We start from the raw sequence: 143,460 nt of genomic DNA, 5'->3' as shown, positions 1-143,460 counted from the left end.
AGCATATATTCTATTGGGGCTAAGGAGATAATAAACAACTAAACATATAAATATGTAATATGTTGGGTTTTGACAAATGCTTTGAAAAGAAATATAGAATGGGAAGACAATAGAGAGTGATGGAAGGCATACTATTTTAGATTGGGTGATCATCAAAGCCTCTCTGATTATGTGACATTTGAGTAGAGATCTTACATCACTTAGGATTAGGATTGCCTTTCAATGACAGAAAAACCAAAACAACAATGGCTTAAACAATATCGAAGCTTCTAGAAGAATGTGTCACAAAATTATCAGTGACCTAGCCTCCTCCTTTTTTTCAACCATCCTCAGCATGTGGCTTCCAATTCATACTGGTCAGTGATAGCTGCTTGTACTCCAATTAATTCATCTATATTCCAGCCAGAAGGAAAGAGAACAGGAAAATGAAACCCTCTCCTCCTTTAAGGACATACTCTGTAAGGGACATACAATGCTTCCACCCACATGCTATTGGCCAGATTTTAGTCTCCTGACCCACCAAGTTGCTATGGAGAGTGAGATATGCAGTCTTTATCCTGGATAGCCATGTACTCAGCTACAAATTTGATATTCTATTTCTAAGCAAGGGAGGGAAAACAGATATGGGTGGGAGAAAAAAACAAGAGCATATCTGGGGTAAGGTACTAGCCATCACAAAGGCTCTGAGGTGGGAACACACTCGGCATGATAAAGAACAGCAATGAACCCAGTGTAGCTGGATGTCAGAGAGCCAAGAAAAGATGAGCAGGAGGTAAGTTCAGAGGGGTAGCCATGTAGGGCCTTATAGGCCAGGTGAGAACTTTTACTGAGTAAGGTGGGAGCCATTGGAGTGAAGCAGGAGCAACACTGACTTCCCTTGTAAAAGGGTCATTCAAGCTGTTCTATGGAGAACAGACTGTAGGTGGGCAAGAGTGGAAGCAAGAGGATCAATTAGGAGGCTAACGGAATAACCAGGTGAAAGACAATGGTGGCCTGGACCAGGAGTAGTAATGAAGGTGGTTAGAAGCAGTCAGATCCTGAATGTTTTATGGTAGGTAGACCCAACAGAGTTTATTGATGTGTTAGAGATGGGCTGTGAGAAAGTGAGGAGTTACGAAAATTCTGACTTTGGCTTCTCTTGGAAATTTTGAGCTGACAACAAGGGGCCCGCATTCCTGATGGCAACAGTTCTCTGACACGAAGAGGCTGCTGCCCCCTTAGATGGTTCCTGTGCTCCCCAGTTGTAGTCTGGTTCACTTATTTATATAAAGTGCCTGACTCCCCTAGTCAATTGAGGTTATGACTCTGCCTTAAATGCAGTAACTGAAGAACAACAACAACAAAAATCTAAAATAAGGAAACTAAGGTTTCCATTCAAGAAGCTAGAAGAAACATCTCTTAGGCTGGGTTCTCTAGAGAACAAAATCAGTAAAGCATACAAATACATATACAGAGAGAGATTCATATCAAGGAAATGGCTCATGCAGTTGTAGAGGCTAGAACCTCCCAAGTCCATGGGTCAAGCTGGAGGCTTCTCATGATTCACTTAGCCACAGGTACCAGTGAACCCAAGATTGGCAGGACAGACAGCTGGGCTCTTGCTCACAGGCTGCAAAGACCAACGAATCCCAAGACTGGCAGCCAAGACTGCAGATAAGCTGCTAGCTCAAGTCCCAAGAATTGGAAGTCAGATGAACAGAAGCCAGCTACAGGATCCAGAGCGAGCAAAAGCCCTGGAACCATGTCAGAAAGTCCACATACACTGGATGCAGGCCACACCCCCAAGGAAACTCCCTTTCAACTGATTGGCCACTCACAGCAGATCCCATCATGAGATGATCACGTTATACCAAATCTCATCTTAGAGGTGATTACATCATCACATGGCTACCAAACTACATCATAACTGCCAAACCACTGAGAATCATGGCCCAGCCAAGTTGCCATACAACCTTAACAATCATGAAATATCTAAACTAATGAGTGGTAGAAGGAAGGAATTATTAAAGATAAAATCAAAAATTAATGAAATAAAATAGAGGCATTAGAGCTGGTAAATAAGACCAAATACTACTTCTTTGAAAATATCAGTTTAACATAAATATATTAAAATTGTATAAATTAAATTATATAATTATACATATACATATATAGGCAAGTCTGATCAATATAAAATAACACAAGTTATTTATATTTAGTGCAAAAATGTATGAAATCTGCAATTACCAGTGACATATTTTTAGTATAAGGAAATAGGGAACATTATGTACAAAATTATATCCCCTGAATTGAAAATCTGCATAAAATGCATGATTTTCTAGAAAAAAAAAGATGAAGTACCAAAATTGGTACAAGATATAAAAACTTGAGTAGAACAACACTCACAGATAAAAATTAGAAGTTAGTTCAAGGTCTAACTTTAAGTTAGACTTAAGTTTAAGATTAGGCCTGAGAACCTGATTGCTTCTTGGGTCAATTACTCAAACTTTTAAGGTATAGGTTAAGTCCTACCTTATACAACACATTCCAGAACAAAGGCAAAGAAGGAAAGAACCCTAACTTATTGTCTATCTTGGGGACAAAAATGGACTAGGATATCACAAATATAAAAATCAAAACAAAATATAGACCTACGTCGTTTGTGAGAATAGATTAAAAGATTCTAAATAAACAAAATCCAGCAGTGGGTCAAGAGAACTAGCATCATGTCTAAGTAGAATCTACCCTAGAAAGCAAGAATGGTTCAACATTAGAAAATCCATTGATACAATTTACTACATTAACAAATTTAATCCTATAACATCCCCCAAAATATTGGATAAAACTGAACACCCTTAACAGATAAAAACTCCTAATAAACTAGGCAAGAAACTTCCTTGATTTGTTAAAGGATATCTGCCAGAACCCTAATGCAAGGAGCATAATAGAAGTATTCCCACTAAAGTCAGGAACGAAGCAAAGACATCTACTATCCTTTCTACTAGCCACCATTTTGCTTTCAAACCAAACCCATGCAATGACAAGAATTAAAATTTAGTTATATTGAAAACAAAGAAAGAGAATTATAATAATTTGTGGCTTATATGGTAATCTCCCCAGAAAAAATCTAAGGGAAACTACCAGAATTAAGGAGGGTCAGCAAGGTGGCTGGCTGTAAGACTAACATACAAAAATTAATTGCTTTCCATTATTCTAACAATAATTAATTATAAAATTCATAAAATATCTTTAAAAAATCTAATTCGGAAATACACAGATGCTGTTGCTCTTGTTGTCGTTGTGTGCCATCAAGTCAATTCTGACTTATCAAGTTTTCCTCAGTAGCACAAAGGAAGAACTAAACAAGTGTGGAAACATGCCATCTCCTTGGATGAAAATAGTCAAGATTCTCCACATATTAATGATTAAAAACAGTGTAATCCCAGCAAAATGCCATTATAACTTTTCACAGAACTTCACAGACTGATTCTAGAATTCATATGGAAGAGAAAATGTATTTAAAAAAAACTAACAAAGCAATTTAAAGAATAAGGATCTATCAAATATTCAGAATATACTATAAAGCTAGAGCAATTAAGAAGGTGGTATCTGTTTAAGAATAAACAAACCAGTGGAAAAAATAGAATAAGCAATAAGTCCATGTGGGTCTGTCTCAACATGGAAACTGAACATATGGTAAAAATGATATTTCACGTCAGTGGGAAAGGAGTCGACTCGTCAAGCAGTCTTGCAGAAATTGGATATACATTGGGAAAAAATAAACTTAGATACTTCACAACACATAAAACTAATTCTAAATTGATTGTTGTTGTTAGGGGCCCTCGAGTTGGTTCCAACTCATAGGACTCCATGTATGAAACATGCTCAGTCCTGTGGACTGGTCCCTCCTGACAACATGTCCAAGGTATACGAGAAAAAGTCTTGCCTTCATCGCTTCTAAGAAGCATTCTGGCTGTACTTCTTCCAAGGTAGACTTGTTCAGTCTTCTGGCAAAAAAACCAAAACCAAACCCACTGCTGTGGAGTCGATTCCACCTCATAGCGACCCTGTTGGACAGAGTAGAACTGCCCTGTAGAATTTCCAAGGAGCGCCTGACAGATTTGAACTGCCGACCTTTTGGTTAGCAGCCACAGCACTTAACCACTATGCTACCAGTCTTCTGGCAGTCCATGGTATATTCAGTACTCTTCATTGACACCGTAATTCTAATGCAACAATTCTTCTTCAAACTTCCTCATTCATTCTCTAGCTTTTGCACGTACGGGGTGGGGGGCAGTTGAAAATGTCATCACTTGGGTCACGTGTACCTTAGCCCTCAAAGTGACATCTTTTTGCTTTTCAACACTTCAAGGAGATTTTTGCAGCAGATTTGCTCAACGCAATATGTCATTTAATTTCTTGACTGCTGCTTCCATGAGTATTCATTGTGGATCCAAGTAAAACGAAATCCTTAGCAACTTCAATATTTTCTCCATCATGATGTTGCTTATTGGTTCAGTTGTGAGGATTTTTGTTTACTTTATGTTGAGGTGTAATCCATACTGAGAGCTGTAGTCTTTGATCTTCATCAGTAAGTGCTTCAAGTCTTCTTTGCTTTCAGCAAGCAAGATCATATCATCTGCATATTGAAGGTTGTTAATGTGTCTTCCTCCAATCCTGATGCCGGGTTCTTCTTCATATAGTCCAGTTTCTCAGATTATTTGCTCAGCATGCAGATTGAATAAGTATGGTGAACGGACGAGGATGTTAATTGCAGCCTTACTTGTCATGAGAAGCTACCTAGATATCTCTTGGTAAGGTAAAGGATAAATGAACTCTGGAAAATTCATAAGGTAAGGATGTAGAACAGTCTCCAAGATATATTGCTGACTGAAAGCAAGTTGTTGATGGAATATGATACCAAACCCCAAAAAATCAAACCCATTGCTGTCGAAACGATTCTGACTCATAAAGACTTTGTAAGACAGAGTAAAACTGCCTCATAGGGTTTCCAAGGCTGTAAATCTTTACAGAAGCAGACTGCCACATCTTTCTCCCATGGAGCGGCTGGTGGGTTCGAACTGCTGACCTTTTGGTTAGCAGCTGAGTACTTTAACCACTGCACCACCAGGGCTCCTCATAGGCAGGCAGGCAGGCGGGCGGGCAGGCGGGCAGGCAGGTAACCAGTTGCCATCAAGTTTACATTGTATAGCCTTGGAAACCCTATGGAGCAGTTCTACTCTGCTCTATAGGGTTGATAAGAGTCAGACTCAACTTCACAGTAATGGGTTTATTTTACCTATGAGGTCCCTAGGTGGTACCAACAGTTTGCGCTTGACTGTTAACCTAAAGGTTGGCAGTTGGAAGCCACCCAGCAGGACTGTGGAATAAAAGGCCTGGCAATCTACTTCTGTTATTATTATAACCAAGCAAACCATGTGCAGCAGTTCTACTGTGTGACACCTGGGGTCGCCCTGAATTGGAATCTACTCAGTGACAGCTAACAACATCTGTCTATCTGCCTACCTATCTTATGCAATGTATTTATCTACATTGTGTGTGTGTGTTTGTGTATGGTGTGCAGCGTGTAAATGCATAGAAGTTCTGGAAAGATACATTTCAAACTAACAATAGCATTTAATTATGGTGATGGAAAAAGAATTGCGGGGGATGAAGGTGAAATTTTCTATGGACTTTTTTTTAATGAGGAGAAGGTATTACCAGGTACCAAACAAAACCAAACCCAGTGCCGTCGAGTCAATTCCGACTCATAGTGACCCTACAGGACAGAGTAGAAGAACTGCCTCATAAAGCTTCCAAGGACCACTTGGAGGATTCGAACTGCCAACCCTTTGGTTAGCAACCGTAGCACTTAACCACTACGCCACCAGGGTTTCCAATACCAGATAGTTTGGGTAATTAAAATTTTTCAAAAGTCCTTATCACTGGATAAAATGGTGTTGTAACAGTGAATAGAGGACTTACATTTTCTTTGTTGTACATTTTCATGTTTCTTTTTTTTTTGCAAAAAAAAAAAATCTGTATTTTTTAATAACAACAACAAAAAAAGCAACACTATGATTTCTACTCTGAAATTATTTTTAATGCTCTTTGGCTCAACCAACAGAATGACTCAGGGCACGACATCGCCTGGCCCAGAGCCTGTGTGGCTTTCTCTCCCCTTGGCAGCCATCGGGGCATCTTGCCAGAGCCATCTCCACACCTGCTGCCTCTGGGGCTGCCAGCATTACCGTGGCCACCTGAGAGGCATGCGTGCCACTGTCTTTCAGGTGGGGAGATCTCTCCCCACATCGGGTTGCAATGCTTATTAATGTAAGGTGAGCAGAGATGGAAAGAAAGGAAAAATACAGAGGGCCAGGTCTTCCAAAGGAGAATTCCTGTTTCCTCAGTAGGGACACCAGGCCCATATCACGCATCTCTCTGATTAACCTGACTCTCACAGTTTCTCTCTCTCGAGAAACTTGAGACAAGTTTCCCAGCAGCTGGGTCAAAGGGCAGTTGACTTACAGTATCTCTTTCACATCCTTCCCACCCACAGGTGTGTTCCAGACCATGCCAGGCACCTTGGCTCTCTCTTCCCTCAAGACAAATTCTCTGCAAGAGATGCCGTAAAGCTGTTTACTCTCAATGTGTTGCAGAGTCTTAGTCCCAGCGTCTCTACGTCTGTCCCAACACAGCCTCCCTCTTTCCCAAAGGAAGTTCATACGGCCGTGACTGGGTGTAAGGGGGGCTTCCAAATAGCCTGGCAGATTTACCGAAATGCCTTCTCAGATTTGGTACCTCCTCCTGGTCCCTTCCTGGGGATCTTCAAAAGCTTAACAGTCCTTCAGCCCCTTCTGCTGAAGCACAAAATTCTGACTGAGTCTTTTCTCACTTCATTTATCAATTCACCTGACTATGTGTTTATCACAGAACACTGCTAGTAAGCAACGCTGCTCTGTTAACAAACCCACAACTGTTACAGTGGATAAACCAGCCAAGAGGCAGACTCACATTTCTCATTATTAGTTTCTGATGAGTTGTTTTACTAGCCTTTTCATTGACTGTGAACATTAGAATATTACATTTTCTTTAGAAAATAAAACCAGCCGACTGGATTTGTTTCATAAGAAATGAAAACTTTACTCAGAGACCAAACTACTATTTACGGTTCAGACTTTCAAATTTCCTCTGAAACACATTGATAGTCCGAGTCCTGACATCTCTCCAGGATGCCCAGGTTTTTCTACATACAGATGGAGGGATTTTTACTCAGGAAGGAAAATATTTATGTTCCTTTTTTTTTTTTCCTGAGGGAAAAATATTTTCATTTTCACCCTAATTAATTTTTATGATTGGCAAAGTACTTTTATTATATTAGCCAAAAAGAATCTGGAGTAAGTAAAAGCTAAACCGAAAACTATTTAAAATGTCTTCCTGGCCAAGGAGATATTGCAACCATCTTGGGACAGTTTCCGGCTACAGGAAAAGCAATGGAAACCTTGGTGTGGCCAGGAAGTGAACCTCAGAAGCCAGGCCTGGCTTTCTTCTCTTTTGTGGAGTCATGCTTTATTTGTTGACCACACTCTTCTTGTTTCTTGTAACCATAGTGTCTGGTTTAGTCAAGTGTTTCTTATACCAGGCTTCTGCTGAGCCAATATTTATCATTTTAGAAGTTTCCATGAGTCATAGAATAAACCCTCAACCCACTGTACCTTCTATGGGTGTTACTTTCCCAGAGTTGTTTAAAGTAACAGGGAAAATGCTGAACCTGGAATCCAGAGCTCAGCATTTTTCAGACCACACACCTATCTTCTGCCTTTTCCAACTTGTCAAAGGCAATCCAAGGTGTCCTGCCTGCCTCCTGAAGCACCCTTCAGACCCAACAGCCCAGAACCTTCTCCAGGCCTGAGCTGGGATGGAAAGAGAGCTTTCCGAGCTTAAGGGGAGGAACTGACTCACTGCTTCAAGGGATGGGAGGGAAGGTTTTCCACAGGAGTGAGAGGAACATAAATGAACACATGATTCCTTCTACCTCCATCATGGAAAATTTTGGGAGGGGGCCACCTCTTAATGACTGGCCTGAATTTACTGACTTAAAAAGAGAGAGAAAGAGAGAGCAGAATTGACTATTGCGAGATATAACGGCTTTGCCTCTCTTATGCTTCAGAGTGTGTGAAGCTAATGCTGTTGGCTCGTTTTGTGCCACCAGCTGCTTTTCCCAGGCACGGATAGCTCAGAGAGCACCATTAGTCCACATCCACCAAAATTAGAGCAATTTATTGATTTTGCTGTAAAGCAGGGCTTGAGTCTAGTATCTAAGGCTATAGAGGTTATAAACCAAAACCCAAGGGTCTGCCTTGGTATTGCTAGAGGAGGATACTCTACAAATTGCTAACGTTGTGCTGCCAGCAGCCAGTTGTTGTTGCGTCAGCCCCGACTCATGGCGACCCCATGTGTGTCAGAGCAGAACTGTGCTCCACAAGGTTTTCAGCGGCTGATTTTTCAGAAGTAGGTCATCAGGCGTTTCTTCTGCGGCACCTCAGAGTGGGCTCGAGCCTCCAACCTTTTGGATAGCAGTCGAGGACATCAACTGCTTGCACCATCCAGGGACAATTTTGTGCTAGGTACTCAATAAATCTTCCATATAGTGCAGACATCAAGTGCTGGAGCTAAAAGGGTTAAACTCATCAACACCTCCAGATTTTAGGTGAGGAAGAGGAGGTCCAGAGAGCGTCACACAGCACAAGGCCACTCAGCCAGGCAATAGCAAGGCTAGGCAAGACTAGAACATGTGACACCCATGTCAAACACCTCATTGATGGACTGGTGATAGAAACACCAGAGTCTTAGTGATAAAAGCAGAGCAGTTACGGTAAAAGACACTCACATTTAATATTGTGACCATCATCCATTGGCTATTTCTGATGGAATTTTCCTTGAGCATACTTTGAATTCTCTCATTGGATACAGCTGGGTTTCTTTGTCTGAACCATCATTTGACATCTCCCTCCACCCCCAGAAAAAGGGAAAACTAGGAAGCAAGCCAGCAAAGCCCAACAAAGCAAATATATATATATATATATATATATATATATATATAAAGATAAAACCCAGTGCCGTCAAGTTGATTCCGACTCATAGCGACCCTATAGAACAGAGTGGAACTGCCCCATAAAGAGTTTCTAAAATATAGCTATACATCTAGGTCCATGGAAGCTGTTTTTTTGGTAGGAACATTTAGTGTTCTCTTCCTCTAAACATCAAACTTTGAGTGAACCCTCTAGCCATCTCTGTCATACTCATACTCACCAACATAAGTGAAAGATGGAGGTAACAAATGCTAACTTCCTTCCTCTGTGGCTGCCTGTCACCTCGTTAAGATCTGGGTATCTCCCCAGTTCCATCTGCCCGGACCATTTAGGCTCTGAGAACTCCCAAGGGAACTTGGGCCAAGTTTATCTTGGTGTTTATTCACTTTCACTTGTGAGCCCATGACTTAGTCATCTTTGTATTCCTGGTACCTGGTACCTAACACAGCCACAGCTGACACACAGTAGGACCTCAGTAAGCACCTGTAAAATCTCATTGAAAAAATGTCAGGGTGGCACATCCAGTTATGAACGTAAGCCAAGTGTAATGTTCTAGTAGGGCCGGAATTTGTCTAGATTCCTTAGGGATAAGAAACAGGATCAGTATACAGCTAGTTCCCCTGAGGCGGAGGTCAGACATGCCTCCGCTCTCCAACATTTTTACCAGTTCTGACACCAGCCATCCCCCCCGCGGCACTCTCTACTTCTCTGCTGGGTTTGATAATCCATTGCAATGGCCACACAGAACTCATGAACTGTACTTAAAGCTAAATGGCTTATTAAGGAAGAAACAGGGTACAACTCGGGATCAGGATCAGGGAGCATGTAGGCAGAGTATGGAAGGCTCCCCTAGAAGAGGAGAGCGCATCTTTCCCTCGTTCATGAAGTACAGCTCTCTCAGCTCCTTTTGGCTGTGAGCAGGCCCTTCTCTCTGCTGTGCATATCCTGGCAGCTGTGTCGGCCTCCTCTTGGCCCCCTTCAGGACAGGCCTCCTTAGTAGCCATGCATACCCTCTCTCGCCCGGGAGGCCTCCTTTCAGCCCTCTCAGGACACACCCCCTCTCAGCCACACATGTCTCTGCCATCAGCCTCCCCACTGCTAACTGACCCAGCTCACAGCAAGTGTAGCAGCTTTGTTCAGCTCTCTTGGCTGCACTCCTAGCAGCAGGTTTCTGCCATTGCCAGCTCTGCGGCAGGGCCCTTCCGGGCCTGTTACCACCAGTTCTACTGCAGGGCCCCTGGATTCAGTGTTACAGCCCTTGACTTGTGTTACAGCTCTTTTAGGAGGTTCCTCACCTCCTCTCTCTTTGCTGCTTCTTTCTTTTGCCTTTCGCCTTTCCTTCTTTGTGAAACCTCTGTGGGGTTGGCTGCATATATAACCAAACTCCTGGTCAGTTCCAAGGCATGGCTCCCCCAGCAGGGCCATGAACCAATCAATCCTCTGGGTGGACCATAGTCACTTAATTTGTATAGTCTATAGTTTTTTGTTTTTTTTTTATAGTTATTTCATTGCATAGTCTATAGTGTATTGACCAATCCCTATAAGTTACATAAAATAGGCAAATCACAGGACAGGCTGCAGCCCGGGGCCAGACAAAAAGTATCAAACCATCAAGTTGTTTACAGTTTACCCAGGAAATGTCAATCAACCTAGACAAAAATGACAAAATCTGAGGGGTAGAAAACTAGAGCAAAGGTAACTCCTCAGGGGTTAGGGGAAAAATCTCTTAAGCTGGTTTTCCAAACAACCAAGGCAAAAGGCTGCAAAAAGGAACTCATTTCATCACAGCAAGATATTTGTTTTGCCTCCAGCCACAAATTTTTATTTTTAAACGTGTAGCTTCTTTTATTAATTCAGGTGGTAATAACAGACGATAGGATGCAAATAATCCTTCAAAAGAGCCAGGCTGCTTAGACTCCTACTCGGTTGGCATATATTAGATTGAAGAGTAAGAAATTCGAAGATAGTAGAATATTGTTAATTTCCTACGTTCACCCTAATGTAAGTGAAAATAATATAACTATTAATACGCCTCCTTTAACTGAGGCCATAATTCAGTTTTTTCCATTAATTTCCCCCAATCTCCTTAAAAAACAAAACCAAATTCGTTGCCGTCAAGTCAATTCTGATTCATGGTGACCCCATCTGTTATGGGGTAGAACTGTGCTCCATAGCATTTTCTTGGCTGTGATTTTTTCAGAAGCAGATAACCAGGCCTCTCCTCCATGGCATCACTGACTGTGTTCAAACTGCCAAGCTTTCACTTAGTAGTTGAATGCAAACCATTTGTACCACCCAGGCACCTCTAATCTCCTTACCATGGTCCATATGGCTCTGTGAGATCTGGTCACCACTGATTACCCTTTTAACTCCTCTGGGTCCCTCCACCCTGGCCCACTAGGCTCCAGCCACACTGTCTTTCTTCTGTTCTTTGAACACACCAAGCTCATTCCCTTTGCCTAGGATGTTCTCACCTCCTAACTTCACACATGGCTGAGATCCATCTTGGCATTTAAGTCTCAGCTTAAATTTTACCTCTTCAGAGAAGACTTTTCTGAGCACCAAGGTAAATGGTGCTGCCATCTGCCCCCTCCCCCAGTTACTCCCTGTCACATCAGCCAGTTTTTATTGTTAACACAACACCTATCACTACCCAGTGCTTTTTATTTGTGTATTGTCTGCCTCTGGCCAACACTAGAATTGGAGATCTAGGACAGCAGGAACCTTCTCTGTGTTATTCATGACTCTGAACAGAGTCAGCACATTTTAGGCACAAAATAAATGTTAAAATAATGCATTCAGTAATTTAAAAATGCAGCAGAACCAAAGTTGTGGTCAATATATCTTCAAACATCTCCTTCCCTCAGTACTAATTTCACTATCCTGGGATTCCTTCACACGGATCTTGTCCCTTCTGCCTCTGTCCTCCATGCCTCTTCAACTTGTATCCCATGCTTTACATCTCTTTCCCAAATCACTCTACCATCATTAACAAAAACTCAGTGCCTCCTAAGCAATGACTCCCTCTTCCCTCTTCCATCCCACTCCTGGTAACGCTAATAAGCTTTGGTCTCCATACACTTTCTCCACATCTCTTTTTTGACGTTTACAAATAATTTTTTTAATGCCTATTTTATTTTTGTGAAAATATACACAGTAGATCATAACACCCATTCAACAATTTCTAGATGTACAGTTCAATGACATTGGTTACATTCTTCACATTATGTCACCATTCTTGGTATTTGTCTGCCCAAATATGCAAACCTTCACGAATTAGCATGTCACCCTTGCATAGCAGCCATGCTAATCTTCTCTGCAATGTTCCAGTCTTAGTATTTGTGCTGCCAAACCGAGTACTGTTTGCATCTTTGTCTTTTCTTCGTAACTTTTTTTTTAGTTTATTTTCCTTCCATCCATCGAGTCTTCTAGTACAAAAAAAAAAATTTTTTTTTTATATTCCCAATGCATCCAACTTTTCCACAACTTCTTGGTCCTGCTTCTGGTTTCCCAATATCTTTCCTTTCTCCCTGAGAATGTTTACTATGATCTTTTGATTTCTAATTTCCTGTACTGCATCTTCTGGTTGAGTTTATTTAGCATGCTGTCTTTCATTCATAATGCTTGAATTCCACCTGTCTCATGATCTTTACCTGTGGGCTCATATTTCTTCGGGATTTTCATCTACCTTGGCTTGGAGGAGGGGTGAGAACTGATGCCAGTCTCACAGGGTTTAGGGGGACAGATGGGGATGCACCAAGCTCGGGAACCTCTGATGTTGCGATCTGAGTTCAACCTCCACCACACCCCAACCAGCAGGTCCTGTACCCTAAAGATGATTTCCTAGTATCCTTGCCCCTATCTGTTCCAGGATGTGAGGGGGCAGGGGAAGGAAAGCTTAGGGCCTGAGCAGCCCACTTGTGTGTGTTGGTATCATTTCGCCATACCAGCAGGGCTCTAGTGCTTTGCAGGTTGAGGCTTTCTTGTCCTACAGTCGCCACGGGAGAGGCAGAGGTCTGCAGAGAGTAATAGGATTGGGGTGGGAAAGATGGATCCCAACCAGAGAGCTTGCTACTCCTGGCCTGTCGATATCTGTGGCACACTTTCCTTCTCCCTTGCCATCTTCCTCCCATTCTTACCCACTGTGTGAAACAGTACTTCTATTTTACCTAAAATTACCTCTTTTGAGCTTTAAGAGAAGCTCTCTTATTCTTATTTGTTAGAATTTAACGCGAAATTTCTATGCACTTCATTCTTACCCTTCATGATTTTATAACTTGGGATTATATTCAACCCTTGGGCTTCATCTTCCCACTCTGAAAAATTCAAACTCATTTAGTCTGTTCTTAAGCCAAATACTTGATTCCTTTACGTGTCCCTTTCAGAATCTCTTGTGGCTCATTTTCGTTCTCTGCAAATATAGCAACCAGCTCACAACCACAGAAAGAATGTACCGTGCTAATTAAGAATGGGAAGACACCATGATTAGATCCCCAAGATATGTTGAACGAATGAATAAAACCAAGCTGAAGTCCTATAAGAATTGTTGAGACCATTTATATTTTTTAAAGTGCTCTATGTTATAAAAATATATTTTTTAATATTTTTATAAAGGTCTGGAAGATTCCATGCTAAACTGATAACCACTGTAGTACCAACTCCTATTTTGGTGTAGGGGTGGGGTCAGGGGTGAGGGACTGCGGAATTGTTTGTTTACCCCTACACTGGATTCCTTTTTAGAACATTTCCCAAAGCTTTCCTGAAATATCTAACTTAAAGGACAGGTTTCAGGATAGTCCATGAGCTCCCTGAAATTGTAGGCCACGCTTTTGAGTAGAAGTGAATGTTCTTCTGGAGAGAGGCTCTATACTTCTCATCAGACTCTCAGAGACAGTATATGTTCCAAAGATTAAGGATTATGGGTTACTATTGTTGCTCCACTTTCTACTCCATTTATTCATCGTTCAACTCAAGAAGCACACTATTTATTACCTGAGGAAAAAAAAATACTTATGATAGCTGTTCAAACTTTTTTTTTAAATTGTGCTTTAGGTGAAAGTTTACAGCTCAAGTTAATTTCTCATACAAAAATTTATACACATATTGTTTTGTGACATTAGTTGCTATCCCTATAACACGACAGTACACTCCCCCTTTTTGCTCCAGGTTCCCATGTTCATTCAATCAGTTCCTGTCCCTTCCTGCCTTCTCATCCCACCTCCAGACAGGTGCCGCCCATTTAGTCTCCTGTATCTGATTGAACTAAGAAGCGCATTCCTCACATGAATTATTTTTTGTTTTACAGGCCTGTCCAATCTTTATCTGAACAGTGGGTCTCTGGAATGGTTTCAGTTCTGGGTTAACAGAACTTCTGGGGGCCATAGTTTCAGGGGTTCCTCCAGTCTGTCAGGCCATTAAGCTGGTTTTTATGTGAATTTGAGTTCTGCTCCACACTTTCCTCCCGCTCCATGCAGGACTCTCTGTTGTGTTCCCTCCTGTCAGAACGGTCATTGGTGGTGCCCGGACACCATCTAGTTCTTCTGGTCTCAGGCTGGTACAACTTTTAAAATAAAGTAGAGGTTCGTGACTTTACCTTGAGGACTAATAGAGAAATCAATACTGTTACCATGTGGAACTGCATCACTCCCATGAATATACATACGTATATCTGGCCTTTCTCTAAAGTAGATGCCAGGGCCCTTGGGGCTGCCTGATCCATCAGGACTAAGCTATGAGCAGTGAATGAAGGGATGTCCAGAATGTATTTTCTCTAGCTTCCATTTATTTAGTTTTGCCAACAAACCCCCTCTATTATTTTACGGTATTAGGGAAGCAACAAGAGAGAGCTCAGTTCTCTTTTCAGTCTCATCCATGAGTGATGTGTCATGTAGCCTGGTGTTAAAATTCATGGGTTTGGGAGCAGATCACTTACCCCTCTGGCTTCCCAAGGAACACTTCTTTACCGTACCTCATCTATAGAATGGGACCAATAACAATACCTGCCTGTGGCAGCCACCGCTAGTTATCTACCAATATTCACTCAGCCACTCTTCCTAGTCTTTTAGCTGAGCACATTGCTGCTCAGAGAACAGACCACATTTCCCATGTGACTAAGTTCTGGTCACTGAGACATAAGTGGGAGCCCTGTGTGGTACTTTGGAGAAGTTTCTTTAAAAGGAAAGGGCTGCCCTTTTTACCTTCTTTCTTTCTTCTTACTGCCTGGAATGTGGAACTAATGGCTGGTGCCCTAATAGCCATCTTGGACCATGAGTTGATCTTGGGAATCTATGCAGTAGAAATCAACAAGATTGAGCCTGGGTCTCCAACACAGTACAGCCAATAAACCAAATCAGAATTTCTTACCTATATATTTCTTTTGTATATTAAATAAACCTCACATATAAAAAAATAGTGGCTTAAGACACTGACAAAGAAAAAAAAATTAATAACTGACATCTTGCTTTGATTTTAAGGCTTTTCTTACCCCAGAACCCAAATATTATCCATAAAAAAGATTCCTGACCCAAAATTAATCCCACCAGCTGCTTTTTTTCACCCAAAGTTGCTAATCTTTTCTTTCCTGTTCAAAGCCAGGTTTACTTAAATTTCAAAAGGTATCATAGCAGCATTCAATCAATCCTGTTAAGATTAGCCAATGGTCACTCTTCTATTCTTCTCTCTCCTCTTCTCTTTATAAGCTTTTTTGTAACTAGCCTACTTCGAGCCTTTTTTGGGCAATCAGAATGATCTCTCTATAGAATATAGAATAACTGTTCAGAATAAACCTTATGTTCCAATTTCTTTAGAGTTCTGATTTATTTTTAACAACACAATTTCATAAGTTTACAGCAGAATACAATCCTTGCTAAAGCACTACCTCTTTTATTCATTTAACAAATAGTTATTAAATACACACTCTGTGACAATCTCAACTCTAGGGGTTTGGGACAGAGAGTTAAACAGAACAGAGACAAGTTCCAGCCTTGATAGTTACGTTCTGTAAGGGAGACAGGCAAGAAAATAAAAAGAAGTAAGCAAAATGTACAATGTGTTAGAAAATAATAAGCACAGTGAGAGGAACACAACAGGAAAGAGGAAGCAGGGTGTTTGGGGAGGTAGTTTCCATTTTAAGTAGGTGGACAGAGAAGGCCCCACGAGAATGTGATGTTTCACCAGGACGTCACACAGGAGCAAGGCTTGTGCATGTCTGGGGAAGAAGTGTTCTTGTGGCAGAGATACAGTCAGTGTAAAAGCCCCGAGGTCCAGGTAAGGAAGGAGCATGCCTGGAGTTTTTAAGGAGCAGCAGGAAGGGCCAAGTGGCTGGAGGGAAGTGAACGAGGGAGACAGTGGTAGGACCTGAGATCAGAGAGATAGCCTGGAAGCTTCAAAAAATTACAGGTATACCTGGTTTTATTGCATTTCCCTTTATTGTACTTTGCAGATATTGCATTTTTTTTTTTTAATTGAAGGTTTGTGGCAACCCTATGTTGAGCAGGTCTATCAGCACCATTTTTCCAACAGCACATGCTCACTTCATGTCTCTGTGTCACATTTTGGTAATTCTCGCAATATTTCAAACTTTTTCATTATTATTATACCTGTTATGGTGATCTGTGATCAGTGATCTTTGATGTTACTATTGTAATTGTTTAGGGGCGGCACAAACCATGCCCATATAGGACAGCAAACTTAATTGATAAATGTGTGCGTTCTGACTGCTCCACTGACCGGCCATTCTCCCATCTCTCTTCCTCTCCTCCTCGGGCCTCCCTACTCTCTGAGATATGATGATATTGAAATTAGGCCAATTAATAATGCTACAACGGCCTCTAAGTGTTCAAGGGAAAGGAAGGGTCACATCTCTTACTTTAAATGAAAAGATAACAGTGATTAAGTTTTAGTGAGGAAGGCATGCCGAAAGCTGAGATAGGCCAAAAGCTAGTCCTCTTGCATCAAACAGTTAGTTGTGAATGAAAAGCAGAAGGTCTTGAAGGAAGTTAAAAGTGCTACTCCAAGGAACACCCAAATGATAAGAAAGCAAACAGCCTAATTGCTGATATGGAGAAAGTTTTAATGGTCTAGATAGAAGATCAAACCAGCCACAACATTCCCTTAAGCCAAAACCTAATCCAGAGCAAGACCCTAACTCTCTTAATTCTATGAAGGCTGAGAGAGGTGAGGAAGCTGCAGGAGAAAAGTCTGAAGCTGGCAGAGGACGGATCATGAGGTTTAAGGAAAGAAGCCATTTCCATGACGTAAAAGTACAAGGTGAAGCAGCAAATGCTGCTGTAGAAGGTGCAGCAAGGCATCCGGAGGATCTGGCTGAGATAACTGACGAAGGCAGTTACACTGAACAACAGGTTTTCAGTGTAGACAAGACAGCCTTGTACTGGAAGAAGATGCCACCTAGGACCTTCACAGCTAGAGAGGAGAAGTCAGTGCCTGGCTTCAAAGCTTCAAAGGACAGGCTGACTCTCTTATAGGGGCTAACGCAGCTGGTGACTTTAAGTTGAAGCCAGTGTTCATTTACCATTCTAAAAATCCTAGGGCCCTTAAGAATTATGCTAAATCTACTCTGCCTGTGCTCTATAAATGGAACAGCAAAGCCTGGATGACAGCACATCTGTTTACAACGTGGTTTACTGAATATTTTAAGCCCACTGTTGAGGCCTACTGCTCAGAAAAGAAGATTCCTTTCAAAATATGACTGCTCACTGACAATGCACCTGGTCACCCAAGAGCTCTGATGGAGATGTGCAAGGAGATTAATGTTGTCTTCATGCCTGCCAACACAACATCCACTCTGCAGCGCATGGATCAAGGAGTAAATTTGACTTTCAAGTCTTATTATTATTTAAGAAATACTTTTCATAAAACTATAGCTGCCACAGATAGTGATTCCTCTGAAGGATCTGAGCAAAGTAAATTGAAAACCTTCTGGAAAGGATTCACTAATCTAGATGCCACTAAGAACATTCAGGATTCATGGGAGGAGGTCAAAATATCACATTAACAGGAGTTTGGAAGAAGTGGATTCCAACCCTCATGGATGACTTTGAGGGGCTCAAGACTTCCGTGGAGGAAGTAACTGCAGATGTGCTGGAAATACCAGGACAACTAGAATTGGAAGTGGAACCTGAAGCTGTGACTGATTTCTGCAATCTCATGACAAAACTTTAACAGACGAGGAGTTGCTTCTTATGGGTGAGCAAAGAAAGCAGTTTCTTGAGATGGAATCTACTCCTGGTGAAGATGCTGTGAACATTGTTGAAATGACAACAGAGAATTTAGAATATTACATAAACTTAGTTGATAAAGCAGTGGCAGGGTTTGAGAGAACTGACTCCGGTTTTGAAAGAAGTTCTACTGTGGGTAAGATGCTATCAAACAGAATCACATACTACAGAGAAATCTTCCGTGAAAGGAAGAGTCCATCGATGTGGCAAACCTTATCGTTGTCTTATTTTAAGACTTCGCCACAGTCACCCCAAACTTCAGCAACCACCACCCTGATCAGTTTCAGCCACCAATATTGAGGCAAGACCCTCCACCAGCAAAAAGATTGTGACTGGCCGAAGGCCAGCATTTTGATGGTTAGCATTTTTTAGCAATAAAGTATTTTTTAATTAAGGTATGTACACTTTTTTGTGACATAATGGTATTGCACATATAATAGATTACAGTATAGTGTAAACATAACTTTTATAAAAAAAAAATATGTACTAGGAAATCAAAAAATTCCTGCGACTCATTTTATTGTGATATTCACTTTATCACGGTGGTCTGGAACGGAACTTGCAATATCTCTGAGTTATGCTTGTACTAGAAAAACTAAATGAGATGATATACGTGCCCAACATATAGTATGTCCTCAATAAATGTTTTCTCTCCCCTCAAAATTCCCCCCTCCAAATTTTAATATGAAAATTTTCAAACATACAAAAAAGTTGAAAGAATTGTTCAGTGAACATCCAAATACTCACCACTTAGATTCTACAAGTAACACTCATAGGCTAACATTATCGCAGACCTATCCATCTATCAATCCATCATTAATCCATCTCATTTTTTGGGTGCATATCAAGGTAAGTTGCAGACATCACTTTACTTCACTGTAAACACTTCAACATACACTTAGAGTTCAGTATTTGTTTAGGCCAGGGTTCTTTTTTATTATCAACTTTTCTTTGTAAGTAAAATTTATATACAGTGAAACACACAAATCTTAAGACAAATTTTGAGAAAGCCATACACCTATGTAACCTATAGGGTCACCGTGAGTCGGAAGAGACTCGATGGCACCTAACAGCAACATATAACCTAAACCCCTATCAAGATATAAAACATTTCCATCACTAAAAATTCACTTAGGCCCCTCTTGAGTCAATCCCCACTCCCAGCCCAGTCAGCACCTGCTCTGATTTTTTTCATCATAGTTTAGGTTTTGTCTGTTCTGGGACATCTCAAACTTTTAATAAGAAGTCAAAAGAGGGACAAGGCAGCACAGGATTTCAAATTCTCATGAATTCCAGACTTCCTGGAGTCATGAAGGTTGCATGAACCCCTAAAACTATTGCCCTAAGATAATTTTTAAACCTTAAACCAAAAATATCCCCCGAAGTCTTCTTAAAACCAAACAAAAGTTTAATTTTAGTAAAAGATATCTGCCTTGAGAAGTATCTATATGGACCAAATTGATAACATCAGCCCCGAAAGATTAGGGGGTAGTGAATTTACGTTAATGGGGGATGAACAACTCAGAAAGGGATGAGAATGGCTACACAATTCAAAGAACGTAATCAATGTCACTAAATTGTACATGCAGAAACTGTTGAACTGGTGCATCTTTTGTTGTGTATAGTCTCAAAAACTAAAAATAAATAAAATTACATAAAAAAATTTGCAAAGCAAAAAAAAAAAGTCAGTGGAGAATACACAGATATTCTCAAATACTGTATGTAGGTGGGAGTATATATTGGCACAGCCTTTTTGGAAAGTAATCCAGCAATGTTTAATATTTAATTATTAAAAATATATACAGTTCTTCTGGCCGAACAATTTCAACTGCAGGTATATCTCACTTCTCAGAGAAATACCTGCAGTTGAAATTATGAGCCCAGAAGGAATGTCTATTTTTTTTTCCTGTGTGTGTATACACACACACAAACTTATACATACAAAGAGGCTGTGCACAACGCCGTTTATTGCAGCGTTCTTTGTAATAGCTAAGAATTTTAAACAACCTAAATGGCCGTTAATAGGAGAAAGGTTAAACAAACGACACTTGTGCTCTCCAGCCACTATGAGGGATGATTTATAGATACGGCAAGCTCACCATTAAGTGCACAAAAGCAAGGGGCAGTACCTGACAACACCCGGCATAAAACTATTACACAAAACACCAACAAAAGCAAAACAAACACAAAACACACACAAAAACACATTCACAAGGTATCTTCCTTTGAGTACCTACATATTGTAAAGGCATAGAAAGTCTGTAACACCATGGACCAAACCATTGCCAGCAGTTACCTCTGGGGAGGGGACTGAGAGTATGGGAGTGGGGAGTAGGGGTGCTCCAGCGGATTTCTTTTATTTGTAGTGTTTGAGTATTTTATGATAATACATTCATGTCTTACTTATGTGATAAAATTTATTTTTTAAAATGACTACAGACATAAATAAGAGCACTGGATAGGGAACAGGTGAATTTCCAGGGAGGTAGAAAAGGGACTAAAAATACTTTTTGCTATGCTGTATACCGATAGGGTTATGTTCCCTTGCAAAGGAGCTTTTCCCAGAATATTAACACATGTCTCTCCCCAAACTCTTCATTAATGCATAATTTATTCTCCCCTGACACTTACGGTTTTAAATGAAAGTGCTTGTATGTTCACAGATTATCAAGTATGCAAAATGTTTTCTAAATGAGAAATGGAATACAGCTTTAGTACTTAAGGAGAGACTTATGTTTTTTTGTTTTTTTATGTTAAAACCCTTCCCCTTTTCATTCCGCTAGAGGTTGAGGAGGGATGAAAATACCCAGGAAAATTAGGGTGCAAATGCAGAGACTAATGTTCAATGGGACCTTAAGAAAAATGGGGGCTCATCTTAGGTTACAATGAGCTGGTATAGAAGTTTGCCTGATAAATCCTAAAACTTCTTCAGATACTGGTTATTTAAGTGAATAAATATTTATTGAGCAATTTACTGTGTGTCACAAGTCCCTGGGTGGTGCAAACAGTTAACATGCTTGGCTGCTAACAGAAAGCTTGGAGGTTCAAGTCCATGTGCAGAGGTACCTGGAAAGAAAGGCCTGGCAATCTACTTCTGAAAAGTCAGCTATGGAAAACCCTATGAAGCACAGTCCTACTCTGATACACATGGGGTCGCCATGAGTCACAGCCGACTCAACCGCAACTTGTTTGGTTGGGTTGACAATATGTCCAGGCTATGCCAGCTCATATAAGATGTACTCTAAACCCCCTTCTCCTCGAGGAGAGCCCAGTCTAACCAGTGGTGGTGGCAAATACATATAAACAACTACTGAGCTACTTGAAGAGTAGGGGAAAACCTGAAGTCCTCTCTACTCAATGCGTGGTCCCAGGACCAGCAGCATCCACATCACCTGCGAGCATTTCAGGCCCCACCTCTAACCTCCGGAATCAGAGTCTGCATTTTAGCAGGATCCTCAGTGATCTGGATGCTTATTAAAGTCTGAGAAGGCTGAACTGCAGAATTATAGAAGGAACCACTGTCGAAGTCTTTGGGAATTGGTCAGAGAAGTCTTCACAGACTCGAGGGTGATTAAGAACTTCCAGGCTGAGAAAAGACCAGGCCCATGATCATGGCAGTTAGAAAGACCAAGAAGGATTCTGGAATTAGAAGTTTAGTCTGAGTGGAACAGTAGAAACGCTTAGGAAGATGTGGTAGACACAGCAGAAAAGGTAGGCTGAGGCCAGAGCAGAAGGGCCAGACTGACCTAGGAGAACTGGGAGGAAGTCACTGTCAGTTTTAAGCAGGGAAGTGATATGAGATTCAGGTTTGGACATAACTCTGGTGGCAAAAGGAGCCCTGGTGGTGCAGTGGTTAAGGCAATCAACTGCTAACCCAAAGGTCAGAGGTTCGAAACTACCAGCTGCTCCGTGGGAGAAAGATGTGGCACTCCACTTCCATCGCCTTGGAAACCCTACAGAGTGACTATAGGTCGGAATCCATTGGATGGCAGTGGGTTTGGGTTTTTTTTTTTTTTTTGGTTTGGTGGCAAAGTGGAGGATGAAATGTAGCAGAGAGGCTGGAACAGGCAGATACGTGTCCTTAAACGAACACGATTCGATTTTGGACCAGAAATAAGTCTTTGAAGACTTGGAGGTGGGAGGGCCATTGAGTTCTATATGATAGAGAAAAGGTTCCAGCTGCAGTTGGATACAGGTAGGTTCCCTCAGCAGAGAGAGCTCTTAAAGTGTGGTCCCAAATCAGCAGCATTAGCCTTACCTGGGAATTGTTAGAAATGCAAATTCTCAGGCCTGACCCCAGACATGCAGACAGAAACTATGGGGGTGGGGCCCACAAATCTGACTTTTAACAAGTTAGGTGATCCTGATGAATGGCCGAGTTTGAGAACCACTGCTCTAGCCTGCCCAGAAATCGGGGGGAGGGGGGCAGGTAGGAAAAGCCACGAAATGCCACAACTTGGCTTGCTCTCTTAAAAAAAAAAAAACCCAGGACAAGAGTAAAGAGAAACAGGTTTCTATGTCGAGCGGGCAGGAAAAGAACCTCAGACAACCTCTATATTACATAGAGCCCAGAAGAAAAAAACATACTAACCGCCTTGTCCAAAAGCCTCAACATTTGGGGAATTAAAATAGTTTTGGTAGAAGCCACGATGTTCTCGGTAGCCTAAATTAAACTTAAAACAAAGTTAGGTAATCATTCCAGCTGGGAATCTGTCTCCGTTCCCTTTATTTTCCACCAAAACGCCCTCAGCAAAAAGCCTGGATTCGTTCCTTCTAGCTCTCTGAAAACGGTTTCTGATGCAACCATCCATTAAAAAGATCACAATCCCAAACTTAAAAGCCCCCAAACCGAGCAGCGGGGCTGGCGCCATCGTGCTGAGACAACTTTGCCGTTTCCCAGCCACACCCCTGCGGGCTGCCGGGCCTCCTTCCCCAGGCTGTTCCCAAAGATAAATAAATCGTTGCTTGTTTTCCAGACCTGAAATTAGCGGTGAGTCATAGAGCACTCGAAATGGCCACGGTCGCCGCGGGAAGGGGGAAAAATGTGCAGATTTTTCCCCTCACCCGAGGGCCTGACGTGCCGGCCTGGGCCAATCCGGAGAGGGTAGCGGGAATCGCACCAAAGTAGGTAAAAAATGCGGTTCGCGTCCCCTGCCTGCACCACTGCTCCCCACCGCTCCCACTGGCCCCCTCCCTGGGGCCTGCGGGCCCCGCCCAGCCTTTCTTTCCCGCCCCCCAGGCCCCGCCCCCAGCGGCGGCCTGTACCTGGCCAGGTAGCTACGTACTTCCATATTAGGGCAACGGCGGCGCAGGGGGCGGGGCGCCACGTGGTCCCGCCCCTGGAGGCGCGAGGACCACCCCTCCCGAACCCAGCTTCTCCCCGCCCCTCAGCGGCAGGTGCCAGCCAAGCTCCCCTCCTCGCTCCCGGCCGACGACGGGGGGTCCACGACCCCCGAGGCCCGAGCTGGCGGAGGCGGCCCGGCCCCCCACGCCTCCATCACTACCTTTCCCTCCCCTCCTCCCGCGTCGCATCCCCGCCCGCCCTAGGTGAGGGAGGATCCCCGCCCGCCGGGCGTCGGGAGGGCAGGCTGGGCGGGGCGTTGCCAGGCCGCTCGGTTGCGTAGCAACGGCGGGCGGCCGTGACGTGCGCAGCCGCGTTCCGGCCCGGGCGCGCGCCCTCCCGCTGCCTGGTAGGCTCGCGCCGCCGCGTCGCCGCCTCGCTGGGTCGTCTGGTCCCGCTGCGGTGAGGAGGGCTCTGCGCAGATCCCGTGCCGGCCAGCTCCCGTCTCCGCGTGTCTGCGGCCGCCGACGAAGATGGTGAGCGGGACGGGGCCCGGAGGCGTGGCAGGGGCGGCGGGTGCCTGCGGGTCGAGGCCGAGGGCAGGGGCGGCGGGTGCCTGCCTGGGCGCCGCGGGGGTCGAGGCCGAGGGCGGGAGCGGCAGAGGCGGCTGGTTCCTGTCTGTGCGCTGCGGGGACCGAGGCCGAGGGCGGGAGCAGCGCCCACCCGCGCCCCCGGACCCGGCAGGACCCGCACGCGGCTTCGGCCGCCCGCAGTCCCGGCCGGGCCCTCCGCGCTCGGGGCGGCTCCCCGGCTGCCGCGCTGGAGCGTCCTCTTTGCGGTGTCCCCTCCCGGGGCCTTGGTGCGCCCAGCCCACTCGGCTGAATCGGTCCGGAGTGGTCCGCACAGCGGCGGGAAGGGGCGCCGACGTTAGGCGACGCTCCTTGGTGCTGCGGGCGTCCCCGGAGCCGGGCACCCCCGGAGCCGGGCACCCCCGGAGCCGGGCACCCCCGGAGCCGGGCACCCCCGGAGCCGGGCACCCCCGGAGCCGGGCACCCCCGGAGCCGGGCACCCCCGGAGCCGGGCACCCCCGGAGCCGGGCACCCCCGGAGCCGGGCACCGAGGCTGTCAGGGACTCGTGCGCGCTTCAGCCCCCGAGGAGTGCTTGGGCAGCCTGTCCATCTCCAGGAGGAAAATAGGGCCTTTATGGAGGAGCGCTGGCGGGCGGAATAATCCCTAAGGAGCCTGAGCCTGGCATGACTAAGACGGAATGGCCTCGCGGCCGCTTTGTTTGTCGCATCTGGCAGTCAGCTTCCAGCAGCGCTCTGGTCGTGCGTGTCGAGCTTGGGGAGCCTCCTTTAACCCCTGCCCTGCCTTGTCTGTCCCTGTACGATTAAACGTTTCCTTTTTTACCTGTAAAAGAGTTTGGCTCTGCCAGAACTTAGTGTGCCAGGTGTGGGCATGATGCTGGGATGCTCATAAAAGCAAATGGAAAAGCTTTTTTTTTTTTTTTAAGTCTATTAAATTATCGGGATAGTCTAGTAAATGGACGCTTTACTTACGTATTTTTCCCTCTAAAGTGTAATTCTCATTTATTGTAAAACAGAACCCTTAACTGGACGATCAGGTGGAACATTTTGTCATTTTCTTCAGTCTGCACACACTATTACCATTTTTGGTCAATGATTTGCAGGCAAAGGCTTACCAGCGTTTCTTGAAATATTACACTGTTATGGGATGTGTCTGCCTGGAAGCTGTTGGTACCAGTTTTTCTGCATACAAAATGCTTTCAAGAATAACAATTTGTTTTTAAGGTATTGCCACTTTCATGAATTTGTGTAGATTGGTTCATTAGTGGAAGAAAAAGATTAACCACAAATTTCTTGATGACTGGGAATGTGTAGAAAGAATTTTATATTAAATTGTTCAGTTTTGGGTTCTTTGGTTTAATTCTATAAGCCATAAGGAGGATCAACACCTTAAGACTTTTTAACATCAAATTGTATATAGTATTTTATACTAAAACAGTTATTTTTTAGCCTAAGTACTTTGAGTTCTGATAAATTTAAGGCCCTGCGCTGTGATAAAAGTGCTTTGAAGTGGGCTGAAATTTGCTTTAGGGTCTTCTGATTTGACATTTTGTTTTTTTCTTTTTTGTTGGTAATACAGACTTTATTTTCTGTTTAAAAACAGGATCAAGTATTTTAACTTTATATAGCTTAACTTTCATGTTTGTATATATTCAAATAAAATGCAGGGTCTGTTATATTTAGTGGTCCGTGGGGGAAGGGGGAAGAAATAAAAATTAATCAACATGGATGAATTCCAAATACATTTCAAACTTGTTAGCCTTAGAAGGTCAAAAAGACTTACAGGCTACTCTTAGTGCGATGGTTTTTCAGAGAGTTCAGAATATAGATCGACCTTTTTTTTTGTGCTTTAAGTGAAAGTTTACAAATCAAGTCAGTCTCTCATACAAAAATTTATATCTACCTTGCTATATACTCTTAATTGCTCTCCCCCTAATGAGACAGCACACTCCTTCCCTCCACTCTCTCGTTTCCTGTCCATTCGGCTGGCTTCTGACCCCCTCTGCCCTCTCATCTCCCCTCCAGACAGGAGATGCCAGCATAGTCTCATGTATCTACTTGATCCAAGAAGCTCATTCTTCACCAGTATCATTTTCTATCCCATTGTCCAGTCCAATCCCTGTCTGAAGAGTTGGCTTTGGGAATGGTTCCTGTCCTGGGCTAACAGAAGGTCTGGGGGGCCATGACCACTGGGGTCCTTCTAGTCTCAGACCATTAAGTCTGGTCTTTTTACAAGCATTTGGGGCCTGCATCCCACTGCTCTCCTGCTCCCTCAGGGGTTCTCTGTTGTGTCCCCTGTCAGGGCAGTCATCAGTTGTAGCTGGGCACCATCTATTTCTTCTTGTCTCAGGCTGATGTAGTCTCTGGTTTATGTGGCCCTTTGTGTCTCTTGGGCTCATAATTACCTTGTGTCCTTGGTGTTCTTCATTCTCCTTTGCTCCAGGTGGGTTGAGACAAATTGATGCATCTTAGATTGCTGCTTGTTAGTGTTTAAGACCCCAGACGCCACTCTCCAAAGTGGGATGCAGAATGTTTTCTTAATAGATTTTATTATGCCAAATGACTTAGATGTCCCCAGAAACCAAGGTCCCCAAACCGCTGCCCCTGGTATGCTGGCCTTAGAAGCGTTCAGTTTATTCAGGAAACTTCTTTGCTCCTGGTTTAGTCCGATTGTGCTGACCTCTCCTGTACCGTGTGTTGACGTTCCCTTCACCTAGAAGAGTTCTTATCTACTGTCTAATTAGTGAATACCCTTCCGCCCTCATAACCATCAAAGAATATTTTCTTCTCTGTTTAAACTATTTCTTGAGTTCTCACAATAGTGGTCTTATACAATATTTGTCCTTTTGCAACTGACTAATTTCACTCAGCATAATGCCTTTCAGATTCCTCCATGTTATGAAATGTTTCACAGATTCATCACCGTTCTTTATTGATGCATATTATTCCATTGTGTGAATATACCATAATTTATTCATTCCTCTGTTGATGGGCACCTTGGTTGCTTCCATCTTTTTACTGTTGTAAACAGTGCTGCAGTGAACATGGGTGGGCATATATCTGTTCGTGTAAAAGCTCTTATTTCTCTAAGATATATTCCAGGGAGTGGGATTGCTGGATCATATAGTAGTTCTATTTCTAGCTTCATAACGAAGCGCCAAGTCAATTTCCAAAGTGGTTGTACCATTTTACATTCCCACCAGCAGTGTAGAAGTGTTCCAGTCTCTCCAAAGCCTCTCCAACATTTATTGTTTTGTGTTTTTTGGATTAATGCCAGCCTTGTTGGAGTGAGATGAAATCTCATTGTAGTTTTGATTTGCATTTCTCTAATGGCTAATGATCGTGAACATTTCCTCATGTATCTGTTAGCTACCTGAATGTCTTCTTTAGTGAATTGTCTGTTCATATCCTTTGCCTATTTTTTGATTGGGTTATTTGTCTTTTTGTTGTTGAGTTTTTGCAGTATCTTGTAGATTTTTTAGAGATCAGACGCTGATCGGAAATGTCATAGCTAAAAACTTTTTCCCAGTTTGTAGGTAATCTTTTTACTCTTTTGTTGAAGCCTTTGGGTGAGCATAGGTGTTTGATTTTTAGGAGCTCCCAGTTATCTAGTTTCTCTTCTGCATTGTTAGTAAGTAATTTTTTGTACACTGTTTATGCCATGTATTAGGGCTCCTAGTGTTGTCCCTCTTTTTTCTTCCATGGTCTTTATTGTTTTAGATTTCATATTTAGGCCTTTGATCCATTTTGAGTTCGTTTTTGTGCATGGTGTGAGGTACGGGTCTTGTTTCATTTTTTGGCAGATGGATTTCCAGTTATGCCAGTACCATTTGTTAAAAAGACTGTCTTTTCCCCATTTACCTGACTTTGGGCCTTTGTCAAATATCAGCTGCTCCTATGTGGATGGATTTATGTCTCAATTCTCAATTCTGTTCCATTGGTCTATGTATCTGTTGTTGTACCAGCACCAGACTGTTTTGACTACTATGGCTGTATAATAGGTTCTAAAATCAGGTAGAGTGAGGCCTCCCACTTTGTTCTTCTTTTTCAGTAATGCTTCACTTATCTGGGGCCTCCTTCCCTTCCATATGAAGTTGGTGATTTGTCTCTCCATCTCATTAAAAAATGCCATTGGAATTTGGTAGATCGACCATTTTTAAAGGTTACTTGTTTTTAGCTCTCTGAGCACAGAGCAGCTCCGTTCAGCCTAGCCATTAGAGAATATTGTGAAAATGGAGAAAAGATTTTTTTCCCCCAAGATTAGATTTAACTGCAGATGGATTCTAAATTAGCAAAATCACTTCCTGGTACTCACCAGGTCTTCTAGAAGCACTTGGGAATGAAGCAATTTGAATCCAACTCGAAAGATCACTTTCTGAGCACTTTAAGATGAGTTTTTATGTTTTCAAATGTCTCACTTTATGGTGCCCCCCACCCCAAGAAAAAGCATAACCACATCTACACATCCCAAACAAAATTTTTGTGTGCCTGTATTTTCTTATACAAAGGTCACGTACCAGCCCCCCATCAAGTTCTTCAAGTTCTTTGCCCAGTAGCGCTAATGAGTGTGAATTGAGAGATCCCATGGAGACGTGCCTAGCTCCACTCGTAGCCAAGGGTGTGTATTTGCAGCACGGCTGTATGGCTTGCGGGGAAGTATGAGTGCAGTCCTGCCACTGAAACACAGTGAGGGTCTGCATGAGAATCTATACCTCACCAGTTGTTACCCCTTGCCAGCTAGGTGACTCTGACTTATGGCGACCCCATGTAATGCTGTGCTTCATAGGTTTTCAGTGGCTGATTTTTCAGAAGCAGATTGCCCGGTCTTTCTTTCCGGGTGCCTCTGGGGGGACTCAAACCTCCGACCTTTTGGTTAGCAGCTGAACACGTTAACAATGTGCACCACCCAGGGACTCCAATCTCACCCCTAACTCTGCTTAACAAACTGAGCTAATTGGCTCAGACTGAGTTACAGATACACCATATGGTATAACGTATTTTATATATTTTTAATTTGTAACAACCCAGTGAAATAGATTAGGCAAGTGTTGATGTACCTGTTTAACGTATGAGAAAACAGAGTGTAAAGGATTGACTTGTGACAGGTCACCTTTTCCGACTGCACATCAAGCTTAAAATAATTTAAAAAATTAATTTTGAAACAGTTTTGAGCAGAAAAGGACACAGAACAGCAGACCCCTTTGAACCAAAAAAAAAAAGGTTAACATTTTCTCATGTTATAGCTTTACGTGTCACCATGACAACTAAATAGGCATCCTTTTTTCTCGGCACATTCCCTTTGCTCCCCAGCGAGAACCGCTTCTTCTGTGCCGGCGGTATAAGGTACCAGACAATTAAGGAGATGATTTTATTCAGGCTGTTGGCATAGGGAGAACGTTCATTAATGAGGAAAATCTCAAAGCAAAGTAAAGGGACCTGGGGTTTTACCGAGTCAGGTAGACAAGGGAGTCTTGAGGAGGGATGGAGACAGGTTTTATCATGGAATATGCAAAGGCCTGGTCCTTTGTGGTTCCCCCTTTCCCAAAACGCGGTTATTAACTTGCTCTCCTTTCCAAAAGCATATGGCTCAGGTCAAGTTCAACATTGTCACCTGAATTGATATATTTCACTCTCATTTATGTTTCTATACTTTTGGCTATTCATGTATGCGTCTTTAATAATATATATTGCCTTGACGTGTTTGTAAAATTTTTATGTCATCAGGTTCATATACTATTTTGCAATTTTTTAAATAAATTTTTTGATGATTTTTGATTTTTCTGTAGCTTTGTCATTTTTTAGTTTAACCGCTGACTAGTTTTCCATTATCTAACTATACAAGTTTATTCATTCCCCCATTGATGACGTTTTCCACGTTTTTTGCTATTGTACCTTTTTTGACTATTGTAAACTCCTTTGTAATGGACTGTTTCTGTGTTATATTTCACTTCTTTACCCTCTACATGTGTCTCCCTGAGTATTTATCTAGGCGCAGACATCCTGGGAGGGCATGAATGTTTTCTAATCTACATGGTGGTTAATCTCTTTTGCATCCACTCGGCCACATTTATGAGCCTGTTTCTCCATGTCCTTTCACCTCTTGGTATTATGAGACTATAAACCTTGGCAGCCAATATGATTGGTATGAACTGATTTCTCATCACTTCAGTTTGCATCTCTCTGATTAGTAGTGAGTTGAGTATTTTTTTATATGTTTATTGCATCAGTTTTTACATGCATGCTGCGTCCTATGAATCTGACATTATATAAATACTCCTCCTGTCTTCATATAAGCTTTTTGTGTCCCCGTAAAATCAATCAGCATAAAAATACATCCCCAAGAATGTGATTGTTAATGCCCGCGCCTCCTACTGAGGACTGATGTTCCCCTCCTCTGGCACTTTTCCTTTTCATGCTTTGCCACTCACACACTGCTAAGTAACTGAAGTTCAGTACTCTCAACTCTAGCCGCCACTGTTGTCTGGCTCCTGGGAGTGGTAGAATGCAGAGCGAGCCAGGGTAGAGTTTCTTCTTTGCCAGGGGTGATGGAGATGAACATCCTCTGCCTTTTATATCTTTTATACCTTACTGGTATAGACTTTTGTGGGTTGCCCTATTTAATTTGTGATATGGAATTGGTATGGATACCAACACTTATTTATCTACATTGGTCCACATGTCTGAGAGCTGTGATTAAAAAACCCACTGCCGTCCAGTCGATTTCAACTCATAGCCACCCTACGGGACAGAGTAGAACTGCCCCGTAGAGTTTCCAAGGAGCGCCTGTCGGATTTGATGAACCAGCCTTTTGGTTAGCAGCTGTCGCACTTAACCACTATGCTACCAGGGTTTCCGAGAGCTGTGATAGCACATATGAATTCCTTTTTTAACACTTGTTATGATGTTTTGTGAAACTGCACCTTTGAGCTTCCTTGAGATGTAGCTTGTACGTTACAATAGCAAGAATGCCTCTCTCATAGTAGGTTCAGAACAGATGCTAGTGAGTGAGAGGGCATTCTGAATTATGACAAGGGACAAGTTCCTGTAGAGATGGATTACTTTAATTTTATACCCCTGGATGGTGCAAATGGTTAAGCACTCAACTCCTAGCTGAAAGCTTGGCGGTTCGAACCCACCCAGAGGTGCCTTGGAAGACAGGCCTGGTCAGCTGCTTCCAAAAGTTCACAGCCTTGAAAACCCTATGGAGCTGTTCTACTCTGCACACGTGGGGTCGCCATGAGTCCGAATTGACTGACTCCTACTAACAATGACATTCCCATATACCCTTTTTTTTTTTTAATACAGTGGAAATTGAGTTTTAAGTACTAAACTAACTGAATGGTACTTCCCCTTTGTGTACTGCATTACAGTTTAATTTGAGTTTTATAGTGAGAATCCTTTGAGATAGATAAAACAAGTACTGTTAGAGTAACACCTTTAAAATAATTCTGGCATACAGAAACCTCTCAATAAATGCCAGTTTCCTTAAAGATGAAACTAACACACATTAAGGCATCCTGGGACATAGAAAAAGTACTTGAAGGACTAACAAAAGTTAGTACTTGAAGGACTAACAAGAAGCATTGCTGTCTTAGTTAATTTACAAGTATTGACTGTGTGTCAAGCATTGTGTTACCTTGTGTCATTCCGTCCTTATAGCACCCCGTGAGGTAGGTATTGTTATCATTCCCGATAAACTATAGTGAGAAGTGGTTAAGAGCAGGGTTGGCTGCCTGGGGTTTTGTTGTTGGATCCTGGCTCTGCCACTCACTGACGGTGTGACCTAGGGTAAGTTAATAATCATTACGTGGCTCGATTTCATCATTCCTTCAAATGGAAATAAAAATAGCACTTACCACCACCATAGTCCTAGATAGCAATGCATATAATTAGTGTAAAGCAGTGCCTGGCATGTAGAAAGTGCTTTTCGGTGTTGGCTAAAATAATAATATTAAAAAACAACAAACTTAGGTTCTAATTAGATTAACACTCTTTTTTCATGGCTTGCTATCTGAATGGAAAAGGCCAAAATCAGCTTATTTAATTCTTTGTAAAGGGATTTCTGCCTAGCAGATCAGTAGGTAGCTTATCCATCACGTGCCCGCTCTGGGGAGACCCCACTGATTATGACAGCTCCCTCCAATAGCCTCCCCTCCTACTGAACCGCTCACTCTCCTGGGATACCAAAGCCTGGGGGTCTTGCTGCTAGTGTGTTGTTGTTAGGTGCCATGGAGTTGATTCGGACACATAGTGACCCCATGTGACAGAGTAGAACTGCCCCATAGGGTTGTCTAGGCTCTAATCTTTGCAAAAGCAGATTGCTTGGTCTTTCTCCTGGAGAGCTGTTGGGTGGGTTCAAACCATCAGTCTGTCGGTTAGTAGCCGAGTGCTTAACCATTGTGTCACCAGGGCTCCTTTCCTGCTGGCATAGCACTTACATAGTATTCTTTTGTCTATGTTATCTCTCTCTAACTGGGTATATCTTAAGAATAGACAGGTGTTCTTATAGTCTCATTATGTCCCATGTTCATCTTTATATTCTGATTGTACCAGTATTTGCTTTAGTAATTCTAGATAAAGTGAAAAAATGGGAGAAGGGCATTAGAACATGTTTCTAATCGTTTTATTATTTCTTTAAACTGTTTTTTTTTTTAAACTTGGAATCATTATACATGATTATTTGATATTTAAGGTGACTTGCTTTTGATGTAAAAATAGCTTGTCTTGCATTCTTGGTAGTATTTTTTCTAAAGTAATGAACGGAGAATCACAGTTCTGCACTGCCCTCAGAGTTTTAGGACAGTGATCATATAGTCAACACATATGTGAGAGATTGTCTTAGGCTGAGAACTGATCCAGGCACCGGGCATAAAACACTGAAGAGCAAAATCCTTGTCCTCATGGATGTTATGGTGGGGGAGACAGATAAAAACAAAACAAAAAGCACAAGATCATGTATGACGGTGGTAAGTGGTATGAAGAAAATAAAATGGGTCATGCCATAGGGAGTCACATAAGGAGTGACTAGAATAGTTGGCCACTTAAGCTAGGATTGTTAGGGAGGCCTCTTCCCAAAACCAAACCCACTGCCGTGGAGTTGATTTTGACTGATAGCGACCCCACAGGCTTTCTCCAAGGCTGTAAATCTCTAAGGAAGCAGATTGTCACATCTTTCTCCCACAGAGCGCCACTGGTGGTTTCAAACCATGGACCATCGCTTTAACCACTGTACCACCAGGGCTCCTTGAAGGACACTCAGGAGGTCACATTTGAGGTAAGATTGTATACCAAGAAAGAGCCATCCAAAAAAAAACCAAAAAACAGAAGAGCTAGCCATGTGAAGAGCATTTTAAGCAGAAAGACCTCTTTAAGCAGAATGGCCTGGAGAAGAAAATGAGCTTGACGTATGCCGGAAAAAAAAAAACCCAAACCCAGTGCCGTTGAGTCGATTCCAACTCACAGTGACCCTGTAGGACAGAGTAGAACTGCCCTGTAGAGTTTCCAAGGAGCACCTGGCGGATTCGAACTGCCAACACTTTGGTTAGCAGCTATAGCACTTAACCACTACGCTACCAGGATTTCCTTTGACATATGCCAGGAACCAAAAAAAAAAAAAAAGCTCTGTGTGGCTGAAATTCAGTGACAAGGGAGAGAAAGGATTGTAGATGACAGCTAGAATACATAGGGCCTTTAGACCAAGATGAGGAATTTGAATTTTTTTTAAGTGCACCAGGAAGCCATTGAGTCTGTCTGGTGGTAGGGAGATAAGAAGTACTGGGGTGATACGTGATTTATTCTTTTTTTTTTTTAAATAATTTATTGTTTTTGGTGAGTGTTTACACAACAAATTGAGTTCCACTTAACAATTTCTACAAAAATTATTCAGTGACATTTTTCACAGTGTGTTGACATTCTCATTAATTCTGTTCTGGTTGTTCCATTTCCAGAAATGTATTTTCCCTGCCCCCTTACCTTCTCATCTTTGCTTTAAGGTAGTTGTTGACCATTTGGTCACATACACATGATCTTTTTTTAAAAAAATATCTTAGTATTCACTCATTATATTCTTTATTTTATGAGCCACTCTGTTGTTTAGCTGAAAGGTAGCCTCAGGGGATAGTTTCAGTTCAAGGTCTAAAGAGTATCTTGGGGCAGTAGTCTTGGGAAGTCCTCCAGACTCAACTGGTCCAGTAAATCTGGACTTTTTGAGAATTTGAGTTCCGTTCCACATTTTCCTCGCATTCTGTCAGGATCCATCTATTGCGGCCCCGATCAGAGCGGTCGGTGGTAGTAGCCAGGCATCGTCTAGTTCTTCTAGTCTCGGAGCAGATGAGAGCACTATGGTTCATTAACCCTGTAGATGAGTTGATTGTCTGAGTCTTTGGTTTCCTTCTTTCTCTTTTGTTCCGGATGAGTAGAGACCAGTAGTTGTATCTTAGATAGCCACTCGTAAACTTTTAAGACAACAGACACAACTCATCAAACTAGGATGTGTGACATAAACTTTATGAACTATATTATGCCAACTGACTGAGCTGTTCTAAGCCTTCAAACCCAGAAAACCAAATCTGTGAGGTGTTTGGTTATGTTTAAGAAGTATCCATTACTGTGCCCTCTCTGTGCTTTATTATATAAATAAATATATATATGCATGCAGAGACATACTTGTGTGTACGTATGGATAAAACCCAAACCCATTGCCATCGAGTCAATTCTGACTCACAGGGACCCTATAGGACAGAGTAGAACTGCTACACAAAGTTTCCAAGGAGCAGCTGGTGGATTTAAACTACTGACCTTTTGGTTAGCAGGCAAGCTCTTAACCATATAGATAAATTTATATGTCTGTCCATATGTATACACATATATACCCATGCACACATATGCATGTATACATACATAAGTAACCATAAACGCTTTTTTTTTTGGTCGGTAGTGTTGTGGAGTTATATATGTCTAATGGTTTATTCTTATGGTTGATGTGTGGGTGTGTACAAATGGGGACAAGACCAATTAAGAGACAGACAATAGATTGCTGTGGGCTGGATTAAGATTGCTGAGGTGGAGATAGGAAACCCTGGTGGCGTAATGGTTAAATGCTATGGCTGCTAACCAAAGGGCCAGCAGTTTGAATCCTCCAGGTGCTCCTTGGAAACTCTACGGGGCAGTTCTACTCTATCCTGTAGGGTTGCTATGGATCAGAATCGACTCGACGGCAACAGGTTTTTGTTTGTAGTAGAAATAATGAGAGGTAGTTAGATTCAGTATATACTTTGCAGATAGAGTTTACAGGACTTACTGATTATTTGGGTGTGTGCAGTGAGGAAAAGAAAGGTATTAAGACTCCTCGAGACTTAGACCTGAGCTACTAAATATATGGTGGTGTCATTGTGCTTGGAGTACAGGCAAAGGAAGCTAAATTAAACTAGTTTGGCAAAAATTGAGGCTCTTAGAACTTTGGGAAGTAACACTGATCCAGAAGTATTACAAATCTTTAGAATACTTTGATTTCATGTCCGATTATAAGAATAATGTATGTTCATTGTAGAATATTAAGAAAAATTTAGCTATAGTGGAACTCCCAACTCTTAGTCATCTAGTGCTGCTGTAACAGAATTACCACAAGTAGATGGCTTTAACAAAGAGAAATTTATTCTCTCCCAGTCTAGGAAGCTAGAAGTCCAAATTCAGGGTGCCAGCTCCAGGGGAAGGCTTTCTTTTTCTGTCAGCTCTGGGGGAAGGTCCTTCCCATCAGTCTCCCCCTGGTTGAGGAGCTTCTCAGCACAAAGACCTGGGGTCCAAAGGACGCACTGTTCTCCTACTTCTTGTTTCTTGGTGGTAGGAGGCCACCACGTCTCTCTGCTTGCTTCTCTCTTTTATATCTCAAAAGAGATTGACTTAAGACACAACCTAATATTGTAGACTGAGTCCTGTCTCATTAACATAACTGCTGCCAATCCCACTCATTAATATCATAGAGATAGGATTTACAACACATAGGAAAATCACATCAGATCACAAAGTGTAGACAGCCACACAGTACTGGGAGCCATGGCCTAGCTTAGTTGGCAGATGTTTTGGGGGGACACAGATCAATCTATGACACCAACCAAAGTATTAACGTTTGGCACATTTTCTTCCAGGCCATTTTCTGTACATACATATGCTTGCAATAACTAATTGCTCAGTGCTTCTAGAAACCAGGCAGTGTTGTAGACTCTGGAGATTCAGCTCTATGCAGGACAAAGTCCCTGTTTCTAAGAAGTATGCATTCTAATGGGAGAGACAGGAGAGAAATAAGAAAACAAAATAATGTATAGATTATAGTAAGTGCTGTAATGGAAATAAAAGATTGAGAGAGTATCTTGAGACTGCCAATGCAGATTTTTCTCACACAGTTGGGTTCATCTGTAGCAGTTTTATATCCTTCATTTCCATGTCATTAAATATTGCTTAATGTGATAAAAGTTATGTCATTAAATATTGCTTAATGTGGTAAAAGTGCCAAGATAATTCAGTGGGGGGAAAGAATAGTCTTTTTAACAAATGGTACTAGGGCAACTAGATATCAACATATAAAAGAATGAATTTGGACCCCTACTTCATACCGTACACAAAAATTAACTAAAATGGGAGAAGATAACTGCAAACATATACTGGAGAAGGAACTTATATTCAGAACATATAAAGAACTGATCAATAAAAAGACAACCCAATTTAAAAATAGGCAAGGAATTTGAGTGGATATTTCTCCAAAGAAGATACGCAAATGGCTAATGGGCACATGAAAATAAGTTCAACATTATTAGCCATTGGGGAAATGCAAGTCAAAACCACAATGAGATACTACACACTCACCAAGATGGCTATAATCAAGAATATGAACTGTAACAAATGTTGGTGAAAATATGGAGAAATTGGAACATTCATACGTTCCTGGCTGAATTGTGAAATGGTCCCACTGTTTTGGAAAACAGTTTGGCAGTGCCTCAAAAAGTTAAACATAGAGTTTCAATACGTGTAGTAATTTATTCCTAGGTATATACCCAAGAGAAATAAAACCGTATGACCACGCAAAAGCCTGTACACAGACGTTCATGGCATCGTTATTCCTGGTAGCCAAAAGGCAGAAACACCCGAAATGCACGTCAGCAGATGAATGGATAAACAGAAGGTGTGTGCCTGTGTTACGGAATATTATTTGGCAGTTAAAAGGAATGAAGTACTTACACATGCTGTAACATAAGTGGACCTTGAAAATATGCTAAATGAAAGGAGCCAGCCACAAGAGACTACATATTGCATGGTTCCATTCGTATAAAATGTTCAGAGGAGGTAGATCTGCTGAGACAGAAGCCAGATTAGTAGTTGCCAGGGGCTGGGGCGGGTGGCAGTGGGAAAAGGGAAAGACGTTCGTGAGTATGGGGTTCCAATTTGGGGTGTTGAAAATGTCCTAAAATTAGATTGTGGTGATGGCTGCACAACTCTGAATATACTAAAAACTGCTGAACTTAGACTTTAAATGGGTGAATTTTATGGTATGTGTAATATACCCATAAAAATATTTTAGAATTTATTCAATGGTATCGTCAATGTACAGTGGTGATAATAGATCACCCCGTGTCAAATTAAATCCACTGTTCTAAGTAATGCCGTGTCGTCTTTGCACATAAATCTTTGGCTGGATTTGAATTATTTCTTCAAAATAGAGTCCTATATATGAAATTACTGAATTAAAAAGGTTTTTTTTTATGTGTATATTGCTAATATTAACAATATGCTTGCTCATCAGAGAAAACTTGAAAAATACAGAAAACTAGAGAGAAGATAATGAAAATCACTTACTATATTACCACTGTTAGAGAAGTTGGAGAATTTCTTTCTGTATATACTGTTTTACGTAGTTGATGTTACACCGTATCCAGCTTCTCTTTTTACATGTAACATAGACGTTTCCCCCATATTTCAAAACTTTCCATGAACATAATTTTAACGGCTGCATCAGAAACTGTTTTGTGGCTATACTATAATTTACTTTGCAATTCTTCTGTATTTATTTAGGCTTTCTAATCTTTAGTGTTATACAGATTATTTCTCTAGAATGAATTCCTAGAAGTGATATTACTAGGTGAAGAGGTCGAAGGGTATGGGTCATTTTAAGGCTCTTGATACAAATGGCCAAATTACTTGCTCAAAGGCATCAGTGAGTAGCACAGATGCCTGATTAGAAGTATGGTGGGAGATGAATCTTGAAAGGTAAGTTGGTGCAGACAATAAAGGACCTTTTATATGCTCTCTTAATGAATGTGGACTTTATCTTGTAGGTGCTGGGGAATCACTAAAGATTTTTAATTGGGGGATGATTTGAGATCTGGAGAGTAGAGGAGGAATAGATTTGAAATAGACATTTAAGGAGGAATTGATAAGGTTTATAAGATGTGTGACCATAAAACAAAGGCAGATCAGTTAACCAAAAAACCAACCAAACCTATTGCTGTTGAATTGATTCACAGCCACCCTATGGAACTGGCCCATAGGGTTTCCAGGGAGTGGCTGGTGGATTCGAACTGCCAGCCTTTTGGTTAGCAGCGGAGCTTTTCACCACTGCACTACCAGGGCTTTAGATCATTTAACCAACAGCATCGAATCTGTTTCCTGTCCTAGGTTCATTGACATGCTCGCTAACTCTCTAGAGAGAACTAAGCCAAAGTGTTAAACCAAGGAGAGATCTTTTACCTTTGGTTCATCCAATATGATCTTTCTCAAAAGTGAGTAGAATATTTTTATATTGTTGGCCTTGAAGTAAAGATTAAAAGCAATGTATAATTTTTTTTCCCACTTTTTAAAATTCTGGATAACTTACATAAAATAAAAATTTACCTTTTTTGGTGTAAATTCTAGAAGTTCTGACAAATGTATACAGCTGTGTAACCACTACCACAGTCAAGATATACAAGAGTTTCTTCACTCCAGGAAATCTTGTCCCTGTAGTTTTACCTTTGCAAGAATGTCGTACAAATGGAACCATACAGTCATGTACTTTGAGCCTGACTTCTTTCCACTTAGCATAATGCATTTTTGTATCAGCAGCTTGTTGCTTTTTATTGCTGAGAAATATATATGTATTTTTTCATTCTTTCCTATCTTAGTGAAGAATGAGGCAGAATATACGGATTTTTTGTTCTTTTTCTTATATTTGATAAATTCTTGAAGCAGTCGTCTCTGCACCTTTGATAAAACTACTAATAAAATAAAAAAAAATGGATATGTCTAATTATGAAATAGTGCCTATTTTATTTTTCAACTACAGAATCAAATGGCTATTTAACAAGACTTTGGATTGCAAAAATTTTGAAATGTATCAAAAATGTTTTATGAAATGTTTTCTTTAAGGTCATGTTCTTTGCATATTGATTAATGTGTACATTAGTATCTCTTACCTGGTATTTATCCCGAAATTAAGTGAAGCTTACGTATTAGACACTTTTAAAATTAAAAAGTAACATACCCATGACTTTTAAAACAGAAATAGCAAGTATAATTTAACCTTTTATTGATTGAGTAAACACGTATTAAGCAGCTTCATAATTATAAGGTAGATGGGAGATTGTGTGCGTGTCAATGTGTATATGTGTCGGGCAGGAAGGATTGATAAAGATATTGAGAGTTAATTCCCACACTTCTGGATTTGAAAGCATATTATACAGCTATAGCAATGAAAACAACCTAGTACTGATATAACAATAGACACATAGACCAATGGAATAGAATTGAGAGTCCAGAAATAAACCCACACATCTGTGGTCAGCTGATTTTTGACAAGGGTGCAACTCCATTCAAGGAGGAAAGAAGAGTCTCTTCAATAAATGATGTTGGATGGATTTCCATGTGTAGAAAGGACGCGCTCTGCTCCTGGCTCTTGATCATAGTGAGGTACTTCCCCCCAACCCCCTCAATCAACCTCTGGGATTGGTTCTTTTAAAGCCTAGCAGATGGCAAAACTGAACAACCCCCTTATTTACGTATTACAACCAATCCCAGCAAGAGTTTTACACACCTCATTCGCATAACCCCATCCAGTCATTTCATGGGAGTTATAAGACCAGGACCACATACAGGCATACCTTGTTTATTGCACTTCGCTTTATTGCGCTTTGCAGATACTGCATTTTTTACAAATTGAAGGTTTGTGGCAACCCTGCATCGAGCAAGTCTGTTGGCTCCTTTTTTCCAACAGCACGTGCTCACTTTGTGTCTCTGTGTCACATTTTGGCAATTCTTGAACTATTTCAAGCTTTTTCATTATATCTGTTATGGTGATCTGTGATCAGTGACCTTTGATGTTACTATTGTAATTGTTTGGCCTACCACAAATCTCGCCCATATAAGACGATGATCTTAAGTGATAAATGTTACGTGTGTTCTGACTGCTCCATCGACTGGCTGTTCCCCCATCTCACTCCCTCTCCTTGGGCCTCCCTATTCCCTGAGACACAACAATATTGAAATTAGGCCATTAATAATCCTACAATGGCCTCAACATGTTCAAGTGTAAGGAAGAGTCATAGGTCTCTTGCTTTAAATCAAAAGCTAGAAATGATTAAGCTTAGTGAGGAAGGCATGTCAAAAGCCAGGATAGGCTGAAAGCTAGGCCTCTTGCACCAAACAGCTAAGTTGTGAATGCAAAGGAAAAGTTCTTAAAGGAAATTAAAAGTGCTAATCCAGTGAACCCAGGAATGATAAGGAAGTGAAATGGCCTTATTGCTAGTATGGACAAAGTTTTAGTGGTCTGGATAGATGATCAAACCAGCCACAACATTCCCTTAATCCAAAGCCTAATCCAGAGCAAGGCCCTAACTCTCTTCAGTCTTACAAAGGCTGAGAGAGGTGAGGAAGCTGTAGAAGAAACGGTTGAAGCTAGCAGAGGTTGGTTCATGAGGCTTAAGGAAAGAAGCTGTCTCCATAACATAAAGGTGCAAGGTGAAGCAGCCAGTGCTGCTGTAGAGGCTGCAGCAAGTTACCCAGAAGACCTAGTTGAGATAATTGATGAAGGCGGCTACACTGAACAACAGATACTCAGTGTGGATGAAACAGTCTTATATTGGAAGATGATGTCATCTAGGACTTTGATAGCTAGAGAGGAGAAGTCAGTGCCTGGCTTTAAAACTTCAAAGGGCAGCGGACTCGTTAGGGGCTAATGCAGCTGGTGACTTGAAGTTGAAGCCATTGCTCATTTACCATTCCGAAAATCCTAGAGCCCTTAAGAATTATGCTAAATCTACTCTGCCTGTGCTCTGTAAATGGAACAACAAAGCCTGGATGACAGCACATGTGTTTACAACATGGTTTACTGAATATTTTAAGCCCACTGTTGAGGCCTACTGCTCAGAAAAGAAGATTCCTTTCAAAATATTACTGCTCACTGACAATGCACCTGTTCACCCAAGAGTTCTGGTGGAGATGTTCAAGGAGATTAATGTTGTTTTCATGCCTACTAACACAACATCCATGGATCAAGGAGTGATTTTGACTTTCAAGTCTTCTTATTTAAGAAATACATTTTGTGAGACTTATAGCTGCCATAGATAGTGATTCCTCCAATGGATCTGGGCAAAGTAAATTGAAAACCTTCTGGAAAGGATTCACCATTCTAGATGCCACTAAGAACATTCATGATTCATGGGAGGAGGTCAAAATATCACATTAACAGGAGTTTGGAAGAAGTTGATTCTGACCTTCATGGACAACTTTGAGGGGTTCAAGACTTCAGTGGAGGAAGTAACTGCAGATGTGGTGAAAATAGCAAGAGAACTAGAATTAGGAGTGGAGCCTGAAGATGTGACTGGATTTCTGCAATCTTATGATGAAACTTTAATGGTTGAGGAGTTGCTTCTTACGGATGAGCAAAGAAAGTGGTTTCTTGAGATGGAATCTGCTCCTGGTGAAGATGCTATTAACGTTGTTGAATTGACAGCAAAAGATATAAAATATTAGTTGATAAAACAGTCGCAGGGTTTGAGAGGTTTGATTCCAATTTTGAAAGAAGTTCTACTTCGAGTAAAATGCTGTCAAACAGCATTTCATGCGACACAGAAATCTTCTGTGAAAGGAAGTCAGTCGATGTGGTAACCTTCACTGTTTTAAGAAATTGCCACAGTCACCCTAACCTTCAGCAGTCACCACCCTGATTAGCCAGCAGCCTTCAAAAGAGGCCAAAGTGTCTAAACAGTGTTAACTTTACAACCAGTTCCCAAAGTATAGAAAATCTTCATGTACTTCAAAGTAAAGTACAGTGTCCTTCAGAGAGACTGTGCAGACCAAACAGCATTTATACTAGTGTCTTAGGCTGGGTTCTCTAGAGAAGCAAAACCAGTAAAGTGTATAAATATATAAATAGAGAGAGATTTATATCAAGGATACAGTTCATGAAATTATAAAGGCTTGAACATCCCATGTCCAGGGATCAGGATGGAGGCTTTTCTTGATTCATGTAGCTGCAGGGGCTAGTAAACCCAAGATGGGCAGGTTGGAGAGCAGGGCTCTTGCTCACAGGCTGTGAAGATCAACAAAGCCAAGACTGGCAGGCAAGACCGCAAGGCTTCTCCTGATACATGTACCTGCAGGGGCTGGTGAACCCAAGGTTGGCAGGTCAGAGGACAGGGCTCCAGCTCACAGGCTGTGAAGATAAGCTGATATTCAAGTCCCAGGAACCGGAGGTCAGATGAACGGGAGGTAGCCGCAGAATCCAGAACATGCAAAAAGCCAGAACGTTTGTTTATATTCTGATGCAGGCCACACCCCCAAGGAAACCCCCCTTCAACTGATTAGCTACTCACAGCAGATTCTATCATGGGAGTGTTCACACATAAATGCTGAGAATCATGGCCCAGCCAAGTTGACACACAATCTTAACCATCACAACTAGCTATATATTTAATGTTTAAATAAAGTTGTGATAAAAATTTGTATTGCTAAACTTTATTAGTGGGAAAAAATTCATTTATTCATTAACCTAAACTCTATTAAGGCAAGACCCTCCACCAACCAAAAGATAACAACTTGCTGAAGATTCAGATGATGGTTAACATTTTTTAGCAATGAAGTGTTTTTTAATGAAGGTGTGTACATTGTTTTTTTAGACATAATGATATTGCATATTTAACGGACTACAGTATAGTGTAAATATAACTTTTATATGTACCGGTAAACCAAAAAATTCATGTGACTCACTTTTCTGCAATATTCGCTTTAATGAAGTGGTCTGGTACCAAACCTGCAGTATCTCTGAGGCATGCCTGTAAAGGCAATTCACTGCACCACAGTGGTGTTCCATATAGCATAGAGTTTAGGTTATTGAATAAAAAATGAATGAATTTTTTTCCCACTAAGTGAAGTTTAGCCCTAAAGGATTTTTTTTTTTTTAATCAGAACTCTTTAAACATTAATATATAGCTAGTACAAATGCTGTTTGGTCTGCAGAGTCTATCTGAAGAACATGGCACTTTGCTATGAAGTGAATGAAGGTTTTCTGTACTTTGGGAACTGGTCGTAAAGTTAACACTATCCAGTCACCCTGGCATTTGGAATAAACCAGTGCCATAAGGCAAAGAGTTAACTTGGGACGTTTTTCTGGATCACTGATAAACTTATATGGTAACTTTGTTCAAATTAAAAAGTGGTGCTCCCACTGGGTGACACAGCGTCAGCGTCCTTTTGAACATTTGCAGCCCTGCAGGCACATGGCTTGACTAGTGGAGCATGAACTTATATTCAGCTCTGTCGTGCCCCTTTGGCCAGGACACCCTTAAGCAAAGCGCAGTCTATAAAAGGGCACCCAGCAGCTCTAGACCTTTTAAGTTTAAGGGATTGAGAATTTACTCTGTGTTCGTTTGACTAATATATATTGTGGAGGGACGAATTTTGGGACAAATGCACCGGTTTTTCATCATTGTGGGTTTTTATGAAACCCTGCTGAGAATTTATATTTCTAACAAGTTCCATGCTGAGAATTTGCATTTCCACCACAGATACACTGAATCAGTATATTTTAACAATATCCCCCGGTCATTGTTACGTATAAATTCTGGGAACTTGTTAGAAATGCAAACCCTCAGCAGCAGGGAGGGGCCATCTAAGATACATCTATTGGTCCCATCACTTCCAGAGCAAAGGAGAATGAAGAAAACCAAACACACAAGTAAAATATTAATTCAAAGGATTAAAGGACCACAGGAACCACAGCCTCCACCAGCCCGAGCCCAGAAGAACTAGATGGTGCTCGGCTACTAACGCTGACCTGACAGGGATCGCGATAGATGGTCCCAGACAGAGGAAAGAGAAAAATGTAGAACAAAATTCAAATTCACAATAAAAGACCAGACTTACTGGTCTGACAGAGACTGAAGGGACCCCTGAGACTATGGCCCCTGGATACCCTCCAAACTCAAAACTGAAGCTACCCAAAGTCCACCTTTCAGCCAAAGATTAGACAGGCCTGTAAAACAAACAATAACACACGTGAGGAGTGTGCTTCTTAGATCAGTCAAGTATACGAGACCAAACTGGCAACCCCCCAAAAAACTAAACTCATTGCCATTGAAACAAAGAGGAAAAGGCAGGAAGGGACAGGAAAACTGGATGAATGGATGTGTGGACGTGGGGAGCACGAGGTGGGGAGAGAGTGCTGACACATTGTAGGGATTGCAACTAATGTCATCAAACAATTTGTGTATAAATTTTTGAAGGGGAAATTAATTTGCTGTGTAAACATTCATCTAAAAAATTTTTTTTTTCTAAAGCACAGTAAAATAAAAATTCTCAGCAGGGAACTTGTTAGAAATGCACATTTTCAGCAGGGCTTCGGACAGGAAGGAATAGATTGGAAGCTGTGACTGTAGGTGATAATTGTGCCCGGGGAAAAGGCAGGAGTAGTGTAACAGAATCTTACTGTGTTGAAGAGGACTGATACCATCCTTTACTTTTGCATGTCTTTGCTGTTCACCCACTTAGTAGCTATGGGAAGAAAGAAGAGATACACATCAAAATGTCAGTTTTGCTTTTTACTTGTAGTTCTGGTCATCAGAGAACAGAAAGGAATTACCCTTTGGAATGCCAGCTTTAAGCTGCCTGGATTTCTTTTATTCACAGCATTCTGTTACCTGAAGGCTTTATGTAGAATTGACCTCATTGGTATCTAGGAAGACCTGAAGAAGCGTTTGTAGGTTTTCTGGTTAAATAATGTAAGACCCTTTACTTACCAGATGATACCATTGCCAGGCACTGGTGGTGTTTAGGTGCTTTACATGTGTGGTTTTGTCAATCGTGTGAGTTAGGATTATCATAATTCCAAAATATAGATGATCGAAGTGAGGCTTGCAAAAATTAGCTCGCTTGTGCAAGTTACAAGGTTTGAACAAGTTTGATTCAACCCCATGTTTTCTCCTCTGGCTAAAAAAAACCAAACCCATTGCTTTCGAGTCAGTTCCAACTCATAGGACCCTGTAGGACAGAGTAGAACTGTCCTGTAGAGTTTTCAAGGAGCACCTGGTAGCCTCCAGCAGCTGACCTTTTGGTTAGCAGCTGTAGCATTTAACCATTGGGCCTCCAGGGCTTCCATGGCTAAAAAAGGTTTTTCTAAGTTACGTGTTCCAAATTCTGTTCATGAGAAGGAGAACACAACCAGTTGTTATTTTTGTTTTGTTTTTGGTCAAATTTTTAAAATATTCAGCATCTTTTTCCATTTACTTATAAAATGTATTTCCAGTTAATTGTTAAGATACATCTGGAATAACCCCATATGTAATATTTTACAAAATGAAGTTGTCTTTATTGCTGTTCTATAAACCTTACAGAGGCCCTTGGGTGATGTGAATGGCTAATGGAAAGGCTGGTGGTTCTGACCCTACCCACAGCTGCTGAGAACGTAAGGTCTGCGATCTGGTTCTGAAAGGTCACAGCCTTGAAAACCCCAGGGAGCAGTTCTGCCCTGTACACTGGAGGTCACCGTGTGTAGGAATCGACTCTATGGCAACTGACAATGACAATGTAGGCCTTCTCTTTTAACAGTCATTATTTCAGTTCCTCCCCAATACCCAGTTGTTGTTTTTTCCCAAGGAGTCAAAAACAACTCTTATTACGCCATCTCTAAGAATTAAAATCTTTGCTTACAGTCAAGCACTGCTTGTTTGAAACTTTGACCATTCTTCATTTTGATTGCTCATTTTGACTCTTCCAAATTAACAGTCAGATTAGGTACTTAAAAAAAAATCTGTCTGAATCTCCCACAAGATTGCGTCCTCGCTCCCAGGCACAGTCAGCCATACGTACGATAGTAAACCGTGGTTGAAATAATAGTGTCGTTAGGTGCCGTCGGGTCGGCTCCGCCTCGTAGCCACCTTATGCACAATAGAATGAAGCACTGCCCGATCCTGAGCCATCCTCACAATCGTTGTTAGGCTTGAGCTCATTGTTGCAGCCACTGTGTCAATCCACCTCGTTGAGGGTCTTCCTCTTTTCCGCTGACCCTGTACTCTGCCAAGCATGATGGCCTTCTCCAGGGACTCATCCCTCCTGACAACATGTCCAAAGTATGTAAGACCCAGTCTCACCATCCTTGCTTCTAAAGAGCATTCTGGTTGCACTTCTAACACAGATTTGTCCTTTGGCAGTCCGTGGTGTATTCAATATTCTTCGCCAACACCACAATTCAAAGACGTCAATTCTTTGGTCTTCGTTATTCATTGTCAAGCTTTCACATGCATATGATGTGATTGAAAATACCATGGCTTGGGTCAGGCACACCTTGGTCTTTAAGGTGACATCTTTGCTTTTCAACACTTTATAAAGAGGTCCTTTGCAGCACATTTACTCAGTGCAATGTGTCTTTTGATTTCTTGACTGCTGCCTCTATGGGTGGTGATTGTGGATCCAAGTAAAATGAAATCCTTGATAACTTCAATCTTTTCTCTGTTTATCATGATGTTGCTCATTGGTCCAGTTGTGAAGATTTTTGTTTTCTTTATGTTGAGGTGTAATCCATACTGAAGGCTGTGTTCTCTGATCTTCATTAGTAAGTGCTTCAAGTACCGTTCGCTTTCAGCAAGCAAGGTTGTGTCAGTGCATAACGCAGGTTGTCAATGAGTCTTCCTCCAATCCTGATGCCCTGTTCTTCTTCGTATAGTCCAGATTCTTGTATTATTTGCTTACCATACAGATTGAGTAAGTATGGTGAAAGGATACAACCCTGACGCACACCTCTCCTGACTTTAAACCACTCAGTATCCCCTTGTTCTGGCCGAACAACTGCCTCTTGATCTATGTACAGGTTCCTCATGAGCACAGTTAAATGTTCTGGAATCCCCATTCTGAAATAATATTGGGGAGGCATTATCCTGTCATTATATAATAACTGAGGTTCCAGATGATGCTGAGTCATCAATAATGCTAAAGGATGTACTGTTTCTCAAGACAGACAACTGTAATTCATTTTATAAATTTGTTTATCCAAAACATACTATTTTACTATTAAGAGCATTAATTAGCTACTGGCCACATGTAGCTATTTAAATTTAAATTATTTAAAATACAATAAAATTTTAAATCTTGTTCCTCAATTGCATTAGCCACATTCCAAGTGTAGCTAGTGGCTACCATATTGGGAAGTGCAGATATAAAACATTTCCATCATCCCGGAAAGTTCTACTGGGCAGCACAGGTCTCTAGGACAGTGGATGTAACGGCTTAGTAATTTCTGGCAGACTTCAGGGTGCTGGTGAGTGTGTCTTACCCGTTACTTACTGTGGCTGTCTACTTTCCTGTTTTCAGTATGATGACCAGGTCAGAAAGACCTACGGTTTACCCTCTCCAGACAATGAACTCCAGTCTTCAGGGCTAAGGGAGGAGCAGGGTAGAGTTTAGGAGAGGAACTAGGGATCTAAGGGCTTCTCAAACTAATTTCACTTCTTTCTTTTTGAACACACGTATTTTGTATGTTTTACTTGTGGGTTTGTGTTTTAAAAAGATCTCATTTTGTACTTTCATTGGAGCTTTGGTAGGGAACTAAATTAGATGTGTATATAGTATTCAAACCACACCTCCCCACCCCCCCCATCTTAACACAAAACCTGTGAAGTCTTTGACACTTATGTTAGGAAACGTGCTTGAAGCACTGTCACTCCTGGCTTATTTGTTTTCTCAACATTATTGCTCATACGCATCATTATAATAGCCAGAAGCCCAAATGTTTTTAGTCAAAGTCATTTTTCTGTTTCTCTTGGCCTCTGTGCAAGGCATGGGGAATCATGAACCCATTTTTAAGCTTCCCAACTCCTCTGATTGGCAGTTATGCTGGGTAGTTTCAGAGTTGGTAGGTTGAGAAAGGAACTAGTAATGCCTCTTTTCTGCCAGGTGTTTGTAAACCTTGAGGTTGTATTTGTCTGCTGTGTTTTAATTTGCAGTAACCTCCTTTCAAGTATTTCAGACTCTTTTAGCCTAGAAATATAATTAAAAAAAAATAATATTTACTTTTCTGAGGTAGCAAAATAATTCCATCCCCGTTTTCCATAATGAGATTTGGGTAAAGTATAGTTGGTATTGATTATGGAACCAAGGTCAGGTGTCCTACTTGAGTTTAGCAGTAATAGAAATAGATCACAGTTGCTGATAGTTGGTTTAGAATGGACAGTGTGAGCCATTACACTTAGTTTTGGGACTGGTTCAGTGGCCTAAAAAAGTTGCATTACAGAAAAACTTGATATTCAAGTCTCAAAGATTATGTACACCTTTATGCTAGAATTAAGAAAGAATGAATGTTGTAAGTTGTGTTCTGTTGTTTGCGACTTTAAAATACCCAGTGTTTCCATATTCTCCGTACTCTCTATCATTTACTTCCCTCTGTGTATGTGAGCAGTGGAGCCCTGAGTGGCTGGCGCAAATGGTTAAGCATTTGGGTACTTACCAAGAGGTTGGTGGTTTGAACCCCCCTAGAGGAAGAAAGCCCTTAAAATCTGTTTCGAAAACGTCACAGCCATTAAAACCCTCTGGAGTGCGGTTCTACTTTGCAACGCCTGGGGTCACCGAGAGTTGGAATCGACTTCACGGCAACGGATTTGGTTTTGTTTTTGGTGTGTGAGCACGTGGTAACTGTATTTAGAGATTCTGAGTGAACCTTGATTATAAAGACAATACCTCAGGCGTATTGATTTACTCTCTGTCAGGTCCTTGAATCAGTATTTTACAAAAGTTCTGCCAGAGGTGACTCAGACCAGTTTGAAATCCATTGTGCTTCACGTGCAAGTTAGAAACTGATTGTCAAATGAGATAAAAAGCAGCAAAGTAATTATCTAATGATTGTGAGGACGGTGCAGGCCCGGGCAGCACTTCTTTTGTTGTGCATGGGGCTGCTGTGAGAGGTGGAATCGACTCGATGACACCTGACCCCAACAGTAATTATCTAACAGCAACTCTTGTGACATGGGGCGGAGACCTAGGAGCGGTGGGTACTCTCTGGTGGTCGCTGGAGCAGAGCAGGGAGAAGCCGAAGTGGTGGATGCTGGTTATACTAGCGGTCTGTTTTTGCTCTCCAGATTTTTCTTCCCAGCTGGGCAGCAAATTTTGGTGCTCTGTTCAGAGTATCCTTTAATGGTCCTTATTGTCAAAGCTTTGCAGTTGGATATAAATAACTTAAAAAAAATTTTAAAGTAAAACTGAGTTTGATTTTGCTTTTTAAAATAAACTTTAGTTTTCTTGACAGCTAAGCAGTTAATACCTTCACAATCTAACATGAAATTAGTTCTCACTTTAGAGAAATTATGAGAAATGAGACTGATGGGAGAGGACTCTTTCTGTTTGGTAAAAGCACGATGCAAAGATAAAGAACACATGGCTCGGTATATCAGTGTTACACTGTTTTTTATTTTTTTTAGATCCACCATAATGTGTCTTTGTGATAACAAATCCGTCAGAATTAATAGTCTCACAGGACTTCTTAATTGTCACCACAGAGGAACTGCTATTTCAGTATAATTGGCTTCTTTTGTAATCTTACGTGCTTTATTTTATTTAAAACATTTTGAGAATAATGTTTTACTTAAAACCCATAGACTTCACCAGAGTCCATTGCACCAAAAAAGGTTAAGACTCCCAGGCACTAGTACAAAAAATGCTTTGACTTTGCGCCTGTCAGTAGTTGTGAGTCACTCTTATTATTGCTGTTTCATTATAAAAATTAAACCTGTAGGCAAAGAAGTAAACAGCAATGAGCTAAGATGTCCTGTATTTCATAAAATTTTACAACCAAATTTTAGCGATCATCACGTGGAGCTGGGTAGAAATACAGAACCTCAGACTCTACCCCGGACGTTCTAACTCAGATTGCAAAAGCTGTGTTAGCAAGATCCCCAGAGGACTCCTGGGCACGTTGGAGTCTGATAAGCGCTTCCCCTAAATTGCGGTTGAAGGCCACCACCAGTTGCCATCGGGTTGGCGCCAGCTCAGGGCAGTGACCCCGTGTGTGTGTCAGGGTAGAGCCCTGCTCCATAGGGTTTCAGTGGCCGAGGTTTCGGGAGTAGACTGTCAGACCTTTCTCCTGAGGTGCCTCTTGGTGAACCTGAACCTCCAGCCTTGTGGTTAGCAGCTAAGCACATTAACCATTTGCTCCATCCAGGGACCCCACAGTGGAAGAAATTTAATTTAGAGATGTTAAGTGTCTTGTCCAAGGTGACACAGTTAGTTAGTTAGTGGAGGTGTTTGAATGGACTGTTGCCCTCATAATTCTGGTGCTTTAATTCAAAGTTATCTTCTTTTGGTCTTCAGAGATGTTATGGATTGAATTGTGCTCCCCCAAAATTTGGGTCACCCTGGGTAGGCCATGATTCCCAGTCCTGTGATTGTCCACCATTTTGTCATTTTATGTGATTTTCCTGTGTGTTCTCAATCCTGCGTCTATGATATTAATGAGGCAGGATTAGAAGCAGTTATGTTAATGACACAGGACTCAATCTACAAAATTAGGTTGTATCTCGAGTCAGTCTCTTTTGAGATATAAAAGAAGCTAGCAGAGAGATGAAGGGACTTCCTACCACCAAGAAAGCAGAGCCAGGAGCAGAACATGTCCTTTGGATCCGGGGTCCCTGTGCTAAGAAGCTTCTAGGCCAGGGGAAGATTGATGACAAGGACCTTCCTTCAGAGCTGACAGAGAAAGAAAGCCTTCCCCTGGAGCTGGCACCCTTAATTTAGACTTAGAGTCTCCTAGACTGTGAGGGAATAAAGTTCTGGTTGTTAAAGCCACCCGTTTGTGGTATTTCTGTTACAGCACCGTCAGATAACTAAGATGTTAATAATTAAACTGCAGTTACTTAAGTAATATTTAATCTTTTTACCATCCCATTAATTTACCCCAGATTGTTAACTTACCCACTGGAATCAAAATAGAAGAGTTACTAGTTTGGAGGGAGGAGCTATACCGGCATTAGGGAGGAGGGGCCTCGGGGGAAGGCAGGAGTCCCGGGGTGCGTCGTGGGCCAGGCCGCTGGAGGAGTATCCTCTCCCTGCTCTGTCTGTCCTTCTTGTTTCAGTTTTGCTTTATAAAAATCATTGTCAAGAATCCAGGCACCAGTTGTTTCATCTTCGTTTCTTCTGTATTGGTGCTGGCTCAAAGATTCACCGAGTAAATCAAGGTAGAATACATTTAAGCGTATTTATTCCTTCTAAATTCAATCTAACATACAGTTTACCTACTGGAGCTTTTGATTATAGGCTGTCTCTGGGTTACTAATGTCCAACTTACAGACAATTCCTACTTGCCCTTTAATGTTACGTAAGTTTGCCCTCACTTTGAAACGATTGAACCAAGCCCTACTCCCAGTAAATCTTCACTACAGTCACCTTCACATGCTGCACCAAAAAACCAAACTCGTTGCTGTCATATCAATTCCAACTTATAGCGACCCTGTAGGCCAGAGTAGAACTGCCTCGTAGGGTTTCCAAGTCTGTAAATCACAGACTGCCGGATCTGTCTCCCGTAGAGCAACTGGCGAGTCTGAAGCTCCGACCTTTCGATTAGCAGCTGAGCTCTTAACTACTGTGCCACCAGAGCTCCTTTTTCTCGTACTAAAATAAGGCTAAATAAGAACCATATATGCACCTGTTCGGACTTACCTACAAATTTGACTTGAAGGCAGAGTTAGGAGTGGATCTTGTTTGTAACCCTGGGACTGCCTGTAATTTACACAGGCAAAATTTAGCATAAAATTACTAGTCATGAGGAACCGTACTTGTCTAACATCAAAGCCTCTGCAACAGAAAGATTAGGGGAGGTGAACATTTGGTGAAACTAATCAGCCTCGTGATCATCAAAGCACTTTAATCTGACTCCTTTCCACCTTCCCTCTTCCAGTCCATTGGTTCCCAGATGCAGTCAATACCTGTGTGGTATTGAACATCCATCCCCTCTTCTTTGGTACTACTGCCACTACCCTGGTTAAGGCCTTTATCACCTCTTGCCTTACTTATTAAATTAGCCTTTGAACTGATCTCCCTGTTCAAATTCTCTTCTTGTCCTGTTATATCTTATGCATGGCTTCATGTCTTCCAAAAGCACAACTCTGGTGTCTTATTTTTCTTTTGAAAAATATCCAGTGTCTGTAACTCCTGAGACTGCCATTGAAGCCCTCTTCTACCTGAAGCCAGTTCACTTCTTCAATTTCCTCTTCCTTACCCTTGTTTCATATTGTATGTGCCTGGTTCCCTTTGTTAGTAGTGGTCTCTTTCGTCCTTTCAGTTCACTTATTTTAGAGTCCTTTACTCATTAACGATCTGCAATATGCAGATAACACAACCTTGCTTGCTGAAAGCGAAGAGGACTTGAAGCACTTACTGATGAAGATCAAAGACCACAGCCTTCAGAACAGATTACAAGTCAACATAAGGAAAACAAAAATCCTCACAACTGGACCAATAAGCAACATCATGATAAATGGAGAAAATATTGAAGTTGTCAAGGATTTCATTTTATTTGAATCTATAATCAATGCTCATGGGAGGAGCAATCAGGAAATCAAACAAAAAAAAAAAACAAATTTTTTTTTTTTTAATTTGCTGCAGAAGATCTCTTTAAAGTGTTAAAAAACAAAGGAGCCACTTTGAGGACTAAGGTACGCTTGACCCAAGCCATGGTATTTTCAGTTGCCTCATAACGCATGCGAAAGCTCGGCAGTGAGTAAGGAAGACCAAGGAAGAATTCATGCATTTGAATTATGGTCTTGGCGAAGAATATCGAATACACCATGGACTGCCAGAAGAATGAACAAGTCTGTCTTGGAAGAAGTACAGCCAGAATGTTCCTTAGAAGATAGGATGGCAAGACTTTGTCTCACATACTTTGGACATGTTATCAGGAGGGACCAGTCTCTGATGAAGGACATCATGCTTGGTAGAGGGTCAGCAAAAAAGGGGGAGACCCTCAACAAGATGAATTGACACAGTGGCTGCAACAGTGGCCTCCAACATGGCAACGATTATGAGGATGGCGCAGGAAGGGGCAGTGTTTGGTTCTCTTGTGCGTGGGTTTGCTTTGAGTTGGAACCAACTTGACAGCGCCTAACAACAAAGTCAGCTTACAGCCACCTCCTTCATGAAATCTTCCTTGACTAGCTATGCCTCCTCAGTTTAATCTTGACCTCTTTGAAACCGCCCCCGCCCCAGTTGGAGTTTATCAAGGAATAATGAATGTTCTGCCAAGTATTAAGCTTTATATATGCTATCTTTATCTCCTCCTTTAGTCACATGTCTTCCTTGGGGGTTTGATTCATCTGTGATTTCCTCAGGTCAACACAGTAGTGAACAAGATAGACACAGTGCTTGCCCTTAAGAAATTTATAGCCCCTTAAGGAACTTACCGCCTATTTGGAGAGACAGACATTAATAAAATCATCTTAAAAATCGAACATTAAAACTATGATAAGTGCTACGGGGTAGAGATACATGATCTAATAGGAGCACATGATGGAGGTTTTGACCCAGAGGACTTTGCAAAGTGAGACTTGCTAAGCGATCTGAAGAGTGCATTAGGCAGTGAAGGGGGGAGGGAAGTACTGTCCAGGCAGAGTATGTGTTATGAGCAAAGGCCCTGAAGTGGGGAGGGAGCATGACAAATAAAAAGGCAGCCAGGGCAGTAAGATTGCAGAGAATGTGTGGTGTAAGATAAGGCTGGGGAGGTGGGTAAAGCCAGATAGATCATGCATGCTCAAAAATTATTACTGTTTTTGTTCTCAGACCAATGGAAAGCCATTGAAGTCTTTGACGTATGGTGATGGATTCATGTCTCCAATCTCTCTGGCCGCAATGTAGAGAATGAACTGGAGGATAGAGGGGATCAGCAGTGGGCATGGGCAGTCTGTTGTATTAGAACAACCACAGCAACAAATTAAACCCAAAATCTCGGCTTAACGCGGTAAAGATTTATTTCTATTCATAAAAGTCCAGTGGGGTTGGATAGTCCTCTTCTATCTTGTAGTGTGTCCATCAAGGTCATCTTGACAGGAGAAGACAGTTTAGAGATCACTTTTAAAGGACCAGGACTGGAAGTGGTTTATATATCACTTGTGCCCATAGCTCACTGAACAGAGCTCAGTCACATGGCCCCATCTGAACTCACAAAGAGGCTAGGGAATGTAGTCTACCTGTGGACCAGGAAGAGGAAACAGTGTGATCTACACACACTCTGAATCCTTCCCCCACCCCTCAAAAAAGAATAAAAACCACTTGGGAGGTTATCGTAACAGTTCAGATGAGAAGCAGTGGTAGCTTGGGCTGGGAAAGTGGCTGCATAGATAGAGAGAAATGGATGTCTTGGAATGAAAATAAAAGACAAGTGAGGTGGGAGAGAAGGAGCTGCTGTGAATGTCTCTTAGGTGTGTGGCTTGTATAACTAGAAGGATGGTGATGCGAACTAGGAAAGGAAGACCAACTAGAAGGGACCATTTGGTATTTGATTTTGAACATGCTGAGCGTTAGATGCCTTTGAGCCATCCAACTAGAGATGTCAGGTAGGAAATTGAGTGTAAAGTCTGGGAGCTCAGAAAAGGAGAAGTCCGGACAGTGCGTGAAGTGTTTGGATTAGATGATTGAAACCACAAGCTTGGATGAGATCCAGGGAGGACACAGTGTCCTTCCTTCCCACCTGCACTGCCACCGGCAGCTGCTTTGCCTGCTGCTCCAGGGCTGTTGGCGTGTTACCACATTACAGTGCCAGATGGCACCACCACTGCCACACGGGGCCTTTAGTGGTCCTCGGACCCTTTTACTTGTTCAAAGGTGATTCCTTTTGAAATTCTCCATAATAGCTATTGAACATTTTTAACTAGTAGGTTCTCAAACTCCTGCCCTACTCCTCCTGGCTTAAGCAGTGTATCTTCCCCCTCTAAAACTGTCCCCCTCCCCCCTCCCCAATGTTAGAGGAAAAAACATGTATCCTTTTCTAAGACCAGCTCCTCTCTCTCCACCCTGGGTCTCATTAATCTCTTTCGAGCTCTGACTGTTAATTATGTGAGTGGTTAGGAGTGTGCTCTGGAGCCAGATTGCCTGAGTTCAAATCCCAGGGACCCTGGACAGGTTGTTTAATCTTTTCTGGGCGTCAGTTTCCCTGTCTACAAAATGCAAATAATCATGATGCCTCCTTCATAGAATTGTTGTGATTTAGACCAAACCAAACCCATTGCCATCGAGTTGATTCTAACTCATAGCGATTTAGACAGCGTCTAAATTAGCTTTTTTCTTTGATGTTTTACTCCTTCAAGCTCAGAAACTTTTAATATGATCAGGTCTCCCCAGTTCTAAGATAACTTCCATAAAGCTATTACTCAGCTTTCCCTTTGCCGTTAATCAGCCTGAAGAGTCATCTGTGGTTTCTGCCTTTACTGCCTCAGTTCCCTGTGGGTCCTCAGCCTGCTTTCCAGATTTTTGCCTTATTCCTCCAATCTGCTGAAATGCTGAGAGACCCAGCTGCCAAGCTCAGTGATCTGTTTTCAGTTATTCTTCCCAAACTTTGCAGTTTTTTGTACTGGTGACCTACCTCCTCAGGATACTCTCCCTTGGCTTCTAGGATGCAGTTTTCTCCCTTTGTACTTTTTCTTAGTTTTTTGATCATTTCTTCCTCTTGCCACTTAGTGTTGGTGGCCCCATGGTGTTGGCTATAGTCCTAAATACCTATTAGGCACAACTTCCTATTAGATCCATGCCCGTATTTCCAGTCACTGACTGGTCATCATCACCTGGGTATCCTGTACATCCTTCAAAATTGACGTGGCAAACCGTACTGTCCCCAGCCCCTTCTCTTTATACGTCACAACCTGTCTAGTCACCAGTCTAGAAAGCCCTGGGTCTTCTTTGATGTTCCTCCTTCACGTTTCACTCAGCTATATTGGTTCTACTTTGAAATGCCCTTGGATTGGTTTTTAGTTTTACTTACTTTGTTGTTGAGAATGTACACAGCAGTTCATACACCAGCTCAGCAGTTCCTTGGGTTGGTTTGTTCTCAACGCCACTGCTGTGTAGTTCGGAGCTCTCTCCTCTGGATATTTGTAATTGTCTCAAAACTGGTCTTTCTGCTTCTGGTTTCCCCTTCACAGTCTTCAGTGTTCACTTCCTCAGGCAGAAGTGTCTATAATGTTTCCTTCATCAGAAACCTTTACGGAGCCTCGTTTCTGATAGAAAAAAGCCCAAACTCCCCTTAGTGAGACTTGGACTGCACCCGTGAGATCTGCCGGTTTGGGTGGTTTAGCCGCGTTGTAGTTGTGGAGCGGACATCACATACCGCTGTTCTCAGCTGCTGGCACGGGGTTAATCTGACGGATTTCTGTGTCGGAACACGGAATGTTGTTGGAAGTACTTCATTTAGATATTGACAGACGCATCAAATATTGGTTGAGGCTTCAAACGTTGCTTTTAAAAATTGGTCGTTGGATCAAATGTGACTTGCATACATGTCAACATTGCAGACCAGGAGGTTAGAGGGATTGGCGTTCGTTTCTGGCTCTTCATAATGTTTTGTCGCTTGGAACATTTTATTCATCTTTGTTAAAAAAAAAACAAAGATTCTTAACTTGCTTAACATAGGTAAGTTGTGAAGATCATAAAAATACTCCTCCTAAAGCAGTAATAGGTTAAAGGAAAGTGTTTTTTAAAAGTAGGAAAGTGGTAAGATTGTTTACTTTTGAGTTACTTTTCTTGTCTGAGTTCTGTTATATCAGCCACTTCGTTCATTGAGAGTGAGCTGTTCGTTTATATGCAGAAAGTGTGGGTCCGATGTGGGCTTGATGGTGTGTTGTTTGTTGTTAGGTGCCGTTGAGTCAGCTCTGCCTCCTGGCGATCCCATGCGTGTCAGAGAAGAACTGTGTTCCGTAGGGTTTTCAAGGCTGTGAAGCATATTGCCAGGAGCACTTAACCATTGGGCCGTCCGGGGACACCATATTATATTTAGAGGTCTTTAAATGAACAGGATAATTAAATGACCCAGTTACCTTAATATTGAATAAAGGCTCTTAGTGTCTTTTTTCCCAGACTTCTCACACGCATCTTTTAATAACAGCTTTGCTGAGATAATTTGCATACCAAAAACCTTATCTTTTTAAAGTGTACAATCCAGTGGTTTTTTAGAGTTGTGCATCTATCACCACTATCAAATTCTAAAACATTTTTATCATTTGAAGAAGAATTTCTATACCCATTAGCAGGAAACTCTTGTGGTGTAGTGGTTAAGTGCTACGGCTGCTAACCAAAAGGTCAGCAGCTCAAATCTACCAGGTGCTCCTTGGAAACTCTGTGGGGCAGTTCTACTCTGTCCTCTAGGGTCGCTATGAGTTGGAATTGACTCAATGGCAGTGGTTGTTTTTTTTTTTTTAAATATCCATTAGCAGTCACTCCCCATCCTCCCCTCGGCTCTGGCAACCACTAATCTACTTTTATGCCTGTGGATTTGCTTATTCTGGACATTTCCTATAAATAGAATTGTACAGTATATGACCGTTTTTGTCTGTCTGCTTTCACTTAGCGTAATGTTTTCAAGGTTCACAATCTTGTATCGTGTATCAGCAGTACTTCATTTTTTTATGACTGCGTAATATTTCATTGTGTGACTGTATCACACTTTGTTTATCCATTCATCAGTTGATGGACATCTTGGTTGTTTTCATCTTTTGGCTATTATGAATAATGCTGCTATAAACAATTGTATACAAGTTTTTATGTGCATTTACGTTTTCAGTTCTCTTGTGTAAAAGTAGAATTGCTAGGTCATATGGTAACTCCATGTTTAACTTCTTGAGGAACTGCCAACCTTTTTTCCAGAGCAGTGGTACCTTTTCTCACAATTCCATCAACAGTGCATGACGTTCCAATTTCTGCACATCCTTGCTAACATTTGTTGTTATCCACATATTTTTATTTTAGTCACTCTAGTGGGTGTGAAGTAGTATCTCACTGTGGTTTTGATCTGCATTTCCCTAATGACTGATGATCAAAACCAAACCAAACCCATTGCTGTCAAGTTGATTCCAACTCATAGCGACCCTATACAGAGTTGAACTGCCCCGTAGAGTTTCCAAAAAGAGGCTGGTGGATTTGAACTGCCAACCTTTTAACTAACAGCCAGACTCTTAACCACTGCACCATAGAGCTCCATGTGCTTATCAGCCATTTGTACATCTTTGAAGAAATGTCTGTTCGAATCCTTTGTCTATTTTTAAGTTGGACTATTTGTTTTTATGTTGTTGAGTTATAAAAATTCTTTATGTATTCTGGGTACAAGTTCTTTGTTATGTATATGACTTGCAAGTATTTTTTCCTGTTCTGTGGATTATCTTCATTTTACTTGCAGTTTTGTTTCTTAATCAAATTACTGGACATTGAATTTGGGCATCATTAATTTATCTGCTTAGTATTTAACTTCTATGAAGTTTATGACTCTTGCTGTAGAAAAGCTGGCATGCAAACCACAGTTGCTAATGAAGCATAGATAGCCACAGATAACGTTCATGTGAACAGCGCCTGCCTTGAAGAAGATAAAAAACTGATCTTAGTTTGCCTTCAGGATCTTGTTTAACTGCTTCTTCATCCCAGAATAACAAGTATAGCCTGTTGAGAAAATTGTTTTTCTGGTTTAGTCTAATCCCAAATCAAGCTATCCTCTTTGTTATAACAGAAAACATTTTATTTGTTCTTAATTTAAAACTCAGATTTTGCAAGTAAAATTTTAATGTCAATATATTACCCAGTATTCATCATATAATTTTGAAATATGAGAACAACAAAAACCTTTTCCTAAATTCTTCTTTTATTAGGGAGTGGTATGCCGTGGGAATGGAATTTTCCCAGCCCAGCAACTCTGACCATCTACTATGCATTTTGAAAGTAACTTGGGAATTGGTGAGGCAATTTACCCAGCTCAGGGCTCTCAGCAACCTCTATAAGAAGGAAATAATCCAGCGCTTCAGAAAGTGCTTCTTTCCAAATTTTAGGCTATCAGGAACTGTTACAGTTGGATCATCCCTTACCCTCACGTAATAGTGATGAATGCCTTATATATGGAATATTTTTAAAAGTTTGATGTCTGAAATTAGGAGCAATTATAGCTCAGATTTTCTAGTTTTCTTATTGGATGGTAAATGTACCTTTGAATTTCTACGTCTATGCCCATCTATAACCAGAAATGAGATAGTGTTTTATACTTGACATGATAAAATTTCTCGTTTTAGGCCTCAGGAGTGCAAGTTGCTGATGAAGTGTGTCGCATTTTTTATGACATGAAAGTTCGTAAGTGCTCCACACCAGAAGAGATCAAGAAGAGGAAGAAGGCCGTCATTTTTTGTCTCAGCGCGGACAAGAAGTGCATCATCGTGGAAGAAGGCAAAGAGATCTTGGTTGGAGATGTGGGTGTAACCATAACCGATCCTTTCAAGCATTTTGTGGGAATGCTTCCTGAAAAAGATTGCCGCTACGCTTTGTATGATGCGAGCTTTGAAACCAAGGAGTCCAGAAAAGAGGAGCTGATGTTTTTTTTGTGGTAAGCACAGTTAAAAATACTGAGTGTCTGTCAATCTCAGAGTTAAGCCATTGTTGTCAGCACTTGAAGGACAGTTCCTGAGACCAAAGTCATTTACGTTTAAGCTGTTACAGTGTCGTCATTTCGTTTTGGCATACAGGTTTCCTCAGGGCTTAGCTGACTCTGGTGTTTGTGGGACTGACACTGCCCTCTAACCACTGTTTGTCTACCTGAGAGAAGATGACTTCCAGTAATTGATTTTTTGGGCAGGGAGGGGAGGGAGGCAAGTTTGTCTGCAGCCTCTGAACTTATTGCTTATAGGCTAGAACTTCTCTGTCTATGAAGTCTTCCTAGAATACTGAGGAGGAAGTTCACCTCACTGAGATCCAACCTGTGCACCATGTTGTGCCAGAAACCAGCCTCCCGCTTTGTTAAACACCCATCCACTGCTTGTGTCCGCAACTGTGATGGACTCCGTGTGCGTGCTGTCTGGGAGGGTAGCCACTAGTCACATGTGGCTGTGTGAGTTTAAATTCATTAAAGTTAAATTAAAAACTTGGTTTCTCAGCTACCACATTTCAGGTGCTCAGTAGGGGCTACCTTATTGAATAGCACAGATACCGATCATTGTCTTCACTGCAGAAAGTTCTGGATGGCACAGTGGGAAAAGCACTATAAAGCCACCTCCATGGCCTTGTTCTTGCAGTGCTCTTTAAATTACTCTGGTCTTTTCAGGTAAGTTAATATTTGAGATTAAGCTTGAGTTAAAAGTCACACCCATATTCCTCATTTAATTGTATTATATGCTACATTCCTTGATGTACAAAGTAGCCACACACTAGCTTCGAGGGAATGAGTGTTCTCTTGATACCGCCAGGACAAGGCAGGGAAGGATTTAGCTCTTCGTTGTGTGGCACCAACAGCTGGGGTGTGTATGGGACGTGAGGCTAAGGTCAAAAGAAGTGAGGTTTAAAGGAAGCCAGCTCTAGATCACACCTGACTTCTCTTTCAGCAAGCCTTCGCAGCACTGGAGTAAGCTAAGACACTGTGAGGGATACAGATACGCGGTCAGAACGCATGTATTGATTGAGGCAGCTTCCTGTCCAGCGAGGCTGGAGGCCACGGCTGTGTGTACCTAACAGTAGTGGTAGGTGAGACTTCAAACTGGCCTTCGTGCTTTGAAAGAAGGTGCACTCGTTAAACTTTATTTCTGCCACACACCAGGTGTTGTGTTAGGCCTGGGGAGACCGCCTGGAATGAAACAAAGCCCCTGCCCTTTTGGGATTTCCAGCTGAGTGGTGGTGTGGCAACTGAAGGGTTAGGCTGGGAAGTCAGGGAACAGTTCCTTCATTTACACTATTTTTTTTTTCCCCGGGTCTTTTTTTTTCACTATGAAAACTATGCGTTCCTATTAAAGAACATTTAGAAAACAAAAGAAGAAATGGAAATTGTAATGGTTTATTTTGCACTATTTTTCTTAAAGAAAAGATAAAACCCCTTTATAGGAGCTTTCCATAACAAGCTCTACCCAGGGCCCAGGGCCCAGCTCTTGTTTAAATTATTTTTAAAATCTGGTTAGAGTGAAATCGGAACAGCTAATGCTTTTTCATGTCCCTGGCCTATTTGCATAAGAAAAGTACCCACTGGACTTTGCTGCTGAAAGCATCTCCTAGACCAGAGGTTATTTGTTATGATTTTGCCTCCTTGTTGGACCTCAGAGTTGGGAGGAACAAGCTTCTGAGGGACAGAGAGACTGCCCTTTTCTGAGTTCCCAAGAAGAGAATCTCTGCCCATTTGGGTAGGGGGTAGACCAGGTGAGGTCCACTCAGCAGCCCGTGGTCTTAATGGCTGTTGAATGTCCTAGAAGTGTGGAGGTTAAATGGAATCATTAAATGCTTTAAAGTATTTAGCTATACTCCATTTTCTTTTTGAGGTTTCTCTCAAGAAGACATTCAGAGATAAGCATTTCTGAGTAGGATGAAGTTTTTCTGTCCATGGTCAGTATTTCTGGTTGTTTATAATATTGCTGGTAAAGAGAGTGGTGAAGCATAAACTTTGCTTCCAGTATTCATTCAGGAGGGGAGAGGCACTGAGGATTCCATAGATACAAGCTAGTAATAGTATGACAATTAGGACATAATTATTGCCGAGTTGCCATTTAGCTTAAAAATATTCCTTGTGGAAGCTGTATTTAGAATTATGAGATTACAGGTGTGGATTTAATATTTTTTTTCAAGAGCATAATGAAACTGGTTTTGACTCCCATTTTGCTAAATGAACATGTGTGGTTATGTTAGACTAAGATAGAAAACAAGTAGTCGGGTGGTCCGATCTTACTGCTGGAATAGATGGAAATGAAGGGACCGGGGAAGGGTGAAGGCGGACTTCTACTTTGTCTGTGGTATGTTCTTTTTTAGAAAGCTGTCTGGAACAAAAACGCCAGAATGCTAGCATTTGTTAATTCTGGGTGGCAGATACATGACTTTTAGGTGATTTTCTATACTTTTCTGTATTTTGAAATGTTTTTCCAACTAGAAAAATACATCCCAAAAAGCCTTGGGTAAGTATAGTTATTAGCCTGAACCGAAGCCTTTATTAATAAAAATGACAAGAGGATTTTTGTTTTAAAGAAGAATTGGGTAATATAGTGAATTTTACCCAGTGTTGGAGCTTTTATTGTGGACACATTAATCTGATTTTTAATGTGTTTCTCAACTTCTTTTCCACCAGTGGTTCTCCACTTTTTTCCGCCCTGGTCAACCTGAGACGGTCTGCGTACTCCCATCCATTAACAGTTACTTTCTCAAACCAAGACCAAACCCGTTGCGGTCAAGTTGGTGGCGACTCCCGGTGACCCCGCGTGTCACAGGGTGGGACTGTCCATGGGCTTTCTTGGCTGTGATTGTACAGAAGCAGGTCACCAAGCATTTCTTTGGGGGCACCACTAGGGGGGTTCGAGCGGCAAACCTTTCTGTTCGTAGTCGGTGCAAACCCTTTGTGCCACCCAGGGACCCGGTGCTCCCTAAGGAGGTGGGGAAACGGGAACTCGAGCGGTCAGAGTAGGAGGAAGTGTCTCCTGGGGGATCCGGAGGCCTGCCATTACTGATGCAGATGCTTGGCCGCATTTAATTCGTTCTCTGTTTAAACCAGTCTTCCCATCTCTCCATCCAGGGCACCAGAACTAGCACCTCTGAAAAGTAAAATGATCTATGCAAGTTCCAAGGATGCCATCAAAAAGAAGTTTCAAGGTATGGTGTGGACTTACCGCCAGACATTGAGAGGTGTGGGGGGTTCTTGGAATGGGGGCTGCAGCTCATTTAAGAAGCGCGTTGTCTTCTTTGGGGAGGCTTGGGCGCAAAGAAGAGAAGCACTGCCTGTCTTGAGAAAGACAGCAGAGGGTTTTACTGTGTGTCTTCTGCCTTGACTGGCCTCTCTTGAGTCTGAACTGCCTGTGTTTAGTGATCCTGTGTCCTGGACGTTGTGTGCAAATCACCTGTTCGGGCTGGTTTTCAGCTAGTTGGAGGTGCTGCCGAGGTTTTCACATAGTAGACTCATTGGTTTGCACTGGTCATAACATAGTAAATCTGCTGTTGGCTTTTGTGTGTAGTTGATGTAATAAAGTCGCAAAAGGAAACGTTCATAAATGAGAAAGGATAATCCATCTCTGCTTTTACTTTTCAGTTGTATTATTTTAGGTAATGGACTCATCTGTGTCCAGAGAAAGGTGCACTCAATCCTTGAGTTGGCTAGTTGTATTTTACTTGCCAGTGGGTGATTGGGGTCCTGATGAGATGCCATACTTACTATCTCCGGCCGGGAGGAAGTGTTGGTATGATGGAAAGAGCATGGGGCAGGTGCTCAGAGACCTGCATTGAGTGCTAGGCTTGTTGTTTAACTGCTGTGTGACCTTGGCAAATCGCTTCACCTCCTTGGGCCTTGATTCTCTCAACTGCAGAAGGAGAGGCCTGGCATGGATAGTGTGTGAGCTTCATCTAACGAGGTTCCCACCGCCTTCGTGCTATGGCTTTCTCCAAACAGCTGAGTGAGCCACTGTCACAAGGAGTTGGCCTCCATGTGGTTTTGTTTTGCTGTGACTGACTTTTATATTCTTGTTTGCCCTGTAACAGGTTTGCACTAGGTTGTTCTACTCAGTCAGAAAAACAGTTCTCGTTTCCCTTCTTGACCCCTGCGGCTGCCTGTCCAGTGCCCGTCAGGTTCCCCGTGTGTTCACACTGGTGCTGGGGCACCCCCCAGAAGCATGCGCACCAGTCGGACGTTTTAAAGCGACTGCTTAGCTCCAACACTCCCAAAAAGATTCAGAATGGGTTTATCACTATCCTCACTCTGCATTACCTTGCAGGAAAAAGAATTGCTATATAGACTTGATTCGGTGATACAAAAAGATATTTCTGTTGCTTTTTTTAGTTAAACCATCACTGACATTCTCAAATCAGTCCTAACTTAGCCAAAGGTTGACCCGTTACGCTTTCGGTAGCTTGAGAAATGGTCTTAAAATTACGGCTAGTTGGAAACAGCGCAGCTGTTTGAGAGCTGGCAGCTGTTGACGGGGGAGCCGCTGTGCACAGGTCCGTAACTGAGGTCACTGTGCTGTGAGGCGCTGCAGTTGTTCTGAGAAAGCAGTCAGTAACACAGTCTACCTCGTTCCCACTGTGATGCGTTTCCTAAATCTGTACTGTAATCCCACTGGAGAAAGCTAGCTGTTTTGTATGGGAAGGGGCTGCCATTTGTAAAGATTCTTACGCTTTAATAGTTGACTGACTCAGCTGTGCAACCGAAACATCTAACTTATATTTTTATTTATATTAAAAAAAAAAAATTACCAGATCTGCTTTTCCACTTTTTATAAGTGGACGTTATCAATCATTGTAGAGCTTGATGAATTTTCACAAACTGAACGTAACGTTCTGTTTCTTGCTCTCATGACTAGCAACCCCAGGACACTCTGCTCCTCCAAAAGGGTGACCATTATCCTGGCTCCTGACAGCGCCAGCTAGCTGGGGCTGGTTGTGTATGTTTTACAGATGGAATCAGCCAGAATGTATGCTTTTTTGTCTCGCTTCTTTCAGCTAACGTTGTGTTTATGAGGGTCACCCATTCTGACGCGTGTAAGTAATAGGCTGTTTGTTCTCATTACCGTGTAGTATTCCGTTATTTGTACATACCAGTTTATCTATCCACGCTAGAACTGGTTTTTCAAAAATGGTTGGATAATTTAGAGAAACGGGTAAGCTACCTCCATGATTCTGAATCGAGTGTTTTTTCCTCCCTAGGCATAAAACACGAATGTCAAGCGAATGGGCCAGAAGACCTCAATCGGGCTTGTATTGCAGAGAAGCTAGGTGGATCCTTAATTGTAGCTTTTGAAGGATGCCCCGTGTAGATCATCACTCAGTGCCACAAACCGAAAGCTTCCATGTTCAATGTTATTCTCTTTCTGTATAAGTAAAGCAAATACATTTAGGCCAGGGTCTCACTGAGGGGGAGCTGTCTTACCTTCTGCAGTAAACAAAATATTCTGTAAACATGTGCAAATGGCCCTAAATAAATCTAAAGTTTCATTGGTGTAAAATTAAATTCTTACTGGCTAAATGCCTGTTTTGAGGAGTTGGCTTGTAAAGATTGTTAAACTCAGGATTTGTAGCGATGCAGTTCACAAAACAGTACAAGGCCATATGAAGAGACTGCTACACCCTTGTTAACCTCGCCAGTTACTTTGTCTCTTTTGCTTAGAGAATTGGTCATAATTTGGTTATAATTTTGGCCCAAATTCATTATTCTTCGTTGAGCTAAGCTGAATAATGGAAACTAATTCTCCTCACAGCACATAACACTAATAGACTAACTACAGTAAGATTAAGTCAGGCGGTCTTTACTTCACCAGACGTGTAGCGGTCACCAGACGTGTAGCGGTCACCAGACGTGTAGTGGAGACGCCTCAGAACGCGTGTACACTGTAACCAATGCCGATCTCGCAAAGCACTGTTCCAGCACCTGGTGGGAATGAGGGAACGCTGCCTGCACTGTGGGCGTCTCTCTTCTCACTAGTTCCGAGGCTGTTCTGGTGGGTGGACCTTGCATCCTGGAAATCACGGTGTCTCTTCGGGAGAACGTGCAGTGTCTTGTAACAACTAATTGACTTATAATGCAAATGAGGGCTCTATTGTAATATACTTTGTTAATGAAAATGATAAAACAGTCTATTGACAAGCTAGGACACCTATGATATCTTGTGTCTCCTTTGGATTTTTGCTGCTTCTAGTACAATAAGGGGTGGAAGAACATGAAGTTAGTGTTTACCTTGGGGCCTGGGAGGACTTCTTTATTTCCTAAAGTGGTTGACTGTGTGTGAAACGGGAGCAGGTGTGGCGGATGACACTCCTGGGAAGCAGCTCCTGACGGGTTGGACGTGATTGTCTCGACATCACAGAGGTGCACCAACAGTTGAACTTAGAAGTAGCAGTATTGGCTTTATGTAATAAAGGAAGCATTTTTAACTTATCTCTTGTGTAATTATTCACATGTGAATTTGGGATAAAGGATTTTGCCTTCTAAATAAGAGTAAGTCATCAAGGTTTGGGGTGTTCCTGAGTTAAGGTCACAGCTCCTCCTCCTCTGATCGAATGAGGAAGTTGGGAATCCCTTATTCCAAGTGTGTATCCAAATGCCAGACTTATATCATCTCTGTGATTTACTGTTTGGGAAATAACAAAGGTTATCATGCTTAGTTAAAATACCTCTTTGAAAATTGTCATGGACATGGTGTTGGCTACTGGTTTACCAATAAGCTGTTTATCATTCTTTCATCCTTAATTTCTTATTTCCTCTGCAGCAAAGCAGTGCCTGCAGTGCTAGTGTGTATTAACCAGCCTCCAGTGAAGCGTCGCAGGCCCAGGGCCGCCCTGCTCTGCAGCCTGCTGTGCAGACAGCCAGGCACTCGGTTAAGGAGTTTTAGAAATAGGGTCTGTGGTTTTGGCCTGAGCAGTAGAGCACTTCTAGAACCACCTCTCATTGCCGTAGGGTGCGCATACAGGTGTGTGCAGGTGTGCAGTGTGTGCTTATGGTGAGGATTTCAGACTGGATACAGGGATGAGTGTAAAAGCCTCCCGGCAACCCATGCTTAGTCCAGAAATTGAGAAGATGCTGATAGTTGCTTGTATCTCCATCTGGAAAAGCTTTTGAGAAAAGCTGAAGGGATTCCTGAAGCTGAGGCCCAAGAATCTTCTTAAACAAGCACTCCATGCAATTCTGGTGTAAAACCAGGGGGTTAGACCTTGGTTGACACGCTGCGGGAATAAACTGCAGGTGTACTGTTTGCAGAAAAGATGTACGTTTTCACAAGTGTTAACACTTGGGGTTCATCTATTGATTACTCCTTTGCCCTGAAAAAGAAGCAAATAAATAAAGGCACTCTGGTGGCACAATGGCCAAGTGCCCGGCTGCTAACCAAAAGTTGGCAGTTCGAACCACCCCGTGGCTCCCCAGGAGAAAGAGCTGGTGATCTGCTCCCGTACAGGGCACTTCACATCTGTCACGTGGGATTGCCGGAGGTCCAACGTCAACTCCTTGGCACCTAACAGCCGCAATGAAGCAGAAATTCAGTCAGAACTTGACTGTGCATGCTGTTATTCCAGGAAACACTCATCTCCGAGAAACAGCAGAGACTGGAGTAACAGGCTTAGTGGAATGCTTTCCACTCCGCAGATGGCAGCCCAGAGTGCTGGCTGGTGCAGGTGCAGGAAGTGCACGTCAGAGCCTGGACGTGCCAGAGGACACGCCACTTTCACGTGATTTAGGGCATTTCTAAAGCATGCAAACAGGGTCCAGCTGGGCTGCAGATGGCAGAAGGGTCATTAGTCGCACTGCAGTGGTTCCGGTAGCTAGGGTTTCAGTAGAAGGAAGCCACTGCTGGAGCAGCAGGTTTTGTTTGGGCCCAGGGATCTCCAAGCCCAAGGCATCCAGGTGTGTGGCTGATGGAGTCCCTGAAGGGCAGCTGGGAGAGGCTGACAGCCCCCGGCCAAGCCCATCAGTGTCCAGCCGGGGGAGGTCAAGTCATTGCGTAAGTCACACAACTGGGACAAAACCCCAGGTCTCCCAGTGTCTGGTCCTGAGTTGTTCCCACTGCACCTTTGGAGAGTTTGTTTTTAATACCTGGAATTCTGAGGTTAGGTCTTGTTGCGTGCCAGGGGTGCAACCTGAACTGGGGCAGGAAGGAGAATACAGCTCTTCTGGGCTCTGAACTCCCTTTAGACCGGAACCTGAACGAGCTGGGGAAGAAGTCAGTTGTGGAGTGTCTAAAATCTTGATTCCCGTGCCCAAGGCCTTGCTGTTTCTCTGCCGTCTTCCCTGCACTGCTCACTTTCCCAGACTCCTACCTTGGGTGCTGCCCACGTGCCAGGCACTCTCCCTGCCCGACACAGTGCCACATCCAGCCCAGGCCCATCCTTGGAAGCCAGGCCTAGGAAGAAGCAGTGCTTCCTGTGAGCGGAGCAACCCAGCTCTTCTGAAGTGACAAGTGCCCTAGTCCAGCCCTAGGTGATTCCTTCCTCAACACTGAGCTGCTTCATTCCAAGTGACTACAGATTCCTGAGCGCTCAGGGGCTCTCACAGGGCAGGGAGCCGTGAATGGCCGACCCTGAGCCTGGTTCCTGGGGTGCCTGTACATTCTGAGGAACGCCAAGGGGGCACCCAGCCTCTTCTACAGGAATCCGCTGAAGGCTGCTGCCTGGGATTCTGTCCTGAGCAAGTGGCATGTTTCCCAGGCGAGCGATGGAGCCTTGCCTAGGCCCAGCTGCAGTGCAGCCCCACCTGCAGCCTAGGTGCCCCCTGCTGCCCAGGAGAGGCCACAGCTGGGCCCTACTGCCACTCAGACCCTGTGGGGTTGGTGGGGAGGACAGGTGGAAAATGGAGCTGCAGATAATGTACCCCAAAGTAACATTTCCTGACCCCCTAGTCCAGCTCATGGGGGCCTCACACCCTGCCTGCCTTCACTTCCCCGCATTCCTCACCAGGTGGTCTGGAGTGTGTAGGGCTGTAGCTGGGGCCCAGTGGCCGGCCATCACCCAGGAGAACCCAAAAGCAGCAGCTCAGCATCCCCAGGGCCCCTTGTCCCTTTCTTTCCCAAGGCTCACAACTAGTCTCTGGCTTGCTTCCGCCTTCCTCTTGTGCCCTCTGAGGCCGTCTACCGAGCCCTTGGTTCTCCACTGACTGAGGATGGGGAGGCTGGCTGGAAACCCAGGTTCCAGGCACCCCCAGACTCCCGCTGGCTGATTTCCCAGCCACTGGCCGTGTGTAAGGCCACCCATGCAGGAGGAAGCATTGTCTCCCCAACTGAAAACCGTCCTCTAGTCCTGAGCCCCCGCACCAAGTACGCAGCACTCGCATGTGCAGGGGTGGCCAGGTTCATGGGGCCCAGTGGCTGCTACGGCCAGACCTGGTGTGGGAGCTGGCCTGTACCTTCACTCCTGGGACTCGATGCAAAGTGGGGTGAGGTGCACCTCCCACGGAGGCTGAATGGGTTGACGGGAGAATCATCTGGTGTCACTTCCTCCTACTCAGTCTCCAGGTCAGAAACCATGGCATCAATGTCCCAAGCCCTCTGGGCCCTCTACCGTGGCCCCTCTGCAGAGGCCCAGAACAGATAAGCTGGTCTCCCTGTGTGAAAACCCTCAGTGGCTGCTATGCCTTACCTCTGGGATTCCTGAGTCTTTCATAAGCTGGCTCCAGACCCCTTTCAACCTCACCTTCCCTCCACAGCCCTATCGACAACCACCCCCAGACCCCACCGTGCCCTGGACACCTCTGCACCCACTGCTGCCTCTGCCGGGACCCCTTCCCCTCCCCCACCTGACAGGCACCTGATCCTTTTTAAGCTGTGGCTTAAAGCTCTTCTCTGGGGAGCCAGAAATTTTCCAGCATCACACAAAACCACCACGGCACGGGTGGGCGGTCACTGGACCAGGTGCTCCCAGAGAGCCAGGCTGGGTCTTGGCCGTGCAGTTTGGGGCCCCCCTTGCCTGCACTTGGCAGGTCCTCAGTTAGAGCAGGAGGACGCATGTGCCACTCGAATACTTCCCAAGGTCTTGGTCTTGTGTTCCCATGACAGCAGCCCCCAGAGGTCACACCCAGTGCCTGGAGGGTGGTGGAGATGCAGAGGTGACAGCAGGTTGGAGGCCTAGCATCTTGGGTTGTGGTGACCACCCTCCCTTCTAAATCCCGTGTTGCTGGACCTGCCATCAAACTGCCCTGCCTTCTCCCAGCCAAGCTCAAGTCTTCCCAAAGCTTGGAGTCTTGGAAGAAAGGTAAGAGAGACCAGCACTTGGCCAGGGCTGCTGTACTGATGGTGGCCTGTTACCAAGACTGGCTGTTCCTGCCACCAAGACCCTGGTGCCCCATCCCTGGACTGGCTCAAGCCTCCTATGACTCAGTGCTGCCAGATGTCCACCTCCAAATCCCCTTTCCGCTAGGCTCCAGGCTTTTGTCACTGACACGCCAAGACTCCTATCTGACTCACCTCCTGACCCAAGGCTCTCCTGAACCAGGCTGCCTTGGTCCACCTAGTACACCTAGTCTATGAGAACCCTTGCTTCCACTGGTCTGCTTCAACCTGGGCTGTCCCTCCAGTTACCCGTGTTCATTCCGGGAACTTACACCCACAGGGCACCCCCCTCCCCGTCCCAGTCCTGCTCACAACACGTCTACACTCTCAAGGGCAAGGCCTGCAGGCAGAGCGATCTGTCCCTAGGTGTCCCAGATGCTCCCTTCTGCAGGAGAGAGAAAGCAGGCAGAGGTCTGGGGCCTGGGTGGGCTGGCGAGGAGCAGCTCTGAGGGGCCAGGAAGCAGCAAGTTTGACTCCCACTCTAGAAAAGAGCTGCTTGACCCCCAGGATTTCCCAAAACGGACCCACAATTTGGTTCCTCATCCCTGGCCCAAAGGCCTGGTTGGGGGAGCCCTGCAGAAGACACAGACTGTAGCTCCGGCGACAACATGGGCTTTAATAGCATGAACATCCAGGAGGTCACACATCGGTTCTGGTTGGTAACTTCTTCCAGGGGTGAGGGGTGGCGGGGCCGGACCCCTCCAGTCTTTGCCACAGCCTCTGAGAACTACCCCCCGCCCCCGCCACCACACCAAGAAAAGACACAACATTGCACTGATTGATACACAGACAGCCCAGCCCGGCCTTCCCAGCACACCGTGGGTTCTGTTCGAAGCAGTGGATTATGGGCTTTGGCATCTGCTCGGCAGTGGTCCAGGGCTGGTCCCGGGAATAGTGTTTATCAAATGTTACAAAGGTGCTTTTACAAACTGGGGTCTGGAAGATTTATTTCTGTGGTTCCAAGACTCTCGTCTCGAATGGCTTCTCTCTTGGAGTTACCAGAAGTTGGGCCTGGATAACGAGTGCTGTGTAGGTTGATTTCTTTGTAAGGAATGTGTAAGGCATTTTGGTAAGTTAAACAGTAACTTCTTTTTCCACAGAGACTCACACTGAAGTGCCCTCCTTTGAGCTGCTACCGTCCCCCTGTGGACAGAGTAGGGCAGAGTGAGGCAGAGGCTGGGCCAAGAACAAGCGAAAGCCACCACCCCAACCCCAGGCTGGTGACCCTGCACCCTGGGGAAGCTCTAGCCACACCCCCCCTCACTGGATTAAGACCCCCAGACCATTCCAGTCTCTTTTTCCGGAGCTCAGCATGGGTGTTTGTGAAAACAGCTGACCCCAGGGCTTGGAGGAGAGCCTGGGTAGGGGTGTTAGGCAGGAGCTGAGGATGCAGGGGAAGGGAGGGAGGGCCTTGAGCCCGGGTGGGAACTCTCGGTCCCACAGGCCATGGGAGCTGGGCAGGGGCAGGGGCCCTGGCACACTGGAGAGAGGCCTGGAGCAGGCAGTGAGGGTCAGAGGCCCACTTCCCACCAAGAGAGGAGCCTCGGCGGGGGGTATCTCAGCAGGGCCTGACACCTTTCTGCCCATCCTGGCTCCCCAGCTCGGCACCACACCCAGCAGAGGTGGGCACCACAGCAGTTCCCTCCAGCAGCTGACCCAGCCCCAGGCTGCATGGGCAGGGTGGGTGACACTCACCGCTTTGTCCAGCTGTTCCTGCAGCTTCTTCACCATGTCCTTCTCCTTGGCCAGCTGCTCCTGGGTCGTCTTCAGAAGCTCCTGCAGCTTGGTGGCTGCACGGCCCAGGTCACTTGTGAGCTTCTTCTCTTTCTCTAGTCTTTCCTGTGGCCAGAGGATTGAAGGGGGTCAGCCTAACCCTAACGCGCAGGGCCACTCTGGTGACGCCTGTGGGCCAGACGATGGCGAGGGCAGGAGGAGGACCCGTCGTCTCTTGGTTATCTACCAGCCGGTCCACAGAACTTTCTGTGACGGAATGTTTTAATCTGCAGTGGCCAATGTGGGAGCCACCAGACATAGGTCTACTGAGCACTTGAAACGTGGCGAGTACAACTGGAGAACAGAACTTCACATCTCCATATCTGCCCAGTGGCTACATCTGACCCTGCAGGCTCAGCCCCCAGCCCCCTGCCTCAAGACCAGCTCCTCTCTACTCCCCTCTGGGCAGATGGCCCAGCCAGAGCCCTGGGTACACCCTACCTCAGACTCCACCCCAGGCCCAGCCCCTGGGGCGCCCCTGCCCCACCTTCAGTTGCCCGGCCTCCTGTGCATCTGAAGACCCCAGGGGACTGGCAGTGCGGAGTCTCTCCAACTCTTCCTGTAGTCGGCATGCAGCGTTCTGAGCCTTGTCAAAGAGAGACGGGGTGAGAGGAGAAGAGGTGAGGGGAGCAAGGCCTGGCGGTAGGGAGACACCTGACAACCCAACCTGCAAGCAGAATCACCCCCCACAAGCCCTGCTGGAAAGGGAGGGCATCCTGGCTCCAACCTGTGGCTGGACACTTCAGCAAGACCCTCGTGTACCAGGAGGACAAGCCCAAGTCCCCGAGGACTCGGGAACTACCCCTGGGACAGTGGCTGTGCTCCAACCATGCCCCCTTCCCGTCCCTTGGGTCCCTGGTGTGCCCAAAAGCCTACAGTGCCACCGGTGGGCCAGGGATGGACAGGGAGGCCGCTCTCCCTGGACAAGCGAAGGGAGCTCAGAGCAGGCGTGCAGGGCCTGACCTCTTCAAACTCGGCCGTGAGCTTCTGCCGCTGTGTCTGCTCGCCCTCCAGGATGGCCTCTGTCTGCTCCAGCTGTATTTTCAACTGCGTGGAAACACCAGACTGGCAATCTGCTTTAAGGGCCCTCTTGGAGCCCAGGACTCTCAGGCAGGCCGAGACTTGGCGCGGCCTTCTAGCTGCGTTTAGTACTCCTTCGGCCTGCCCTGCCTCCAGCTGGCCAGTGAGACTTCCTGTCTGCCCGGAGCAGCTGGCCGGGTGCTCCAGCGCTCACCCTCCGGGGAGACGAGACCTCAGCCCCCTACGTAGAGAGCCTGCGATGGTCGACGGAGATGCTGACCTCGGGCACCTTTAGCAAGGCCCACATGGCAAGGACATCTCAGAGCCACCAAGCAGGTCCTGTCCCACAGAAGCCCCACCTGCAGCCATGCCACTGTTACTTGGTGACAGCCCCTATTTCCTGGTAAGGACCGTCAGGGGCAGCATATGTCTCCCTAACAACTTCTACCAAGGGCTGCCATGGGAATTGAGTTCCTTTTGTGGCTGAACGCCCCCATCCCCCCCGCAGTGTCCCTGGAACAAAGGCCACCTCCACCTGTACCTGCCCACAGGATGCACGCGCAGAACCACAGGCCAAGGCCCACCCCACACCATCCCCCTCTCTGCTGCTGCCAGCCACTCCCCCACCCCCTGCTCTGTGGAGTTCTCAGACCTAGGTGGGCCCTCCCTGTGCACCTGGGCAAAGCTGCAAGTAGCGGGTGGGTGAAGAAGGGCAGAGCCACTGTGATTAGTGAAAAGGAAGGCCCTGAGCCTGGACCCCACTGGGCTGGGGGGAGCCCCACAGGTGGTTAGTGACAGACGTCTGGGACTGCTCACCGCCCTAACCTCGACGGGGTCCTGCTCAGCTGCGGGGACCTCTGGGGGGGCAGCCAGGGACCCCACTACTTCAGCATCCTCTACGTGGCTCTTCATCTCACTCAACTGCTGCCTGACCTGAAACAGGGAGGGTGTGTTTGTGCAGAGACATGGCTGCTGCTGCCCACCCACCTCACCACGCAGGACCCTGCTTGGGACAGCCGCTGCTGCCCACACAGGTGGCTCCAAGGGGGCCTGGCTTGGTAACTGTGACCTACGTCTCCGTCCCCACCTGCCATGCAAGTGCACTGGGGCAGGGTCCAGTGCCCCCACGCAGGCTTGTCGCCCAGGCCCAGTGCAGAAAGGGGCTCTGGTAGGTGGCTCAGTCTGGACCGCAGCCCCCAGCGCAGGCAGGTGTGTGAGTGCAGCAGTCCCTGGGGAGGCCCACCAGTACCGGGAGTATGGTCCTACGGGATCTTCTCAGAACACCAGAGATGTGCGCTTCTATCTCAAATCTCCCAGTTTCTAAATATCTACCAACTCATTCAAGATTTTTAAAGGCCTGTGCAGGACAGAGACAAGGTCCTTGTCTTGGAGCCCCACCTGGGCTAGCACTGGGGACAGCGAGGCCCCACTGCAGCCCCACTGCCCACTCCTGAGGCTGGGCCTGAACTCTGCAAGGCACTGGGACCTGGGTCAGATGCCATGGCTGAGAGGCGGGCTCAGGGGCTGCCTGCACAGCAGGAAGCTCCTCCAGGTGGAGCAAGATTGCCCAGGGCAGGCAGGCCCTGCACACATAGTCCAGGCGCGACCGGACTAGGCTAAGCTGTAGCTCCTGGTGAGAAAAAGTCCCAGGAGGGCGAGGGACTTGCTCAAAACCACAGGACAAAGGTCCCTGTCCTCCTTAAGGGACGCCCTGGCCCACAGGAAGTACACGTCCCCAGACTCCCAGCCCTGAGCTCACTCTCCTTGATCAGGGACCACACTGGGGGGGCGTGGGAAATCAAGAGCGACCACCCGGGTCCTGGTGGTGATGAGACCAGCTGAGTGCCTGGCAAACATGCAAGGAGGCCCCATCTAGATGGCACAGGGACATGCACGTGCCCACTCTATTGAGCCACCTTACCTGGCAGATTATGCACACACACATGTGCGCACACACGTGTGCACACACGTACAACCCCACACTCCCACCGTCCCCAGGGGACAACTGCACTTACTAGGGCTAGCTCGTCGCTTTGCTTCTGAGCTTCGCTCTTGGCTGCGTCCAGCTGAGACTGAGATTCTAACAAAAGCTGCCTCAACTTGGGGGGACAACAGAGCCAGGTGCCAGGGAAAAGGGAAAGAAGAAGCCAGTTACTGAGAGTCAGCACTGGCCAGTGCGTCCACCTCACCGAGACCCTGGGAACTCCTGCAGAGACAGGCCCGAGGGGGCTGCTGTGGCTCCAGCTGCGCTGTCGTCACGAAGCCCCGGATGGGCAGCGTTCAGTGCACGCCTCGTCTCAGGCCTTCCCAAAACTTTACAGACGATTATCTCTCACAAAAACAGCCTAGAAGTCTGCGGTTAAACCAACATCAGGGGCCTTCAAATTTGTGCTTTCTGCTTCTCGACGGTAAGATAAACATCACTGCTTTAAATCCGCACGCCCCAGAAATGGTGGCACTGAGCCAGGAGTGTCCCGCTAAGGAGCACATGCAGTGTCTCTCGGTGTGAGGCTGCCTCTTTGAGATCAGCCCCTACACACTCTCTCAGGTCCGACAGCCCCAGGCCAGGGCTCACTGGGCTGGGGGTGCTGAGTAGACTGCAGGCCCTGGGTGGGCTGGGGGGAGCTGAGTGGACTGTGGGCCCTGGGTAGGCTGAGTGGACCGAGGGTCCTGGGTGGGCTGGGGGAGCTGAGTGGACTGTGGGCCCTGGGTGGGCTGAGGGGGCTGAGTGGACCGGGGGCCCTGGGTAGGCTGGGGTGGCTGAGTAGACCGCAGGCCCTGGGTGGGCTGGGAGGGTGCTGAGCGGATCGTGGGCCCTGGGTAGGTGCACTCACCCCTGCCACCTCCTTGGCATAGCTCTGGCACTCGGCACTGGCTGCTGCCATGTGCTTCTCCAGCTCTGCTTCCAAATGCGAGGTGTGCTCCCGCACCTGGAGAGACACACGCAAGCCCGTGTGTGCACACAAGCACATGCATACATGTCCACAACTTCTATGTTGCTGGCACGAGGGCACCAACCCCAGGGAACAGGGCAATGGGGGTGTCAAGCATAGCCTGGCCCTGGGATAAGCAAGGCCTGGGAAGAGGCCTATTGGCTGGGGAAACAAGCCAACAAGAAAGCAGCCATGGCGAAAGACCCCTTAATGCCAACGATACCCAGCACATGACACTACCCAGGCTGCTATGTCCTCAGATCCTGTGTGTGTGGGCAGGGGGCCTCCTCCTCCAAGGGCAGAGCTGACTTCAGAGTCTCAGCATGGCAGGGTGGGGTCTGAGCACCTTCCCCATAGAGACAGCACAGAAGAGGCCGCTGTGTGTGGGGTGGGGCCTAGCCTGGCCGGCCAGGCCCTGGTGATTCTGTGTGGGCCCATGGTGTGTCTCAGGCCAGGATGAAGAAGTACATGCCTCTCCTTAAGAAGAACAGGCCTGACAGGGTCACCTGGCCTGGTGGATAATAGCCTCTTTTAGGATAAGGGGCCCACAAGGGGAAGTAACTCAAATGGGCTCTGGAACGAGGCATGTTTCAGGGACTCGAGGGACAGGGGAAGCAGCTGAGCAGAGCCCTGCACACACCTGGTCAGCACTCTCCAGCTCTCCTCTCAGCCGCTCTACAATCTCTTCGAGATGCTTCACCTTGACACGAGACTGGAAGCGAGAGAGGCCCCATGAAAATACAGCCAGGAGAGCCACAGCACCTGGTCAGAGGCTGCTCTGGGGCTCAGCTGGCCCCCTTCTCCCCCAGCCATGCCCACACAGCCTCACAACCTCTCGTGGGTGTGGGCGAGGAGGCCAGCATGAGACTGGGAGCCAGGCCGAGGAGAGCTCAGCTGTCACCCTGCAGCCACGCTTCACATGGGTCACCAGGAAACTCCCCACCGGCGCACACCCCACAAGTGACACGGGTGGTGCTGTCCGCTTCCTGGATTTAGGGCACGTGGGCCCAGCTGTCCGTCTTAGTGAGTTACACTCGAGTTTTTAGGGAAGGAGTGGAAGCCGAGCCTCCTGTGCCACAGCTTGTCACTGGACCTGTGCTGGTGGGGGGGGAGGGGCGGGGGTCCCCGGTCCCAAGGGCCCAGGCAGCCCCCAGTACCTTCTGCAGCTCCTCCTCCGTGGTGCTGACTTTGGCCTTCCACACTTGCTCCTCCTCTTCGACGCTCTTCTGCAGGTCCCTGAGCATGCCCTCCTGCAGAGCAACAGGTGTGAGGCAGGGACCCGGACGGCCGCTGCCCAGGGCCTCCAGGTGCTGGCCTCTCCCTCCCCATGCCCAGCCACTCAATCACACACCCGTCTTCTGTCCCCGCCCTGCCACCAGTTACATGGGATTAAAGGTGGCCACAGTCCGGGGGCGGGGGTGCTGTGGCCTGGGTGCCAGTGCCGGCTTCAGGGCTGACACAGGCACGTGATGGAATGAAGCCAGCAGGACTCTCGTAACCACCAGGCTTTGCCCCCAGGATGAGGTACGCAGGAAGGGCAGACAGGGGCTGGGAGGGCTGGACTCACTTGCTCTTGGGGTCACAGGATAGGGTTCTGTGCAGCAGTCAGCAAGACACTCATCACTTCCTCCCAAGAGTGATTACCTTCTTACAACCAAGCCAGCCCCAAACCTTTACTCAACTCCCTCCACAGCTTAGTAACCACGGGATGCCTCAGATCCACCCCCTTATCACTCAGCTGAAGAAGTGGGGCCCGGAGAGGTTAAGACCTGTCCTCCACCGCCTGCCACCTGCTGGGTCCCAAACAGTCCCTCCCCACAGCCCCAGGCTGCTGGCTTACCGTCTCCGCCAGGATGCTGCGGTACTGGTCACACTCGGCCTGCAAGGTGTTCTGTGCATCCTCTGCCTCCTGCAGCCTGGAGGCCAGGTCCTGGGTGGAGGGAGAGTGGGGTCTGGTTAGCCCGACCAGGTGTCCTCCTGGCTGGGATGAGGCGACTCGGCTCCCACCCTGCTCACCGGAGAAGGCTCCGTAGGGGCCGGCGGCTGCTTCCGCAGCTCTGAGCCTTTCTCTTGGAGCTCCCGCAGCCACTCGGCGTAATTCTGCAAGAGAGGCAGAGGAGGGGCCTAGCGGCGCTGCCTGTGAAGGCTCAGGGTGCACAGGGCTGGGGTGGGCTCCCCTCTCTTACCTGGTGCGATATGGCAGTGAGCTCTGGCAGGACGGACTGCAGGGCCTCTCTGGTCTGTGTCTCAGTCAGGTGGAGCTGCCGCTCAGACTCCTCCTGTGGGCGGCGGGGAGGGGTGTGAGAGGGATAACTGGGGAGCAGGGTGAGGACACCCCAGGGGTGTGTATTTGTGCCTATGTCTTCCTCCAGGAAGGGCACAGCCTCAGTGTTCCCAGGGAGACAAGAGCCAAACACAGGGAAGACAAAATGAGATGGCTCGTGGGCAGAGCTGGTCGGGGGTGTTTAACATCAGCCTGTGCCTAGCACCCCTCAACAGACCAAGCTCTAATGGGGGTAATGTGGCAGCCCCCAATGGCAGGGACATGGCAGGGATGCTCAATACATGCTCATTTTCCGTGTGTGTCGCGGGGGGTAGGGGGGAGGACCCAAGACTGGGCGACGGAGTGGGATGGGAAGGAGCCGGGGAGCAGTCAGGACACCCCAAATGCTGGAAAGTAGAGTTGAGATGGGGCTGATAGTAAAGGCAGAGAAGAGGCACGTCTGACAGCAGCCACCAGCCTCAGGGGTTTCTCTCCAGTGACCAGGAGATGGCCTGCACTGCAGATGGCGAAACAGGCTCAGTGAGGCTCAGAGACTTTGTCTGGGGCCCAGGGGTCACTCTGGCACTGGAGCCCAGCAGTCCTCCTGAGGAAGGGGTGGCAGCTCCCGCCCAGCACAAACTGGAGAAAAAGAATGGCTGACCCAGGTACACTGCAAAGCCCAGAGCAGGGTGGCAGAGCTCCACCCTGTAGGAGGCCCCCGAAGGTTCCGGCTACAGGTGTTTCTGAATAACCTGTCTCGCGAAGGCTGACGCTGCTGCCAGCCCTGGCCAAGACCCGGCCATGCCTGTCAGCTGGGACTAGGAACCCTAACCGGGTAGAGCTGCCGGAGGTGACAGGGCATTCTGGACTGTGTGCTATGGAGAACAGCTATGAACACTCAGCATGGCCACTGCACACACATCCTGCACTCCTCTCTGCAAAGTGCTGAAACATGACTGGTTATTCAGATAGTGCCCGGGGTCCCCCGGAGCCAGAAGACCCTGAGGCCAGCTCCTGTCTGTATGGCTGTGTGACTGTGAGCAAGGCAGGTGACCTCTCCAGTCACAGCTTCTGTGTGTGCCACACAGAGGCCAGAACGTCCCTGAAGTCACTCCTAGGGCTCAAAGCCCAAGGTTCTAGCAGCTCTGACTGGAGGCCAGCCCTCCACCCCTGCCCTGTCTTGGGGTCCTTGTCTGATGAAGCTTTCCTGCTTCCTGGGATGGTTGATGAAGGTCACTGCAAGACTCATGACTTGAGACAGACAGACATGTAAGAATGAGGCTGGCTGCCCAGAGGCACTCCTCAAGGGATAGACACATGTGGCCAAAGGACCAGTGGGTGAGGATCCCAGGGCCAGGAGCCCCAGCACGGCTGGGCTGGCCAACTGCTCGTGTCTTAAAGCCGCTGTTGACCATCTTGGGAGGCCGGAGTAGCGCCTTCCAGAGGACTCTGCAGGTCATGTCTCTGCCCAAGTCTCAGCACTGGCCCCTATCGAGGCTCCAGGGCAATGTGAGGACCCTCAGGAACGGTGACATCCCCACACCTCAGGCCAATGTGGAAATGATTCCTGAGGGCTCGCTACAAAAAATGTCTTCTTCTGTGACTTAAAGATTAATCACAGAATGCACCGGGCCAAGCCTGCATGACCCCAGAGAGCCTAAGAAGCAGGACTAGTCAGACAAGATACCATGGAAGCAAAATGATGAAAACAAGTGTCTTCAACTGGTCCCTCTGCCCAGAGGCTGCATGCAACTCTGCCCCCTGGTGGCAGAGGCCAGGAGAGCACGAGCAATCCAGTGTGCACCCTTCTGACTCATCTCAACAAAGTGGAGAAAAGAAAGGAGAGAGGGAAGAAGAAAGGAAGGAAGGAAAGAGAGGCAACGCAGAAGCTCAGGGGTTGCCCTGTGTGCCAGCCCCCCACCGCCCACCGAGGACTGCTCTGAGGTGTCTGGGCAGGTGCATCTGAGGATCGACCAGGAGGCTGACCTTGGCCTGGGTCAGGGAGCGCAGTTTCTCCTCGCAGGCCCTCTCAGCTGTGGACAGTGCCTCCATGGCCTTCCAGTTCTTCTCCCGGAGGTCCTGGGGGCGGGGGGTGGTGGGCAGGGAGGGCACGTGGGGAACATCAGCGGCCGCACGGACCACACGGCCCCACAAGCTGCCCCCGCATTGGGCATCTGCCCAACCCATTCCAAACCCCAAAGCAGACCTGCTAAGGCACACAATGCCCTCTTCTTTGGCCCACCCCATCAGCTTGTGACCTCTCTTGAGCAGCACTTCAGGCCATGGCGGCCCCGCCCGACATGGGGTGGGCAGGCCACAAGGTGTAAAGAGGCAAGCCCCTCAGACAGGCTGCAGACGGAGGCGCGGAAGGTCAGCCTGTCCCTTGGATCTCAGCCCTGCTCAGGCCACCAGAGCCAGGCTGACCTGCTTGGCCAGCAAAGCCCCTTTCTGACTCTCTCAGGCCAATTTCAGAGAAAAGGTTCCTCAGGCTGTTTCTGAAGAAGCAACCCCTCCCAGGCCCGGCCTCTGCCCAGGCCTTCCCCCAATACGCCCTCTGCAGCAGCGCCTGCCCCGGACACTCACGTTGTTCTTCACCTTCTGCTGTTCCACAGCTTCTCTGAGCTCAGTGGCCTCCTTCTCCAGAGATGACACTTGGGACTCCAGCTCCTGGAGGCTGACGGGAGACAGTGGGTTCACTGCCCTGGTCCTGAGGCCCCACAGCCCCACTGCCCGGGTTCTACCTCAGGTGTTCCCCTTCCTCTGTCCATGGTTCCTCCCTGGCCCAAGGCCCCAGTCCAGCAAGGGTCACCTGCGCAGACCACCTCCACCAGGGCCTGCCCAGGTCCACCTGGAGTGCACAAGCTAAGCAAGAGCCAGCTCGCTTCAGCCCCCATCAGTCCAGGGTGCTGGGGGCCGGGGCGCAGAACCCAGAGGCTGTCCCAGATTCTCACTGGCTGCTGGGGCTGGGAGGGGCTGAAGGGGCCACAGTGGCCTGGGCGGCTATGCGTTCCACACTCTGCTTCCCGTGCGGTGAGTCTGTTACTTTGTGAGCTGCACCCACTAGACCTGGTCCTACCCCACCACCACAGACGTGGCAGCCGGCTTCTCTCTGCGGCTCTGCTGACCTGCGGAGACCCCCCACCCCCTGCAAGCTAAGACTCATGACAGCTGCCATCCACACACCAATGGAGACTCGGAGCAGCCGCCCGGGTCACTGACTTCCCACCCCTGGGAAGTGAGGCCATCTGCCCAAAACCAACCTCTTCCAGGACCCCCAGCCTTCTCCTCTGTTCTGTGCCCTGGGGTGTGAGTGTGAAGGATCACCACAGGTGAACCCAGAGCCGTGGGACCGGTGAGATAATGGCCCTAGCCTTCTTGCTTCCTTCTAGGTCCGAGCCCTGTGGCTGAGCCCACCCTCACCCAGAAAGGGAAGGGGCGACGTGAGAACTGCACTAGCTCTTCTGAGGAACAAGCTTCCAGTGAGCACATGAGCATGTTACACTCTCTGTGTGAGAAAGATGGGAAAGGCCCCAAAGACACACGAAACCCAACGTCCAGAGCTGACGTGAATCGAAGCAATGCGGGCCATTCTGAGGCGCAGGGAAGAAATCCTCATCCCCAGAGGTGGGTGCTCTGTGGGGGCGGGGGTGCCATCAGCGCAGGGAGGCGCGGGGCTTTGGCCAGCAGCCGGCCCGCACGGGCCCATGCATATGCCCCCACCCACCTGCCTGCCAACATGACTTTTAAACTTCAGGTGGTGTCACATCAGTGGGTCAGGAAAGCAATTTAGTGGGGTACCAACACTTAACAAAAAACAAGACAAAAGGCAACAGCACAACCACATGTAGGAAAGGTAAGTTGGGTTTGTCAAACTCTTCAGTTCAGTTACATGTGAGTGAATCTACTGTATTTGCCACCATGAGCCGCGGTCAAAGCTTCACAGAAAGCCTCACTCTGGCTCCCTGACACTGCCGCGGCACTGCTGGCCATCACACAGCCTCACAGTTTTACCCTAAACGCAACTTGCATTTGGCCTGCAAGACAGGGTTGGTTTCGGACCCACAGACCCTGCCCCTGCCAAAGCCTGGCTGGGAGCCCTCAGGAGCCCCACACCTCACAACTTGCTCCCGACACCCCCCCATTACACAACAACCTGCTTCCAGCCAGCAACCCCGAGAGTGGCCCCCAGGAGAACAAAACCCCGAAGAAGAAGAGAGCCAAGCCAGCAGGGGCAGGGACCTGGTTCCAGAATTTCTGGGGCCAGTTTACGAGTCTACACAACAGAGGAGTTGACCCAGACTGGATTCAACTTTCAGAAACTTGTTTGGGAAGGAAATAAAAATCAGATTTCACCAGACACATCTGCATGAGGCAAAAAAGTAAAATTGTGCCTTTTAGTACAAGGCTGAGTCACCCCAGTAACTCACTGTATGGGCCAAGATCTCACCTTAAAGCACAAGGGCAGAAACCCCAACACGCACAAGCTCCCTGCCCCCCAGTCATCGCCCCTGAGAACCAAGTCGGCCCAAGGTCTCTGGAGCCAAGTGCGCCAGCGGGGAGTCAGGCCGAGGGGCTGGGCTGGGTCTCCCGTGACTTGTACTGGGCCTGTGGGAGGCTGGCTTCCTTCCCAGCCCCCAACCCCAGGGCCAGATGTGGACCACACTGGGTGAGAAGCGTACAGTCGTTGACTCACCGCAGTGACAGCCAAGGAGAGGGGGCCGTGTTGGCTGGACGACTGGGGAGTGGACACCCCCCATGCTCACCTCCTTCCCTGGGGCTGGCTCTGTGGACTCTCGGCCTCATGAGCACCTGCTCCAGGTAACAATCCCAAGGACTCTAGCCAGACTTGTGATCCCCACCCAGGTGTTGGCCCCAGCCCTCCAACAGTCCCTGACCATGCCCAGCTGGGGCCTGCTGACCCCAAGAAGGGCAAGGTCTGGCTACGGGAGAGTTACCTTGTGGATAAAGAACACAACCCTGCCATGGCTGGCTCTAAATTGCATCAATATCCCCTATCTGTGGTCCAGCAAAAGACCTAGGCTATGTCCCAGATCCTTGATTCTGGGTTTTGTGACAACCTTGCCTATTTTTGATTTCCTGACCTCAGTCCCTAAAATCCCTTGCTTCAGTCCTACCTGGTAAACACACAGAAACCTTCCCCACTGCCAGCACACAGAGGCACCTCCCACCACCCCCACAGGTAAGTCCTGGCTGCCCTCCCTCCCGCCAGGCCACCCTGCCCTCCTGTCACTGGAAGGAGATGGAAGGGACCTCTGACACAGGCCTTCCCCAGGGGAACTGGCACCCACTGACGGCCCAGCACGAAGTGACCTCGCCTCACCAGCTTACCGGGCGTGCTGCTGGTCGGCCTCCGCTTGGCTGGCCTGGAACAGAGACAGAGAGCTCACTCACTCTTCATCACCCTGCCTTATACAGTGGGTGGGGGACGTGGATGGGCCCACCCTCCCCTCCTGTCAATCCCGGAGAAGGCCCAGCTGACCTGGGCATCCCGGGCCTGGCCGGCCTCCAGCAGGGCCTCAATGGACTGGATCCTCTCCGTGAGCTGTGTGTTCTCAGTCCTGGCCTCCCTGAGCTGCCCCTGGAGGCTGCCCAGCTCCTCACATTTGCTTTTCACCTCTGCTTCCGAGGACTGCAGCTTGCTGTACAGCTCTGTCGTAGAACGAGGGAGACAAGAGAGAGGGAGATGAGAGAGAGGCCAGGACCACACCCCCTTCACCGTGTCTGCTCTTGTGCTGAGGATGATGGACGTGCCCCTGGCTGGGCTTATCAGCCCCTGGCTCCAGGACCCCCTAGAATAGGATGAAATGCCCTCTACCCTCCATGGAAAACCACAGAACAAATCTGAGTTGAAGTTTCTACAAATTCCTTCTCCAGTAGACTTACTCACAGCAGAGACCAGGGCAGGGGTGACTGGACCAGAAATTTTCCAGAGTGGCTGATAATCCTGCTGACCCTGCTTTCCTTGGCTGCCTCCTGCTCCCCCTCCCCAACCCTGCAGTGTCCAGGGCCCCCTCCCTATCTCCTCTCTGGGCGTCCTCCTCCCAGGTGACCTCAGAAGGTCCCATGGCTCTAAATGTAACCCTGTGTTTATGGCTCCCCGGCTGGTCTGCCCTCCCAGTGACACTAACTAGGCAGCTCGGTCTGACATCACCAGAGGGCCCAGGCCCCTCGCCCTGCGTGCCCTTGCCACCCCAGCTGCTGGCAAGGCCCTGTTGGCTCCATATTCCACCTCCTCCCCACCTACACTTCATGGTCACCTGGGCCAAGCCCCATCATCCCCTCTGGCCTGGACAAGGGGCTCCTCCCTGGTCTCCCGGGTGATACCTGCCCCTACAGTCCACTCTCCACCCAGTGCCAGTATCCAAAGTGCCAATCAGATGGCCTCGTCCACTGCCCCAAGCCCTCCGGTCACTTCCTGGCACACTCTCATCACTCCCAAGCCATACCATCTCACGGCCCTGCACTGGCTGCCCCTCCTCCCCGGTCCCTGGTGACTGCAGCGCCCACTCTTCCTGTCCCCCAGAGCTCAGCTTAGACACCCTCTAGCCCCAGTGAGGCCTCTTTGACTACCAATCTAAACCCACACCTGGCCCTCTGGATCAGCGGTCAGCCAGCTACGCCCTGTAGGCCAAGCCGGCCCCCGGCGAGAACCCAGCCAGGCCCCTATGCTTCCAGACTGTCTGTGGCTGCTTTTGCACTGCAGCGACAGAGGGGGGCACTTGTGAAGACACCATGTGGCCCAGGAAGCCGGTTCTGCACAGAAACAAGTCGCCACCCCAGCTCTAGGTCATGTAGGCTCTTGTGCCTGGGTGGGGTACAGTGCTGTGTGACGCTATTGTTGCAGGTTTATCTGACGATGCCAATATCCCTCCTAGAGGGTAGTTCTGTGCACCGCTTCGTCCTGCGAGTCCCTGGTGCCCGTGACCTGCCCACGACACTCAGGTGCACACTAGGCAGGGAGCTATCACTGGCCCATCCTGAAGCAGGCCTATGCGCATGGAGGACCACAGCCTTCCAAACCCCAGCCTGGCCTCTGGGTAGATCTAGATGGGAGAACCAGGGAGGCCCAACGCAAGCACGTGGCACCAAGTGGGCCAGTGATGGCCGCAGAATGACCTTGGCTCAACCAGTAGCCATGAGGGCTTGGAGGGTGGGAGGGAGCCCCGAGGAGGCTGGGGCGGGGCGGGGGGGGGTGGCGCTTTCTGCTCCCCCACATCCGGTCCCCAGCTGCAGGGTTCAGTTCCCTCCTCACCGACTCCCTCACTTGGCCAGGGTCAGCCCACTTCTCAGGTTCTGGGGACCCAGCACCAACCTGCCCGTGGGGCCCAGAGCGAGGCACCCGAGAAGCATGCCCTCACCCGCCATCTGCTGCTGCTGCTCCTGGGCCTTCTCCATGTCCGCCTGGAGGCTGGCATGGCTGGTCTGGGAGCGGCAGAGCTCCCGGCTGACCTCGTCCAGGCGTTTCTGCAGGGCTTCCTCATTTTCCTTGTGCGATGCCTGGAGGGCGGGAGGAGCCGTAAGGACACGGAAGGCTGCCTCATCAGCTCTGCCTCTGAGCAGGGCAGAGGCTCCACGCGGCCATCCTATGCCTGGGAGAGCCACGAGCTCTTGGTTTGCCTATTCTAGAAAGAACGTCTTTCTTTAACACTCTCGAGTCTGCAGCAAACTCCGTCCCAGCCAACACCCTTTTAGTGAGCGGAGGTGGTGGCAAGGGACCCACACTCACCTTTTTTCTGTTTCCCCAGCACAGTCCCTTGGTTCCTTTCCCAGCTGCTTCTGCTCTACCACTTATACACACACGGGCATCGCTCATAATTAAGATCATTTCATGTGGACAGCTCTGACTTGGTTCTTAATATCAAGTGAACCACATGAAATTGCCGACTGTCAGCCATCTTTGAACTACAAAAGTGGCCACTTGGTATGGTTCAGCCTACTCTTTTGCAGATGTTTTCACACGAGTATGAATAGGTTGTCTCGTTCTCTTGTCGGCCACATGGCTGTGTGGAGGTGGTACAACTGGCGGGTGGTTGTCTGGGTCTCTGATGGTCTCAACCCTGGCTCCAGCGAGCATCCTGGTATACCTAACACTGGACTCTGGGGCAGCAGTGCCGAGTCGGGCCTCAGACTGTGGCCAGCCCCCTGAAGAATTCAGTTCTCACTGTTTTCAGAGGAAGCTTGTCTGGGGCAGGGCCGACAAACAGGGGACAGACACCCACAGAGGCCATCTCTCAGCCCCTTTAACGTGCTGTTACCCACACCCTGACTTTTAGTTCCTTTTAGGGTAACAGCTTCTGAAGGAAAACGACAGAGACAGAGGCCCCTGACGGCGGGCGCCACTCTCCACTGGGAGAGCCTGGTGGATCACGTCCATTGAGAAGTAAGTGTGCCGCACAGTGGAAAACTCTGGGCGGCCTGAGGGTGAGCAACACTTTCTGCATTGGAACATGGCAGAGCATCAGTTCAAACTCCGGGGGGTGGGGGGGTGGGGAAGAAAGGATGGTGGTGACAGCCGCTCCACAGCCCTGCATCCCCCTCCAGCTCCAGTGCTCCCCAGAGGGAGGGATGTCAACGGGGCGGAGACATTTGCAGCTGGAAGCACTACCACCAGCTCTTCCTCGCTCTCCCACTCAGACTGCAGGGAGCCGCCCACCGCATGCATCTCTCCATCCGTCACTGACATCAATGAGAACACTGTTCCATCAGTCAAGCAACAAAAAATCAAAGGCCCACCTGGACTCAGAACCAGAAACTTATAAAAAGAAACCTTTACTGGAAGGCACACGCACACCTCTTGGGACGAGATGACCGTTCCAACTGGGAGGAGAGTGTGACGCACATGAGCCAGCCACACTAGACAACCCCAGAGCCAGGCTTGTGGTACGCAGGCCAGCGGACTTCATAAAGACACACTAGACAACCCCAGAGCCAGGCTCGTGCTATGTAAGCCAGCAGATTTCATGAAGCCACACTGGACAACCCCAGAGCCAGGCTCGTGCTGGGTAAGCCAGCAGATTTCATGAAGCCACACTGGACAACCCCAGAGCCAGGCTCCTGTTACGCGGGCCAGTGAACTTTATAAAAACCCCTGGGTTTCTAAGGTTCAGTTCATCTACTGGAAAAACAAGAACCAGGACAGATGTCTTCATGCTCTCAGCATACCACTTTCTTCCGAGCAGGCCTGGCCAACCCCAGGGGACCCTGGGCTAGGGACAGTCTCCACCTCCCAATGCTAGCCTCTAGGACCCCAAGGCCAGTATGGGAGGTGCCCTCACACACACTGGCCCCCAAGAACCAGCTCACAGCAAAGGAGCCTCAGATTAAGGCAGGACAGCCACACACAAAGCCCCACTCCTCATGTCAGCGTGACAGAGGCGCTTCCTGTCATGGATTGAATTGTGTCCCCCAGAAGAGTGTATCAAATCAAGCCACGATTCCCAGTATCGTGTGACTGTCTACCGTTCCATCATCCGATGTGATTTTCCCGTGTGTTGTGGATCCTGCCTCTGTGGCTTAGCGGCAGTTACGTTAATGAGGCAGGTACTCAATCTACAGAATTAGGTTGTGTCTTGAGGTAATCTCTTTTGAAATATAAAAGCGAAACGCAAGCAGAGAGACAGGGGGACCTCATACCAGCAAAAAAGCAGCACTGGGAGCAGGGTGCATCCTTGGGAGCCAGGGTTCCTGTGTGAGGAAGCTCCCAGTCCAGGGGAAGACTGATGATAAGGCCAACAGAGACAGAAAGCCTTCCCCTGGAGCTGATGCTCTGAAATGAACTTGTAGCCTTCTAGACTGTGAGAGAATAAATTTCTCTTTGTTAAAGTCATCCACTTGTGGTATTTCTGTTATAACAGCACTAGATGACTAAGACACTTCTTAAAATCTATATTTCCAAGTCTGACCAGAACATTTCTGGAACGAGACTTCAGAACCCACATTTACTGAGATTTTGTTATAGGCAAGGCCCTGTCCTTAACATTCTGTGCGTGCCAGCATGGTTAATCCCCATAGCCACCCTGCGAGGCAGGGGCTGCTGCCGCCCCAGCGTGACAGCTGGGGAAACTGAGGCTTTCGAGTATCATGCTAAGAAGTGGCAGAGTGGGGCCTAAACTGTGCAGCCTGATGCCAGAGGTCCCACTGCCAATGACTCATCTTCTTTCAGTCCCAGGCTCTGGAACCCTGAGGGCCCTGAGGCCTAGAGAGGCAGGAGCAGCTGACTGGTGACAAGGCCAGGCCAGGGCTCTGTCTTAGCAGCCCCTTCTCAGACGACAAAGCATGAGGATAGCAGCCTGGGGCCCACACCATCGGCTTCAGCCCTGCGTATGTCAGAGCCACCTGGGGTCTTTAAACGCAGCCAGCCAGGCTGCCCCACGGCTCTGACTGGCCTGGGTAGTCCTGTTTCACCATCACAATCCCACCTCATGAATTCCAACTGTGTTTATCTGTCCACATTTCCTTTCAGTCCTCTTTACATACCTGAACACCAACCTTACCGTTACATGTTTGTCTCTTGTCCCTTCCAGGAGGGAGTCCCTAATGCCCTTGCAAACTTACAGCCTGGCCTTGATAATCGAGCAGAAAAAGGGTCAGAAGCCCCCCAAGTAGCCAGCTCTTTCTTGTGACCAAGAAGTTAAGCCCTGAGCTGGCACAGCTCTGAAGCTAGTCTTGAGGGGTGCTAATCCTGCCTCTCACTCCCCCTCGCTGTGTACACTGGGGTAGTGGCTTAACCTTTCTGTGCCTCTAAACTGCCTTAGGGGTAAAATGCAGGTAGTTGTACTAGCTACTTCACAGGGTCACACGGAGAATTAACTGAATTAAAGCTCAAAGGTGCACAGATATCTTAGGACAATGCTTAACCAAAAAAACCCCATTGCCATTGAGTTGATTCCAACTCATCGCGACCGTATAGGATAGGGTAGAACTGCCACATAGAATTTCCAAGGAGGGCCTTGTGGATTCGAACTGCCCACCTTTTGGTTAGCAGCCATGCCTCTTAACCACTGTGCCACCAGGGTTTCAGAAAAATGCTTAGCACAGAGAAAACCCCATCAGACTCTAGTGGCCACAGACATCAACGGGGCTAAGGCTAGAGGCTCGAGCCCAGCCCTACCTGCACCTCAAGGCTCCAGAGTCATGGCTGAGAAGGGATGGCCCAGTGGCCAGGCAAGCCCTGGCTTGTTCCCTGCAGACACATGGCCACCGAGCAGCCACCTCGACCCACCTTCAGCTGCAGAACATGACCCTCGAAAACAAGTGCCTTGGCTTCCAGAGCCTTCCGCTGTTGCTCCTCCTGCTTCACGGCTTCCGACTTTTCCACCAGCTCCTTGCTGACCTTGCTGAGCTCCTGCCGGAGTTTGGCCAGCTCCGCGTTCTGCCTGCAAGACAGTCACCAGGCCCGATGACAGATGGAAAATGACTCGTGTCAGCGCCTGCCAGCCCAGAACGCCACCTCAGGGCCAGGCTGGTGCTCTGAGCCTTTCCTTCAGGGGACCTCTTCTTTCATAAACAGCTGCCCGAGTTGTGGAGCCACTCCCCAAACCACCGCTGCAGTGCCTGGCGTGTGGGGCCTGAGTGAGCTTTGCTGGAGCCATCACCTCTCCAGCCCAGCACACGCAACAGACAGAGCAGAGCGAACATGCCCTAGAGCAGCCCGTGCCTCCCAGGAGCTCCTAGGCGTTACAGAGAAAAGGCCAGGCGTGCTTCTCCTCAGTGCTGATCCAGGCACTGTCAACGGGCCCACGACACAGCCAACTCGGCAAGACCGCACTCCACAGACAGGCAGCCTGGGGGTCCCGTGCCCTCCTCTCTGGCCAACTCAGCTGCAGCAGAACCCTGAGTACTGTGTTCTCACAAGACAGACCATTCAACCCTGTGCTTCAAAAGTTGGATCTCAGTACCCAACAGCAAAGTCCAGGAGCTAGAGAGACTGAAGAAGAGGGGCCACTCAGTGCCTGCCTCCTCAGCAGTGAGGCGTGGCAAGGACAATGGCTTCCCGTAGCAGCAGAGAAGACAACTCTCTAAGGCAGTGGACCGCTATCCAGAGAGGGCACCAGGCAAGGCAGGGGAGGCAAGAGGACCGCCCACCACACCGGGGTGGCCATGCAGGCCCAGCTGGCGAGCCTGGGCCCTGGCTGCTCTGCACGGCCAGCTGCGGGCTGTGGAGCCCACCACCTCCCTGGACTCCGTATCCTTGTCTGTGCCACAGGGAAGCTGAGCAAAGCCCTCAGCGGGGCCGCAAGCATGCACGTCTCATACTCCTGAGATTCAAGACTGGGGCACTCACACCAGTGGCCAGACTCTTGGCACTTAGGGTAATGATGGGGGGCTGGGGCAGCTCCTGGACCCACAGAGCTCTGGAACCCTGGGAGGGCCTGGGAAAAAATCCATCCCACTGCTGAATACCCGCAGACTGAATGGAGGTCAGCGGCTGCTTCCTCGGAGGACACAGCTCCAGGCTTTGGAGCTGTCCCTACTTAGGGGCGATACCCACCTCCTGAAACGGAACCAGAGCGATGGCACTCAGCCCCACGTGCTCCTCCTGCCTGTGGTGGCTGAGGAAATAGCAGCCCCAAATCTGTGGCAGGATGGCGGGTCAGGAGGAGGTGAGATGTGTGCACGCACACACCCCAAGAGCACAGAGTAGGGGAGTCCCCAGACAGGAGGGGCACTATCTGGAGATGGCCTTTAGATTTACTCCACGGTGGGGTCGACACCGGCAAAACCAGGCCTAGGGCACAGACGTCCCTGCCAAGGCTCTCCTCCGCAGCGGTCCACCCAGTGCCCACTGAAGGACTGGGCTCTCTGCTCTCCTCACCCAGGAGATGCTCTGGGGACAATGCAGAGCCCTGGACATGGTCAGCACAGGCACGTCAGGCCAAAGGAAGTCACAGCTCCATCAGGTGGGAGAAACGCAGCTGGCTTCTACAGGGCCAGTGGATGGTCACTGTGACCTCAGACAGGGAACAGGAAGAAAGGAGAGCTGCCTTTCACTGCGGGGGCTGAATGCTAGTCTCAGGTCCACCAGTGCTTCCGCTTAGGGGTGATCCTTACTGCGAGGACAGTGCTGAGCAGCGGCCTCTGTGCCGTGATACAATGCTATCACCTGGGCACACGGACATCACCATCCCTCCCAGACAGGAGGCCTTGCCAACGCAGGGCAGTGGGGGGCCAAGGCCCCAGGCCCACGGTCATCTTAGACAATTGCCTGGTCTTAGTACTCGGGCTTCACGTGGGGGACGTGGTGAAGACAGGCATGGGGGGAGCACGCGCTCTGGCAGGAAAGCAAGATGTCAGCACCAACAGTGTTGAGGGCACCAACCACATCCACATCCTGGCCCGACGGGGGAATGCTGCAGTGAAGTTCGCCTCTCCCTGCAGCTGTCACCACCAAGAGGACACTAGGCCCCGAGTTAGCACTCGCACCAGAGAGGGAGGGTTCAGAACAGAGCCCAAGGCTGCCCACTGGCCTGCAGTCCATAACAAAGCCAGGACGTGCCTGGCCAGCCTGGCAAGAGGCCTTGGTGAGAGTCCTCCCCAAGTTCTAGAACCCTCCAGGATACAGCCATTCCTGCAGACCAGAATCTCTGGACTTACTTGCTCTCCACCTGGCTGGTGGCCTGGTTCAAGGCATCCCTCAGGATGGAATTCTCCTGCTGCAGACGAGCCAGCTGAGTGTTGGGGCCGTTTTCCAGCTGCTCCTGAAGAGTCCGAACCTGAAAAGTCGACAACAATGGTATCACTGGGGCAGGCAAAGCACCTGCTTTACAACGAGAGTCAGCTTCTGGGCTGAGGTCAGCCAGGACACAGCCCACAAACAGAAAGCCCCAGGAAGGTTTTGCCTGCTCTACCTGGAGGCTGGGAGGGTTGTTTAAAGCAAGAGGCCTAAGGACCACAAAGCTCTAGCGCCAGTGTGGCCCCTACACCAGGCCTCCCAGCCCAGCCCGCCCAGGCAGCGAGCACTCACCCAGGCCCTCAAATACCCCCCGTCCGCCTCTGCCTCCGAGGTGGCCGAGTCAAGTACACAGCTGCAATCCACAGCTTACAATGACCTCAAGGAAGACTCATCCCAGCCCAGTGACCTCCTGCGGCTGCTCCTGTACCATGCAGGTGGAGGTCACAGCCCAGGAGAAGCAGAGTGCAGGCTGCAGAGATGAGTACCAGGGTCCTGGCTAGAGGGCCATGCTGGAGGACCACTGCCTGGTGCCGGCCTCCAGCCCCTGATACTAGAGCTCTGCAGCCACCAGGCCTCCCTATCTGGACAGTCCTGTTCCAGGGTCCCAGGATGGTTGAGATCCTGCCCCACGGGTGGCCCCCAGGAGACGGGGACACAGGCCAGCTGCGACCAGGTGCTTTGCTCCCTGTGATGTATTCTCCACCTTCCTGGTTACTAACATCACACATACACATGCATGGAATGGGACGCCTGGCACTGCCCTGCCACATGGAGCAGCTCCTGGCCCCCCAAAAGCCTGCCCCGGCTCACAGCACCCCCGCAGCCCACCTTGCCCTGCAGCTGCTGCATCTCCTTCATGTGCTCGCGGTAGCTGGCCTGCATGCGTGCCTGTACCGCCGCCATCTCCTGGTCCCGGGCCACCAGCTGCTTCTTCACGTTGGCCTCCCCAGCTGCTGCCTTGGCCTTTTCCGCAGCCAGCTCCTGGGACAAGTAGTGAGAAGGACAGGTGAGGAGAAGGGCACAGTCACTTGGGCCAGGAGCCTATCAGACAGGACCAAGACCATCTCGAGTGGTATCTGTTACACTCAGAGTACCGTGGGGCTGGAAGGACCCTGAGAACAGACGCTGCTTAGCTCCCGCTGTGTACTGAGTTCTCAGACAGACCAGATTCAGCATAGCAGAAAGTAAGCACGAGGCCACAAGGAATCCCTGGGAAACCCTGCTGGCCCTGTGCCATTATGGGCTAGGTGTCGACGTGGCCACAGGGAGGTGGCAGAGCCAGCATTGCCAGGGTTCAGGGGCACTGGCTCAGCCTGTGATGAGTGTACTCCAGGCAACCACAGGTCACTTTCAGGACATGAAGGTGGAGAGCCCTGATGGTAGGGGTCAGGACATGGGGGGATGCCATCCCACTGTAGCCGGGGCGTCAGCCCACCTCTGGAGAACCCCAGGGACAGATGCCATGATGCACACCAGATGCAAGCCTAGGGAGGGCTGGCCTGTGTCACTGTGGCAGTGGTGGAAGCCATGGGGCACAGGGTAACAAAACAAGCAAGGGTCCCTGATGCCATCACTCCTGGGGTAAGGGAGCTCCCTGTCTGCCCCTCCAGCCAGACCGGCAAAAGCTTGGCGGGAATACTGTGAGCCCAGCTGGCTGGGTGATGGGGTACAACTGTCCCTTGAGATTCAAGACCCTGCCCCAGCCTGGGCGGTGGACCAGAGAAGTGGGGGACCTCTCCCTCCCCAGGCAGAGCTCCAGGCCTAGGGCCAGAGTGTCCTCCTGCCAGAGGCTGGAGGGGGCCATGAGCTAGGGGAGGTGAGGCTGTGCCGGTCAGGGGGGTCATCACTTGGTGCCACTGTGGCGCTGAGTGTCTGACAGGCCCTGGGACCCCCAGGAACCACTGGCCCCACTTTTCAAAGACAATCATCCCCCGGGCCCCACCCAGGGGGAGAGACCAGCAACAGCATGCAACTCTAAGTTAAGGAGCTTCTCCTTAACTGTCTAAAGGAGCGGGGGACAGCTACACTGTGCCACTCTGGACAAGCACCTGTCTCATTTCATCCTTGGTGAGGTGAAAATCATCGCCTCCACTTTAGAGCCAACACCGAGCCTTGGAGATAACGAACCTGTCCAGGCCTGTGGGCAGCTGCAAGTGGCAGGACTGAGACCTGAACCTGGGACTGTGTGAGCCCAGAGGGCTCCCAGGAAGGGGTAGGTAACAAGACCCCATGCTTCCGGCCTGCCCCAGAAGCTCCCAGGACACAGGACAGCACTTCAGCGGGCTAGGACTTCATCGCACTGTCTCCTCGAAAAGCACGCCCCACCGGCCCTTGGTGGGCAAAGCAGGGCGCAGTAGGATAGCCTCACATGTGAGCAAAGCAGGAGTCCCTTTCCAGGCTGGCGCTTGTGTGCTGGGTTTCCCAGACAACAGCCTAGAGAAGTAGATGGTGGCATCAGAGCTCAGAGGCCCTGGGGAATCCATGGCCACAAAAAGGGCAGGTGGCGAAGCCTCACAGGCTGTCCCCCACCGTCCTCTGCTTGCTACTTGGGCCCCCAGAGGCCAGTGCTGAGGTGTCCAGGGACGCCCTTCCCCAGCCCTAGGTGGTCCCTGTGCAGGTGCAGGGCACCAAACCCCAGTCTCCCGGGTCAGAGTAGGTACCAGAATTCAATGGGACTCTCTCTTCCTTTGCCCTGGGCTTTGTGAAAGGACAGAGAAGGGCCCATTCCTCCCAGCCCTCCATGGCTCCTTTTTCTTCCTCCTGCATGTCCAATTCTTAATTCAGATGCACGGGTTAGACTTATTTTTTTATAGTGTCCTGAGAGGTGGGGGACACTGACCCAGTTTCCGCTGACTAAGCTGGGAGACAATGATACTCCAGTGCACTTTCACGCACTGTCCCCAGCCCGAGTATGGGCCCCGCATGGTGTGAGCTCCCATGGCTGGAGTGCCCTACTTATCTGGCTCAGCTCCCAATCCCAAAGTGGGGCCGGCTATGGGAAGGCAGGCCTTGGAGCACGAACACCTCCCGCTCCCCCTAGGGCACTCCATCCGTCGGGGGCCTCCATTACTGCACCGGGGCTCAGAGCCCGATCCCCTCCAGGGCCCTGAGGCCCAGGAACCCAAGTGGGCACAGGATGAGATCTGTCTGAGTCACTCAGGACAGGGGCCCCAAAGAAAGGACCCCTGGACAGAGTACGGAGTACGGCAGGCCACATGTCACCGGAGCTCTGCCGGAAGCCTGGGAGATTCCCAGACGCCCAGGATGGTGCTCTGGGGTGTGGAAGCCCGCTGGTCCCTGCAAAGCTTTGACCCTCTCTGCAGAGATGCAACATGTGTGTAGGGGCCACCATCTGGCAGGTGACGCCAAAAGTTCTCTGTGCCTGGATCATGCCTGCAATCGCGGACCCCAAGAAAACAAATTAAGGAAAACCCTCTTGGTCAACTACAGAAACCTCTTTACAGGGACGAAGAAAACATGAAGGGAACCAGGAAACACAGATCCTCCCAATCTCACCAGTTTGTGGAGGGTTAAAAAGAACTTACACATCTTCAGTCACTTAACTTTCTTACATAATTTTGCTCAACAGTACTGGGCTAGGAGACACAACCCAAGAATCAAACAAGCACATCAGCTCTGCGGCAAACTCTCCACAGGGCCGCTGGGATCCACTGTTGTCAACTCCAGGGGCACAGGGAAGGGCAAGGACCAGATACATGAGCCACAGCCTTGAACCATCTACACGTGGAAAGTGTAGGAGGCCAAGGCAGCTTCTTCTGGGCTAGCAGCAGCCTCGGCCGTCGTGGCCACTTGCTCCTAGGCACCTGCTCGGCAGGGCCACACACGGGTAGGCATAGTGCTTGCTCTCCAGGGGCTCCTGGTCCAATGACAGAATAAGGCGTAATCCCAACAAGGACCCAAGTGCTGGGGGGAAAAATGGGGGTGGTGGGAGGCTCTGAATAAGGGAGATGGAACTCAGGCTCATGGATAAGGAAGAGCGGCCTGGAGGAGGTGAGCAAGGGCCCGGCATGTCTGGGTGCAGATGGGGGTGGGAGGTAGGGGAGGGGGTGGTGTACAGAGGGAGCTCAGGGTGCAGACCTCGGTCTGAAGATCAGGAGCCGTCAGCAGTTTAGAGAGGGTCCTCCCAGGCCAGCTCTGTGTTTGCGAGCCAGAGAGAAGGGAGGGCCTGGCTGGACACACCTGCAAATCCCTCGGAGCCCGGGAATCCAGGACTAGGAGAACAAAGCACTTCGGCCCAGGCAGCTCAGGGCCCCTGTAGCCAGCCACAGAGATTCTCTTGTCCTGCCTGGGGCAGGGGCTGAGGAGGGTAGCTGGGGATCAGCAGCCACCGTGGTTTTGGAAATCTTTTCACAGGGCCACCACTGATGGAGAGTCTGGACACAAATGACCAACACATGGGTGGGGGGCTGCTTTTGTAGGTCACACCCCACCCCCACTTTTTGGCCTTTCCAAGGTGGATCAAACCCCAGCAATAGGGAAGGGACAGACCTCCGTCACCACCAGAGGCTTCCCCTCACCCCACTGGCACACCTCAAAAAAAGCAAAAAAAAAAAAAAAAGGCCCACCCTAAATTAGGGGCAGGCAGAGGTAGTAACCAGGAAACTACACAGCCAACTAGCTATGTACTCAACCCACCTGCTCTGGCTTTAGCTTTCTTTAGGGGCCACTGCATTTTCACACGGATTTCTCAGTTTGTTTAAAAGAGGGTACAGAAGAACGACACCCCCAGATAAGACTCTTAACCAGTGGAGAGCTGGTCAGCTGGCTCTCAGGACAGCAGGGGGTGGAGCGCGGGGAGGGCGGCGGGGAGTCTGGTCTGATCTGTACCATTTGCCAATTTCTATGGTGTAAACACTCTTGTCATAGCCTACGTCACGCCCCAGAGTGATGTCAGTGAACACGGAATGAGGAAGGGATACGCAGTCAGCTCCATGAACCAGGTGAGGGGCTCCAGCCAGCCCTGCATTCACCCACACAAGACAAGCTCACAGGAAGGCCTTGTGTAGCCAGATCTTGGGAGATGTGACAGCAGCTCACATGGGCAAAAGGCCCTGGAAGGCTTGGTCTTTTCCTCTTCTTCTGGGTGTAGCATTTAAAAAGTGGCCACCAAAGGCTCTTCCCTGGCTCCTGCCTGTCCCCTAGCAAATGGACTTTCCCTTTTGGCTCTGGGCTGCACCCCTGAACTCAGGACAGAGGTCAGGCTGCCTCACGTCTGATTCCTCACAAGCAATCAGGTCCAGGTGCCCCTGGAAGGGACATCCTTGCGTCCCAGGCCATCTCCTATGCCTGCTGCCCAAGCCCTCTCCTCCCTGTCTGCTGTGAAGGAGAGAAGCACTGCTACAGTCTACAGCCCCATGGGGCAGGCTTCCTCCCCACCCAGCAGTCCCCCAGGAAGGAGTGGAGGGAGGAAGAGGTCCTGCCTTCTGGCACCCAGAGGCTCCCTCAGACGAGGGTGATGCTCTGCTGCTCTGGCCTTCACTGGGCATCACTCACTGGGCATGAATTTTATGGGCCCAGCCGCCAGCTGACAGTAAAGTGAGGTGCTTCCTACAGGGTTGATCCATGGATCTGAGAAAAAGGTGAACGGCAGCTCCTCCAACACCTCCCCACAAGTTTTTGCTTCAATTCTCCAGAAGACAACCTTGGGTCCACTGTGCCCCCTCTTTCTCAGGCACATCCCTAGGAGAGACAGCCCTTCACAGGGACCGTTGGTGAACGGTCCAGTTTTGGTCCATCCTGACCACAAGCCAAAGTCCCTAACCCCCTGCATATATTCTGGGCGTGCTTATAACCACCAGGAAGGCAGCCTACCATCCTTCAGGGCCAAAAGGCACACTGAAGGTGAGCCCCTTGCCCTCACCTCAAGCTCCTGGGAACCACAGATTTGTCACACCAGTCTCACCACCCAACTGTGCCAGGCCTGGCCCCATAACCCAAGGGGCTCCTGGGGGATGGGGAAGGAGCCCACGGGGCGCCCTTGGCCATACCTTGTTGAGTTCCCGCAGCTTGCTCTTGGCGATGGCCGCATCTTCCTGCTCAGTGGCCAGCAGCTTCTCCTTCTCCTCCAGCTGGCGCTTCAGAATTGTCACGGGATCGCCCTTCTGAGTGGCCTATAAATGCCACGGGGCATGTTAGCCCAAGTGGAACAGACATCTCTGCTGTCCTCCCAGCAACCAGGCCTGGACCCCAACAGCAGCAGAGGCTTCCAGAGGTGAGGGCGGGAGCTTCCAGGTGAGCAGGCTCCCCCACCTTGCCGCCCACCTGCCAGGACTTGCAGGCCCAGTGCAACAGGGACGCCGGGGCAGCTTCCAGAGCATGTTTCCCACTGGCTCGCTTCGATGGCCCTCTAAGGGATGATGGGGGTGGGCTTAGAGGAGGGTGGTCATTTCACACCCTCAGTCATGCCCCCAGGAGACCCCCTGATGCTGACTCAGCAAGGAGCTCTGGATGCTTAGGGCAGGAACTATCAAGCCTGGTTATTAGGACACGTCAGCACACCTCTAACCAGTAAAGGGTGCCACAAAATTCTCCAGCAAAAGTACCTCGAATTCCAACTCTGGCTATGAAACACACACACGCCAGGCAGCACCGTCTGGGGAGCAAGAGGCCACAGGCGGTGGCCAGGAGCACTAGAGTGACACTGGAGAGGGACGCGATGGGCTTGTATAATCCCCCTGCAAGAGCCCCAAGCTCTGGCCAAACCATCCGGGTTCCAGGCTCCTGGGTGCCACCCTAGGGTCCTCGCCTAGAGCATGAGCATCCCCTGGTAGGCTGGGGCACCCATGCCAGGCAACAACGACCCCTTGCCAGCCCCGAGAGGAGAGGTGCGTGGAGAGCCCTGCAGCAGGGAGGTGGCCCACCTTGTGCCAGGTGTCCTGGACGATGCCGGCCTTCTCTGACAGGACCTCGATCAGCTGCTGGGCCTCGCCTTCATTGAATATCATGCTTCCCAGAGTGGAGACCAGAGTCTTATAGGGCAGGTAGAGAGGGCTGTCGGCCTCCAGGACCACTGTGAAATGGGAGGGAAGGAGCAAGCTTAGGCACTGAGATGCAGATGCACAGCAAACCTGATCAGACCCAGAGAGGAAGAGGGCTCCAGACAGGGTCGAGGGGGCTCTCACTGCCCAGGTCTCCTTGTGGGCTGGGTACAGTGAGCATGACTCAGGGCACCTCTGCTCTGTCAGGGTTCTGAGAAACTGACCAAACTAAGGCTCCTTGCACATCCTCCAAAGTGCCCCAAGACAGCTGAGGGAAAGTCTAAGAAGTAAAGGCTATTGTCCTTGGTGGGGGTAATGCTCCTGCTTCTTTATCATCAAAAAGACCCTAAGCAGAATTAAGCAAGGTATGTTTTTCCCACAGGTTTTTTTTTTTCCCCCTTCCCTCTTTTTCCAGCAAACCACTTGGTTCAGGTCTCGCCCTTCATGGCTCAGCAAGGCTCCCTCACAGCCAGTGAGCAAGCCCCATACCCTGAGGGTCCTGGCTGACCAGCAGGCCTATCACTCACTACAAACATAAATGCCCTGAGCCACAAACCAGCAGTCAAGGGAGAAGGATGGAGAGGAAAGGGGCTTCCTTCTCAAGGGCATCCTGCAACTTTCTCTGGGGTCCCACTGCTAGGAGCAAATACTTCTTCAGCACCCCCAATGCCACTTCAGCAGTGCCAGGCTTTGGGAGAGGGAAAGCCGGGCTGGATTTTGCCAGAGCAGGCCTGCCCACTGTCAGTCCACTAGTGGCAGCCTGGATGACAGACCTGCTCACCAACAGCTGTCACTTCTGAAAGGTGCCCAAAGTTGTACTCTCTCCTGCGGCCTGAACACAACAGAAGGTGCGCCTTGCCTGGCCGGAGCCCACCTGCAGCGCCCTGGCACTTGCACCTGTTGTGGCCCAAGTCTGCCCACAGACAACAGACAGCCTAGACTGGAGCTACGGCAAGGCAAAGAAGCTGCTGCTCCTGCTGCTGCTGTCAGGGCACCGAGGAACATGACGGCAGAAGGTTTCCATGGCAACCCTAAACACTCTGGCTTGTCACAATATTTCTACTTACTAGTCACAATATTTTCATTACGAGTCAAAGCATTTAGCATGATACCTTAATAAGAAGAGTGTGGGATGTGGGCACTCTCTGCTAGCAACACCTTCGTTTTGTAACTTAATTTGGTGAAGCTTGGAAGATTAAAAACAAGCGCATTGATAATGAAGGTTGAAGAGGTCACGGGTAAAACCAAAACGGGTGCCCTCCACAGCCTTCGTTCTTTACATCTAAGTATATACCTCTATCCACCTCTCCAAACAAAACCAAATCTGTGGCCGCCAGGTCAATTCTTACTCATGGCGGCCCTATAGGATAGAGTAGAACTGCCCTATAGGGTTTCCAAGGCTGTGTACACCTTTCCTTTCCAAGGACTGCCACAGCTTTCTCCCACCTAGTGGCTCGTGGATTCAAACCGTTGACCGTTTGGTTAGCAGCCAAGCGCTTAATAACCACTGTGCAACCAGGACTCCTTATACCCAAAAAATCCACTGCTGTCGAGTCAATTCCGACTCATAGCAACCCTACAGGACAGAGTAAAACTGCCCCATAGAGTTTCCAAGGAGCGCCTGGCAGATATAATATATAATACACTGATAAAAAAATATATATAAAATTATTTCTGTTGCTAGCTGCCATCCAGTCAGCTCCGACTCATGGCTACCTTAGCTGTGACAAAACAAAACACTTCCCTGTCCTGCACCATCTTCATGGTTGTTGATCCGAGTCCACTAATATATGATACATAATAATTATATATAAGTACAGATATAATTTATAACATACAAATAATCTTAGTAGTGAACTTACACACAGTACAGGAAATTTGGCTTATCACTAAACCAAAAGAGCACAAGCGCCCTCACGAGTCTGCCATCTGGAGGAAGCCTCCCACCCTGCAGACACGCATCTCTGGCTGTGCTCTCCTGGGCTGGGGGGGATCCACTAAAGACACCACTGGAGTTATAAACTGGACAGGACCCCTGCCTACAGCTCTGTCCCTCTTCCCTTCCTGACTCAGGAGGGTCTACCCCTTCCCTGTACAGTGATGGCCAGGGGCCCCAGGTAGCTACTGGGCACCTGAAACATGGCCAGCAAATGGGCTGTGCTGCAGGGGTACATATGGACCAGCTGTCAAAGCCTTGGTATCAAAGAGGGCATACAACATCTGTAATCATTCTTCATACTGACTGCATGCTGAAATAAGATTTTTGATATATGGAGTTAAAGTATGTTACTAAAGTTAATTCCATTTGTTTCTTTTTACCTTTTAAAATGTGGCCACTAGAAAATTAAGCCCCATACATGGCTCGTGCAGGCAGATGGTGTTGTATTTCTACTTAGCCAGGCTCCTCTCCAGCCCAGGACCCCCAAACATGCCCTGCTGAGATCCTGGCAACCCCACCCCTGCAGGGCCTGGAGAGACCTAGGGCCCCACCTCTCCTGAGCTCTCCCCTGCCCCAGTTCCCCTGGAACCCCCTTCTACAGGCAGACAGCCCAGGCCCAGGAACCGGGGCACAGCCAGACAAATGTGCTTCCCTCCTGGGGGCATGGGGGAGCCAGACCAGAGACGCTTTTTGTCCACAAAATGTTTCCGAACACATTCTGTGAGAGCGCCATTCCAATAAGCACATATTACAACTTTTTTAATGTAACTACGTTAAACATATAAGCTATGTTCATCTTCAAACTAATAAAAACACTCGTCACCCGGGAAGCAATCCAAAGCTTATGCGCGCGGCAGCATTTAACCCCCATCCCCGCCACGTCCTGCACCCGCCTCGGGAGGCTCATACAGACACTCTTGTAAAATTGTTCCCAAAGAGCCGTAACTTGGCAAAACATTTCTCATTGAATCTGTTAGGCAAGTACTGTGCCGCCTCTATTCGCCCCAAATCAGGGGTAGTAAAACTGAAAGAAAAGCAGGAACCGGCCTGAGTTCTGGGCTCTGGTGAGTCACGCTGACTTCCTAGTTCGGGATCCTCACGTGGAAGCCTCAGCTAAGGAGGCTCCTGTTCCGGGAGGCGGCAGGCGGACCCCACAGCAAGCCAGGTCTCACCAGGGCCCAACGAGCGCCAACACAGCCGCAGGCCCTACACAGCGATCGCCCCAGGACTCCAGTGATCCTTGCTGTCTGTCGTGAAATCGCCCGGTGCTGAGACAGATTTGTCGAAGACCCAACATTCCATTTGCTAAACCACAGTCTTCCCCGGACCTCGTGCAGTGGATTCCAAGGTAAAGCCAGCTTACTGAAGCGTCCTCCCTGCTGTCACTGCTATGTCAGCGGGTCTGAGACAACACAACAGCCCGGGCGGGGAGGCGGGGGGCAGAGAGAGGACAGGAGAGCAAGAACGAGATGGCAGGGCCAGTGGGGAACTCCTGGGCTGAGCCGGAAACCCATCCAGCAGAGGCACTGGGAACACCCACAGGGACCAGACACCGGGAAGGCAGGATGGGGCTGGGACAAATGGCGATACAGCCCTGGGCTTGGGGCAATCTCTGACGACCTGGTGGCCTTGGGCATGTAATTTCACTTTCCAGGTGGTGGCTCCACGGGGTAATCTGGGCCAGGACTCCCGGGGCTGTAACTTGTCAAGGAAACTGGATTTTGTGTGTGATCTCCTGACCTTTAATGCTAATCGTAAGTTCCATAACAAACAGACACGTACACACGGGTGAGGCAGGTCCGGCTGGCAGGCCACCTCCACCCTTGGTCATCCTGGCAGTGCTCAGAATGAGACCCTGCAGCCAGAGGGCCTTGGCTCCAATTCCAGCTCCACCCTCCCTCCCTGTGTCCTTAGGCAAGTTAATCCCCTTGCCTCAGCTACCTCACATGTAAAATGAGGTGACAACAGCTCCCCCTCACAGCCTTGCCGTAATACGCCTGGAAAAATGGCTTCAAAGTTGGTCAGTGAGGCCTCCAAAGACCCCAGTCCTGAGGATCTGAACTCTGAACCTTCTCTAGATTTACAGAGCACTGAGGAGGCTGGGGCAGCTGAAGAGACTGTGCCCTTTCTCCGGCTCCCACAAAGGGGACAGAAAGCACATGCAGAGAGGGCTCAGGAGCTGGCCCCTCTATGGTACAGGAGGATGCCTGGACAGAGTGAGGGAGTGCAGGCCTTGGGCTCCAGCCTCACACACCAGGACCCCTCAGCAGCCTTCTTGAAGTGGTGGGTAGCTCCAGATGCTCAAGGAGCCCCCTGCTTCCCGGGACTCCAACCAAGAAGCAGCTGGTGACTCAGATAATGCACAGAATGCCTCCTGCGACCAGACTGAGACACTTAATCACCTAAAATAAACTGATGTGTTTCGAAGAAGCATTCAGGAATCTTGCTCTCTCTCACTGACAACTGTGGGGTCCTATGAGGAGAATTTTCTCTCTACTTGCAGAATCACCGGGACCCCCAGTGGCCAAGTCAGGGAGATCTCAGCAGCCTAGCACCGCTTCTGCAGCTGCCCCCGCAGTGCCCAGGTACTGGAGCACCGCCATCCTCAGGCCTGGCTTCCGGAACCACAGCAGGACCTCAGGGCTGTTCCAGGAACGGCCTTCCAAGTGGCCGCCAACAGCTGGTGGCTAATGAGAGGGATTATCGCCTACTGTGTACCCAACCGGCAGCCTGCAACGCTGGGCCTGGAAAGGAACATCAGAAGTGGAACCTGCCAGCTAAGAGAGGCCAAGACATGCAGGGCTGAAGCCAAGTGCTGCTGGGTGAGGAGAAGACAAGGGCCGGGGTGGAGAGCCGAGCAGTACAGTGAAGGCTGGCTGGACTCTGAGGAGGTGAGGCTGGAGCGGGTCCGTCTTCACAGGCCCAGGAGTCAGATTTGACCGTGCTGGCAAGGAGCAGCAAAGGATCCAGGCTTTCCATTTTGGAAGACTTGTCTCAGGATGCCCAGAAGGACAGCTGGAGGCCGGCCGACCAGGAGGAGCTGAGGCGCAGGCAGAGCAGCTGGTCTGGGAGTATCTAGGAAGCTGGGTTGGCATTGGCTCAGGGGCTCTGATGGTGAAACCTGACCAAGGGTGCAATCTTGGGGGTTGGGTGGAGAACCTCAATGACAAAAGAACTCGCTTTCTTAGCAAAGTGTTCAGACCAGCTCTGAAGGCCTCTCCCTCAGAAACATACGTAGGCTGAGGGGGGCTACCTCCACACCCTGCCCAAGGCCACCCCGACAGTGCAGGTCGGGGTTCTGCATGTCTTCCCACGGGAAGTCAAACCACTGCCTTAGAGTACCTCCCATGACCCTGACTGGTCAACTCCTTGTCCCCAAAGACCAGGGCCAAACTTGGGTCTGACATATGAAGGCAAAGCGCCAAGGCCCCAGGAAGGGGCTTCTCTGCTCCACCTTGAAGCCCAGCACTACCCACGCTATCATCTGTGTCTATAGCCTAAGACTGAGACTTAGACAAGCTCCCTCCTCCCATCGGCCCGAAGTCCAGAAAGCGTCCTGTCAGATAAGCAGCTCCCTCAGGGTCCTGCCCAAACTGGCAGGTGGTACCCATCTCCACCATCCCTACTGCTTTTCTACTCACATGGTCATGCCCAGTACCTGCAGGAGGGTCCTCCTGAGCTGTAGGGAATGCCACCTTCATGAGGCCCTGAAGAAAAGGCAGTCACTCACTGCCCATAGCTGGGGCTGGAGCAGGCTCTGGACAACATCAAAGCGGAGGATCCCAAGTTTGCTCAGGAGGGGAAGCCCAGCATGCCCCAGGGGGCTGGCCTGCCCTCCCCACCCAAGGATCCTGACCCCCAGGTGCTGGGAACAACATTTGACATTTTAAGTACACTGGGCTATGTATATACAGTACCAGGAGCAACCCTGTTTGGGGCCTATTAAATTAGGCATGTTTTCTTTGGATGGAGAAAGGTAAGTAATCAATTAACAAATGGGAGGTTGTGCATTTAATGGTGTCCAATGGAACTAAAGGAAACCCAGGTGGCGCAGTGGTTAAGTGCTACGGCCGCTAACCAAAGGGTTGTCAGTTCGAATTCGCCAGGTGCTCCTTGGAAGCCCTACGGGGCAGTTCTACTCTGTCCTATAGGGTCGCCATGAGTCATAATTGACACGACAGCACTGGGTTTGGTTTGGTTTAATGGAATTAAATATACAGGGTCACTGTGAGTCGTAATTGACTCGACGGCACTGGGTTTGGTTTTTTCTTTTTTTATATCCTATAGATTTTATAGATTGAATGAAGGCACCCTAGCAACACAGTAGTAAAGCACCTGGCTGCTAACCGAAAAGCTGGCAGTTCAAACCCCTCAGCTGCTCCATGTGAAAAAGATGTGGCAGCCTGCTTCCAAAAAGATTACAGCCTGGGCTCCACCAGACTGAGTCCAGTACAACTAGATGGTGCCCGGCTACCACCACTGACTGCACTAACTGGGATCACAACAGAGGGTCCCGGACAGAGATGAAGAAAAATGCAGAACAAAATTCTAATACAAAAAAAGAGCAGACTTACTGGCCTGACAGAGACTGCAGAAACCTGAAGAGTATGGCCCCCAGACACTCTTTTAGTTCAGTAATGAAGTCACTCCTGAGGTTTGGCCCTCAGCCAAAGATCAGACAGGCCCATAAACAGAACGAGACTAAAGGTGCACACCAGCCCGGGGGCAAGGTCTAGAAGGCAGGAGAGGACAGGAAAGATAGTAACAGGGAACCCAAGGTTGAGAAGGGGGGCTGCTGACATGTCATGGGGTTGTTAACCAAGGTCATAAAACAGTATGTGTACCTACTGTCTAGTGAGAAACTAGTTTCTTCCGTAAACCTTCATCTAAAGGACAACAAAAAAAGATTACAGCCTTGGAAGCCCTATAGGGCAGTTCCACTCTGTCCTATAAGGGTGCTGTAAGTCGGGACTGACTCAACAGCAGTGGGTTTGGGTTTTTTTTTTAATAGACGGAATGACTTTATTTTCTTCTTTATACTTTTGTTCTTCCCCCAGTTTCAACAAAAACAATTTTATATATGGGGGAAAAAATAACACATTGCAGTATTTTTAAAGAAAGGACACCCCCTGGGCTCTCTAGGCAAAATCCTTCTTTGGGTTTCCACAGGCACACAGCTCATTTTAAACGACAATCCAGATTCAACATAATGCCTGGAGAAAAAAGATGAGAGGTCACAGTCATAATCCTGGGCTCTCGGCCCGCAGCTGCCTAAGGTCCCAGACCCACTCAGTGGAGGTTTTTGGAAGAGTGACATCAAGCACCATTTCAGATGCGGCAGTGCCACACTGATACTTGGCACGCTCCCCTAGAGGACGTTTTTGTTCTTAAAAAAAAAAAAAGAGTTCAGTTTGAAAAACTTAAACAGTGAGTGCACAAAGGCTCAAAAGCCTCAAAGAGTTTTGTTTAGAGCTTCGGACCCAGAGAAACTGAGTTAAGTTCAAGAGGAAAAGGTTCAAGCTTGATCTCCCACATGCTCGGGGACTGCCCTGCGGGGCTGCAGAGGCACATGGCGCCACGGGGGCCTGCCCGCCACGTGCTCCCTGTGTGACTCCTGAAGGCTCACAACTGACCTGAGCTCTGGCTTCTGCTCTTGAAGAGGTGAAAATACAAATTCCCTTGCAGAATGTTTGTCAAGGACAAGTGTGTGGGAAGGAGTGTCACAGTGAAACAGCTAACAAGTAACTGGCTGAGTACAATGGTGTGAGACCACCTGCAGTAACCCCCCAGCATACTCAGGACACAGCAAGTACACAATTCCCAGAGGGCAGGTGGGTGAAGGATGGGTGGACGGACAGCAGGGGGACAGAACACTGTCACGTTAAATGGTTTAAGGTGCCCCTGCTACAGTATAAAGTGAGCAAGGTTTTTTTTGGTAGGTTTGAAGCTCTTCCCCTACGCCTCCTGGCCTCAGCCCCCTTAGATTACAGAACGTGACTAGACTTCTAGACTGTGGGTATTTCCTATGCTCGAATCTGCCCCTGCTCAGTCAGGGATGAGGTGGTGGCCATGTTTATGGTAATAATTTTTAATAAAGGTTGTTTTGATGTGAATTTTCAAAAATTATTTTACTAGCTCTATGAAAATGTCTTCTAGAGCCTATGACCCCAGTGTGCTCTGTGGACCAGCAGCAGCAGCAGCATCTCCCAGGAGCCGGTTAGACACGAAGCATCTCGGGCCTGCCTCGGACTGGCACAATCAGAACTTGCATTTTAACGAGACGACCCACCCCCCCCCGGGTGTTCTGTGTGCATCTTAAACTCTCAGAAGTACTCCACTAGGGTAATATCTCAGTGTTTTGTTTTGTTTTTTTTAATCATTTTAAGCTCTCTCTTACAGGATATCTGAGAGTTCTAGAACATAATGCCAATAATCTTACTATCTTCATGGAGGTGTTCAGGTGGGAAGTGGTCTGGATGTGTGTAGCCTCCAGGTGCCTTTATGTACCGACCACAGAGGAAATCCAGCCATACCAAAGCTAAAGAACAATCAAGAGTTTCCGTGTGCCCAGACACTCCGAACAATCAAGAAATCAGCTTTATCATCTCAGCTGCCAATCCTTCTCCCATACGTTTGTCTTTTAACTTCAGTCCTGTTCTCAGGGTCCCAGAGCAGCTGTTGGGTGGTACCTTCATGTCCTTTCATTGCACCGTCGGGAGTGGCTGCCTCCTGCCATCCATGCTAATCAATATTAATTCTGGCTGTCTTTCATCTGTTCAGGAGCCCTGGCAGCACAGTGGTTAAGCATTTAGATGCTAGCCAAAAAGTCGGCAGTTCAAATCCACCAGCCGTTCCTTGGAAGCCCTATGGGGCAGTTCTGCTCTGTCCTATAGAGTCACTATGAGTTGGAATTGACTCGACAGCAATGGGTTTGGTTTTTTTTTTTTGTTGGGTTTCCAATCTATTCCAAGGTTTGATATCTTCTTGAGTTAAATCTAATTCATTCAAAACTTAAGTACCTAGAGAGAGATGAGAGCTGGAGGGTCTAAACGGACTCTCCACACCTTAAACATGCTGCCCAAGATCATTCACTGAGCATCTTTCCTTCTCCATTGAAAAATGACGTGTGCCTTGTTTGAGTTCCTGGCGTGACGGGTTCTGTTTCAGGACCATTCTATTCCCTGGAGCTGGCCGGCCTCAGTCCGCACACTACTTTTGATTACAACAGTTTGGGAATATGCTCACACACCAGGTCTTCCAAAAGACACTTAAAAAAAATCTATTCAATATTCTTACCTATTTTTTCCTCTAGATGGAATTTTCAAACTGTTTTGCTAAGCTAGGGGGAAAAAAATCCCATTGAAATTTTGGCTAGAATAACGGTAACCCAAGAAATTAATTTGGGGATAACTTTCATTTTATATATAATATTTAATCTTCTTATCCTGGAACACATGGTATTTCTTTGTTCAAACTTCCTATTACCTCAAGCAAGCTGTTGCACAGGCTCACACAATCACATACAGGTCTTATTCATAACAATGTTCTTTATCACCTGTAGCTTAGGACAATTCTGCCTTCCTTCCCAGTAACATTTTTGTTTCATAGCCCATTTCGAACTCCTGATACTATGCGTGGTACAGTGGCCAGGCAGTCAGGAAGCTCTACTCCAAGCACGACGCACGTGAGAGAACCAGCCCTCCCTGGCCTAGTGTCGCTAGATGCCCCTTGTGCCCTTAAATAAAGAGCAATTTGCCCTCCCTGAGCCTTTGTGAGGGCCTGAGAGGTCAACCTGAGCTGGTGGGGCCTGGGGAGCTGACCCTTGACCCTAGCAGGAGCCCTCAGCTGCTCATTGAGGGGAGTGGCTGAGCAAATGCTGCCTCAGAAGTTGGGAGAGGAGGAAACATGACAGAAGGTGATGTAGCTTCTCAAAATGGCATGAGAGGAAAGCTGGGTACAACACAGGGCCCAGTGCTGCCCAGCCCGGATCCAGCATTTCAGATGCCAAGACACATATCCGTCATGACACACACAGTTAACTTTACAGTTCAACTAAAGGCTAATCGAAGACTCAAAAAAAAAAAAAAAAGCTTCCCTGTATTGAAATGAGTGATGGACATGAAGCAGGAACTCCCTGGCTCAATTTCTGTAGTATCACACACCAAAAGGATAAAGGCAAATGAATGCTCTATCTCCCAGCCATTAAGAGACCAGGGTGGAGGACCAGGAAGAAGAAAAACTGGGCGAGGGCAGCCTGGGGGAGCAGAGTGTATGGAGAGATGCCATTTCTCCTTAAAAACATGGTCTTACCATGATTCAGTCAACACACACACGTAAATGGGCAAACCCATACTGAAGCACCAGGTGAGATAAGAACACAAAACAGGCCAACAAAATGCAGCCAGACAGTCAAGAAAGACTCGGCAAGACACGGAACTGTTGTAGATTTTGTGCTGGACGGAAATACTGTTCCTTTCGCTCCACTCTCCTTGTGTATACACCTTTTCCCACGTTACTCTGTAGTTTCCCCCACTGGAGAAAGAGCACTTCTGGGCCCCTGACTCAGGCTTGGTCACCTGATGTGTTCCGGCCAACAGGATGCTGGTCTGAAACGTGCTTGCGCACCTGGCGTTCTTTTGTACCTCTACGGTACCACGAGAAGGGCCTCCGACCTAGAGTCACTGAAGTCTTAGCCCCAGAACAAACTCACGTGAACATACCTGAGCTCACCCTGCAGCAGGGAGGCAGCCCCATTAAACCACAGCTTGAAGCAGAGCCACCCCGCCAAGACAACCCAGACCAGCCAACCTCCAGCCAACCCACAAAAGCACTAGCAAGAATAAATGAGTGCTGTTGTAAGCCACTGAAATTGGGGATATTTGTTATGCAGCCTTATTGTGGCAGTAACTAATACAAATGACATCACCAAGGGAAAGACAGCTTTTCCCTGCAAGTTATAAAGAAAGTAGAGTAACTCACCAGGCTCACTTTTCTTCTTTGACTTCTTCTTTGAAGGAGCCTCTTGCTTTGGTGCCGCCTGGCTCTGGATCATATCTGGATTTTTATCCTGGATAGAAGCTGACTCTGCCTTTTTGCCCTGATTGGCAGCTGCATCCCCCTTTTTGCCCTGTTTGGGAGACCCCTCGGCCTTTTTGCCCTGGTTGGGGGTTCCCTCTGCCTTTTTGCCTTGATTGGTGGCTCCGTCTCCTTTTTTCCCCTGGTTCACAACACTCTCTGCCTTAGTGCCCTGATTGGCAACTGAATCTGCCTTTTTGCCCTGGTTCTGGGCCCCCTCTGCCTTTTTACCCTGATTCTGGGCTCCCTCGGTCTTTTTACCCTGGTTCTGGGCCCCCTCGGCCTTTTTACCCTGGTTCTGGGCCCCCTCGGCCTTTTTGCCCTGGTTCTGGGACCCCTCGGCCTTTTTGCCCTGGTTCTGGGACCCCTCGGCCTTTTTGCCCTGGTTCTGGGACCCCTCGGCCTTTTTGCCCTGGTTCTGGGACCCCTCGGCCTTTTTGCCCTGGTTCTGGGCCCCCTCGGCCTTTTTGCCCTGGTTCTGGGCCCCCTCGGCCTTTTTGCCCTGGTTCTGGGACCCCTCGGCCTTTTTGCCCTGGTTCTGGGCCCCCTCGGCCTTTTTGCCCTGGTTCTGGGACCCCTCGGCCTTTTTGCCCTGGTTCTGGGCCCCCTCGGCCTTTTTGCCCTGGTTCTGGGACCCCTCGGCCTTTTTGCCCTGGTTCTGGGCCCCCTCGGCCTTTTTGCCCTGGTTCTGGGACCCCTCGGCCTTTTTGCCCTGATTGGGGGTCCCCTCTACTTTTTTGCTCTGGTTGGGGCTCCCCTCTGCCTTTTTACCCTGGTTGGGGACTCCTTCTGCTTTTTTGCCCTGGTTGGGAGCCCCCTCTACCTTCTTGCCCTGGTTGGGGGTCCCTTCCACCTTTTTGCCTTGATTTTGGGCACCCTCTGCCTTTTTACTCTGGTTCTGGGCCCCCTCTACCTTTTTGCCCTGGTTAGGGGTCCCCTCCCCTTTTTTGCCCTGATTTTGGGCACCTTCTGCCTTTTTGCCCTGGTTCTGGGGCCCCTCTGCCTTTTTGCCCTGGTTGGGTGTCCCCTCTACTTTTTTACCTTGGTTGAGGGTCCCTTCTTTTCTGCCCTGGTTGGTGGTCCCCTCTCCTTTTTTGCTCTGGTTGGGGGTCCCCTCTACTTTTTTGCCCTGGTTCTGGATACCCTCTGCCTTTTTGCCCTGATTCTGGGTCCCCTCGGCCTTTTTGCCCTGATTTGGGGTTCCCTCGGCCTTTTTGCCCTGGTTCTGGACCCCTTCGGCCTTTTTGCCCTGGTTCTGGACCCCTTCGGCCTTTTTGCCCTGGTTGGGATTCCCCTCCACTTTTTTCCCCTGATTCTGGGCACCTTCTGCCTTTTTGCCTTGATTCTGCGTCCCCTCGGTCTTTTTAACTTGGTTGGAGCTTCCCTCTACCTTTTTGCCCTGGTTGGAGGTTCCTTCTGCCTTTTTGCCCTGGTTCTGGGTTCCTTCCACCTTTTTGCCCTGGTTCTGGGTTCCTTCCACCTTTTTGCCCTGGTTCTGGGTTCCTTCCACCTTTTTGCCCTGGTTGGGGGTTCCTTCCACCTTTTTGCCCTGGTTGGGGGTTCCCTCTGCCTTTTTGCCCTGAGCTGTGCCAGTGGCTGGGGCACTGGCCTTGGTGCCCACAGGGGGCACAGCCACCATAGGCACCTCCTTGGGAGCAGCTTCCAAGATGGCAGCCTTCGAGGTGAGAACCTGGACGGAATTCACTATAGGACTGACTGCTGGTTCCACCTTTGCCACTTTTTTCTCCTTCTTCTTCTTGTCTTTAGGAGATGGGGCTGACTTCTCTTGGGGCATGGCTGGTACCGTGGCTACAGGGGCAATGACCACGTGCGGCTGGACTGGTGTTGGCATCACTTCCACAGGAGGGGCCCGTGTTGTTTCTTTGAGTAGAATGGTCATGTTAGGGGCTGGCTCATGCTCAGGTATCTTCCCGTTGGCTTTTTCTTCCTTTTTCTTGGTCTTTCCTTTCTTCTCCACGGTTTTCTCCTTCTTTTTCTTCTCTACTTTCAGGTGATGAGTTTTTGCCATCTCCTTGCGCTGGTTTGCGAGGGCTTCTTCATACGACGTCTCCTTCATGGAGAAAGTTGACACCAGGAAGATGCCGATGGCAGAGACTACCATGAATCCGCCAAAGACCACAACCCCCAAGGTTTGAGTGTCGTAAATATCCATCCTGGCTTGCTTTCCTTTCACCTGCCAAGTACATACAGAGGTTAATCTTGTGTAGAAATGGAGGCATTAGGCAGTTTCCAGCCCCAGTCCCACCCCTACCCCCAAACTTAAAAAAGAAAAAAAGAGGTTTTTTTTTCTTTTTTTATAAGGTTCCATTAATTCTTCCTTCAGACTAATAAATTAAGAAAAGAAACAAACGCATGCAATCTCTGATGTCATGCATTCTTACCTTCCCCTCTTTACAAGTGAACGATTTTTACCCAAGCCATGAGAAGTCCCTACTAGTGTCGGGAGATAGGAAGTAACAGTAAAGAGACGGCAACGTGCTCACTGGGCAGGTAATGCCCAGCAGGCTCAGAAGTCAAGATCTCAATTCAAGATGTTCTCTACTGTTCTCGACCACAAGTGCAGACCAAGTGTGTGGGACAAGGGGGGAGTGGTGGGGACGGGGGCAAAAAAGGCCCACCTGAATCCATAAGCAGCTGCCACCCAGCCACAGCTGAATATTGAAGGAATGTGAGCATGGTGGTGATGGATCTTCTTGATTTTTCACGTTAGGTCAGAAATTTCTTTTCCCCCTTAACATGAAATTTACTGATTTAAAAAATACCACTTGAGCCATATAAAACCTTTCTGCACGCTTTCGGCCACGTGCATTTTGGCCAGGAAGTGCCCATTATGCCATCTCTGCTCTGCTGCCTCCTTCCCCAGTGCCGATAAACGGAACTACTCAGATAGAGACCTTTGTATCACGATCCTTAAAAGTGATCAAGATTTTGGAGAGGGAAAAGGGACCTTTGCCAGTGATAACTCTTGAGGAGTTTTAGAAGCTGCAATGTGCATACTGGGCAACAGGAGAACGAGTCTTGGTGAGCCCATCAAATGACAGGCTCCACGTCTGGAATCACAAAGAGCTGGAGAAGGAAGGGACTCTGTGCCTGGTGTAACACCCTGAACCAAGAGGATGACCCACCCATTCTGTCTGTGGATCGAAGTCCAAAGGATCACAGGTAGCTGGGTCGCACCTCCTCGGCTGACAGCCCAGGCTCTGTTCAACCACTTCAAGGAGAGCGTTAAGAGGCACCTCTATTTATTTGTATAGACCCAGGTTTTATTAACTGATTTTGACGCTATTATCACATCCCCGGAAACCCTGATGGCTCAGTGGTTAAGAGCTTTGGCTGCTAACCAAAAGGTGGGCAGTTCGAATCCACCAGGCACTCCTTGGAAACCCTATGGGGCAGTTCTACTCTGTTCTGTAGGGTCGCTATGAGTCGGCATCGACTCGACGGCAATGGGTTTTTGGTTTATCACATTCCCAACTCACAGTCACCATGAGTTGGAATCTACTCAATGGCAATGGGTTTGGTTGGTTTGGTATCACATTCCCAGTTCCCTGACCTAGGGAGAGTGAAAAGCAGAGCCTAGCGCCCCTAAAGAAAATTGGCCATGAAATTACTGACACATTGGGAGTGCAGGAAGGGGCGGACGAGGGGTAGTGGAAAGGGGAGAGAGCGCAACAGGCCTTCCTCTGGCATTAACCCTCCAAAGGCCTTGAGATGGTGTGTGGTAGGTCAGGTCTGGGCTTGATAGTGCCTTAAAAGTTGAGGTTATTTTTCCAGTTGGAGTAGGGAAGAGAAATAGAGTGGGGATTTCTAAACAACATATATGAAATCCATATTCTGACACTAGGGTGTCTGAAAGAATTTTTAATGTCTAAGTATTATGTTCTAAGAAAATCACTCTCATCAGAAAACAGAAGCACAATTTCCCTGCCCCTTTCTAACAAAACCCTTACGAGAGGGTTTCGTACCCTCACTACAAAAATTAGGCTCTCTCTCCATGTTGACAGCTCCATCACCAACAGCTGGAATGTTGATTTCACCCTCAGGCTATCACCTTGGTGTAGCAGGACATCAAGCACTTTCATTCCGGTGGTAACCCCTGCAAGCGAAATCCGCAGTGAGCTTGTGAAGGCTTTCTAGTCCTGGGTGAGGTGGCGTTTGTGTTTTCAAGTGGATTCTGACCTCTGGCTGTGGGCATCAAGGGCCACGATTCAGAGCTAGGGCTCCCTCACATACGATCATCAAGAGAGGGCGTCACAAGTTAACCTTACCAGGAACACACACGCGAGCTAGGACTTGAGATAAGAAATCCGCACCCTGCTCAGCCTTGGATCAACCCAGCATGCAGGGACAAAAAGGCTCAGAACATTCTATGGTCAACTCCTATCCCTTGTGGAAATTCACCAACAGAAACTCTGGGTCCTCTCAAAGACCCCTCAGAACTTCGCCAACGGGGACCCATTCAGGTACAAAAATGATGTCATAGCCACTATATCCACCTCGATTTGGATGACGAAAATCCTTTAAAACATTCCCCTTTGCCAGAAGTCGACTAACACCAGGGGCCTGGGTCACCTTGGCCAAGGCTCCCTGACAATTATGCGCTAGAGGGGTGGTCTCCACCCTTGGCAGTGATCATCAGACCCAGGCACTGTGTCCACCTGAGGACCGCACAGCTGTTTCCCCTCATGGTTTACAGCTTCTAAACTTGAGCAGAAAAGCCAGGGTTGGAAAACCAGCCTTTAATCTCAGCCAAGTTGACAAACGTGTGCTACAAAAATACCTCCTCTGTTGGGAGCACACCATGGAGAAAAGCCAACTTGGGAGAAGATATTCCCTCCGCCATGCACACAATGTCTCCCAACTCGTGCAGAGCAGGCTGCTTTAAAAAAAAAATTATATCCCCACCAACTTCTGAGTTAGAATTTTTTAAATCTTTCACACGAAAATGAAGGTCCCTAATCTGAACATTTAAGGATGAGACAAGATCACTAACAGCAAAGAAACCTAAATGAAAGCCAGCCTTTCTGCTGCCTGCAGAGGCAGACCGAGCACAGTGCAAACCCTCCGCGAGGAGGCGATTACCCAGAGGAACAATAACCCGATAGGCCTCCTCTCCAATACGCTCCCCACCTTGATAAAAGGACCTGCAGCAGTGATCTCCCCCGCCATGCTCTGGTGGGCAATGAATTAGGCCAGATGTGGGCCTACCTACACTTGATCACAAAGAATCTACATTTGGTAAATTCCAGAAACATCTATAAAACATGTAATCTACGTACTTGTTATTGCTACCCTTACGATGGTATATGCTTAGGATGCACAGCTAAAAAGATTATACGAAGACCCACGAGAGGAGGACACAGGCTATACCCAGAGCATGGGGGGCCAGGGAGGTGGGACCACTTACAGGTTCAACTGGCTAGAGCCCACAGGCCCACCTCTAGTGTTCTAAGGTGAAGTGTTTAAATCAGGAGAGTGGCCCTCCTGTTCTCAGAGGGTAGGAATCAGGGGAACAAAAATAAATGGAAGCCCCATCCTCTGTAAACATGGAATATATCTGCTAACTCTTGTAGCCCCAGCCAAAACAGTTCAGTCCACTTTGGCAATTGGAATGTGGGCAGGTTCTGTAAAAGGACCCTCACGAGCAAGCCAGGGGCCTGGTCTCACCACCAACCAACTGCTCCACTTGGAGAAGGTGTAGGGTAGGAGTGTGCCGGGGAGATGAGGGCTGCTGCCAAAGAGAAGCTGCCAGATTGATTTTCTGGGCACACACTGACTTATCAGGAAGGATCAAAAATAAAACAGAGACCCTGGTTGATATGGCTGCATCAGGATCAGTAGCTTCTAATTTTTTTAAATATTATGAAATATTTCCAACATAGAAAGAGTAAAGAAGAAAATACCATGAGCATCCATTGACCAACCACCCAGGATTTATCAAATCCTAATATCTTGCCACATTTATTTCACATATTTAAAAAAGAAAACATCATCTCTCCTTCCAGAGGGAACCAAGCCTGAATGTGTGTCATTTACCATTTCCATTAGGGTTTATGCTTACATTACAAACATGCGCTCCGCAAGCAAAACATAACATTGGTTTGCATGCTGGTAATTGCTAGGTAAATGACATACCATAGGTGTTACTTGGCAATTTTTGGGGGGGGGGGATGGGGGCTAAACTTTGTTTCTGAGATTTGTAAAGATCCACATAGCTTTAGTCCATTTGTTTTAGCCCCTATACTGTATAAATAGACCACAAATAATTATCCATACTCCTATGATGGGCCTTGGTTTGTATGTTATGCTATTCACACTAAACTGTATACCAGCACCCTTGTGCCCATATGCACAAATTTCTTTGGGAGATACACCTAGAACTAGACCTGCTGGGTCACAGGGTGGCACAGATACTTGACCAGGTGAGGCCAAGTTGCTCCCCAGAGTGGGTGTGCCTGTTTATGTTCCCAGCAGCAGTACAGCCAAGGCCTTCCTCTCTCCATATCTCCAACATCTGCTGTTGTCAAACTTTAAAAAAGGTGCCAGTCAGATGGGTATGAAAGGGCATTTCCATGTTGACTGGCCTTCTGGGCTTCTTTTACTGTGTCACCTGTTCACGGCCTTTGCCCATTTTTCTGTTGTGTTGTCTTTTTTTATTCTCATTTGTAGGTGCTCTTTAAATATTTTGGATATGAATCATTTGCTGTTTTGGATGTGCTGAAGTCTGTGGTTTCTTTTTCAATCGCTGTGTAGTATTTTTTGATAATTTTTTTTTTTTTTTGACATAATCAAATTTACTATTTGCCTTTATGGTTTGTCATTCTTGTTTAACAGCTTCCACCAGAGTCATAAATAGAACCTGTTCTATATTTCTTATTTTTAAGGGAAGAAAGTATCCTTTTCCTTTAAAATTAAATAATTGTTAATTTACACTGGATAGAAGCAATACATTCCTGTAGGTCAAACTCAAAAGGAGCTAAGAGGTGTGCCGTAAAAAATCTCCCGCACACCCGACCACAGCCATTCCTGAAGGAACCACGGTGACACAGGTCACTTTATGTTTACAGGTTATTTTCTTCTGAAAGCTTCACAGTAACACTCTATGCCATTAGGTTATTAATCACCTGGAATTTCTGTATATGACAGAAAATAGTGTCACAGCTTTCCCCATCAGTTTAATTACCCAGCACCATTTCCAGACTAGTTTATTCCTTCCCTTGTAGACTTACACAGTTATCTCCGTAGTATCAAATTGAAAACATGCATCTGTCAGTTCCTGGACTTTACACTTTGTTCTACTGGTATATTTACCTATGCCCTCCATGATTACCACATTCTTGGCCTTTGCATCCACCCAAAAGAATACTACTGGAATTTTTATTTGAATCATACTAATTTACAGATTAACATCAGGAGAACTGACATTTGTACAATATGGTATCGCCTCGTCAACAATTGTGGTGTTAAATAGCAATAAGTTTATTCAAATGTTCTTAAAGTTTTCAGATAGTTTTTATGAGTTTCTTTGTAAAAAAAATCTTTTTTGTTAAGATTATTGCTAATTTTAAATGTACTAGAAAGCGATCTTTTGTAAATTACTTTTTTTCTTCTCCAGTTATAAACAACCGGCAAGGTTATTCATTTTGCATATACATTGTTTATCCAGCTATTATACTGAACTCTTATTAAACCTAGGAGTTTGTAATTCTCTTTAATTTTCTGTCAAAAATTGTCTGTGAAAAAGACAGTACTGTTTCTTGCTTTGTAAACCACATTTTCTCACTTCTTCTTGTCTACAGAGCTGAGAACTCAGACGCAGTACTGTCTCATTTCCAAATTTTCATGAAATTCTTCACTGTTTCACTGTTAGATGTTCTGAGGGTAGGTTTTCGGTAGAAATCTTTTATCAGGTTAAGTAGCTCTCTTCCATTCCTAGTCACTTTTTTTTTTTTAAATAATTGGCAATTGATTTTTAGCAAATGCTTTTTCTTTACCTCCTTTAATCTGATAATAAACTGAGTTGATGTAGAGTAGACCCCGGACTCAACGGCAATTCCACGCTTAACAGGATAGCACCACCGGGATCCAAAGGGTTTTCACTGGATGAGTTTTGGAAGCAAATCGTCAGGCCTTTCTTCTAGTCTGTGAATTACAATAATATATATTCTTGTGTCATCACAGATGGTTTTTATGTTAAGATCACTTCTTGGTCCTGGTTCTCTTCTTTATAATACATCACCAGATTTGATTTGCTCATAATTTTTTACATGGAATTTTGTGTGTGTTCCTAACATGAGGAAAATTACAGGTCATTCTGACTGTTGTATCTCGTCTTAGTATCGAGGTCGTTCTAGTCTTATCAAGTGAGCTAAGGCTCATCCCTTTCTTCCTGTTTTTCTCAAACAGTTTTGTGTAAAACTGGGATTATCTGTTCTCCGCAGGTTTGGAGGCGCTTGTCTGTAGAGCTGTCGGGAGCTGTGTTTCAGGATCATCTCGGGGGGCGGTGCGGGTAGAGGACTGATTCCTAATCGCTGATTCAATTTCAGTGACGACTTTAGAACCAGCTTTTGGGTTTATAATCCAACCTACATAATTTTATAACTCCTTCCTCCAACTTCTAATGGCTTACTCTTCTTAAAATGGACACTCATAAATCTTTAGTTCTTTCTCTTCTTGCAAATATTTAAGGCAATAATTTCCTTCTAAGCATGACTGTAGCTTCATTCCACAGGGCGTGGTGCCCGCATGTCACTACCGCTCAGTTATACTCAGTGTCTAGTTCTCGTATGATTTCTTCTTTGACCCGTTAGTTGGCAGCAGCTTTCCTAACATACTGGGGGGCGGCGATTTGACTACTGTCACTGATTATTCCTAATTTAATGATACTGTCCTAAGGCAATATGTTGTATAACAGGGATCAAAGTTTTCAGACTTTTAACCACTATCGAGAAAAATAAATTTTTATGTGACTCAGGACACATACGTATGTAGAAGAAAACTTTCGGGAATAATAACAACCTCAGTATGTATAAATACACTGGATTTTCCTACGCCATCAAAAAACTAAAAAAGGTTTTTCCGCAACCAACTAAGCTGACTTTGAGGCCCGCCAGTCAGTGAGACCTACAATTTGAAAACACTGATTATGATATTTGGTGCATTTTGCTACACTGTGGTCAATTTTTATAAATACACGTGTTCTCTATGGAGTGTAGGGTTCTACATGTAGCCTCAGTTCAAGCTTAATAATCTTCTATAGAACCCTACTTGCTCTTCGCTTGTTTCATCTAACAGCTATTAAGAGCTCTTAAAATCTCTCACTATGATCATGGACTTACCAATTTCTCCCTAGAATCTGTCAATTTTTGCATTATTTGGAGGTCACTGGGTGAATATACGATCAAAATTGGTATACCCTCCTGGTGAACTACCTATTGTCCCCACCCCCATTATGTAGTGACCACTTTATCCCTAATAATAAATGCTTTCTGCACTAAAGGCTAGGTTCTCTGACTATTAAAGTTATACCAACGGTCCTTGGTATAACTGGCCTGAAATATTTTTCTATTCTTTACTTTCAACCTTTCTGTGTTCTTATATTAAATGTAGCTCTTAAAAATAGTATATGGCTGGATTATACTTTAAGACCAGTGTGGCAATGTCGGAATCGACTGGACGGCAGTGGTTTTTTTTTTTTTTTTTTTGGTGGCAATTTGTCTTTTTAAGTGGTAAGCTTAGTCCATCTACCTTTATTATGATTTCCCATATAACTGTATTCATTTACAGCCTTATTTTGTGCTTCCTATTTACAATACTTTTTCTTTGCCTATTTTGCCCTTGTTTCTTCATTCTACTGGATCATTCAAGTTTTACTGAGTCACCCTTTTTCCTCTATGGTTTGGAAACTATACATTCTATTTCCTCTTTTTTAGTGAGTAACCAAAAAAAAAAACCAAACCCGCTGCCATCAAGTTGATTCCAACTCACAGTGACCCTATATAGTGAGTAGAACTGCTCCATAGGGCTTCCAAGGCTGTAAATGTTTACAGAGTAGAACTGCCCTTGTTCAGTATCTTTTTTTGAAAGGAGCCCTGGTAGCGCCCAGCTGCTACCTGAAAGGTTGGTGGTTAGAACCCACCCAGCCGCTCCATGGGAGGAAGGCCTGGCGATCTACTCGCATAAAGATCACAGCCTAGAAAACTCTACGAGGCAATTCTATTCTGTCACATGGGGTTGCTTTGAGTCAAAAGGTGGCTTGACGGCACCTAAAAATGACGATATAAAAATATATAATTATAATGCTTTTTACATTTCTAACATACATACTTGACCTAATTTTACCAATACCCCTCACCTCCTCCCCAACAGTAGAAGAACCACAGAAGGCCTTGACTCCAGTCCTCTTCTACTGACATAACTCTACATATGCTCTACTCGTTCTTTCCACCTTGGTGCAACTTCCCTACCCCTACCCTCCACGTACCCGGACTAGTGGCTGTCTTGTTCCAGGTACCTGATGCTTACTTGTTTAAATTTACCCAAATGTTTACCAATTTATTTGCTCATCACTGCTTCTTGCATCTCACTCTTTCATTCTGAGTCTTCTTTCTTTCTAAAGTAATCCTTGACTAGTTCTTCCAGCAAAGGTCTGTCCTTGATAAACTGAGTCCATAAAGCCATGAAAAAATGTATTTCACCCTTATTCTTCATTGATAGATTTAAGTGAGTACAGAATTCCAGGTGAGGGGAGTGACTAAGACCAGAGGCATTAAGCTAACCTGGACAGATATTCTCACTGCTTTGAAAATATTTTGTCTCCTGGCTTTTGTTGTTACTGTGCAGAAGCATACTTTAAGTCAATTTCTTGCTGCTTTATAACACTAAAAAATCCCACTGCCATCACTTCGATTCTGACTTACAGCAACTACACAGGACAAAGCAGAGCTGTCTCATAGTGTTTCCAAGGCAGTTATCTTTACGGAAACAGACCACCACATCCTTCTCCTGTGGAGTGGCTGGTAGGTTTGAACTGAAGACCTTTTGGTTAGTATCTGAGTGCATAACCACTGTGACGCCAGGGCTCCTTTCCTTTATAATACCTGCTTAAAATCTGATAGCTTTTAAGATCCATCTTTGGCGTTCTAAGGGTTGAACAAAATATTTTTAAGGTATGCATTTATGTTTAATTGATTTTATTCAGGCTCTTTGTAGTTTCTGAATTTGGTAAGTAGTGATTTTCATCAATCCTGGAAAGCCCTTTGACTTTAGTTCTTTGAAAACCGTCTCGCACTATTCTTTCACGATAGAACTCCTACTTGGACCTCGATCTCTTTGTGCTGCCATTCGGAAAAACTCCTCAGACATCTGCTCCACTTTACTAACTCTCTCTTCAACTAAGTCTAACCAGCTCTGTAATAAGTCCTTTGAATTATTCTATTTGTTTTTTTCAAGTCTGCCTGGTATTTTTTTTTTCTATTTTTATTACCTTTTTTTATACCTTTAATAGTGATTTCATACTACGAATTCATCTTTAGCGGGGCTTAACAGTGGAAATCCTATATAAGCTGAGTTGTGGGCTTGTTTCTAAAGAGCTGTTTTATCTTTGCTTCAACTAAGGCCCCAGGGAAATCAGCATCCAAGCATTAAGTTTTATAATAGTCATGGCCTCCTGTTATAAACTCTCAGAAGAGACCTTTACTCACTGGCTTCAGGACAAAATAGATAAGCTCTCACAACATGCCATCCCTCAGTGCCACTGGGCAGACACTTTTTCTAGTGTGAGAAGAAGCTCAGTTTCCAATCCCTACCTTAACCCATTGCTGTTGAGTCCATTCTGACTCATAACAACCCTATAGGACAGGGCAGAACTGCCCTATAGGGTTTCCAAGGCTGTAATCTTACATACGCAGACTGTCACATCTTTCTCCTGAAGAGTGGATGGTGGGTTCGAACCACAGACCTTTTGGTTAGCAACTGAATGCTTTAACCACCGTGCCACCAGGGCTCCCTGTTCCTACCTTAGACAAGCCCAAAACTGACAAAGATGATTTTGGCCCCACTCACACTCCACGGTCCGTTTACTCCCAGTCACCCCATCACCCCACGATTATGGCCTCTGGCAACCTCTTTTACTGCCTAGTAAACTCAGCTACGCTTTTTAAAGAATGTTTATCAACTTTATCTAACATTTTTAAGTGTTTGGAGAAGAGTTTTCAGATTGTCTAATCTAAAATTTTAAGTGTAATCTCTGACTTTTTTATCCAAAGGAACTAAGAGAAAATGCAGTAATTTATTTCATGTTATAAGAGAATGGAAATACAGTGCCCTCCTACTTTAAAGAAACAACCACTCATTTTAAAGAAGGATTGAAACCCTGAAAATAGAAATGTATTCTATTATAAGCCTTTGTGTATTATCAGGCATTTCAGATTCAATTTCTGTGCCTGAGGAAAAAAAATAAAGAACTGACATGTTTCTCCAAAATTACTGTCTTTGGAACCCTAGGCACTTAAATAGACCTAGATCTTCTGAGAGCTTACAAGAAGCGTACAGGCTTTACCTTATTAATGAAGATAGCATGTCTAGAAGGTAGGAATAAAAAATCCTGACTTCTCAGAATGAACACGAACAATTAAGGTGTGCTAGCCCAGAAGAGAATCCTTAGGCACTGCTTCCAATTAAACCTTAGCTTTTATATCAACAAGTACTCAATAAGTGTTTGCTGAATAAACGGTCTCCCACATATCACATCAGAATAGTATTCACTAATTTATATGGTTGCCCTCTAAAGACTAAATCTAAACAGAAATACATAGGTAGCCCTGAGAGTGAAAAATAATGAATGCCATGGCATAAACAGTATACAGAACACTACCAACAATGCACAAATGCCATAAGAAAAACTAGATAACTGGGATCTCCTAAAAATCAAACACCTATGCTCATCCAGACTTCACCAAAAGGGTAAAAAGATTACCTACAGACTGGAAAAACTTTTTAGCTATGACATTTCCGATCAGCGCCTGATCTCTAAAATCTACATGATGCTGCAAAAACTCAACTACAAAAAGACAAATAAACCAATTAAAAAAATGGGCAAAGGATATGAACAGGCACTTCACTAAAGAAGACATTCAGGTAGCTAACAGATACATGAGGAAATGTTCATGATCATTAGCCAATAGAGAAATGCAAACCAAAACTACAATGAGATTCCATCTCACTCCAACAAGGCTGGCGTTAATCCAAAAAACACAAAATAATAAATGTTGGAGAGGTTGTGGAGAGACTGGAACACATACACCGCTGGTGGGAATGTAAAATGGTACAACCACTTTGGAAATCGATGTGGCGCTTCCTTAAAAAACTAGAAGCAGGACTACCACACGATCCACCAATTCCACTCCTTGGAATATATCCTAGAGAAATAAGAGCCTTTACATGAGCAGATATATGCACACCCATGTTCACTGCAGCACTGTTTACAACAGCAAAAAGATGGAAGCAACCAAGGTGCCCATCAACAGATGAATGGATAAATTATGGTATAGTCACACAATGGAATACTATGCATCGATAAAGAACAATGATGAATCCGTGAAACACTTCATAACATGGAGGAATCTGGAAGGCATTATGCTGAGTAAAATTAGTTGCAAAAGGACAAATATTGTATGAGGCCACTATTATAAGAACTCGAGAAACAGTTTAAACAGACAAGAAAATATTCTTTGATGGTTACGAGAGTGGAGAGGGCAGGGGGAGAGAGAGGTATTCGCTAATTAGATAGTAGACAAGAACCATTTTACGTGAAGGGAAAGACAACACACAATACAGAAGAGGTCAGCACAACTGGACTAAACCAAAAGAAAGAAGTTTCCTGAATAAACCGAACACTTTGAAGGCCAGTGTAGCAGGGGCAGAGGTTTGGGGACCACGGTTTCAGAGGACACTAGGTCAACTGGCATAACAAAATCTATTAAGAAAACATTCTGCATCCCACTTCAGAGAGTGACGTCTGGGGTCTTAAACACTAGCAAGCAGCCATCTAAGATGCATCAATTGGTCTCAAGCCACATGGAGCAAAAGACAATGAAGAACACCAAAGACACAAGGGAATTATGAGCCCAAGAGACAGAAAGGGCCACATAAACCAGAGACTACATCAGCCTGAGACATGAAGAACTAGATGGTACCCGGCTACAACTGATGACTGCTCTGACAGGGAACACAAAAGAGAACCCCTGAGGGAGCAGGAGAACAGTGGGATGCAAACCTCAAATTCTCATAAAAAGACCAGACTTAATTTTCTGACTCAGACTAGAAGGACCCTGGAGATCATGGTCCCCAGACCCCCTGTTAGCCCAAGATGGGAACCATTCCCAAAGCCAACTCTTCAGACAGGGATTGGACTGGATTATGGGATAGAAAATGATACTGGTAAGAAGTGAGCTTCTTAGATCAAGTAGACACATGAGACTATGTGGGCAGCTCCTGTCCAGAGGGGGGACAAGACGGCAGAGGAGTTCAGAAGCTGGCTGAATGGACATGAAATTATAGAGTGGAGAGAAGGAGTATGCTGTCTCATTAGGGGGAGAGCAACTAGGAATATATAGCAAGGTGTACATAAGTTTTTGTATGAGAGACTGACTTGATTTGTAAACTTTCACTTAAAGCACAATAAAAAAAATTTTTTAAATGCATGCCATATAGTCTTACACGTTTTTGGAGTTATTTCTCGTTTCTCACAATTTTTATGCTATTGTCTTTTGAGTTTATGCTATTATCTTTTATATTCTGCAAGGGAATTTTTTTTTTCCAGCAACCTTGCCAAGCTCATAATAATTCTAGTAACACATCTGTAGATGTTTTTGAATTTTCTACATATATAAGCGTATCGCCTATGAGTGACAGTTTTGTTCTTTTTTCCTCAATCTTAATATCTTCTTCATTTTTCTTGCCTCCTGCAATAGGGTATGACCTACAACACAGCGCTGAAGAGAAGGAACGATAGCGTGCATCCTGGTTTTCCTGATCCCAAAGGGAACGAACGCTTCAAGATGTTTGTAAAACAGCAACCATCCAAGGTAAGACAACTGGTTTCCAACCACCTGGAACAACAGTGGAGGGAAAGTCAGGAATAATTAAAAAAAAAAAAAAAAAAAAAGGAGCAACAGTGGAGGGAAAGTCAGGAATAGGAGGAGGATATAGACTGTGTGACTAATTGCCTCCATGAATAAACTGCCTTCTCTGCCATGAGACCAGACGAGAACTGGGCGGTGCATCCAGCTACCATCACTGAACATTTTGATCAAAGATTCTGTAGACGAATCCTGATCAAAAGGGGACAATTCGGAACAGAATTTCAAATTCTCACGGACTCTAGACTTCCTGGAGCCATGGGGGTTGGATAAGCCCCTGAAACTATTGCCCTGAGATAATCTTTAAACTTTAAACCCAAAATATCCCCTGAAGTCTTCCTGAAACCAAATAGTTTAGCTTAAAAAAACCAGTAAAAAATGTCTGCCTTGAATATTATGCTCTGAAGAACTATCTGTATCAGATCAAATTGACAACATCAACTCAAAGGATTAGACAGGCCCTTAGGGGCATGAATTTATGTTAATGGGGGAGGAACAACCCAGAAAAGGAGGGTGAGAATAGTTGTGCAACTTGAAGAATGTAATCAGTGTCACTGAACTATACATGCAGAAACAGCTTATTCTCAACAAAATAAATTTTTTAAAAAAGGAAAATAAAAATTAAAAATATATATTTACAATAAGATTTATAGAGAGATCCTTTATCAGGTTAAAGAAGTTGCTTTTTATTCCTAGCTCGCCGTGAACAGATGTTGAATTTCGCCAATACTTTTTCTGCATTTGTTAAGATAATCGTGTTACTCTCCTGTAATTTGTCAGCATGGGAGATGAACATAAACTTATTTTTTATTGTTAAACCAATACAATTTAGTCATTTTTTTATACTGCTGGGTTTGGTTTGTATTTTCAGGTATGAGATTGATCATTTTCTTTTCTGTTACGATTCTTGTCAGGTTTTATAACAAGGTTGGCTGGCATCGAAATGAGTGGAGAGAATCCCATCTTTTTCTACTAATTTTTTTTTTTTTAAAGAGTTTGGTTCAACTGGAATGCTCATTCTTTAAATGTTTAGTAGAGCTAACCACGCTTGGTATTTTTTATGTGAAGACTACAGATCCAAAGTCTTTATTAATTACAGAACTATGCAGGTTTTCTCTCTCTTCTTGGTTCCTTGTTAGTAATTTATTTTTGTAGAAATCTATGTTGTCAGAACTTGCAAAATTATTGCTATTACTTTCTATTATTTTTTCTTTGACCTATAAATACTAGAATTACACATTACAAAAATTTCCAAACACAAGATTTTCTATTTATCTTTTTATTCATATTTCTAGTTTAATTGTTCTGTGTAATTTCAATTCCTTGGCATTTGTTGAAACTTAAGGCCCTGGATATGGGCAATCTTTGAAAAATTCCCATAAGTGCTTTAAAGAATATACACTGGTGGGCTGCAGCATTTCATTTATACATGGTCACATGTGGGTACATTTCTGTTTTGTTCAAAAGTTCTAACCCTTATTGATTTTTGTCTGCTTAGCTGTCAATTACTGAGAGAAATGTGCTAAAATTCTCACTATAATTATAGATTGGACCATTTCTCATGGTTTATCAATTTTTTTAGACTATATTAATAGATACACAGAAAGTTAAAATTGCCCTATTTTCTAGCTGACTTGAACTTTTATTATGAAGTGACCTTCTCTCTCTGTAATGCTTTTTTTGCCATAAAGTCTATTTTATAGAACATTAATAGAACCACACTGGTTTTCTTTAAAAAGTATTTCCATGATATATATATTCTTTACTCTTTCAGTTTCATCCTTTCTATCCCTTGTAAACAGCCCAAAAGTTGAATTTTAAAAATCCAGTTATGATATCTTTATGTTTTAACCAGCATACCCGGTCAGTTTAGATTTCATATGAATGCCGACATGTTTGGGTTTTAATCCCATCCGCTCTGGGTTTCTTTCGGTCTTTCTGATCTCATTTTGGATTGTTTTAAAATCATTCCAATTTCCCCCTCTATTGTTTCTATTCATTAGTAATTACCTTTAAAAAACAACAGCATGCAAGTTCACCAAGTTCCAAGTTAAAACACAGCTTTTACCTCCTCCACTAATTCCATTACCCCTTCCAACTCAGACATTATTTTCATGTATTTAATTCTATCCTTTTTTAGCCACCCCCCCCCCAATATTATTATTTTACATTTGTTTAGATTTTGCCAAATACTTACCACCCTCTTTACTCTTCACTGGAAACCCTAGGGGGCAGGTCTACCGTCCTATAGGGTCGCTATGAGTCAGACGTGACTCCTCAGAAACAGGTTTGGTTTTTTTGGTTTTACTCTTCATTAGAAGCCCTGGTGGCACAGTGGTTAAACAGCTCGGCTGCTAACCGAAAGGCTGGTGGTTTGAACCCACCCAGCTGCCGGGAAGATATGGCAGTCTGCTCTCAGGAAGACTTAACAGCCTTGGAAACCCTATAGAGCAGTTCTACCCCGTCCTATAGGGTTGCCGTGAGTCGGAATTGCCTTGATCCAACAAAAACCAAACCTGTTGCCGTCGAGTCAATTCTGACTCATAGTGACCTTACAGGACAGAGTAGAACTGGCCCATACGGTTTCCGAAGAGTGCCTGGTGGACTCAAACTACCAACCTTTTTGTTATCAGCAGCTGTAGGTCTTTACCACTATGCCACCAGGGTTTCCAAATGACTGGACAGCAGTGGGTTTTGGTTACTCTTCATTGCTTCTCACATCTCACTCTTTCCACCTGGCATCACCTTCCTTCCACCTGAAGAACATCCTTGAGCGTTTCCTTTAGCAAAGATCTATCAGTAATTAACTGCCTTGGTTTTTGTTTGTCTTAAAATCCTCTTCACCCTCACTCTTGACTTCTGCCTCTGGTTGCTGTGTCACTATACTGCCAACATGTGGATTCATCTTCATTTATTCTGCTTGAGTTGTTTGGTTTTTTCTTTCTTTCTCCCTTAATGAGGTCTCATCCATTCTGGAAAATTCTCAGTATCTCTTTAAAATTTGGCTCTATATCCTATGATCTCTCTCCTCCCCTCCTGGAACCCCAGGAGGTATACTTCTCAGTCTGTCCTCCCTGAGTCTTAACTGGTCTTACAAATTACCCATTCATGTGGTTCTCTAAGATGATTTCTGTACGTTTCTTTTGCTCTATCTTCCAGTTCACTACTTCTCCTCAGTTGTGTCTCATCTGCTGGTAAACTTACCTGCTGGATTTTTAATTCTATTAAACTTTCCACGTCTAGAAGCTGTACCTAGTTCCTTTTTCAAATGTGCCAGGTTACTTTAAACCTGGTAAGCGCCACCATGTTTTATATTATAATCTGTGCTAACTACGTTAAAAACAGCTCTATTTCTGCTGGCCCTCATTCCCATTGCCGTCCACCTTCTGTGTTTAGTTATTCCTAACTATAGACAGCTCATTTTCCTTTGAAATTTACACCTGAGGATTCTCTGAGCCTAGGGCAAAGGTGCAGGCCTTCAAAGATCTGCTTGCTTCTGACTGGCCCAGAGGCACTATCTGTCCAGGTGGTCTGCATGAGGGACAACTTCTGGGTAAGACTTCTCAGTGTGTTCTCTCCCTCCCACCCCGGCTCTGCAATGCACCAGGTCAACTTTCTTTTTAGGATCCTAGGAGGAAGGGAGATAAGCTTATCTCTGATTCACCCTGAATATATAGTAGCCCTCTGGGTCCCAGCTCTAAGAGGGGTGAGGGGTGTCTCCCATTGACACTATTAGTTCTCCAGGTCACCAAATGCCCTCGGGGATGGCTCACCCTCCTGGGTTACTTTTTTCATTGAAATTTTGGCTCTTCACTATCTTCCTCAGTATCTTCTGAGCCATTTAATGATTTTCAGAAGGTATTCTTTTTATCTGTTACCTAGTCCCAAGTCAGGAGACTGGCCCAGATTACCCACCCCCTACCATGTTTAAAACAAACCCATTGTCATCCAGTGGATTCCAACTCATAGCGACCCATGTTTAAGCTACTGTTGAGACTGCTGTCACTTGGAGCCAAAGGAAGCATCAACCAACAAACCTCTTAAAGAGAAAAACAGTATCATCACGCTATGACACAGGATGGCTGGCTGTGCAGAGAGGTTTCCCAGTCTAAACACGGCCATACCTCAACCCCGGGAGGAGACAGCAGTGTCACACACCACCCAGCACCCAGGCTGTGTACCAGGCAGGGAGTCCAGGAGGTGGGCGGATCTTCAGATTAGAGGCATGTGGGCCAGGGCTGAAGGAGGTCTGACTTTTGTTCCTTTGTTTTTAAGAAATCCACTTACTAACACTCCTTACGGGGAGAAGTCTGATGAAGAGCTCAATCTTGAGATCGAAGCTCTGTTGAAATCCCCCCTTCCACTACCTTTAAGCTATGATGTGTGGCTAAGAGCCCACAACAGCTCCCTGCCAATAAAATCTGACCCTGAATCCTCTTTCACAAGCCCTTTGCAAAGACCCACGTTTGATTCATGGATTCCCTGGGCCAAGCACTCCCATCTCCACAACAAAGGAGAGCTTCAGCATGAGTTATTTTTTATTTATCATCAGTGGTAACTCAAACTTCATTCCAGTTCCTTTTTTAAAGTCAACCATTTTGTAATATACCCTAAGCCCTCAAACATTGCTGGTGAGAACATAAATTAGTACAAGCACTTTGGGAAAAAAGCCTGGCACTCTCTTCTAAAGCTGAGCATATACCTTCTTCTGGTCCTGCATTTCCACTCCTAGGCACAGACTCAATAGAAATGAGTACAATGTTCACCAAAAGACAGAGGCGAGAATGCTTAGGGTAGCATTATTTATAATAACCCCAAACTGGAAGTTCTCCAAGTATCCGTTTACAGTCAACTGGATAAAGTGTGATATGGTCACACACTGGAGTACTACGTAACAATGAGAATGAAGGAATGAATGAACTATAGCTACCCCAAAGACATGGATGAATGTTGAGCGAAAGACACTAAAGAGTATGTACCGTAAGATTCCATTTACGTAAGGTTCAAAGGCAGACAAAACTAGCCCTTGATGTTAGCAATCAGAAGACCAGTTACCCTTGTGGCCGGAGAGCAACTGGAAGAGGGGCACAGAGGAGGTTCTTGGGGGAAGGGATGGGAATGCTGTCCCTTGGTCTGCTGGTAAAACACAGGTGTTAGTTTGTGGAAACGTCCTGAGCTATAGACTCACGATAGTGCATTTTTCTGTAAATACATTTACTTCAGTAAAGAGTTAAATACATGGATGTCGTCTTTGGTCAGAAAACATATCACGTGAATCTTCAAGGAGAAACACCTTTAACGCCTGAAGAATCTCTGCTATGGGACACTTTTAGTGCTGCCACTGCCTAGGTCTCATATTACTGTTCCCTCCCGTGAGAGGAAATAGCTAGGACCTAGGTCGAGGTTGGTAGGTGTCTTCTTGACCAGGGCGGTGACTTAACAGTGCCACAGACTTTGTTCTGCCACGTGACCACATCAAATGCACTATTCTCACATCCCTTTTAAAATCTCACACTGCACAGAGTAAAATATATGTACCTCCAACTTCAGAGACTAATGAGACTTCTCAGCAAGTTTTTCAGTAATTCATTACTCTTTGGCATTGATGCCTTCCCTCAATCACTGTGACTACTATCAAATTAAGAAAATTACAGGTTTTTTTCCTAATGACTACAAATACCTGAAACAAACAAAATAAAAAATGTATTTAACAGTAGAGAAATTGCACCTAATTCCTATTCAGGATCAGTCTTAATTTGGAAAAAAAAAATTGTTTTTGATTTGACTGTTCTGTACATTTTAGTTACCGAACGAGAGAAGTCTCAGGAAAACATACCACCTGGGTTTGGAGCCAGAACACGGCTCTTTCACCTTTCCTCACTGAACGAGTGGGCCACACCGGCCCATCAGGAAGGGCTGGGATCTGGGTTTACTTTTCTTTGCCTGAAAGCAAAATAAGAGAGGAAAGAAAAGAAGGGAGCTAGGCCTGGAATCAACCAGCCTGCCCGGATCATTTCCCTCCACCTCACCAGGCTGTCACGCAGAAGTCCTCCTAGAGAAAGAAAACTGCCAGAGGGAAGGCAGATTAACTTTACCAATTGCTCTTACTCCTTAGTCTGACAACGTTCAGCCACAAGGAGAGAGAAGGTAATGTCAACTAAAGAAAGGAATTCTCCCTCCTACCACTAAGGCAACACTTTTTGCTCACTGAACACAAAGCCCACCTCTTTTCACAGCAAGCCAGCAACACTGTTTACACCAAAAATAACGCTTTGTTTCCTGGTGACTGTGTCCTCACCAGTATCTCCCTTACTCTGACAGCCCACCAAATGCTCGTCAGTTGCACCCGGAAAAAAAGGATGTTCCTGCCGGTTCTCCCCGGAACCGTGAGAGCACCTGGGAAGGGCCCAGTCCCTACATGGTGCTGCAGGGACATGGCAGATGCATGCAGGTGGTCTGGAGATGGAGGGCACCTGCCCCGGGACAGCAAACACCCAGCCGTGCCCTGGGGTTCTTCAAGCCCCAGGTCCCAGCGGCACACAGCCTTGACAGTGCCCTTCACGCGTGCTACTGTCAGTTTTTCAACTGAAACCAAGGGGCAGGTCACCCAAAAATCACTTGCATTTGGCTCTGGAATATGCTTTTGTATTTATGTTTGATGTTCTGGGAACCCAGACTATTTCAGACTAAATAGTAAGATGTGCGCAGAACACACACTCTAGAAAATCACCTCTCCATGAGCTCAGCAAAGATGGGCATCTGCTGTGTGCCAGTCACTACTAAAGGCAGTCAGCAATTTTCGGCAGCTCAGCTGGCCATCCCCTGGGTGCTTTCTAGCCCCTCCTCGCTCTCTGATGCTGGGGTAAACAGTGCCTCCCAGTGTTACCAACACCCAAGCAGGTAACATGTGTTAGGCTCAGAGGCTGGTGAACCAGAGCGCGTGCCCTGCCCAGAGAGCGTGTCCAGTCAGTGGCTGCCACACAAGAAAGCAGACCTGATATAGCCAGAAACTCCCACTTTCCCAAAAGAACTTAAAATCTAGATTTTTAATGGGGGGGGGGTGGAACTCCATTTTTAAATGGTATTTCAATTGTTTAATGGCCTGGGGTTGGCCAAACAACACACAGGTGCAGGCCAAGTTCAAGCCACGCCAGGTGCCAGTTTGGAGGCAGTCTTGAGACAGCCTACGGCAGGCCTCCACATTCACACCTTGCTGGGGCAGCGGCACAGAATTACAGGTTTAAGATCATCTTTTATTCCCACTTTTGAGTCAGCATATAATATTCGTTATCACTAGTTATTACTATACCTAGCTGATATCTTCCAGCACATTCTCTGTGGGTCTCCTCTCTGACCAATGAGAGATTCTCAGCTGCTCATCATTCCAGGCACTTTTTAAAAGTTAACTTTGGCTGCACGTTGTCCTGTAGAGTACTAAAACGAGTCCACTAGTACAACTAAGAATTCAAAAAATGCTTCCCAAATACTATCAAATAGATCCTTTCAAAGTTACATGTAGTATAACCAAAAAAAAAAAAAAAAAGCCAACCCCATTGCCATTGAGTTGATTCCGACTCACAGCGACCCTATAGGACAGAGTAGAGCTGCCCCATAGTTTCCAAGGAGCACGTGGCAAATTGGAACTGCTGACCTTTTAGCAGCCGTAGCATTTACTCACTAAGCCACCAGGGTTTCCACTACGTAGTATAACCAAAAAAAAAAAACCAAACCCATTGCCATCGAGTCGATTCCAACTCATAGTGACCCTATAGGACAGAATAAAACTGCCCCACAGAGTTTCCAAGGAGCACCTGGCGGATATGAACTGCTGACCTTTTGGTTAGCAGCCGTAGCACTTAACCACTATGCCACGAAAGTTTCCTACGTAGTATTACAGAGCCCTGCGAATAGCCACTGACCCCAGAAAACAATTTATGCCAGCCCAGTATGAAAACTCCAGCATATCAGAATGTGTATGGTTTGAGGTTTGGCAGCTATAACAAGCTTGCCAAAATAATCTAATTTTTTATAAATTAAACTTGCTTCCCACTGCTAGACAGGGAGAGATACATGTTACTTATGGCGCTTAAAAGAAACACAACAGGTATGTTTGGTTTTCAGACTTGGGAGTCTAGCTGCCTGTTTCAGGAGACTCATTCAGAATTTATTTGCCTAAGAAAACAGTCTCAAGGAAGCCCCTGAGTTAATTTTCCATAATGCTAAATGGCCCTGGCTTACCCAGGCTCTTTCATTTAGAATTAAATATTTACTTTCCCTACAAGCCATATGCTTTCCACTTAATATCTATTTATTTTCCATGTTTGTTACATCTGGCCATTTTGATGCTGCTGGCATTAGGTGAAAATCTCTCCTGGGCAGTGTGACTGTCTGTGCTATATTCCGACTCCCTCATCTTCTCTTGGTGTAGAACATACAATACACACACAAAGCGGGAATAACGCTTTCTAAAGGTAAGACCTTGTTGGGTTGAACTGTATGAACTGGTCAACTGTTTCTGACCTACAAAACGGGCAGCTTCATATGGGTCAATGTAACGTTTCTAAACGATCGAGAAAAACAGAGACTTGTATGTTTAGAGAACAAGAGCTACCTCGAGACTAGGGCTCAGCAAGAGAACTTTCTGGGATGAGAGAAGTGATCTAAATCTGTGCTGACCAATAAGTGGTTATTGAACACTAGTAATGGTGGCTAATGTGACTAAGAAACTGAACTTTTAACGTTGTTTTACATTTAAATGTAAAATAGCCACACGTGGCCAGAGGCTACATACTGGACAGCACAGTTCTAGACTATAGCTTCTTTGGGCAAGAACTAGGTTCTCTCTCACTTGTTTGTATTTACAGTGTTCCAAGGCCCAGCAAACGGTAGGCATGTGAAAATTAACAGTGCCTTCTTTCATTGCCACATTTTCAACTCACTCCTCGCCTTCCTTCTATTAAAGTTCCACACTTCTGTGTCCTCCCTCACGTAATTACTGTTCCGGGAAAAGTGGAATTAAACAGCTCTGCAGGCAAACCTTTGGAAGGCCGTGCCCATATCACCTGGCAGCTGGCCTGATTATCACCTGACCTGCCAGGCCTCAGCACTCTCATCCACTGCATCGAAACAACCATACCTGTCTCATAGGGTGGGGTTGTCAAGAGGCCTAAATTCACATCAAAGTCGTAGAATCAGGTTCTATAACTGTGAATTTTAAAAATCAAGTTGGCTCCTACCAGGATGGGTAAGATAAAAAGCAGAAAATAACAAATGTTGGCAAAGATGTGGGGAAACTGGAACCCTTACTCATTGCTTGTGGAAATACAAAAAAGTACAGCTGTTGTGGAAAACTGTGTAGCAGCTCCTCAAAAAACTAAAAATAGAACTACCATATGACCCAGCGGCGAGGCTCCTAGGTATATACCCAAAAGACCTGAAAGGAGGGAACTCAGAGTCTTGTACACCAAGGTTCATTGCAGCACTATTCACAACAGCCAAAAGGTGGAAACAACCCAAGTGCTCATCAACAGATGCATGAATAAACAAAATATGGTACATACATACAATGGAATATTACTCAGCCGGTAGGAAAAATGAAGTCTTCGCAGATGCCACAAGATGGATGGAGCTGGAGGACATGAGTGAGTGAAATGTGACGGAGATGGAAGACATGCTGAGTGAAGTAAGTTAATCACAAAAGGACAAACATTGTATGACCTCACTTATATTAAAAAGGCAAACACACAGAGACCAAAGTTTACTAGTGGTTACCAGGGGTGGAAGGGATGAGGAAAGGGGGGGTGGGTAACCAGGGAAGGTTAACAGTGACAAAATTTCTCACTGATTAAGGGTAGTGTTGCACAGCTGATTATTGTTAATTGCTGTCAATAATGTCTATCAAACAAACAAACAAAAAAAACCCATTGCCACTGAGTCGATTCTGACTTATAGTGACCCTACAGGACAGAGCAGAACTGCCCCATAGAGTTTCCAAGGAGTGCCTGGTGGATTGAAACTGCCAACCTTTTGGTTAGTGGACACAGCACTTAACCACTACGCCACCAGGGTTTCCTCAATAAGATATATACCTGTAAAAAGTTGAACTGTCAAAAGTTGTGTGATAGATATATTTACGACAATGACAAAAAAAGAGTAGTTGCTGAGGCTGCTTATGTACAACCAAAGACCTCGTGGGATTTGGTTCCTTGGTTTAGAGGTTTAGGGTAATGGTTTCATAGGACACCCCAGTTAACTGGCCTAATATATTTAGTGCTTCTGTTCCACCTCCTAGTTTGTTGTGTAGTGCCTGGGGTCTTAAAAGCTTGCGAACAGCCATCCAAGGCACAACAATTGGTCTCTCTTCACCCGGAGCAACAGAGGAAGAAGGAGAGTCAGAAATAAGAGAAGGAAATGGAATGCATGGCTAATTGCCTCCATGAACAACTGCCTCCTTTACCATGAGACCAGGAGAACCGGATAGTGCCCAGCTACCATTACTGAACATTTTGATGAAAAATTCTATAGAAGAATTCTGATCAAAAGAAGGGAAATGCAGAAAAGAATTTCAAATGTTCATGGACTCTAGACCTCCTGGAGTCACGGAGGCTGGATGAACTCCTGGAGCTACTGACCCGAAATATGAAATAATCTTTAAACCTTAAACCAAAAATATCCCTTGAAGTCTTCTTAAAACCAAACAATAGTTTGGCTTAACTAGTTAAAAAAAAAAAAAAGACTGCCCCGAGCATTATACTCTCCTAAGAACTACCTGTACGGGATCAAATTGACAACAGTAACCCTAAAGATTAGATAAGAACCTTAGAGGGCAGTGAGTTTACATTAACGGGGAGGAACAACCCAGAAAAGGAGGCTGAGAATAGAGGCACAGCTCTGAAGAATGTAATCAGTGTCACTGAACGGCCACGTAGAGAGCTCAACTGGTGTATATTTTGCTGGGCATAGTCTCAACAAACAAAATAAAATGAAAAAACCAAGTTGGCTCAGTTTCATTTATTCCAGCACAGCTGGGTAACTATAGAGAGTATTTTAACAAGTACAGCTGTCTATTTCACTTAGCAAATATTTATTGTGCATCACAGGCCAGGCCGGGCCTTAACCACTGTGGGCCCAGGATGTACAAATACGGATAGTACAGTCTGTACCTTCCTAACTCTGACTGACCATTATCTCTTTCCTCCTGAAACTGGATTTTAGCAAAGAAAACCCCGGTGTCTCCAAAGAACTGACCCACTATGTGTCATTCATCTATTAATTAGAGCTCCCAGGGACAGAAGAACAAGTCAGAAGAATACGGGGTCCTAACACTCTGAAAAGGGGTTCCTGCTACTTAATAAACCAATATTCCAATTCTATCATTTGTATTCAGTCATTCAAACCAAATTTGGAACTAGTTAATTACTGCAGCCTGAGTGAGGGCTCATTTCGGCGAAGAGCATCAAACGGGACTCAAGGATTTAAGATTTATTCAAAACTCTCCCATCTGAATATCTCTCCCAAAAATTATTCCTGTGGCATGCATGGTATCACCTAACTTCATCTAACATCTTGAGAGGTTCAGAGGCTGATTCGTAACTATGAAAGAAAAGAGTTCTGTTAAAGCTCCATCAACAGAACACCCTGCTTCCAAGATCCCTTTCTTACACTCCCCACAACTTGGCCTCCTCCCACAGGCGTGCACTGCTCCACGTAAAGACATAACCTACTTGGAGGTCTGCCCCCCCTCTTCTTCCTTTGCTTAACTAGAGAGACGTGGCATCTCCAAGACCTCAAAACCGGAAGCTTCTTTCTGAAAGGGAAACAGGTTGGCAGGCCACAGTGGGGCCGGCCTTTACAAAGTTCATAACCAAATGAAGAGATCACCACAATAAGGAGCACACGGTGGGGTCATGGAGTTTCTCTGGGTGTTAGATTAATGGGAAGTTAAGGCAAACTATGGCCAACAGAGAAATAGGAGGGAGGCAAGGGTGGCAAGGCTGCTCCCCAACTGAGTCGAGCTGGTGTAAAACTTGTAGTGGTCACTCCTGGAAGTCCTGGACAGAAGACACGGGCCTCCCGAGAACGGACACCCAGCAGTCACAGTTCTGAAGGGATCCCTAGCCTGGGATGTGAGGCTCAAATTGGTCCAAACTCCAGAAACTGCTATCCAGATGCCCCCTACCCTAAGGGTCCCAGGACACTGAACCAAGAGTGAAGCGAAAGGCTGCCAGGAACCTGGCTAGCCTTCTCCCAGGGGAGGTTTCTGGCAGCCCTCACAGTTTCATTTCCTTGGTGTTTCCCAGTCCCTCCTGACCTCAGACCTCCCTCTCAAAGGCAGTGATTGCCAAACTACCTTCTATTTGCACAAGATCCTAGTTTTTCCCAGCACTTCCCTCCTGTGAGTGGGTGGCACTATATCTCCAAAGTACAGATAAGCAAAGTGAGGTTCCAAGAGGTTAAGTGACTTGAGCAGAGCGGCAGAGTCAATAACGGTGGCATTCGGGGTAAATTCAGACCCTGTGCCTTCTGCAAGCCCTGCGCCCTAAAAACTCACCGCCCCCCCCCCACCCCGTGAACAGCCTACGCTTGTTGACTACTGCCTACATGTGCTAGATCTTCAGAGCTTTTCTCTGAAGTTGAAATGATCAGTAATCCTGTTTTTTTTAAGACGAGGAAACGGAGACCAGGTATGAAACCACTTGGCCAAGGTCACCCTCTGCAGTGCGAAGACTTCAGAGTCTCTTAACTTTTACACCACAGAGCGCTATAGCTGACGATTTGTCATTTGGGGAGCGGGGTCCCTGAAGCATCTGGGATGCCCGGCCAGACCCAAGGGCTCTTCCCCAGGGCGCAGCCCCGGACAGCCCGGGAGGCTGGGGCGGGCGCCAGGTCGGGCGTCAGCGCTGTTGGCCGGCTCGGCCGGAGGTGCCCGCTTCCGACCGGCCCTGGCACCGCCGGTCCATTCATGCGGCCACGGGAGGGCCGGGCAGGGGCCGGGGTGCCTCGTACCCCCGCCGGCGCCCTCGCGCCGAGCCCCGCGCGGCCCCGCGGTGGAAACGGTGGCGCCGGCCCCGCCGCCAGGGGGAGCAGGGAGCCGCCTCCCGCACTCCGGGAAGTTGCCGCCGCGGCCTCCCGGACCCCGTAACGCACCCCCGGTCTCCGCGCGGCGCAGCCCGCAGCCCCGCGCCCCTGGCCCGCCTCGTCGGGGAGCCGCCGCGACCCCCGAAGCGCGGCGAGGCCGCAGCCCGCAGCCGGGCGCGCACAGCCCGCCGGCCCCCCATTCAATCTCGCCTCCTCCCCACCGGCCTCCGCCGCCTTCCGCCCGCCCCCATCCCCCTCCGGCCGGACTCCAGGCCGGCAACGTCATCCGGCGGCTTCCCGAAGCTTAACCCCTTCCTCCGCCGGCTCTGCGCCGCCCCGCCCCGCCGCCAACTTTCTTCGCCCAACTTCGGAGCGCGGGGCCGGCCCGACGGCCAGGCCGGGAGGGAGGGGTCCCGCGTCGCGCCGCAGGCCACGGCGGTCCCCGACAGCGAGGGCGCGGGGCCGGCGGGGGGCGCGCTCGGCCGCCTCCCGGCACGGGGCTCGGCCGGCACACGCCCCTGCCCCCCGGCTCCGACCCCACGGCCCGCGGCGGCGGCGGCGGCGGCGGCGGCGGGGGGCGGGCGAGCCGGCGCCGCCGGGGGAGGGGCCGCCACGGAGACGTGTCACCCGCGGCGCCGCCGGCCCAGTCCCGGCCCCGACGGCCTGTCCGCGCGCCGCCGCCGCCGCAGGGCCCGGCCAAGTTTCTTACCTGCAGCCGGAGACGCGGGAGGAAGAGCGAGAGGGCAGGAGCTGCCGCCGCCGCCGCGGAGCCGGGAGAAAGGAGTCGACCGAGTCTCCGGCGAGAAGCCGCCGCCGAGCAGCTGCAGGCACCACGACCCCGACGCCGCCCTCCCCGTCCGCCGTCCGCTCCGGCCGCTCGCTGGCTGCGTGCGCGCGTGTGGAGTCGTGGCACTTTCTGCCTCGGAGCTGGCGAACGGCCCCCTCCGCCGGGATCGCCGCCTCCTGCCTTCCCCACCCGGGCCAGCCATTCATCGGGCCGCCTCTCCCTATTGGCCCGCGCCCCGCCACTCCGACTGGCACCCGCCAGTCACGGCGCCGGCGGCCCGGCTGCGGCGCCCGCCATTGGGCGGGGAGGAGGGTCTCCGCCTTGGCCAATGGGAGAGGGGAGGAGCTGCGGTGCGCCGAGGGGGCGGAGCCGGGAGGGGCGGGGCCGCGCGGCTCGGCGCCGGGCCTGCGCGGGGGCGGGGCCCAGATGCTCCGCCTACCGGGGGGTTCGCTCTCGGGCCCCGCCTCCCCGGGGCCGCGGCGCTCGTTTGCAGCCGTGAAGTCGCCGGCTGTGACCGGAGGCGGCTCCCGGAATGCCGTCGGGCGGCAGGGGGTTCGAATCCCGGCAGCTCTAGGCCTCTGTTCCAACCCCCCCCCCGACCCACCGTGTTAACGTGGCGGTGGGTGTCTCCCTGAGCAGAATTGCGCAACCTGTAAACAGCTGGAGCAAATGCTTTATTTAATCCCAGCTTTTTTAACTTATACCGTGTCCTGTAGAGTCGCCATGAGTCTGAATCGACTCCATGGCAACGGGTTGCGGGTTTTGTTCTCCTTTTTTTTTACTTCCCCGAAGCAGCGTCCCCTCTGATCCCCGGGTGTGAGGTTACGCTCTGCTGGGGGTCAGCTCAGGGGGGGCAGAGCTGGAATCTTCAAAGAGATCGTAGTCAGCACCAGGAAAGGTCCCCTTGAGTATATGGAGGAATTAGGGTGGAAGGACCAGAAGATGTACAGGAGGTGGAGAGCTGCACCCATTTTTAGGGAGAGTACAACTAAGGCACAGGCTGTTTGAGATACTTATCCAAACCGCAGCCAGCAGAGGAAGAATTACAGTCCCCCTTATGGCATTTTACCCCATGCAACAGCGAGGGCGCCAGGTTCAGGCCTAAGAAACGCACCTATTTCCCAGAAAACTGAGCAAATGAAACTTCATCGTCGTGTGACTTTTCGACCACTATTTGACAGCACTTTCTTCATAACCAAATAAGTCTTTCAAGTGAAATAATTTTAGGCTTGTTTTTAACCATTATATCAGTGTGTCTTAAAGCTAAGCCTTTGAACGTGAGCCAAAGCCTGCTTCTTTGAAATTAAGGTTTCTGAGAGGCCAGAAAAAGTTGCAGCAACCTGACGGTCCCTACACCCCTTCCCTGGCCCCTGTGCGTGCACAATTTGGTGTCTAACACGAGTCTTTTTCTTGGATATCAACCACCCATCCTTATTCGTCCCTGGTGCTGTGTATGTTGTTTTTAGAAACATGTGAAATACGTAAATCCTGAGAGAATAAGAGCCCTGGTGGTGCAGTGGTTAAAGTGCTTGGCTGCTAACTGAAAGGTTGGCGGTTCAAATCCACCAGCTGCTCTGTGAGAGAAAGATGTGGCAGTCTGCCTTTGTAAAGATTTACAGCCTTGGAAACCTTATTGGGTGGGTTTACTCTGTTTGGTTTTTTTTTTTTTTTTTCTGGTTTGGGGTTAAAATTAACTGTTTATTCCTATTTTTAATCTCAGCAGTTCTTTAGTGCATTAATGATTAATGAACGGGAATTAACCAGGATTAGCTTCTTTCAATGGTGAGTCTGGTTGGAAATAAAAAATCAAGAATCCCAGTTTCTGACTGGTAATTATAACCAACTACTTAAAACTGACCGACGGTAAGCCAGAGTCCCTGGGTGTCGAAAAAGGTTAAGCACTCAACTACTAGCCAAAAAGTTGGCTGTTGGAACCTACCCAGAGGTGCCTCTGAAGACAGGCTTGGTGATCTGCTTCCAAAGACTTCCGCATCCTTGAGAGCCCTATGGAGCAGTTCTTCTCTATGCATGAACTTGTCTTGAGTTGAAATCAACCCAGGGGCAACGAACAACAAGCCCTTTAACCTCTCTGAACTCTCCTTAGCTAGGAAAATCACTCCTTCTGTGGCTATTAGGGAGGAATCCATTCATTTCTTCATTGACTGGTGTTTGTCCAGTGTTTTTTTTGTTTTTTTTTTTTATGGTATATACTGCCAGGCTGGGCAAGCAGCCTAGGGTGACACCCAGAGCAGTGAAGACCCAACTGCCCTCAAGGGCCTTGCTGTGGGCAGGGACCTTCTTTATCTTGTTCAAAGTTTTTGTTCAGGTTTTCCCAGGAGATTCGGAAAGGAGGATTTGGGTGAAGTAGTTTACTTGGAGGATAATCACAGGAAACATGTAGAAAAGTGGAGAAGTGAGACAGGGATGGGAAGGAGCCAATAAAGAGTGCCATATAAAGCAAGTTACCGACATGGGCAACTGAGGCTCAGTATCTCTGGGGAATGCTGGGAGACCTTGTAGAACACACCCCAGAGCTATCCCACCTGAGGGGCGAGGAAATGAGGTCATTTATCCACCCACTCCGGGTCCTCATTGATTGAAGGCTTCTTCTGTGGGGGGGGTCTGTAACTCCCCCCAGGCTCCATCAGGCAGAGAAAGCCTTCCAGCAGGGAGAAGCAGCTGCTTGCAGCAAGAAGATTTGGCCGAACCATGAGTGCCAAGGGGTATAGAAGTGACCACAACAGTGTGTCCTATGCAACTGTGACCCCAGCCCCTGACAGTGCTTGCACAGGGAAAAGTAAATATATGTTCTACAAATATTATTAAATGAATTATAGCATTGCAAAGTCCCTAGAAGTGAGGGGTGTTTACAAAAAGGCACCCCTTGTCTATTCCCTTCCATAACTCAACATTTGATTTGGCCTCAGTACAACACACTTTTCAGTACATAAGCGTGGTCTAGCCTTTGCTTGTCTCCCTCCCTGCCCTTGTCCTCCCACTGCCACCTCCCACTGTGTTGTGGAGACCCCAGTCATCCCCACCCACCTTTGAGCTCCCTCAGGTGAGTCAGCCCCAGGGTGGCCTGCCTTTCACAGCCCCTGCTGCCGCATGTGGACCCTCTTCCTGTGCCCTGCTTGGCCTCTTCAGCGTGTTTCAGCCTTGCCCTCTCCCAAGCCGTGACTGGGAAAAACCAGAACCACCACCCCCAGGACGAGATATCTGGACAGGGAATGCCGGCTGGGAGAACAGGGAACTTTCTCCAGGTTCAGAGTGGCTGGCTCTGTTGCTATCTTCTGCGATGAGGCCCAAACCCATTGCCGTCCAGTCAATTCCGACTCGGATCTGCTAAATCCCCCAGCCTTCCAATTGTTGTGAGCTGCCATAGAGTTGGCCCCACTCATGCACGTCAGAACAAAACGCTGCCTGGTCACGTGCCGTCCGCATGATCAGTGGGACTCAGCCATTGGGACCCACAGGGTTTTCAGCAGTAGCTTGCCACCAGGCCTTTCTTCTTAGCCTGTCTTAGGCTGAAACCTGTTCAGCATCATAGCAGCACGCAAGGCTCCGCTAATAGACAGGTAATGGCTGTCCCTGAAGTGCATTGGAAATCAAATGTGAGTTTCCTACACAGAAGCCAGAATTCTACCACTGAACCTCCACTTCCGCCTGCCCTGCAGTAGTGCAAGAGGGATCCCATGTCACACAATCCAGCCTCTAGGTCACGTCTTCTCAGTGCCAGCCCCAGGCTACAGCCTAGGAAACAGGTCCCTGTCATCCCCCAAATGACAGTGAGTAGCTCTCACGTGTCAACAGGTCATTTCAACACCATGTAGGCAGTGCTGGCATGAAGAGAGGACTTGAGGGAGCCCCGGACAGAAGTGGTACCCAGATGAGGGGAGCAGCAGAGGCTGAAGGGGACGCAGAGTCAGCCAGGCAGGAGAGTGTGTGGAGGGAAGAGCAGGGCAGAGGAATGGTGGAGGGAAAGAGCAAGCTGCAGGACACCTGACTGTGGGCCGGTGCGTATGGCCCCAGCCTGAGGGTGAGGGAGCGGGCGGGAGAGACCTGAAAAGGCCGTCCTAAGGGGTCACCATAAGGGGTCACCAGGAACCGTTTTGGGTGAATGTAACCGTTCCATA

General features: G+C 47.1%; 2 protein-coding genes and 1 non-coding gene across 6 annotated transcripts; 1 reads left to right on the top strand and 2 right to left on the bottom strand.

Annotated features, from left to right (window-relative positions):
* Positions 1-12,324: 12,324 nt before the first annotated feature.
* On the bottom strand, positions 12,325-12,431 carry LOC111751141 (U6 spliceosomal RNA). The gene has a single exon (XR_002786228.1). It is a non-coding gene; the product is annotated as a U6 spliceosomal RNA (small nuclear RNA).
* Positions 12,432-23,999: 11,568 nt separating this feature from the next.
* Positions 24,000-66,728, top strand: DSTN (destrin, actin depolymerizing factor). Its single transcript, XM_010591521.3, has 4 exons — positions 24,000-24,124; positions 59,923-60,230; positions 63,381-63,457; positions 65,501-66,728. Exons 1-4 carry the CDS (start codon positions 24,122-24,124, stop codon positions 65,608-65,610), a joined length of 498 nt encoding a protein of 165 aa, XP_010589823.1. The 5' UTR covers positions 24,000-24,121; the 3' UTR covers positions 65,611-66,728.
* RRBP1 (ribosome binding protein 1) lies at positions 63,380-139,400 on the bottom strand. Of its 4 annotated transcripts, none has more exons than XM_064275757.1 (24): positions 139,247-139,400; positions 110,204-112,493; positions 99,169-99,317; positions 98,296-98,418; positions 93,116-93,268; positions 92,209-92,327; positions 89,837-89,990; positions 85,974-86,112; positions 84,095-84,264; positions 83,944-83,978; positions 81,178-81,268; positions 80,581-80,673; positions 78,518-78,610; positions 78,348-78,431; positions 78,172-78,261; positions 77,489-77,581; positions 76,972-77,043; positions 76,233-76,328; positions 75,414-75,497; positions 74,215-74,331; positions 73,342-73,425; positions 72,866-72,964; positions 72,301-72,444; positions 63,380-71,748 (listed from the first exon to the last, which is right to left on the bottom strand). In XM_064275757.1, exons 2-24 carry the CDS (start codon positions 112,470-112,472, stop codon positions 71,710-71,712), a joined length of 4,590 nt encoding a protein of 1,529 aa, XP_064131827.1. In that variant the 5' UTR covers positions 112,473-112,493; positions 139,247-139,400; the 3' UTR covers positions 63,380-71,709. The 4 variants fall into 4 exon arrangements, with proteins under 4 accessions (XP_064131827.1, XP_064131826.1, XP_010589822.2 ...); XM_064275756.1 differs by lacking the exon at positions 139,247-139,400 and adding an exon at positions 118,315-118,462; XM_010591520.2 differs by lacking the exon at positions 139,247-139,400 and having other exon boundaries at positions 74,224-74,331.
* Positions 139,401-143,460: the final 4,060 nt, after the last annotated feature.

Source organism: Loxodonta africana, chromosome 24 (assembly GCF_030014295.1).
Source record: "Loxodonta africana isolate mLoxAfr1 chromosome 24, mLoxAfr1.hap2, whole genome shotgun sequence".
Lineage (NCBI taxonomy): Eukaryota > Metazoa > Chordata > Mammalia > Proboscidea > Elephantidae > Loxodonta > Loxodonta africana.
Note: the sequence above shows the minus strand (reverse complement) of the source record. Positions and strands in the feature narration are given on the sequence as shown.

Excerpts from the sequence above, each read along its gene's own strand:
- DSTN (XM_010591521.3), top strand. Across the intron at positions 60,231-63,380 it reads GAGCTGATGTTTTTTTTGTG|GGCACCAGAACTAGCACCTC; the intron begins GTAAGCACAGTT and ends CTCTCCATCCAG. Across the intron at positions 63,458-65,500 it reads CATCAAAAAGAAGTTTCAAG|GCATAAAACACGAATGTCAA; the intron begins GTATGGTGTGGA and ends TTTCCTCCCTAG.
- RRBP1 (XM_064275757.1), bottom strand. The coding sequence starts at position 112,472 with ATGGATATTTACGACACTCAAACCTTGGGGGTTGTGGTCTTTGGCGGA. Across the intron at positions 93,269-98,295 it reads AGCTGCGGGAACTCAACAAG|GAGCTGGCTGCGGAAAAGGC; the intron begins GTATGGCCAAGG and ends TACTTGTCCCAG. Across the intron at positions 89,991-92,208 it reads ACCAGCCAGGTGGAGAGCAA|GCAGAACGCGGAGCTGGCCA; the intron begins GTAAGTCCAGAG and ends ACTGTCTTGCAG.